Genomic DNA, 144,179 nt, shown 5'->3' on the forward strand with positions numbered 1-144,179 from the left:
ACATTACATTATTTGACTTTTCTTTCTACATAGTCAGAAGATATCATTCTTCCAACACCCATTATATACAACGACTTTTAAAAGCAAATAATCATATCCTTAGGAAATGAGAAAATTTAATAATTCTAATTCAATATTGATATTTTAATAATTGAATGACCTAAGTGATCTAATGAATATCAGAATTAGGTATGTAGTGTTACAAAAAAAAATCAAAGGAAGTAGATTTTGAAAATTCAGTTTTAGGTGATAAATCTTATCTTTGTCAACTGCTAAAGGATTCTCAAAGCTTTAAAAAATTTAAAGTACAATTAAATCTCCTACAGGATCCATTTTTAGTTTTACTTTTGTATGCATGGTGCCTAGGACATTGCATGACATATTAAATTGAACTGGATATTATTTTTCTAGTACATAGATCTGGCCTATATAGTCTACTCAGGTTCAGAGAAGATTTGTACAGTATAGTTGATATTGAAAAAAGGAGAACTATTTTAGTAGTATTTTCCAGCAGAGGAAGCTTTGTAGGTAATGTTGGAAAACATAATCTACTAGTACCTTTCATGAACCTATCCCCTGATTAAAAAAAAAAAAAATAGAAATCTATATTTTTGAACTCCTTATCTTCAAAAGACAAAGAACTCCACTCACATATATAGAGAGATATAGATATGTACACAACACACACACACACACACACACACACACACACACACACACACAAACTACCTTCTAATAGATTCAGGATGTGATCTCTGGAATGACCTCTCTATATAACTAATTGATTTATTGCACATAGGTTATAATTCATTAAAAAAGTGAATGAAGAGGATAATTCATGGGATGCAAGTCATTGACCTCTGCATAAGTTAGCTATTACTAGGGCTTTACCCATTGGAATAAGACAGTAGACAGAGTTAGCAGGATAGATTATAAGTGTATATGTGGGAAGGAGTGGGGTGGAGGGGGAGAGCATACTTGCAAATATGAAGGGAAATGATTTTCTGCTTTAAACTCTTATAATGTCTACCAGTGAAAAAGGAAGTAGGGTGTGTGTGTGTGTGTGTGTGTGTGTGTGTGTGTGTGTACATGAAAAGAAATCACCTTCCCAGTATATCAATGTAATTGTTATTTCCTCAGTGAGGACAATTCTTTTGGGTCCTCTAGAATTTTTAAAAAAACCTATATATTTGGAGGTGATGGTGATGGATATTTTCTAGTCTGATAAATATTCCCAGATTTTACCATCTAAAGTGTATTTCTTTCATCAAAACTTTTAATATATATTGAATGCCAAAGTAGGCTTCATTAATAATAATAAAAAAAAAAGACATAAGAAGACAATACAATACACTGTGGTCGATCAACAACAACTCCATCAAGTCCCTCTGAATTTATTTTGTTTATTTTCTAAGGATATTTTTTTTTTCAGTAATAACTTGTCAGGCCTTGAGATTGTTTTTTACTTTATTTTATTTTATTTTTTTATTGCTCACCTTTTTTGTTTGCATTTTGATAGAAACAATCTTGTTTAAATTTAGGGATTGAATGATTCTTGAAGTATTTGACTTCTCCATACCAGTAGCCAATATTATATTTCTGTCAGTCATTGAAGGGAAATTCTGGCGTTAAGAGCTACAATTTTCTTTTTCCTTACAGTAATATCTATTATTAGGAACCTCAGATTTAAAAACAAAAAGAAACAAGCAAACAAAAACAACAAAAGAAGTCAGGAAAATGTGTACATGGCACAAAAATCAGCAAGCAAAAGTAAGAACATTAGTTCATCAATTCATGTTTATCTCAAGGTGAAACATTCTGAGTTAAGCTTAGTATTACTATTCATAAAATGAAACCATCCCCTAATTTTTGCTTGTCTCAAGGAGTTTTGCACATGACTGGAAAAGTGATCTTCATTGTCAAAGCACTCCAAAGTCTAGTGCCTTTTCTTACTCATTCCCTCCATCATCAATACATTCCATGATCCAGCCAAATACTTTGCCCTCCGAGTAATTATACTCTATTGTCTCTTCTCATCCTCTTTCCTTTTATTGGGATGTCTTTCCAATCACTTTCTATTGAATTTCTCTCTCTTCATCAATAATATTTCCCCTGAACTTGCCTGATGGTAAGCAACTCCAAATCTTGAGCCACAGGCAATATTTTGATCACTTCTCTCCAATTATATGTTGTTTTTGTGTTATACTTATCTGCAAGTCTATAAAGACTTAGGGATCCATGAGAGTAGGCACTATGCTTTAGCTAAACTTTCCATCTCCCCTAATAGTAGCAAAATGACCTTGCCCACAAACGGAATTTAATCAGTTCTTGTCAGTCATATACACTATAACTACAACAAATACTTAACCAGTAAGCCCTCTTCCATCCTAATAAATATTAGTGACTCTCAAGATAATCAGTCATTACTGATGATTGTTCAGCTTTCCACTTTGTTTTACATAAGTGAAGTAAGCAATAGATCTCTAATCTCCTTTTCCTTTAGGCTAAAATCAGAGTGAGGTGACTTCAATTTAGTTTAAAGTTTCAATAATTGCAGAAGAGAATGTACTTGTCTTTATAATAATTTTCTGATTTACCTGATTCTGATTTGCCATCCCTGTTTCATTTCCTTTTTGGCATGTGTTATTTAATAAAATTCTCCCTGATTCCTTGTCTGGCTTCTAGATGCTATTGCCAATGTTCTAATTCCATGGAGTTCCCTCTTCTTTAGACCATTTTGTATCACTATACACTTCCAACCTACCATTTTCCCACAAGCTTTATCTTTCTCCAGGGATTGGGGCTTCAAGGAAGGTATATTATATTAAAAGAAAACAGATTGGACTCTGAAATTGTTCTACTGTCCCTTTTTCAAAGCCACATGCAGGAAAAGTAGACTATTCTATTTTCCCTGTGTTCGAGTGAATTTGACTCAGGCACAATAATTCCTATTTACAAGTCGATTTTTCTTCGTCAGGATGAGACACAACTAAAAATGTGGTAAATATATGGTATTGTTCTTCTGTTACTTTTTTCTTCATATCTTTCCAAAATTGTCTATACCTTATCAGACAAATATTCATGCAGGTAGATTCTATGAATCTGGAAAAACTGCTGCTATGGAGAAGAAATTAGATAGTTGATGATTATCTGTGGTTCACTTAGAAATGGAGGGTATAAGAATGTAGAAAGGTTCCTAAAAAAAAAAAAAAGGAAAAAAAAAAAAAAACAAGCAAATCTAACTACAGAAAAATAAACTTTTTATTGAACTACTTACTATCACTGTTTTGTTTCAATATAGCAAATACTCCATAATCTGTCTCTGGGGCATGGTTCCTTCTTTGCCCTCTCTGGATTTGGTTTTGATAATGGGTCTAGACACTGCCTTTCAATCTGGACTCCATTTCAACAACTAAACTGCTACCCATCTACTACCTCTGCCTGATCCATTGAAATACTGGTTCTGATTAGCTCTGGATCTTGGGTTCTGAGATTCACCCCAGCTTCAGCTAAGGAATCTTTATGCTGCTTCTTAGAATTCACTAAGCCCTTAGTCTAGGGAAGAAAGCATCCTCTGCTCCACCCTTTTTAGGATCCTAGGGGAAAGTACCCTATCTAGAATTTATATTCTTATTTAAACCTAACTTACATATCCTTATCTCCCTGCAAGTCATTACTTCTCCCAAAGAAGTCAGATAACTCAATATGTCTTGGATTCTAATTGGTAGATAAAATTATATTTATATATAGACATGTACATTTCTACATAGATAAAATTTAATAATATATAAATAGATGTAAATATAAATATAGATGTAAGGGAAGATGTTTATATATATATATACACACACACATACATGCACATACACATGTAATGCTGTGCATTTAGGAAGAAAAAACAGTCTGGTTTAGTGAATTACTATCCTTTTGGGTCAGGGAGATTTAAGTTCTGTAGTTTTTGTTTTTCATAGTATAAATATTTAGGTTATCCACAGAGAATAATGAAGACTTATTTGTCCATCAGAGAATGTATAAAATCTCAGATAATAACAATGTCAATACACTATCCATATTTATATGTGTGTTGGGAGGGGATTAGGGGATTGAGGGAGGTGAGTATAGAAAGGGCTTTCCATTAGTTTAGTGGTTTAGTTTAGTGGATCTCTATCCAACCTCAGAGACACAAAGAACTGGTTGCAAGGTCAATGCAAATGTATGACATGTCTGTATATATTCATTGTGAATATAAGCATGCATGAGAAATGGGTATTAGAAAGTATAGACATACACATATAATATATATTGATATTTGTGTAAATATATGCCAATGGTTATAGGCATATATAGATAAATATTAATTCATATAACAAATATTTATTGAAACATTAATATCTTCAAGGTTTAATGCTAGATACTACACAAACTTATAACATTATTGAAATATAGTCCTTGCAAAGGGAGGGCTAAGAAGAGTAGTAAAGGGAGTAAAGAAAATTATAGGAACAACAATTAATAGAAGGCATGATTGACTCTCTCTCTCTCTTTCTCTCTGTGTGTGTGTGTGTGTGTGTGTGTGTGTGTGTGTGTGTGTCTCTATCTCTGTATCTGTCTGTCTCTCTATAATGTGCCTATATGTGCATATATACACATATATTATGATATGTATGTATATTTATATAGAATTTATTTTTCTCAACTTTTATCTTCTGCTACATTATGAGATTCTGAAGAAGAGGAATTATCCTAAGTAAAAACTTAAATTTCTGCCAATTAACTTTATAATACAGTGAAAACAGTCCTGTGATTTAGAATCAAGATCCCAATGGCAATAAGACTTTGTTTAAATCATTTAATCTCTATTCAGTTTCTCAATTTATTCATTTATAAAATGCAAGTTTTCAGCTTGAACTATAGGGACCTATGACTCTAATGTATGATATATATTGAACATGGTAAATAATGGCAAGTTGAAAGTGAAGTAAAATGTTTTATTTCAGGTTCAAAAGTGTGTGTGTGTGTGTGTGTGTGTGTGTGTGTGTGTGTGTGTGCGGGCACATATATAATTATTATTTAACTTTCACAATAATCTCACCCTTCTCCATTATGTGCTGAAGAAAAAAATCATGGAGCAAAAAAAAAAAAAAAAATGCCTCTAAGTTGCTGAGTAGGAAAGTAATCAATGGTTGGCTAGCTCAGCTAAAATACAAGACAAATGGAATATTTGCATAGTGTTCATATTAATTGAGGAAGTTTGCATAATTTCCTTTTCCTAATCCTTCTCTATCCTAGAAATTAGTGACCTTTAACAGAGTATTTACAGTAAGAAAAAACGAGCTGGCTTTGCAAAATTTTAAACAAAGAACAACCAATTGTCTTTTCCTCCTCCTTTCCTCTTTTTCTAAGCAAGGAAAAAAAAAAGAAAGAAAAACTTTCAAGACAAAAATTACAGAGTCCAGAGATATACTTTTACTTTGCAGTATTCAGCTGTCAGTGTGCAAATTACTTGTGATGTCCAAATGGAAGCATTCTCCCAACTTCTGCTTGAATTAGCAATTCAGGATCCCAAAGCCCAGATGGGAAAAACTTCAATGCCTGGGGGTTCTCCTAATAATGCTCATGAACTTTCATTTGACATACTCCCCAAAATCAAGTATTTATTATCTTCCCAATATTATTTAACCAATTCACATTAGCATTTATAAAAGAGACATTAACTAGGAAAATAAAATAAATATCATTATTAACTTCTGCACCTCCAAAACAGTTATATTCTGCACAATTATATGCACAGCTCAGAGGAAATCTTTGAGAACACAAATATTCAACAAATGAAGGTACTCATAGCTCCTAGCATCCAGAAGTCCCTTTCTCCCTTTTGGGGTACCAATATAAAGTTCCCCTTATGTGGTTGTAGTTTTCTGCTCTTCTCTTTGTAGAATCCTAAAAGCTGTCTTTCCTCATATTTAAATTGTAAGAGGCTTCCAATACAGATGCTACCTCCAGTCACTTCTGTTTCAAAGGCATTGCTAAGGTGATGAAGACAAGTCCTAATATTTTAATAGCTCCATGATTATAACATCATCTTCTGGTCTGAAATGTTTGCATGTGGGGAAAGGCAGAAAATGTTTTCTCTGTCTCCATCTCCAGGATCATTTCTCAGAAATTATCTGGAAGTATTCAACCACTATGTAATCTGAGATTGGAATATACAGATAGTTTTTGCTTTATGTAAATTCACATTTTGCAAATTCAACTTCTGCATGGTCAATAGGACTTTGTGCTGGCCTGGGAGAACTTCTGCAATATGAATCACTTACCTTAAATGAGAAATGTATTGTGTTCTATATCAGTTTGTTGTTCTTATCCAAACCTCACTGGGTATGAGTGACTCTTCAACCAATCCTGATACATTTCTGATTTACCTTAGTCTCATTTCATCTAGAGACTTAAAGCACTGAGTCCTTCCAAATTACTTATTGCATTTACTTTAATGTTTTTGGTTAAATAGAGGTTTTCTCATCTGTTAAATGTTGCGGGAAGTATAGTATGTTGTTAATTACATTAACCAGAGTGCAGTTGACTGGTCAATTGATTTAGATGATTCTCCTCCCTACCCTTGTTTGCCTGCTTATTGTAGCTTTGGCTGAATTGTAAGTTGAATCAAAAGGAAGGCTTTGCCTAAGTTAAGTGACTTAAGTAAAATAGTGTCATTAAATTTAAATTTCCCTGCAGCTTTCTGGTTGCTGTTTTTTTTTTTTTTTTTTTTTTTTTCTTCCTTGAAAACTTGCTTGCCTTTATTTGTGCATTGTTAACCCCTGCTGCTGGGAGAACAAGTGTATCCATGGCAATATCTACGTATACTGATCAATTCATGGAGGAAAAAAAAATATCTCAAAGTAGTCATTTTGAGGACATCTTGAGAAAACAGTTGTTTGACTGAAAGACTTTTACTTTTTTTTTTTTTTTTTGGACTTGCAATGGGCTTTTTTGTAATCAGCTACATAGGGCTCTAATCTTACTATTTGGGGATATTTATTCCTTGTTCTATAGAATATTTCATTCAACAAATTTGTAAATTTCTAATAGCATTGTAACACATTCCAGGAATGTGGTTATGACTGTTGTCACATTTGCTTAGAGCTTCTTGATTTAGGTAATGTGATAGTATTCTATGGTTTATTCCTTAAAAAAAAAAAATAACTGAATACTGTAATGATATCTAATAATCAGACTTAATGAACAAAATTCAACATCTTAACTGCTGTGCAATATCCTAGCATAAAGTCAAAAGAAAGGAATTCTGAATATAAGTTTTGAAATCTAAAATATGTAAAAAACAAGCTTAATTTGTTCTGATTATCTTTTTTAATATACTTCTCCCTACCCCCTCTTCTTCATTATAGTCAGTAAACCTGAATATTATTTGGCAGGTATCCCATATTGTATGCAAAAGAAACTACTTAAATTTCATTAAGGGTTGATTCATAAAAACTTTTATGTTTTTAAATGACTTGTAATGACAAGGTTGATTTGTTAGGTTTATATAGACTAGATTATTTGTAGTAGAGTTCATGATCATCTAGTGAACTGGCACAGCAGGAAAACTAGTAAATCTAAGAAATTCAAAATACATTTGAAATTCTCACTGTTTCCTGTAGGGATTTGAAATAGTCTTTCTAGCACCATTGAATCTATCTTATCACATTGTACTTTGGATGACTATATGCTTTCTGATTTTTATTTATTTATTTTGTTGTGACATCAGTGCCTTTGGGTTAAAAATAAGATGTTCTTTAAAAAAAATTCTTTTTTTTAATTCAATTACTTTTTTTCTAGGAAAAAAACAAATTTTGTAATTTATAGGTTAACTGTGTTATCAGCATCTGTAGCTCATAAGTATTTTCCTTTCAATATCAGAACCCTAATTAACTGTTAGTGATGATGGGGGGGGGAAAACAGAAAAAAAAAAAAAAGTACTGTAATACCAGAGAAACTAAGGCAGACAGATTGGTTTTTAATCTTTAATGTGGAGAGTTTAGACTAGCTGACTATATGGGACTCTTGTCCAAAGCATCAGCCCAGATAAACCGAGGCAGGAAATTTATATAGGGTTTTAGCTAGCTGGTGTTTACAAACAGAATACATAATCTGAACATACAATCTTATAAAGGAAACAAAGGCAGATAAAGTGGGTAAGGAGATACTGGGAGGATGGAGAAGTCATAATTCCAGGAAAGGATGATAACTTAATCCTGACAGGATAGGGATCAAGATAAAAAGGTCAAGGGCAGGAGATAAGGAGAAAAGGGCAATATTCAAACAGAGGGGGAATTATCCTAGCAATATCTAGATAATGCATCTGGAGTTTATAACACAATGATATGAAAGGTGATTGGAGATCCAAGGTTTTTCCTGGACTCTTTTTTTTTTTTTTTTTTTTTAGAAAAGGGTTTCTAGTGCTAATGGCAAGGAAAGGGGGATGGCTATGATTTTTTTTTTTTAAATTCAGGGTTCAATAGTATAAAGAGTTTGTTGTTCTTTCTTTCTCTACCTCCCTCCCTCCCTTTTCTTCCTTCCTTCTCTCTGTAATCCTTCCTCCTTTCTCCTTCCCTTTCTCTTCTCTCTTCTCTCTCTCTTTGTCTCTGTCTCTCTGTCTCTCTGTCTCTCTCTCCCCTCCTCCCCCTTCCTCTTTCTCTCTTTCCCTCTCTCTCCTGATAAAATCCTTCAAAATTCAGTGGGGTCAGCAGAGAAAGACAGAATTACTGATAAGATTACTCTCTGAAGCAAACAGAGAAGGGTACAGATGGGGATCAGATCATCCTTGTAGTCCTGTTCCCTGTGAAAGTTGTGGGTAGCCCTACTTTGCTGTGTCCAGTCAGAAATTATCAAGCACCTGAGGTTAAATTTCCCTTATAATTTTGTCCATGGCCCATGCCATCTTTGCTGAAGATCTTTTGGGTCAGTCCAGCAGAATGTTTTAACTTGTGGTGTCTTTCTTGTCATCCCTTCTTCATGCCTCCTGGTGTCTGTCCTTTCATCTCCCTCCCCCACCATGCCTCAAGGCATCTTTCCTCTCATCTCACTCCCAGCATGCCTCTGGGTATCCTTCTCCTTATAGCTAACTAATTATTTTATGATGCTAAATTTCTCCTTATCCTGTCAGTTAAAAAAGGCATACTCCCATCTCAAGGAGCATATCCTTTCTCCTGCTTAATTGTGAGTTGTACTAGGAACTCATCCTTTTCATTGTTACCATTTTCCTTGCTAACCATATGCATTCCCAATTCTATTTCATAATTACCATACCTGATGTCTATTTTCTTTATTCATTTTATGTATTACCTCTTGTCCTAAATAAACCTTCTTTTTGCCAAAGTGAATGGTCATAAATTTTTCATATGAGTGAATCTCAACATGTGGTATCTATATCCATCTCATCATTTGGTGCTGAACCCCAAATACATCATTTGGAACTATAAATTGCTACCCTAAACATAGTGTTTTTCTCACTCTATTATAAAACCGTATAACAAATGACACAATGCTATTGTTCATCAATTGGACCATCTTTTGTCTCAATTCCTATCTAGCCCTTAATCACTGAATGGGTGTTGCCTTACACAAGGTGAGGATAGGGGGAGTGAGGAAGAAGATACAGTGTTATAACAATGTAAAACAACCATACACACTGTATTTGTATGTTCTCTGTGGCTACTTTGTTTAACTCTCTTAAAGCAAAGAAGGAATTTCATTCAAATAAACAAATATTAGGCAACTATTCTGTTCTACAAATAAAGAGATGAAAATTCCAAGTGATTAAAATTTTCTGGGTAGAGGAGAACAATTAACAGAAAACTATGTACATATAACACACAAAAAAAATATTTTTGTAATAAAAAAGGATCCAGGAAAAGTCCTCTGGGAGAAACTGAGGAGAGAGATCATTTTCAACTACAGAGACTAACAGAAGGGCATTTGAGCTTTTTATTTAAAGGAAGAGAGGGATTCCCACAGATCAAGATGAGGACTGAATCTATATTAGGCCAGAGGACAGTCTGGGTGAATACATGAGGTGTTGACTTCAGAGAATATCTAGCAGTCCAATTTGATTGAAATTGGGTATATGCAGAGGGGAATAATGTAAAATAAGGCTGGAAATGTAAGTTGAAGCCAGGAAAGCATTAGGTAGCAAGCTGTTAGCAAGTGGTTAGTGATCAGCTATTCTGGTCTAAAGAGTCACACTGGTGGTATAGTCAGCACAACCCAAAGCAGCCCACATTATGCTGCAATCAGAGACAATTGCTACACCAACCCATCTGTCTGTCACTATTAATTCCACAGCTGCAACACATGGCCTGAACTGGTATTTTTAATGCTTCATTAAATCCTTTTTCTCATTCTGCTTGTGGTTGGCACCTCTCTAGCTTATCATTCAGCCCCTGTTTCAGGACCCTTTTTCTATCTCTCTTGGGCATTTATTCATCCTAATAAACGCGTGCATTAGCAATTCAATTGTGCATTTATCAAGTCCTACTATGCATAAGATTCTTTACTTGATATTATCATGAAGATGTGATATATGATATGGAAAGTTTCATTTATATTTCATTTTTTCTACCTTTGTTTTGTTTGTTTGTTTGTTTGTTTTTGAAGAGAACCAATAACATAATGATGAGGTCAGGATAATGATTCCTAGTTCAAAATAAACATGTGGTAAATTTGCAGTTTTGGCAAAATTTAGGGTTTTTTTTTAGGGGAAGAGGTTACAAACAAAATGAAGAGGTAAAATAGGCACCAAGAGTAGTAAATATGAAATAGAGTTGGGAGAACATATAGTTAGTGAGGAAAAGACAAGTTCCCCACAGGAATTCACAATTACTGTGAAGTACTCTATGAGATGGGACTATGCCATTAACTGGCAGTCTAAATCCATAAAGGAGTTTAGCAGCCTAATCAGAGCTATACTACTTCTAGAAGGTCCCTATTAATATCATATTTAAAAAAAAATTTTTTTGGAGTCCACAATCTGCACTGATAGTATCTGCTTTGTTGTTGTTGTTCGTTTTTATATTGTTGGATTGTTTTTCAATTGTGTCTGACTTTGTGACCCCATTTAGAATTTTCTTGGCAAAGATTCTGGAGTAGTTGCCATTTCCTTCTCTAGACCATTTTACAGATGAGAAACTGAGACAAACAGTGACTTGCTCAGGCTCATACACCTAGTAAGTGTCTGAGGCTGGATTTGAACTCATGAAAATGCATCTTCTTGATTCTAAGCAGTACTCTATTCACTGTGACACCTAATTACACATTTACCAACATGTCCCTGAATATAAGGAAAAGAAATCTCAAGCAAAAATGTGAACAAAAACACAAAGCAAATTAGGGAATAGCAAATAACTGAATCTATCTAGAGAGTAAGATAAATCTAGAGGAATGGGAGGATTGGTAGAAGTGAGATCATCATGTCTTAAATATGAGAATATCAAGTATAAAATTCAAGAGAACCACTAAATAATTTCAGTGTGGTGATCTTAGTTAGGAAAATCTGAGTTCAAATTTAGCCTCAGATACATATTAGCTGTGTGAGCCTCCACAAGTTACTTAAACTCTGTTCACCCCAATTTCCTCATTTATAAAATAGATGAGATATTCCCATAAAATGGGATAATAATAGCACATACCTTTAAGAGTTACTCTGACTACTTTGCAAATCTTTTCAATATTGTTATCTTTCTTGCTAATATTCAACATTTTGTTTCTTTTATTGAAATAGAAAAAGTACAAAATATTCAGCTAATAAACCTGATCTTGTGGGTAGAAAACTCATCCCCAAAGGCATCACAAATTGAGTGTTCACAATGGACCAAGCTATATTCCCAGAAACATTTAGAAATCAAATTGCAAGTTATGAAAACCAGTTTTAATATGCAACATCCCCCTGAGGCCAACTTTTAATTGAAATGTCCAGATGAGTCACATACACAAAGTCCTTAAAAAATACACTGTTTATTTGAAGATAGGAGAAAACTTTAGTGTTTTCATTAGAAACAGTATGTCCAAAATCATCACTTCAAGGATACATAATGTTCTCTGTTGATCAGAACAGAAATCTAATGTAGTTCAAGAAACAAATTTCCTGAATGTTCTTCCTTCCTTTTTATTTCTTCTAAATATAACTCACAATTTTAATTTTGGACAGTTGTCTGACTACATTGTTGTATAGGGAATATAGCAAATATAAAAAATTGTACCAGTTTATATATGATGCTGTTCTCACCAACTGCTAGGGGATTTTTCTAAAATAGAAATGCATATATAAATTTCTGCCTTTTCTTTTAAATTTTCTTCTACTGATAAAGACATTAGTTACAAGTGGAAAACAAACAAGGAATGAAATGAATAGACAGAGAGTGGCAGTGAGTTTATACCTCTGTTTTCATCAGAAGTCAGACATTCAAACTACCTGTTATTTTGCAAATATACAGAATTACTATATTGGAAATTACTTAACCCATTACAGTTTGCAAGTGTTTTATGGCTGAGTAAATAAGTCTTAGGGAGTTTCCTGAGTGGTTGAAGGACTTGACCAATAAGATTTAGAGGTCAGGGCTGGATTTAAATCCAATGCTTTCTTGAACCTAAGTGTAAGTGAAACAAAGTATAGAGACAGACTATACTTTTGTTAAAATGAAAAAAGATCTGAATATGAATTTTATTTCTAAAAGACAATCCCTTAACTTTATGGCCCTGTTTCCTCATCTACAAATTGGGGATAATCATAGCACCTGCTGGGTGTTGAAAACATTAAAGCATAGAACACAAATAAAATTATTATAATTATTATCATTGTTAATAATTACTTTGTCATGATAACTTCACCATTAGAATAGAACTTTTATTATGGAGCATTCCATACATTATACTTCTTCCTATAAATACAGCCAAGGTATATATTTTTTTTCCTAGTTGTCTTGCTATGATTTAACAAATATTTAGCTTAAAATCTGAAAAAAAGCAACAGCTCTTTTGTATATGAATTACTGACTAGTCACATCTACATTATTTTGGACTTAATTGAAGGATTTTATGTTATGATTAAATTTATTTTTAATAAAAAAGTTTTTTTTCATCTTTGAAAAGATATCCTGAATTTATTATTATTTCAGCCACCCCTGTTAATGTTTTCAGCATCTAAATGTGCAATAAGTTTGCACTCTATGACTTTATTCATATCACTGACCCTCCACAAAAATAAAATAAAATAAAAATAAAACAAATCCCAAGAGTCGCTTCCCAGTATTGATCTAATGTGAGGTGAGACCTCATATTTTTGACTTCTAGATGTTTTTGTGTCTAGATCTGGAGTTTGAAATATAGCAATTGTTAGTAACTATCGTATGGTTTTCAATGAAGGCTTTGGTACCAGTAACTTTAGTTTGTCTTTGACTATCCTAATTTGAGAGAACACTTCTGAGAATGTTGTTGCCTGGCATGAGAAACTGTTTAAAGATTTTCTTGTTGCTTAAATAGATGATTTTTAAAGTGGAGGATACAAAGTTAAATTATTTCTTTTTAGAACTTCTGCCCTTAGGTTCCTGTTGTCCTAATTTGTTTTTTGCTCACATAGCTTACTTTTTCAGGCAGCCCCTTTACCATATTTTACTTTACTACCTACTATAATATTAAATGGTCAGATTCTCCAAGGAGGCAGAAAAGAAGGAAGAGAAGGCTAAAGAGATTAATTACTGCAGCCAGGATATACTCTCTTTCCCTCCCAACTCCCAACCCCAGTTCACAAGAATGCTATTAATTCTATATTAATCTAATCTCTCACAGTCTTATTTGCAATTACTATACTGAAACTTGCCAGGAAAAAATGCATTGGTATCTTGATCACTTTTCTTCAATGTGTATTGTGTCTTCCAAAATCCTGTTTGCTATTTATAGAAAACCATTTACTGTCTTTGTTTTTGTATTTGTATGTCCTGTGTTTACGGCAATAAATGTCATGTATTAAGTGCTTAATTAATGCATCCTCATTAAAATGAGGTGAAATACTAATGATTAGAATGATCTTGTTTTTCAGTTATTTCAGTCATGTCTGAGTGTGACCCTGTTTGGGGTTTTCTTGGCAAAGAAACTAGAGTGGATTGACATTTCCTTCTGTAGCTCCTTATACAGATGAAGGAACTGAGGGAAATAGAATTAACTGACTTGCTCAGGGTCACATATTTAGTAAATCTGAGGCCAGATTAGAATTTAAATCTCCAGACCCTACACTTTATCCATTGTGCCACCTATCTTCCCTTTTATTTTCTCTATATTATTCTTGCATTGATGATGGAAGGATTTGGATTAGAGAACAGTCCATTAGATGGATAAGAAACTGAAAAGCTGGATTCAAACAGTAGTTGGTAATTTTTCAATGAGATAGCCCATCAAGTACTCAGAGGGAAAAAACAAACAACAGTATTTAGCTCTTTGCTTTTTAACATTTATGCCAATAATTTGGACAAAATAATAAATTAAAGGTTCACCAAATTTGTAGATGATAGAAAAGTGGAACAGGCTAGCAGTAGGTCCCAAGTTTTTTTTTTTTTTTTTTTTTTTGTTTGTTTGTTTTTAATTTCAAATATATATTTTACCTTAGATTAAGAACTCCAAAGAGCTTTTGCTTTTGATTTTTACCTATTGATATTTACTAAATTAGAAATGAAAAGTGTCTTGAGCTCACAAATCTATTGAAAGGGTCCTGGTAAACCTACAAATTCTCCAAATTACATTTTGAGAAATGTTGGAGATAGCTTTGAGCTAAATCTAAGAAAACAAAATTCAATAAGGAGAAATTTAAGGTTTTAACATTGGGTACAATTGTTCTGAAAATGATCTGGTAATTTTAGTGAGCTACAAGTTTCGTTTTGGTGATCAGTATGCTATCAGAAAAAAACAAGTCTGCTTCCTTAAGAGGAACAGACTTTCCAAGAAGAGAGAAATAATGATACTTAACTTTTCTTATCAGACCATATCTATTCTATTGTGTTCAGTTTATGACATCATAGTTTAATGATATTGATAATCTGTGAAAAGTTTCTGAAAGAGAGGAACCAGAATAATAAAAGTAATTGCGTTTATTTCACATGTGGATTAATCAAAGGAACTGGATATATGTCATACAAAGAATAGAAAACTGAGTGGAAATGATAGCTGTCCTCAAATATTTGAAGGTTTGTCAGTTGGAGTAGGGATTAGACTTAGCTCTTTTTGGAACCAAAGGACAGAACCAGAAGCAATGAGTGGAAGTTGCAAAGGCATCAATTTAGACTGTAAGTGGAAAACAAAAACCAACAAAAACCAACATAAAAATAACCACAACTTCTCCCCCAAAAAAGCAAAAGATATCAACACATGACATCCTAACAGTTAGAGTTGTCTAGAAGTGGAATGGCCTGCCCGGAAAAGTTATAGAAACCTGCCTAGAGATCTTTCCCCCCCTCCACCCCCACAGCAAGATAACATTTATTAACAGTGATGCATAAAGTTGTCAATTAATGGGTTAATTGTTTATCTCAGTTTATGCCACAGATGTAGAGCAAAAGGGCAGCTACCCTTTTATAGATTTTGAAGAGTTCAGAACAAAAGAACATGATATCATGTTAAAGGCAGTCTGAATATTAAAGAAAAGAATTGCTATTAGATAGCTCAATGAAATATGAATAGGGACTGTTTGATTCTAATTGAATCTCCAGAACCTAGTTCAATATCAGGAACATGTTAAATATTTAATAAATTCTTATTTGTTAATGTATTGATTATTTGTTATTGATGAGGGTTACTTTTGTGCAAAAATTGATCTGAGTCTGATCTAAAATTCTGTGATTCTGTGACTTTGCAATTAAAATGAATAAAAAATTCTGTTAATGTGTGCCTGTGTCAATTAAACAGGTTTTTTTCAATAAGAAAAAAAATGATGTTTATTTAATTGGCTTGTGTACCTTTTAACATTATACAAATTGTCAGAAAAATTGTGGACACTGGCATTGAAGTATATAGATGGCTGGTTTAACAAATATTGTTTTTCTTTGCTGAGTAATTATACCTGATCTTTTCCTTAACAAATATATTTTTCTTAGAGATGAGGTTAACAAAACTGTGTGCAAGTCTTCCAAGCTGATTGCCTCAGAATCTTATCAGTGCATGTACCATATCAACAGACTGCAGGGGATTTAGTAAATTGAACGTGGTGTTTTAAATCCTCTTATTTTCCATTTATCTTCTTGTGATATGTCTTTGGAGTACTTATTTTATTCCTTCATGGAAAATTGAATGTTAATGTTTCTTCCATTTTCTGTGAATTTGAGAAAATAAAATTGGCGAAATGGAAAAAAATTCCACAGAACAAAAGAACTCAATTGGACAATTAGAGAAAGATTTTAAAAAAGTGAGTGAAGAGAATACTTCACTGAAAATCAGAATTGAACAAGTGGAATCGAATGACTCGAGGAGACAAGAAGAATCAGTCAAGCAAATCCAAAAAAATCAAACAATGGAGAAAAATGTGAAATACCTTCTGGGAAAGACAACAGACCTGGAAAACAGATCCAGGAGAGACAATCTGAGAATCATTGGACTCCCAGAAAAACATGATGAAAAAAAGAGCCTGGACACTGTCTTCCAGGAAATTATCAAAGAGAACTGCCCAGAAGTCATAGGAACAGAGGAAAAAATAAACATTGAAAGGATTCATTGATCACCCACTGAAAGGGATCCTAAAATCAAAACACCAAGGAATATAGTGGCCAAATGCCAGAATCCTCAGATGAAAGAAAAAATATTGCAAGCGGCTAGAAAAACCCAATTCAAGTATCAAGGAGCCACAATAAGGATCACCCAGGATCTGGCAGCATCCACATTAAAAGATCGAAGGGCCTGGAATATGATATTCCGAAAGGCTAAGGAACTTGGTATGCAACCAAAAATAACTTACCCAGCGAGAATGAGCATCTTTTTCCAGGGAAGAAGATGGACATTCAACGAAGTAAGCGAATTTCATCTATTTCTGATGAAAAAACCAGAACTTAACAAAAAGTTTGATCTACAAATATAGAACTCAAGAGAAATCTAAAAAGGTAAAGATTAATCTTGGGAACTATATTTTGACTATATAGATGTATAAAGAATACATGTATACCTTGTTCTAGAAATTGATGTGGAAAGGACATTGTACCAGAAAAAGGGTAAAGTGGGGGTAGTACATCTCATGAAGAGGCATAGGAAACCTATTATATCTGAGAGAAAGAATGGAGGGGGATGAATATAGTGGGTATCTTACTGCCTTCAGAATTGGCTTTAAGTGAAAAATCTTAAGACATATTCAATCTATGGTGAAACTTCTCCCATCTCATTGAAAAGTGAGAAGGGAAAAGTGGAAAGGGAAGGAATAAGCTAAGCGGAAGGGAATACGGAACTGGGAGGGAAAGGGGTAAGATAGGGGGAGGAACTCTAAGGCGGGGGGAGGGACACTAAAAAGGGAGGGCTGTGAGAAGCAAGGGGTGCTCACAAGCTTAATACTTGGAAGGGGGGAAAGGGGAAAGAAGGGAGGAAAGCATAAACCGGGGTTAACAAGATGGCAAGTAATACAGAATTGGTCATTCTAACCATAAACGTGAACGGGGTAAACTCCCCCATAAAGAGGAAGCGGTTAGCAGAATGGATTAAAAGCCAGAATCCTACAATATGTTGTTTACAGGAAACACACCTGAAGCGGGGAGATACATGCAGGTTAAAGGTAAAAGGTTGGAGCAAAATCTGCTATGCTTCAGGTGAAGTCAAAAAAGCAGGGGTAGCCATCCTGATCTCAGATCAAGCTAAAGCAAAAATTGACCTAATTAAAAGAGATAAGGAAGGACACTATATCTTGCTAAAGGGTAGCATGGATAATGAAGCACTATCTATATTAAACATATATGCACCAAGTGGGGTAGCATCTAAATTCTTAAAAGAGAAACTAAGAGAGCTGCAAGAAGAAATAGACAGTAAAACTATAATAGTGGGAGATCTTAACCTTGCACTCTCAGAATTAGATAAATCAAACCACAAAATAAATAAGAAAGAAGTCAAAGAGGTAAATAGAATACTAGAAAAGTTAGATATGATAGATCTCTGGAGAAAATGTAATGGAGACAGAAAGGCATACACTTTCTTTTCAGCAGTTCATGGAACCTATACAAAAATTGACCATATATTAGGACATAAAAACCTCAAACTCAAATGCAGTAAGGCAGAAATAATAAATGCATCCTTTTCAGACCACGATGCAATGAAAATTACATTCAACAAAAAAGCAGGGGGAAGTAGACCAAAAAATAATTGGAAACTAAATAATCTCATACTAAAGAATGATTGGGTGAAACAGCAAATCATAGACATAATTAATAACTTCACCCAAGAAAACGATAATAATGAGACATCATACCAAAATGTATGGGATGCAGCCAAAGCGGTAATAAGGGGAAATTTCATATCTCTAGAGGCCTATTTGTATAAAATAGAGAAAGAGAAGGTCAATGAATTGGGTTTGCAATTAAAAATGCTAGAAAAGGAACAAATTAAAAACCCCCAGTCAAACACTAAACTTGAAATTCTAAAAGTAAAAGGTGAGATCAATAAAATTGAAAGTAAAAAAACTATTGAATTGATTAATAAAACTAAGAGTTGGTTCTATGAAAAAACCAACAAAATAGACAAACCCTTAGTAAATCTGATTAAAAAAAGGAAAGAGGAAAATCAAATTGTTAGTCTTAAAAATGAAAAGGGAGAACTCACCACTAACGAAGAGGAAATTAGAGCAATAATTAGGAGTTACTTTGCCCAACTTTATGCCAATAAATTCGACAACTCAAATGAAATAGAAAAATACCTCCAAAAATACAGCTTGCCCAAACTAACAGAGGAAGAAGTAAATATCCTAAACAGTCCCATCTCAGAAAAAGAAATAGAACAAACTATCAATCAACTCCCTAAGAAAAAATCCCCAGGACCAGATGGATTTACATGTGAATTCTACCAAACATTTAAAGAACAATTAACTCCAATGTTATATAAACTATTTGAAAAAATAGGGATTGAAGGAGTCCTACCAAACTCCTTTTATGACACAGATATGGTACTGATACCTAAACCAGGTAGGCTGAAAACAGAGAAAGAAAATTATAGACCAATCTCCCTAATGAATATTGATGCTAAAATCTTAAATAAAATATTAGCAAAAAGATTACAGAAAATTGTCACCAGGATAATACACTATGACCAAGTAGGATTTATACCAGGAATGCAGGGCTGGTTCAATATTAGGAAAACTATTAGCATAATTGACTATATCAATAACCAAACAAACAAAAACCACATGATCATCTCAATAGATGCAGAAAAAGCATTTGATAAAATCCAACATCCATTCCTAATAAAAACACTTGAGAGCATAGGAATAAATGGACTTTTCCTTAAAATAGTCAGGAGCATATATTTAAAACCATCAGTAAGCATCATATGCAATGGGGAAAAACTGGAACCTTTCCCAGTAAGATCTGGAGTGAAGCAAGGTTGCCCACTATCACCATTATTATTTAATATTGTATTAGAAACACTAGCCTCGGCAATAAGAGTCGAGAAAGATATAAAAGGAATTAGAGTAGGCAATGAGGAAACCAAACTATCACTCTTTGCAGATGATATGATGGTATACCTAGAGACCCCAGAGATTCTACCAAAAAGCTATTGGAAATAATTCATAATTTTAGCAAAGTAGCTGGCTACAAAATAAATCCCCATAAATCCTCAGCATTTTTATACATCACCAACAAAACCCAACAGCAAGAGATACAAAGAGAAATTCCATTCAGAATAACTGTTGATACCATAAAATATTTGGGAATCTATCTACCAAAGGAAAGTCAGGAATTATATGAGCAAAATTATAAAAAAGTCTCCACACAAATAAAGTCAGACTTAAATAATTGGAAAAATATTAAGTGCTCTTGGATCGGCCGAGCGAACATAATAAAGATGACAATACTCCCTAAACTAATCTATTTATTTAGTGCTATACCAATCAGACTTCCAAGAAAATATTTTATTGATCTAGAAAAAATAACAACAAAATTCATATGGAACAATAAAAAGTCGAGAATCTCAAGGAATTAATGAAAAAAAAATCAAATGAAGGTGGCCTAGCTATACCTGATCTAAAATTATATTATAAAGCAGCAGTCACCAAAACCATTTGGTATTGGCTAAGAAATAGATTAGTGGATCAGTGGAAAAGGCTAGGCTCACAAGACAGAATAGTCAATTATAGCAATCTAGTGTTTGACAAACCCAAAGCCCCTAACTTCTGGGAAAAGAATTCATTATTTGATAAAAACTGCTGGGATAATTGGAAATTAGTATGGCAGAAATTAGGCATGGACCCACACTTAACACCATATACCAAGATAAGATCAAAATGGGTCTATGACCTAGGCATAAAGAACGAGACTATAAATAAATTAGAGGAACATAGAATAGTTTATCTCTCAGACTTGTGGAGGAGAAAGAAATTTGTGACCAAAGATGAACTAGAGACCATTACTGATCACAGAATAGAAAATTTCGATTACATCAAATTAAAAAGCTTTTGTACAAATAAAACTAATGCAAACAAGATTAGAAGGGAAGCAACAAACTGGGAAAACATTTTCACAGTTAAAGGTTCTGATAAAGGCCTCATTTCCAAAATATATAGAGAACTGACTCAAATTTATAAGAAATCAAGCCATTCTCCAATTGATAAATGGTCAAAGGATATGAACAGACAATTTTCAGAGGATGAGATTGAAACTATTACCACTCATATGAAAGAGTGTTCCAAATCATTATTGATCAGAGAAATGCAAATTAAGACAACTCTGAGATACCACTACACACCTGTCAGATTGGCTAAGATGACAGGAAAAAATAATGATGAATGTTGGAGGGGATGCGGGAAAACTGGGACACTAATGCATTGTTGGTGGAGTTGTGAACGAATCCAACCATTCTGGAGAGCAATCTGGAATTATGCCCAAAAAATTATCAAATTGTGCATACCCTTTGATCCAGCAGTGTTTCTATTGGGCTTATATCCCAAAGAAATACTAAAGAAGGGAAAGGGACCTGTATGTGCCAAAATGTTTGTAGCAGCCCTGTTTGTAGTGGCTAGAAACTGGAAAATGAATGGATGCCCATCAATTGGAGAATGACTGGGTAAATTGTGGTATATGAATGTTATGGAATATTATTGTTCTGTAAGAAATGACCGGCAGGATGAATACAGAGAGGACTGGCGAGACTTACATGAACTGATGCTAAGTGAAATGAGCAGAACCAGGAGATCATTATACACTTCGACAACGATATTGTATGAGGACATATTTTGATGGAAGTGGATTTCTTTGACAAAGAGACCTGAGTTTCAATTGATAAATGACGGACAAAAGCAGCTACACCCAAAGAAAGAACACTGGGAAACGAATGTAAACTATCTGCATTTTTGTTTTTCTTCCCGGATTATTTATACCTTCTGAATCCAATTCTCCCTATGCAACAAGAGAACTGTTCGGTTCTGCAAACATATATTGTATCTAGGATATACTGCAACATATCCAACATATAAAGGACTGCTTGCCATCTAGAGGAGGGGGTGGAGGGAGGGAGGGGGAAAAAAATCGGAACAGAAACGAGTGTCAATATAATGTAATTATTAAATAAAAAATTAAAAAAAAAAAAAAAAAAAAAAAAAAAGAAATCCAAAGAGCTTTTGCTTTTGATTTTTACCTATTGATATTTACTAAATTAGAAATGAAAAGTGTCTTGAGCTCACAAATCTATTGAAAGGGTCCTGGTAAACCTACAAATTCTCCAAATTACATTTTGAGAAATGTTGGAGATAGCTTTGAGCTAAATCTAAGAAAACAAAATTCAATAAGGAGAAATTTAAGGTTTTAACATTGGGTACAATTGTTCTGAAAATGATCTGGTAATTTTAGTGAGCTACAAGTTTCGTTTTGGTGATCAGTATGCTATCAGAAAAAAACAAGTCTGCTTCCTTAAGAGGAACAGACTTTCCAAGAAGAGAGAAATAATGATACTTAACTTTTCTTATCAGACCATATCTATTCTATTGTGTTCAGTTTATGACATCATAGTTTAATGATATTGATAATCTGTGAAAAGTTTCTGAAAGAGAGGAACCAGAATAATAAAAGTAATTGCGTTTATTTCACATGTGGATTAATCAAAGGAACTGGATATATGTCATACAAAGAATAGAAAACTGAGTGGAAATGATAGCTGTCCTCAAATATTTGAAGGTTTGTCAGTTGGAGTAGGGATTAGACTTAGCTCTTTTTGGAACCAAAGGACAGAACCAGAAGCAATGAGTGGAAGTTGCAAAGGCATCAATTTAGACTGTAAGTGGAAAACAAAAACCAACAAAAACCAACATAAAAATAACCACAACTTCTCCCCCAAAAAAGCAAAAGATATCAACACATGACATCCTAACAGTTAGAGTTGTCTAGAAGTGGAATGGCCTGCCCGGAAAAGTTATAGAAACCTGCCTAGAGATCTTTTCCCCCCCTCCATCCCCACAGCAAGATAACATTTATTAACAGTGATGCATAAAGTTGTCAATTAATGGGTTAATTGTTTATCTCAGTTTATGCCACAGATGTAGAGCAAAAGGGCAGCTACCCTTTTATAGATTTTGAAGAGTTCAGAACAAAGAACATGATATCATGTTAAAGGCAGTCTGAATATTAAAGAAAAGAATTGCTATTAGATAGCTCAATGAAATATGAATAGGGACTGTTTGATTCTAATTGAATCTCCAGAACCTAGTTCAATATCAGGAACATGTTAAATATTTAATAAATTCTTATTTGTTAATGTATTGATTATTTGTTATTGATGAGGGTTACTTTTGTGCAAAAATTGATCTGAGTCTGATCTAAAATTCTGTGATTCTGTGACTTTGCAATTAAAATGAATAAAAAATTCTGTTAATGTGTGCCTGTGTCAATTAAACAGGTTTTTTTCAATAAGAAAAAAAATGATGTTTATTTAATTGGCTTGTGTACCTTTTAACATTATACAAATTGTCAGAAAAATTGTGGACACTGGCATTGAAGTATATAGATGGCTGGTTTAACAAATATTGTTTTTCTTTGCTGAGTAATTATACCTGATCTTTTCCTTAACAAATATATTTTTCTTAGAGATGAGGTTAACAAAACTGTGTGCAAGTCTTCCAAGCTGATTGCCTCAGAATCTTATCAGTGCATGTACCATATCAACAGACTGCAGGGGATTTAGTAAATTGAACGTGGTGTTTTAAATCCTCTTATTTTCCATTTATCTTCTTGTGATATGTCTTTGGAGTACTTATTTTATTCCTTCATGGAAAATTGAATGTTAATGTTTCTTCCATTTTCTGTGAATTTGAGAAAATATTAAATCTGGGCATTCAAAATCAGAAAATTACCAATTCATTCTTTATTATGTCTTGTAGATCACTCCGAGATGGTCATATATTAGTCTATAGGAACAAGCCCAGGTAATCAATGAAGATTCTTTTCTAGAGCATCTGAAGTATGTGGAGCAAATATTTCAATCCATCAGTTTTCAGATATGCACCTTGAGACCTACAGAATATGACAATTTTACCTGTCACAATTGAAATTGTGGTAAATTGAGACCCAAAATTCTAAGCATATTCAATTTATTGGTAAGACTAGGGTCCACTTGTCTTTCTTCAGCCAGTCAAAAGACCCTGAGGCAGGACATACTCACTTTCATATAGTTTTGGGAATTTGAAAAGAACAAAGAACTGGAAGTATCACAGGTGGAAAACAACATGATTGGTTACAAAACTTGTATTAAAGTATTAAAAATACTTGTTCAGAGCCATTCTATTTGGGTAAACTGAGCCCTGTTTGGCTGTCAAAAATAAATTTCTATTTCAAATTAAATCAGTTTCTATTCACCTCAGTTTTTCTGACACTATAATAATTAGATGAATGTCTGAAAAAGAAACCTACTAACAACCCCTCCTTCCATCTTGTTACTACGGATGGCTCTCTTGTGGTGTCCACTTGCAGGGGCATTTAATGTCACAGTAATAACAGACCAGATTTTCTTGACAGATAGCCTTTGTTGCATAGATAACAGACCTCAGGGGAACCAAAATGATGAAGAGTAGACATCTTTTTCTGAGTTCTTCCTGCCATCTATTACATCAACATCAGAACAAGCTACTGGATTGGTTTTGAAGTGACAGAACCCACAAATATTTATGGGATAACAAATTTCCAGCAGAAGATATTTTGGAAGAACTTCAGAACAAATCTGTTTCAATCAGGCATGAGGTGGAGGTAGCCAAGCACAGGTGCATGCAATGACCCAGGGCAATGGTCCAGGGCACAGCATGGTGACAGGGCACTGGGAAATTAACTGGGAAGCTCTTAGCTAAAATAGATCAGCACTGGTTACCCTGTTCAGAAGTTCAGTGGATCAACAGATTAACTGTGATACACCCAATGCAAATACAAAAACCAAATAATGAGCCTTTGAACCCAAGTATAACAAGGGACTTGGCCTTGCCCATCAAGCCTAGGAAGGAAGTCAATAGGAACAAGCCCAGTACAGCAAAAAGTCATTGTCACTCTTGTAAAACCTTCTATTCCAAGTTTTCCTCCCATTCCCCCTGCGCTCTTCCCGAGATGGCAAGTAGTCCAACACATGTTAAGTATGAATATCAAACATTCTTTAAATGATATGGAAGTTTTGAGGAAATTGAAGTTTTTTTAGGAGAATAAAAGGGCAATGTCCTTCTTCATTTCTAAAAAAAAAAAAGTCATTGTCACCTACAGAGGAAGCATGGGACAATTTCCCCTTTGCCTCAACACACCTCAACATTTTAAAAAGAAAAAGGATTCTGATCATAAACAGCTTTTATGGAGAAAGAAAGGAACACACCTCAAACTCTGTGGATACTAAAAGCACATCATCTCCAGATGAAGTTCCAAATGGTGATATGAGTTGATCTGCATTTCACAAGAATTCTTTGGAACAATTCAAAAAGGATCTTTAAAAAGAATTAGAAGGAAAATGAGGAAAGGAAATGAAAATATTTCAGGAAAGTTTGGAAAAGGAAATACAAAAATTATCTAAAGAAATTGTCTCCTTACAAAATAGATTTGACAAATTGGGAAAAGCATATAAATCCTTACAAAATAGATTTTAAAAAGAAATTAACTCATTAAAAACAGATTTTGTGAAATGGAAAAAAATCCATTGAGCAAAACAATTCATTTAAAAATTCAATCAGCAAAATGCAAAAGGAGATAAAAAAGCTAATTGAAGAAAATTATTCACTAAAAATTAGAATTGAAGAAATGGGAGTGACTCAATGTGACATCAAGAATCAGACAAAGAAAACAAAAAGAAAAGAAAAGAAAAGATGGAAGAAAATTTAACATACCTCATTGAAAAAACAACTGATCGGGAAAATACATCTAGGAGAAACAATCTGAAAATTATTGGACTTTCTAACAATCACAATAATTAAAAAAAATGCCTAGATATCTTCTTTCAGGAAATCATTAAGGAAAACTCTGATGTCTCAGAAACAGAGGGTAAAAGAGCCATTGAAAGAATTCAATACCTCCTAGAAGAGACCCCAAAAATGAAAGTGTTTCAAAACTCTCCCTCGACTCAGCCAACAGACTTCTGTGTGATATAGAACATCTTCATAGTCAACATTTAGCTCAGACAGAAATTCCTGAAATTGTCTGTGATTTAGTGCATTAGCTCTAATGAAGTTAACACAAGATACCACAATTTTCATAACAGAGTTCCATTTCAGTGATTTACTACACAGCACTTGTTGGTGGATGAGGCAGTGTATGGCTATTGGATGAGAATGGTTATGTTTGTCCATCTCTTGGTTAATGTGAGCTCCTTTCTTAGATCCCACCATGCTAGGAGAACCATCAATTGTTACACTGGCTAGTTTAGCCCAGTCCAGTTCCAAACCATTCATAGTTTGGCAAACTTTTCATAAATATCCTCTCTTGTAGTTGTTTCTTTGATGCTTTGCAGTGCAGCAAGCTCTTCTATGACTTCAAAATAATCATTCATCCCACAAATAAAAATTAGAAATTGTGCAGAATCATGAACATCATTGCTTTCGTCGTGTGCCAAAGAAAAATATGGAATTTTTTTTATGGAGTTTTGCAAATGCTGATGCAAATTGTCTCCCATTTCCTCAATCCTCCTGAAAGACTCACTATACTAAATAAATCGGCCTTCTCTGGACACATCTCTTTGGCAACAGAAAGAAGGCATTCTTTAACAAATTCTCCCTCCACAAATGGTCTGCCAGTGCGTGCCATTAACTTGGCATCTTGAAACTTGCTCCCAGTGATGAAATATTTAGCTGCTTCTGCTTCACAAAAGTAGTTTGCTGAGTTGTCAATGTATTTTTCAGTTTTAATATTTTATCTTTTCTCACTTCTTCACCCAATCATATTTATCTTTATGTTGAGTTTCATATAGTGTCAATGCAAATTATATTCTTTGAACACAGAATATAGTGTCTGGCATATCAGACATAGAGTTCTTTCCTTGTACTGCATGACAAAGTAATCATAAGTCCACTCTTCTTTGAATAGCCTAAACTCTGAGTCAATTTTTCTTTTTCTTGACATCATTATTTCCTAGGGATTCCAAATTGCTATTAGTAAAATACCAATATATACATACATACGTACTTACATATATATATATATATGTATATGTATATACACACACACACAGTGCTACAAAAACAATATGCCAGCAATAACTGCCCACACAGAGACATACAGACTGCAATGCCCAACTTCCTCCAAGCTGCCTCTGCACTGTGATGCCTCCGTTTCCTGCACTCTTTCTCCTGCTCTTCACACTCCCACTTCCAACTTTCACTGCTGCAGTGAATTCCTCCTATAGTGGCTGTGACATGTGCAGCATGCACTGTACAGCTCCCATGCCTGTCTGTTGTGGTGGCTGCCATTACTGTACAAGGCTGCAGGCCATCAGTTCTCTATCTTCTCCATCTCTCTCCCTTCTCCACACCACACACCCCGGCCTGGGAACTCATCTCACCTCATTATTTAGAATTAGATTATTTAATTTCCAATTATTTTTATTCTATCTTTCCCTGGCCCCTTACTGAATATAGTTTTTATTGCATTGTGGTCTGAAAAGAAAGCTTTTACTGTGTCTGTCTTTCTGCATTTGAGTGTAAGTTTTTTTTTTGTCCTAATATATACTCAATTTTTATGTAGGGGCCTTTAATGCTGACAAAAATGTGTATTCTTTTGTGTCCCTATTCAATTTTCTCAAAGGTTTGTCATTTCTAAGCTTTTTCAGATTCTATTAGTTTTTTCTTGTTTATTTTTTCGTTAGATTTATCTAATTCTATTTTTTCCTATAACTAGCTTAAAATCTTCTCTAAGGATCTGGCAGCTCTACTACTTGTTGCTATCATTGGCGGTATCATTACTAGTTCATTATTTACTGTAGCTTTTATCATGACATACTTTCCTTCCTTATCTTCTTTAATAAGATATATTTTTACTTTTACTTTGCCCTAGATCAGAATTGCTACCCCTGCTTTGTTTTACTTCAGCTAAAGCATAATAAATTCTGGTCTATTATTTTACCTTTACTTTGTATGTGTCTGTGTCAAGTGTGTTTCTTGTAAAGGTGTAGATTTTTTAGGTATTGTAGGTTCTGTTTATTAATCAACTCTGCTATTTGCTTCCATTTTATGGGAGAGTCCATCCCATTCACATTCACAGTTATGATTATCAGCTCTGTATTTTCCTGTTTTCTCCCCTGTATCTCTTTTTTCCACTCTGTTCTTAGTAGTGATGATGAATCTTGCTGGATAGTTAATTCTTTGTTGTAACCTTATGTCCTTTGCCTTAAGGAATTTGATATTGCAGGCCCTCCAATCACTTATTGTAGAAGCTGTCAGATCCTGGCTAATCCTGACTGTTGCTCTTTGATATTTGAATTGTTTTTGTCTGGTAGCTTGTGGTATTTTAACTTGAGATTATAGTTATGGAGTTTCCCAATAATGTTCTTTGGGATTTTCCTTGTGGGATCTCTTTCTGAAGATTATTGATAGATTCTTTCAATAAATATTTCCACTCTATTTCCAGAATATTGTGGCAGTTTTCCTTAATTATCTCTTGAAGAATGCTATATAGTCTCTCTTTTGTTGTCATGCTTTCAGGTAAGCCAATACTTTTTAAATTGTCTCTTCTGGATCTGTTTTCCAGGAACATTGTTTTTCAATGAGGTATTTTACATTTTCTTCCATTTTCCCCTTCATTTTAGTTTGTTTGATTGATTGTTGCTATCTCATAAAGTCATTAGCTCTCATTTATCCTCATTCTAGTTTTTAGCGTGTGATTTTCTTGTCAGATTTTATATCTCTTTTTCCATTATGTTAATTCTGCTGTTTAAGGAGCTGTTTTCTTTGTTCATTTTTTTCCTTCCTTTTTCAAGTTTTGACTCTCATTTCCTTTCTCATTTTTATTTGTATCTCTCTTATTTGCCTTTTAACATCTTTTATGAGCACTTCCAGGAAGCTTCTTTGGGCTGGAGACCAATTCATATCCCTCTCAGAGATTTATTCTGTGGGCATTTTGTCCTTGTCTGAGTTGGTGTTTTGTTTTACCTTGTCATGATAATAACTTTCAGTGGTCAAGGTTCTTTCTGCTGCTTGCTCATTTTATTTCTTTTTTCTTCTGATATTTCCTTTTTTCTTTCTTTTTTTTTTTTTTTAACTTTTATTGTTGAGCTCTGCTCCTCGGGGAAAAATACTATCCCACGCTTCCTGTGCAGGAGCCTTTTGTGTCTGCAGAGGACAGCTTTGCCTGCTCTTTTCAGGAAACTGCCTGGTTTCTCAAATTTTGCCATCTAATCTGTCACTGCTCTTCTACTGAGCCAGGACCAAGGGTAATAGTTGCTGATTTGCTGTGATGAAGACTTTCTCATTGGCTTTCCCAGAATTTTTGAGCTAGGCTGAATGCCCCTTTCTCAAGAGTGATATTGACTTTTCTTCAACTTTTCCCAGTCTATCTTGACCTGTAAAGTGGTTTCATTCTGTTCAGTAAAACTCTGTTTAGAGGTTTGGTTTCATGTGGCTTTCAAGAGAAACTGGGAGAGCTGGAACAGCTTCCTGGCTTTACCCTGCCATCTTGGCTCCACACCCAGAAGTCCATAATTTTATCCTTGAACATCTTCTTTTCCTCTTGGACTCAGTATTTTTATAGATTTTTAGAACATATAAACTTACTTAGCTTTCAAATGAAACTTGTAAAAATGATTTCTCAAAATCTTCGGTGCAATTAAGCTGAGATTTTTTTTTCTCATTTATCACAAACTTCAGGAGGAAGTGATTACTTCCTCCAGGATTCCCATCATTTCTAAAGCACCAACTTGTATCTTTCTAAAAATGAGGAACAGATATAGAAATCAATTCCTATTTTTGATTCCTTTACCTTTTAAATAAGGCATGATGGATTAGATTTAATAGAGCAGATAAATTTCATTCATAAAACATATCTTAAAATTAAGTTGATTGTAGAAAAACAAAATTAAATAAAATTCAAACTTTTAGATAATTTAAATCATTATAGTATGTTTCCACAATTATTTATGAAGAACCTAATATATGCAAGATAAGTTCTAGACTGTTCTGGGATAAAATAAAAAAATCTCCTTTTTTTTCTCTTAATGGTGAGGAAGGTTGTAGTTGTAACATATTCAGGATAGCTAATGTACTGCAAATGAAAAACCTTCCTAATTCTCAATTTCCTCATCATTAAAATGCAGATAATAAGTAATTAGCTAATTTTTCAAGAATTAACTGAAATAATGAATTTGGAAATTTTTTCAAGACACAAAGCACAGTATAAATGTCAGCTGTCGATAGTTTCATTTTCAATTGATATCTGTGAAGAATGAAAACTATAATATTTTGCTTCTTGCTAGAAGAAAATCCACCCTGGGAATGGCATCATTTTTATCAAGCAGATCATGGAAGATTTGGGGAATGACCTGAGGATGCTGGTGGCATTTTTCATAAAGGCAGTAAATTGAGCATAAATATCATATAAGAAGAAATTTTGGAATTTAAGCATATACTAAATGCTCCTGGGAGTAGAGATGATGCCTAACATGTTATACACTACTGTAAAGAAATTATTTCTTTCCTTACCCTTCTTCCAATGAAAAAAATGCCTCTTTCTTCAAAGAGAACCCATCCTGTAATATTCTATGCTATATAACTTGAAATAAAGATTTATAGTTTTGAGTTTTTCTTTTTATTCTTTGTATTAGTCAAAATACTTCATTTCCAAGGTAAAAAGTGCTTTTTCTCCCTATACACAGGTGTAAGTCCTTTGTAAATTGTCACAAAAAATGGGAATGAACAAAATTTTGCACTATTATTGTTTATATGAATATTTGTTTTTATTGTTATCATTTTAGTTTACAATAATAAATAAATGCATCCTCAGGAATTTCCCCAAACTAGTTCCCAAACCAGGGTTAAGCAAACTAGTTCCAGCATGGCAAAGTTTGCTGAACCCTGATCTAAATAGTTAGCTAGTAGTTATCTGCATTTGAAGTATAAAAAAACTGAAAAGCTCATTTTATATGACATTTCATAGCTTTAGGTAAGTTAAAGTGTTTTTTCGTCTTTGATAAGGAATTCAATTTATAAACAATAAAAAGCAATCATTATTGTTTTCTTTTTCATGCCCCCATATACTATTTTCCTTTCATGGCTGTATTTGTTACAGCTATTCTGTAATCATATTTGCTTATCTATTATATTCCATTGCTACCTATAATTCAGGCAAAATGTAATTGTTCCAATAAAGGAAGTAATTTTCTAAGATGCATTTTGTTAATAAATAAAACATTTCATGTGTAAATATTTTTCCTATTATTTTCATTGGGAAAGATAAAATTCATCAGATTCATGTAACACTTTTAAGAAAAATCATTTCAGTAGATCTGTAGCTTCCAAGAATTTAATGTATATGCTATATCATCATTGTCAAAATAACTAGACCCAGTCCATTTGGTAACAATGACTAATATAGGCCAAATGTGAGCAATCTTATACATTACTTGACATATGTCCTGATATACAATAATTCACTCTTTAATGGTTATATTTGTATATATAGCAGACAGCAATGGAGAACTTTTCCCTAGAAGTCCTGGGTTTGAATCCCAACTCTGCTAATTACTAGCTTTGTTGCTTTACATCTTTCTAAACCTCAACTTTTCATTCATGAAATGGAGAGCACAGAGCATATGCTACCTAACCATGGAATTGTTTTAAGGATTAAATGAAATAAATGTGTTGGAATTCTTTGTACCTATGAAGTGCTAATTAGTGAGTGTAGTTTAATTGCACTTTCAAGATTATATCCAAGTCTGATTATTTTATAACTGTTAGCAAAGCTAAAAATTATGTGATACCTGATATATTTATATGCTTCTTTCCATTATCTGCTTCTATACCTCCATCACAGCCTACTTCTTTCCCTCTTTTTAGATTGCAGCCGGTCCTGATTTCTTGAAGGTTTTGTTATGAGAACAAGTTTTCTGGTTACTTCTTAGGAAATTTCAAGTATTAGTCCCTTGATGGACTATATGTATTGCCAGGAATCAGCTTAAATGAGTTTGGAAAAGTTTGTAACAATGATAGCTAGAGCTGAGTAATTGTTTGGCTGTAGTAACTCTCAAAAAGCACCTATGAATTTGGAAAAGAGTACTTATACAAGTAAAATTCAGATCTTTGAAGTATCTTTATGGTACTTTTTGTTTTCATTTTTTTTTTTTACCTTTGTAATATTACTTTAATTGTAAAGAATAAAAATCCTGCCTGCAATGATTTACTGTATCATTAATACATATATATGAAGTAATGTCATTGAAATCCCAGAATCACATTCTCCACTGACTAAAAACTATAGATGTACCACAATCTGAGGAAGTCTATTAAAAGGAACATAAAATGTTAATTAATCCATACTGATCCAAGTAATTTAAACCAATTCATAGACTTAGAAGCTAGCTTTGGGCTATATACAATTAAGGTGAAAATAAGGAAGGATACCTTTTAGTTTATTTTTCTAGGTAGTCTTTTTAAGGTAGTAAAGTATCAATAATAGTGCTTCTTTTCCATTCTCTATCCAGAATAATTTAGATGTCTTTTAGATATTTTCTCTACCTCTCTCAAATTTGCCACATCTTTTCCTCCAGTTACTTCTTTTTGCAAACACATTTCTCCCCTATATTTGCCCACATTATTATAAGTTAAGTAGCAGCTACTAATAATTTGAATTATTCTTTTTCTCCATAATTGCAAAAAACAGTATTCCTCATGGTTCCTTTGTCTCCTTGGGAAAACATGTATGATTAACAGATCAAAGTGGGGTGACTTCTGGTTCCAGGCATCCAAGTCTAAAAGTTCAAGAATATACTTTGTGGTGTCTTTTTATGACCTTAAAATAATTAGGAAGTCACTTTAGTACAAGAAGCCATGGCAGCAAATGAGCAGGGACCAGGTCCCTGGATCAGATTTATGAACTTTTAGAAAAAGCAAACAAAGCAATCTAACTCATGCTGACATGTTGATCAGAGAAGTAGACTCTTATGGATATTGATTCTATTATAGCACACATATATGTACACATATCTGCATATTTTTTGCTTATATATGATTTTGTTATGTTGTGTTTGATTCTGACTGAATTTAGATTATACTTGTCAAAAGTTGGGCTGGTTTGCCATTTCATTCTCTAGTTTAGTTTTTCATTTGTAAAATGATCTGGAGAAGTATTTTTGCTTGTATATTTTCCAATACTCCAGTTATCTTTGCTAACAAACCCTTCAAATCATGAAGAGTTAAACAAGACTAAAAGAACTGAATGATGAGTCTGATGAGTCGTCAGAGGAAGAATTCATTGGAGACTAGTAAAACAGGGAATCTTTAGTCTTAAGAAATAGGTAACTATTTCCTGTCTACAATTGAATGTTAAGGGAAAAATAAAACAAACTTGGATATGAACAGTAGGAGAGAGAAACAGATGTGATATTGCTTAGGGAATGAAAAAGTGTTAGATCTGGAGTCAATAGATATTAATTACTTATTATCATAGAATTTTAGTTCCAAAAGGTACCAGCAGTAGCATCTAGTCTGGTGTCTAATTTTATGCAAGATGAAATGGGATCTTAGAAAGATAAATGATTTAAAAACTGTTTTTTAAAAGATAAGTGACTAATTCAATATCACATATTTAGTTATTGAAAAAAAAAACAGAATTATAACCTTTGACTTCTAACTGCCATTGCAATTTCCAGGATAATACTACACAATTCTTTTCTTTCTTCTTTTATTGTTTCTTAATTACCAATTAATGGTATCTTGCTAGATGCTGGGGCACATGTCTCTAAATCCATATACCAAAAAGGTCAAGAACTACAAATCTTTTGATCCTAGAAGTCTTGAGTTATAGTTTATGTCTAGCAGAAATCTATATTAAGTTCAACACTAATATAGGCAGCTCCTAGGAACAAAGGGACATCAGGATGCCTAAGGAGAGAAGGACTGGACTATGTTAGAAAAAGAGAAGATCAAAACTCTTGTATTAATCCATAATGGGACTAGGCCATTGACTAGGTCCTACTTTCTAGCCTCAAGAAAAGAGAAGATAAGAAATCAATCTAATGTTACATTATCTATTTCTTTATACTTTTTTTTTTTTTTGCAAATAAGCACATCTTTAATAACTTAATAAGCAAGCAATGGTAATATAAAAATAGTGATGTCCCTAGGAACATTGGCCTCAAATACAAATAAAATATTTTTCTTATAATTACCTGACAAGTGAAATCAAAATTGTAGAAAATCATCTATCATTGGCAATGACTTCCCCATCAGAAGAGCTTCTTAGCTTAAAAGGATCTTAAAAGACTTTTTTGGTCCAGTACTCTTACTTTACAGGTTAGGAACAAGAGAACATTTAGTTACTGATTTGCTCAAGGTTGAATGTGTGAAGGAATTAACAGAAGTCAATAAAATGTTCAAAGATATGTCATGATGTGGGGATTAAAATATTCAGGAAAAGGATACCTCTCTTTGAACAGGCTACTGATAGCAAGAGAAAGGGATTTATCTGTTAATTTGTAAATGGGGTAAAATCTAATTCCCAGACTTTTTAATCAAAATAGAGAACAAGGTATTTTGACCATCCTATAGACAAGGTTTCAGGAAGTTATCCCAAGAATCCAAGCTATTGAATATGTGGAATTCAGAAGATTAAATAATTCTAAATTGATATTTTAGTATGGTCATGTTCTCTCATCACAAAACTATTTACTGGATGGATTGACAATTATTATGCCAACATTTTTCTCATTCAATTCATGAAATGGGCATTCTCCCCAAACTAGAATTTACTTACTTTCTCTTCCAAGCTGTTTTCCTTGTCTAGGTTTCACTTTCAGTATATTGTTCTGATTTAAATCACTGCTAGGCATAGCAAAGCTGTAACAATTCATTCAATAAACCATATTCCCCAAAGATAGAAAAAGAAAGGTCTCTGTTGATGAAATACAGTTCTATGGCATTTTGGCCATGACAACCCTGTTTAAATACTTTCATGGTACATCCTCATAAACCCTGAATATAAGGGTCCTGATGCCCTATATATGAATGTTAGTTCCAGACAGCACAAATCACATTTCTGTTTCTCCTAAGAATTGTGGTGGACATCAAAGTACTTCTCCTTCAGGAAAACATGAATACAATATCATATTTAATCAAAGGCTTATTAAACTGTGATCAACTTTAAAAATGATTGCCATTTTTTTCTTAATTGTAGGTTATTTAGAGATAGAAAATTACCCATGGTAATCATCTTCTCTGTCCTACTAAATTCCTTGGATGATGTTATTTCACAATTCCATGGACTGACCATTATGGTCTATTTCTGTGGTACATGTTATGTGATTCTACGTGTACTTGGCAAAAGAGCTGTATAGCAGGAAATAGCCTGAGCGGGAGGAACATTGTGTGCACTGGAGAAAAACATGAGGGCAGTTGTGAAAGGTTGTTTACCCAGAGATTAATGATCTTGTTATTGAGCAGCCTGTAACTTGGCAGGGCAAAAAACAAGGAAATCTGGGTGTGTGATGATGTAAAGAGATGGTATAAAAGGAGGAATGTAACTGCGTGAGAGAGAACGCCATTAGAGAAGATGTAGAATGCTTAATAAAAGCTTGCTGTGCTTAACAACTTCTGGCGTATAGAGTATACTATGAGGAAGAACCCAGTGGGGGGTGCTGCGCCAGAGACTTCCGAAGACCTGGAATGGTAAGGAATCCAGTTGAGACCCTCTTGGTGAGTAGAGGGAGTTAACAGGTACACAGGATTATTCTCTTCTCATTTTACATAATCCCATGTTTTACTTTCCCACACATATTCATCAACATTTATGTTCATGATCTAGGAATAGGGAATATCAATTAACAAAAAAATTCTAAATATAATTTTCCTGTTATATAACCATTCTTGCTGGTCTCAACATTTTTTAGTTAGTTTATTATTATTTTTGACATGATTTTCTGGTGGCTAAAGGAACACATCAAAATTATATTTAAATAGAAAGGAATGAGAAAATTGTGAAGGCTTCATTCTAAAGCTAAATATTAAATTAAATATTTGATGTTAGGTTTAAAAACCTTAGGGGAGCTAGATCTTAGTTAAAAAAAAAAAATGTTAGCATAGGTGGAAGATTCTTTTCATCCCAGATTTAAAACTCAGGTTTTCCAAATCTATGAACTCAATTACTTTAATATTTTGTTTTATTTTAACTGTGTTTATAGGCAGCTAGGTAATGGTGCTTAGAGCACAGAACTTAAAGTAAAGAAGGTCTGAGTTCAAAGCAAATCATTCAACCTAATCTGCCTCAATTTCCTCATCTCTAAAATGAGGAACCCAGTAACAGGTAATTACAAGGTGCAACTTCTAGGAGAAATACAGTAGTAATTCTGAGGCCCTCAAACGTTAGGAGTGCTTTTGTTATAATAGTCTCTTTGTCAATGATCCTAAAGTCTCCTGACCTTAGGAATACAATAGTATTGCCCTACAAACATTGCTGACTGCCAGATAACAATCTTTTGATCAGTGATAACAGGATTTCTGAGACTAAAGGTGAAGTATATAACAAATTATTCCTTTAAGCCATAAAATAAGCATATCAGTGACATGAGGAACTGGATCTTTCTGTGTTTTCCTATAAATGTATTTTCTTCCTCCTATTTCTTTGCTAATCCTTTTGGAATTTAGACTGCCTCAATTGGCCTTACAATTAAAATAAACTTTGTCTCTTCACTAGGAGATGGGTTTAAGCCTGGAAATTATTTTGAGACATCTCACAATACTGGTCTACAACCCCAACCTTTGGGCATCTCCGTTTAAACTCAATGCTACCACTCAAAATTATTGTAAGAATCTAAAAATCTTAAAGTATTATATACATGTTATCATGATCATGATCACCACCATCATCATAAACAGTGATATTCAAAGTCTGGCTGTGATCTACATTTTGCTAACTTTTAAAAGAATAAGATTTTTAAAAACTGTACTTAGTTCCATCTTGCCTATTACCTCTGGTGCACATTGCATTTATCTGTATTGATAAAGAAGTCCTTAAGATTATTGAAGGAGTCAACATATTCTACATCTGTATCTACTAGCACACTTTATAATTTCTATAAATCATAGCGCTTTTAGAGAACTTTTTTTTAAAGCTTTAGGTTCTACTTGTTACACATATAGATTAGCTGCTATTAAAATTCATATAAGGGGAAATGATAAAATCTATTTGTGAAGAAACACATTCTGATAAATGGTGAGATACAGAATGTTTTGAGTACTAGGGAACTGTCCTGCAAATGAATGGGCTAATAACATCTGTTGAAGAGAAAACCATTAAGTCTGCAAATTACAATGGTCTATCTGTTCATTTGTATGTGACTTTTAGAGCAGAGAAGGTTAGGGTGTGGTGCATATGTTATAAATCTAATAAATATTTTAAGACAATGGGGAAGATTACATAAGGATTATTTGATTCCTATCTAACAGAAAGATATGTTTCTCTTTCTTGCCTGCTCCTTCCCTCCTCCTCTTTTGCCTTTCTGTCTCCCTCTCTCTTTCCCTCTATCTCTCCCTTCCTCCTTTACTTTCTATCTTTTTTCCCCTTCCTATTGTTCACATAAAGTATCATACTCTTTATCTGTAGGTGCTCAGCCCAAATGAATATATATATATTTTTTAATTTTATGTTGAAACCACCCAAGATATCTTGGAGTTTACTGGCTAGATTTCCTTCTTAAGGATCATGCCTCAAACTCAAATTGCTCTGGCTTTCATTGATTGGTTAGTAATAGTTCCCAAACCAAGCCCAATTAGCCCTTATCTGGACCCATCAATTGAATATAAATAGCAATTGTTATTAAACTGGCAGTTTAAGAAATGTTCAATCTGTCTTCTGCTTCTGGTTCTCAAGTCAATTTAGTCTCTGCATAGTAGGGGAGCTTGAGCAAATCAAGGTGATTAGTAAAGATCATTAACTGCCTCAGTTTTACAATTTCTTAGAGGATACTCTCTCAGCACCTATTCTTTGTTCATTTTGTCACATGAATAAATCTTATTAGAGATAGTGGAATTGAATGTATGTGAGTTTCTGACATTACACTTGTGTTTATATAGTTGTCATAAAAGCTAAAAGTTGTGAATGAACCAACAAGTCCATCTTATAAATAAGTTATTCACCTGCCAAGTGAATAACCTTAAATTTTTGTCATAAGATTTGTCAGAGGGACTAGAAAAGTTTAGTATATAGAAGAGAATTTTAGAGGTCACATGTAGATGCCTTAAAAAGACTGTAAAAAGAAACATTAATCTTCTTCTGTTTGGTTCTAAACAGTAGAACTAGGAAGAACAAATGGAAAGTACAAAGAGAAAAATTTAGGTTCTATCTAATAAAAAACTTCCTGTTGAGGTCTTCAGATTAAGACCTGATGACCACTTCTCAATATTGAACTAGAAGATCAGGATACTTTATTTCATGACAAACCTCACAATTAGTGCTTGACTGAAAAAACCCACAAATGATTACCAACAGAAGATATCCTTGAAACTCACCTGAAAAGGTCTGTTTTTGCGCGAGAGTGGAGATGGTTAGATAAGATACAGATTGAGGGCAGGCAACGAGAGCACAGCAGAAAGGGAGAGCAAGGCAGGCAGCTCAGACTGACCAGACCTGAGCAGGGTGGAGTGTGATCTCAGCTATTTCGGGGGGGAAGGGGGGTGTGTGGAGAATTTTACCACAATGTGGCTACTTTTCTCTGGCAGCAAGCCAGTAGATCAGCAGAGAAGCTAAAACACAGGTGGAAAAACTATAACCCTGAAAAGCTAGGGTCTCTCATGACCTCTCAGGCCACACCCACCTCAGAGTCTCAGAGTGCAGACACACCATTGCTATCCTGCTAGTACCTCACTGCTGCCCCCTGAAGTCTGTAGAGGAATCTTGGTAATACCATCCAGCCTCCCCTTCCCCCCCCAAATAAAATTAGCAGATTGCATTTGTTTTTGTTGTTAGTTTTCTTTGATTCTTCTTTGACAAAATGAGCAAAAAAATTAAAGCAAGCTCTAACAATAGAGAGCTTCTATATAGATCTATATAGAGCAGACTGAAACTCTGAGGAGACTAAAAATACACTATCTCCAAGATGAATACCCAAAGGGGGATATGATCTGGTCTTCAACACACAAGACTCTCATAGAAGAAAATAAAAAAAAGTTCTCACAAGAGAGGTAGAAGAAACATGCAAAAAGGAAAGGGAAGCTTGGAAAGAGGGTCTGGTGAAGTTATCCCACTCATTTAAAGATAGAGTGGATAAAGAAATCAAATCCTTGAAAAACAGAATTAGTGAATTGGAAAAGGTAAACAATTCCAAGGAAAACAGAATTAGTGAATTGGAAAAAGAAAATAGCTCTCTAAAAAATAAAATTAGCGAAATGGAAAAAAAAAAATTCCATAGAACAAAACAACTCACTTAAAAACTCATTAGAAGAATTACAATTCTTCTAGAAGAAAACAATTAGAAGAAGAAATTTTTAAAAGGGAGTGAAGAAAATACTTCATTAAAAATCATAATTGAACAAATGGAATTGAATGACTTGAAGACACACCAAGAATCAGTCAAGCAAAACAAAAAAAAAAAAAAAAATGAAATAATGGAAAAAATGTCAAATACATTCTTGGGAAAACAATAGACCTGGAAAATAGATCTAGGAGAGATAATATAATAATTATTGAACTTCCTGAAAAATATGGTGAAAAAAAGAGCCTGGACACTATTTTCCAGGAAATTATCAAAGAGAACTGCCCAGATGTTATAGAAACAGAAGGTAAAATAGATGTTGAAAAAATTCATAGATCACCTACTGAAAGGTTCCCTAAAATCAAAACTCCAAGAAATATTGTGGCTAAATTCCAGAATTATCAGACCAAGGAAAAAATACTACAAGCTGCTAGGAAAAAAAAATTCAAATATAGAGGAGTCACGATAAAGATTATTCAGAATCTAGCAGCATCCATTAAAGGATTGAAGGACCTAGAATCTGATATTCTGAAAGGCACAAATGTAGCCAAAAATAACTTACTCAGCCAAAATGAGCTTATTTTTCCAGGGAAGAATATGGATATTCAATGAAATAGGTGAATTTCATATATTTCTGATGAAAAAACCAGAACTAAACAAAAAAGATTGATCTCCAAATATAGGACTCAAGAGAAACATAAAAAGGTAAAAAACAAACAAACAAACAAACAAAAAAAAAACAAACAAACCTTGGGAACTATATTTCTGTCATAAAGATACATAAAGAACACATGTATAATTTGTTCTAGAAACTAGAGGTGGAAAAGAAATTGTACCAGAAAAAGGGTAAAGTGGGGGTACTGCATCTCATGAAAAAGCAAAGGAAACCTATTATATCTGAAAGAAAGAAGGGAGGGGGATGGACATACTGTGTATCTTACTCTCATCAGAATTGGCTTAAAGAGAAAAATATTAGACATTCGATTTATGGAGAAACTTCTCTCACCTCATTGAAAAGTGGGAGGGGAAAAGTGAAAAGGGAAGGAGTAAGCTAAGCAGAAAGGAATACAGAAATTGTGAGGAAATGGGGTAAAATGGGAGAGTAACTCTAAGATGGGGAGAGGGATCCTGAAAAGGGAGGGTTATGAGAAGCAAGTAGTGCTTGCAAGTTTAATACTGGGGAGGGAGGTAAGGGGAAAGGAAAGGAGAAAAGCATAAGTAGGGGTTAACAAGATGGGAAGTAATACAGAATTAGTCATTTTAACCACAAATGTGAATGGGAGTAAACTCCCCAATAAAGAGGAAGTGGATAGCAGACTGGATTAAAAGCCAGAATCCTACACTATGTTGTTTACAGGAAACACACTTGAAGCAAGATAACACATGCAGAGTAAAGGTAAAAGGCTGGAGCAGAATTTATTATGTTTCAGGGGAAATAAAAAAAAAAAAAAAAAAAAAGCAGGGGTAGTCATCCTGATCTCATATCAAGCAAAAGCAAAAATTGATCTAATTAAAAGAGATATGAAAGGACATTATATCTTGCTAAAAAGTAGCATAGATAATGAAGCAATATCAATATTAAACATATGCACCAAGTGGTGTACCATCTAAATTCTTAAAAGAGAAATTAAAAGAACTGCAAGAAGAAATAGACCGCAAACTATAATTGTATGAGATTGCAACCTTGTACTCTCAGAATTAAATAAATCAAACCACAAAATAAATAAAAAAGAAGTCAAAGAGGTAAATAGAATGCTAGAAAAGTTGGGTATGATAGATCTGTAGAGAAAATTAAATGGAGACAGAGGAGAGTATACTTTCTTCTTAGCAGTTCATGGAACCTATACAAAAATTGACCATATATTAGGAGATTAAAAACCTCAAACTCAAATGCAGTAAGGCAGAAATAGTAAATGGATCCTTTTCAGACTATGAGGCAATGAAAATTAAATTCAATAAAAAAACCAGGGGAAAGTAGACCAAAAATAATTGGAAACTAAATAATCTCATACTAAAGAATGATTGGGTGAAACAACAAATCACAGACATAATTAATAACTTCACCCCCAAAAAATGGCAATAATGAAACATCATACCAAAATGTGTGGGATGCAGGCAAAGGGGTAAAAAAGGGGAAATTTCATGTCCCTAGAGGTCTACTTGCATAAAATGGAGAAAGAGAAGGTCAATGAATTGGGCTTGCAACTCAAAATGCTAGAAAAGGAACAAATTAAACCCCCCAGTCAAATACTAAACTTGAAACTCTAAAAATAACAGGAGAGATTATTAAAATTGAAAATAAAAAAAAAAAAACTATTGAATTAATTAATAAAATTAAGAGTTGGTTCTATGAAAAAAAAAAAACACAACAAAATAGATAAACCCTTAGTAAATATGATAAAAAAAGGAAAGAGGAAAATCAAATCGTTAGTCTAAAAATGAAAAAGAGGAACTCAGCATTAATGAAGAGGAAATTAGAGTAATAATTAGGAGTTACTTTGTCCAATTTTATGCCAATAAATTCAATAACTTAAATGAAATGGAAGAATATCTTCAAAATTATAGCTTGCCCAGATTAACAGAGGAAAAAGCAAATAGGTCAAACAGTCCCATCTTAGAAAAAGAAGTAGAAGAGCTATTAATCAACTAACTAAGAAAAAATCTCCAGGACCAGATGGATTTACATGTGAATTCTACCAAATATTTAAAGAACAATTAATTCCAATGCTATATAAACTATTTGAAAAAATAGGGTTTGAAGGAATCCTATCAAATTCCTTTTATGACACAGACATGGTACTGATACCTAAACCAGGTACGTGGAAAACAGAGAAAGAAAATTATAAACCAATCTCCCTAATGAATATTGATGCTAAAATCTTAAATAAAATATTAGCAAAAAGATTACAGAAAATCATCCCAAGGATAATACACTATGACCAAGTAGGATTTATACCAGGAATGCAGGGCTGGTTCAATAGCAAGAAAACTATTAGCATAATCAACTATATCAATAACCAAATTAACAAAAAAACCATACGATCATCTAAATAGATACAGAAAAAGGATTTGATAAAATCCAACATCCATTCCTATTAAAAACACTTGTGAGTATAGGAATAAATGGACTTTTCCTTAAAATAGTCCAGTGTATATATTTAAAACCATCAGTAAGATCATATGTAATGGGGATAAACTGGAATCATTCCCAGTAAGATTAGGAGTGAGACAAAGTTGTCCACTATCATCATTATTATTCAATATCGTATTAGAAATATTAGTTTTAGCAACAAGAGTTGATAAAGAGATTAAAGGAATTAAGAGTAAGTAATGAGGAAACCAAATTATCATTTTTTGCTGATGATATGATGAGAATCCCAGAGATTCTACTAAAAAGCTATTAGCAATAATCCACACCTTTAGCAAAGTTGCAGGATACAAAATAAACCCACATAAGTCATCAGCAATCTTATATATTATTACCCATCTCCAACAGTTAGAGTTACAAAGAGAAATTCCACTTAAAGAAGCTACCAATAGTATAAAATATTTGGGAATATATCTGCCAAGGGAAAATCAGGAACTATATGAGCAAAACTACAAAACACTTTCCACTCTAATAAAGTCATCTCTAAGCAATTGGAAAAATATTAAACGCTCTTGGATAGGGTGAGCAAATATAATACAGATGACAATACTACCCAAACGAATTTATTTATTTAAAACTATACCAATCAGATTCCCAAAAAACTATTTTAATGACCTAGAAAAATAACAATAAAATTCATATGGAAGAACAAAAGGTCAAGAATTTCAAGGGAATAAAGCAGCAGTTACCAAAACCATTTGGTATAGGCTAAGAAATAGATTAGTTGATCAGTGGAATAATTTAGGTTTACAGAACAAAATAGTCAATAACTGTAGCAATCTAGTATGTGACAAACCCAAAGATCCCAACTTTTGAGATAAGAATTCACTATTTGTCAAAAACTGCTGGGAAAATAGAAATTAGTATGACAGAAACTGGGCATGGACCCACACTTAAAACCATACACCAAGATAAGACCAAAATGGGTCCATGATTTAGGCATAAAGAGTGAGATTATAAATAAATTAGAGGAACATAGGATAGTTTACCTCTCAGACTTTTGGAGGATGAAGAAATTTGTGACCAAAGATGAATTAGAAATCATTATTGGTCCCGAAATAGAAAATTTTGATTATATCAAATTAAAAAGCCTTTGTACAAACAAAACTAATGCAAACAAGATTAAAAGAAAAACAATAAACTGGGAAAACATTTTTTTTTTACAGTTAAAGGTTCTGATAACTGCCTCATTTCCAAAATACATAGAGAATTGACTTTAATTTATAAGAAATTAAGCCATTCTCCAATTGATAAATGGTCAAAGGATATGAACAGATAATTTTCAGATCATGAAATTGAAACTATTTGTACTCATATGAAAGGGTGTTCCAAATCACTATTGATTAGAGAAATGCAAATTAAGACATCTCTGAAATGCCACTACACTGTCAGATTGTCTTAAGATGACAGGAAACAATAATGATGACTGTTGAGGGGATGTGGGAAAACTGGGACACTTATCCATTGTTGGTGGAGTTGTGAAGACATCCAACTATTCTGGAGAACAATTTGGAACTATGCTCAAAAATATCTCAAACTGCGCATACCCTTTGATCCAGCAGTGTTACTACTGGGCTTATATCCCAAAGTTATACTAAAGAAGGGAAAGGGACCTGTATGTGTCAAAATGTTTGTGGCAGCCCTTTTTCTAGTGACTAGAAATTGGAAAATGAATGGATGCCCATCAATTGGAGAGTGGTTGGGTAAATTGTGGTATATGAATGTCATGGAATATCATTGTTCTATGACCAGCAGGATGATTACAGAGTGGCTTGGAGAGATTTACATGAACTGATGCTGAGTGAAATGAGCAGAACCAAGAGATCACTATACACTTCAACAACAATACTATATGTGGATGTATTCTGATGGAAGTGGATATCTTCAACAAAGAGAAGATCTAATTCAGTTCCAATTGATCAATGATGGACAGAATCAGCTACCCCCAGTGAAGGAACACTGGGAAATCATTGTGGACTATTTGCATTTTTGTTTTTCTTCCCAGGTTATTTTTACCTTCTGAATCCAATTCTTGTGCAACAAGAGAACTGTATTGTTATACACACATATATTGTATCTAGTGTATACTATAACATGTTTATCATGTATAAGACTGCCTGCCATCTAGTGGAGGGAGTGAAGGAATGGAAGGGAAAAGTTAGAACAGAAGTGAGTGCAAGGGATAATGTTGTAAAAAAATTACCCATGCATATATTCTGTCAATAAAAAGTTATAATTAAAAAAAATAAAAGAAAGAAAGAAAAAATGAGATGGGCAGGCATTTGAGTAAAAGAACAATGTAAAAAAAATTCAGCCATTCTCAATTTCTCAAAGAATGCTTTTTTGAAGCATAGCATTTGAAACAATAGAATCAAAGGGGAAAAATATATTTCTCAAGCAGGGATTATTTTAGCACTTGAGGTCTCTCCAATAAATTAAAGTACAAGGAAATTAGGCAAAGAAAAGTGATTGTTGGTCACAGAACTCTGTCATACTGTTTTGAAATCAGATTCATATCTAGTATTATTGCTCCATGGATCAAAGCTTGAAGATAAGCATCTCCAATCATATGACTGAAAAAGATAATGATTCAAGGCCAATATATTCTGAGGACCCAGGATTACTAGAGTAAACTTCCCTAAAAAGAAAACAAAACAAAATGACTGATCACAATCACTTCAGGGATTGAAGTCTAAAATCATGAATTTCTGGGTATCTTGCATATCCAGTGTCTAAAGAAAACTGAAGAAACTGATGTAAACTTCAGTGGATTCATCCAGTTCCAATTCCAGACCAGGACTGTGGTTTAAAGCCAGAGCTGTGAAAGATGGCAGAGTAAACTATTACTCAGTGGCAGGGTTTAAGGCCAAAATCCAGCAACTACATTTGTTGAGACAAAGCCCCCTGAAAGGGCCTGAAATTTATATATCTCTTCACTCTGGGGTTTCAATTAGAAAAAAGAACTTGGATCTAGCTATGCTACTCTATAAGACAGGAGTGAACAGATCCCAGCCTTAACAAAAAAGTTCTAATGCAGGAACTGAAATGGAAGACATGAGTCAATGGAAGAAAACTCTTGTCTCAGTGAAGAAATACTATGCCCTAAACACACACACACACACACACACCAAAACCAAAACCAAAACCAAAACCAAAACAAACAAACAAACAAACAAAACATTCTGCAGGAAAAAATAGTTGAAATAATCATAATAGAATCAGGAAAAAAAAAATAGCATAGTCATAAGGATCCAGGGTAGATAAAAGAAATTAAAGATATTTTGAAATAAGAGATAAAAAACAAAATGAGAATATTTAAAAAGAAAGTGAAGATTTTAACTAAGAACATATATAAATTCAACCAAGCACTGATAACTCTGAACAAAGAGCAGGCAAACAAAATGAAAAAAAAAAGTTTTTGCAAGGAAGCTATGGTAGTATATTAAAAATATTGTATACTATGATCATGTCACTATTTTCTACTAGGAATGCAAAGTTGGTTTGATATTAAGAAAAATCTGAACATAGTAGAACATATTAATTGTTATGAGTTCAAATGTTGGAATTCCTGTTCTTCTCAAGGCAAAGCCGGTTTAGAGGCTTGGAGCCCTTCGGATGTCTCCAAATCCAAAGGTTCTGTCCTTCAGCCTCTGCCTCTGCTTTCTTCTGCCTCCAACCAAGACAGAGATGGAAGGTCTCTCTTATCTCCTTCTGGGGAGCCCAGCCATCAACTTGCCGCGGAGAGAGGACTTCTGGCGTAGATCTACTGAAATCCGTCAAAGTGTTCTCTGCACCAGAGTCGCTCCTCTCGAGTCCAGCGCAATCAGCCAGCCAAGAGGAAAAAAATGTATTCTGCCATAGATCCCTCATCTCTGGCCTTTTATCTGCCTCTTCTGAGAGAATGGGATTATGGGTTTTCTCCCATAGTGCTTTCTGGCCCAATGAGCTTTTTAAGGGAGGTGTGGACTCCCTTGAAGTTAGAAAGTGTACTTTGTGAAGCTAGCATACTTGTGGACTCCAATGAGTAAAGGTGGGAACACAAGCCTTGTATTGATTAGTTCTACTTAGTACCTTGTTTCAGGTTCTGGCCAAAACATCTTCTTGTAAGATTAGATAAACTCTAATTAGTTAGCAGTTAGTAAGGATTCCAACAATTAATAACAAAAATGATATGGATATATCACTAGAAATGGTAGAAAACTGTTGATAAAATATAGGTAGGAAATTATTAAATTTCAAATTAAATTAATGTTATTAAATTTCAAAACCACAGTGATGAGGTGTGGGAATAGGAGTGAGATCCCCACTGCTCAGAGACAACAATCCAATGCTAAAGAATTTATAAACCCAAAATCTGTGGCAAAAAAGGATGTTTTATTGTTCACCTAGAAGGAGGCTGTCTTAGTGGGTAAAATTTTTAATTAGGAATTTGCCAAAGGTGTGTTAACAGACCCCTGGTTATATGGGCAAATGGTGTCCTGGGGCTGATTGCTGTCTGGGATAATCAATAAAGGACCATGAGTCAGAGATCTCCAATTGAATAAAATCACTTAACTGGGAGTTTGAAGGTTTTTCCCCAGTAATTATCTTAATTATTTATATTAATTAATTTTAATTAATTATATCTGATTATATTAATTAATAATTATTGCTGCCCTCATACAATCCCCTCTCGACTTCATAGGAGCAACAATACTAATAATCGCCCATGGGCTTACCTCTTTAATACTATTCTCTCTAGCCAGCACTAACTACAAACGCATCCACAGTCGAACCTTAATTCTAACTCGAGGTCTCCAAACAATCCTTCCACTCATATGTGCCTGATGATTACTAGCAAGCCTTGCCAACCTAGCACAACCTCCTTCCATTAACCTTTTAGGAGAGCTTATAGTTATTATAGTCTGGGAATTTTCTGAAGGGGATCCAGGCCACCTCCAAAAGATCTCAGTTTCAATGGAGGGTGATTTGACCAAGATCTCCGATTGAATGAAGCCACTTTACTTGGGAAGGGTTTGTCTGATAAGGTATGCTTTTCCCAAGGTTTGGGAATATCTGCCTCTCCCTTCCCCCCCCCCCCAAGGTTACATCATTTTTCCCAAAAAAGATCTCAGTTTACATCAACAGGAATATACAAATCTTTCTGATGTAAGCATATGTGTCTAAAATAAAGAGCTAACAGTTAAGTCCAAGATAGCTCCCTGGAGGCCTCAGGATCAGCCAGAGTCAGGATAAGTAAAAGTCCTTGATCTTTAGGGGGAGAAGTTAAAGAAGCAGACAAACTTCCAAGAGTTTTGCCAAAGATCTCTCCTCAATTCTGGAGTCCAGAATCGCCACCTTTCTCCTCCTTGTCCTGCCACCAAGTGAGGTCTGGCCTGTCTCACTCCATCCTCTAATCCTTGACTATGATTATCTATATACACCAAACATTGAGTAAGCACCAAACAGTGAGAAGAGCCATTTTTAAAAACATATGCTAATAGAGTCATTGTCTTATATCAAATAGGTAATTAGCCTTAACTGTTCGGTTGTCTGTTTCATAGTTTCAACCTTTTCATAGTTTCAGTCCTTTACAGCTAACACTTTTTATAAAGGAAAAACAAAAAACTAAAAACAAAACAAACAAAAACAAAACTAGACGTCTTTTCCAAAAGATTAGATGTAAACAATGTCTGTTTCCATTACCAGTACTAAAAATGGTAGGCCCTGCAATAAAACAACTAAAGCAATAGAAAGAATAAGAAAAAAAAGAAAAAAAATACTATTTGCATATGATTTATATAGAGGACTCAAGATTTCCTAAAAATAATTTAAAAATAATAAAATATCCTAAAATAAAAAAAAAAAAATCCTAAAAATAAATAAATAAACTCACACAGTCATAAACTTTTACATACATGTGTGTATACTCTACACATACACAAAGTCACACACCAACAGTCAAAAAAAAAAAAAAAGAAATTCCTTTCAAAATATCTAAAAATGCACAAAATATATGCAAACATTCCAATAAAGACACACTCAGAATTTATATGAATGCAACTAAAAAGTATTTTTCACAGAAATAAAGGAAAATACATAATTTGAGTTATATCATATATATAGAGAGAGCCATCCTAATATAATTAAAATGATTGTTGCTTTACTAATCAAATTAATACTAGGTTATTTTATAGAAATATACAAAATAATGCAAAAAATTTCCAGTAACAAAAGGTCAAGAATCTTATAGGAAATAATGAAAACAATAGTGAGAATAAAAGGGGCCTATCTATACTATATCTTAAATTACATTATAACAAATTAATAAAAATTATAAATATTATAAATATAATCATCAATGCTACTTTCTAGTGTTAAAAAATAGAAAGTTGGTCAATGGAACAATTGAGGTATATAATATTCTCAACAAGGAAATATAAAAGCATTGTCCTTGATCAACACAAGGATAACTATTCCTGAGATATGGACTCACCATTTAATAACAACAGCTACAACAAAAATTCTCAAAAACTGGAAGTCACTCAAAAACTGGAACCCTACACGGTAGGCGCTATTGTTTTCCTCATTTGAAAATTGAAGAAACTAGTCAAGAGATTTGGAAAGAGTCATATAGTTAGTAAATGTCTGAGGCCAGATTTGATTCCATACTAGTACTCTTTTCTCTATGCCATCTAGTTGCTTCAAAAGGAAAAAAAAACAAACAATGAAATATTTTAAAAACCCATGAAAAAGAAATTATGCAGTGACATATAAGCATGGTTATTTTGTTATTAATATGTTAGATTCAACATATGTTTAAATAATTCTTCATAAGACATTATGACAAATTGTTAATTTTTTTTTGTTTTTGTATATTCAATTATATTAGTATTTTTTAATTTCATTAAAAGAAAATATAATATAAAGAAATGAAAATTTAGGCTGAAGATGGATGGCAAAGAGATTCAAATGCTAAATTGACCAAGTTTTTTATTTTATGGTTTAGGCATAAATTTACTTGAGGAAACAGGAAATAAACTTGGCAAAATTATATAATTATGCAAGATAACCTTTGTTAGGCATAACACAGTTATTTGTATTTAAATTGTAGTGTTTCCTTTTGAATTCCTAATGTACCTTGACTTCTGTTAGCAGTGTAGGACAAAATCAAGCCACAGATTTTTATAAGTCATCTTGGCAGTAATATCGATAATAGTGGGCATTTATATGCGACTTTAAGATCCATGAAACAATTTGCCCTCCTTCTATCATTTGTGCCTTATAACATTGTTATTGAGGTAGATTCTGCAATTATTTTTAAGCTAAGTCAACATATATTTATTAAGCACTTACTATTTATTTTAATATTCATTTTACATGTGAGGAAAGTTTCACTAAAAAAAGTTAAACAAAACTGTAAAACCACTAAGCATCAAAGGCATTAAAGGCTTCAAAGAAGCCAGATTTCTTCTAAGTTGGAATTCAACTTTCCACAGGTTCTTTCCTAAGTTACAAGTGATAAATTGCTTAACTAACTAAATTATTCCTATCTTTTCAGTAACAGAACATAGGCAATGCAGCATTTATTTCCAAGTAATTTTATTTTCTTAAAAACAAGCAAACAAACAAACAACAACAAAAAAAAAAAAAAAAAAAAAAAAAAAAACAAGAGGTCTTCACTTTCATTAGTACTAAACATACCCATAAAGTTGAAGAATAATATGCAACCTGAAATTTAGCTATCACAAATTTCTTATTCTACATGTGTGACATTTTGTAGAGGGAATTTTGATTGAAGATCCTGAAGGCAAGGACCATATTTTTATTTATAAATCAAGGAATATAAGGTCCATTCTATCAAGATAAAAATATTAATAAATAATTTATGACTAAAAGGCAAAGTATATGTAAAATATATCCAAAACTAATTCAATAGAAACATTTCTGTACACTGGAGGAAAAGGCAAATATATATATATGTGTGTGTGTGTGTGTGTGTGTGTGTGTGTGTGTATATAACACATCCAAATTGGTTTTTACTGGTTTTCATTTTTCATCAGGCACAATGTCATCATCAACATAACTCCATGTCAGTAGCAGTTTTTTAATGATAGACTGAATAACTTTTAAAGTGGCAGCAGTAAATCATAATTATTTTGGCTCCATATTCATCATTGTCATTTTTTTATTGAGGAGGAAAGAAAGACTTTCTATACCTTTCACAACCTTGACTCAAGAAGACTGTTAAAGGGGAAGGGAAGTGGTAATCAAAATCCAAGTAATAATGTACAGTTTAGTATATTCAGAACCTTTAGGCACAAAGTAAATAATGTTGAGATGACTATACAGATCTCTTATCATATTTTTCTTCTAAAAGGCAATTATACAGAAAAATCTAACTTCTTCCATTCATATTTACCATAAGATTATACAGTACCCATAGGAAAAAATAAAGTCAATAAAAATTGAATTCCAAGCCACAAAGCATAAACTTGTGTTATCTTTCAAGTATCTAATAATCTAGCAGTGGGTGAAGTTTAACACCAGCATGCCAGTGATAAATGTTTATTGCTGGGAGAGCAAGAAATAAGTCTCAGAGAGAAAAAAAAAAATCACAAAGACACTTTGAAAGCACTGCCTAGTTCTGCTTTTTTAAATAACCAACAATAAAATACACAGAGGTATAGCATAACTCTTTGTCATAAGATTTCTTCGCCCCTCCCCACCTTTCTTTCTTCAATTAGGAAGAACCTAAAACATCCTTGGTTTTAAGCTGTAAAATTTAATGAGTTTGAAGGCTCGGTAATAGATTTGTTTTGTTGATTCTCTGTTCGGCTTTCTTTACTTAAGTATGTGTTAAAAAGAAAACTGAAATTTTCTGCATGTCAGCATTTTTTTTTTTTTTGTCACTTACTTTATAGGCCCACATTGCATAAATTTAACATAAACTTTAACTTAACAAGTGACTAAAATTTTGGGGTAATTTATTTTAATAATAATATTGTAAAATATACCTTTAACCTTCCCTAATAAGATCAAAGATGAAGGAAGGATGTGTATTATTATTATTATTCAATATTATATTAGAAATGCTAACTATAACAAAAAGATAAAAAAATTTTAGGAAAAAATAGGCAACAAAGTAGGATTTTATCCTACTCTTTGCAGATGATATGATGGTATACTTAGATAATCCACTAAAATTAGATGAAACAATAATTTCAGCAAAGTTGCAGGATATGAAATGAAGATACATAACTTATTTGCATTACTACATTTTACTAACAAAACTCTGCAGGAAAAAATAGAAAGGAAAATTCCATTAAAAATAAATGTACACAGAATAAAATACTTCTGCCTCTACCTACTGAGACATGCACAAGATCTATAGGTACACAATTACAAAGAAATTTTCACATCTAAATAACTGGAGAAATATTTATTGCTCATGGGTAGGCTGGGTCAATATAATTAAAATGACAAAACTATCTAGATAAATTTATTCTTTTTTTGTTTCTGTTACATACCAAGCTACCAAATAATTGTCTTAAAGAACTAGAATAAAAGAGTAACAAAATCAATCTGGAAGAACAAAAGCTTAAGAATATCAAGCAAATCAATAATAAAACAGGTGAAGGGAAGTTCCCTACCAGTAACATCTCAAAGTATATTCCAAAGCAGTAATCATTAAAACAGTCTAATACTAGATAACAAAAGGAGTGGTGGATCAGTAGATCAGTAGAATAGATAATATAAAATTTATTTCTGATTATAGTAATCTATAGTTTACTAAACACAAAGATACTTTCTTTTGGGGGTAAATACTCACAATTTGATAAAAACTGATCAGGAAACAAAAAGCAGGTTGGTAGAATAGAAACATAGACCTGCATCTTAAACTATATACAGACAAAAACTTTAATGATTTAAACATAAAGCAAAATTAACATAAGCAAATTATGGAAGCACAGAAAAAAATAACTGTCAGATCTAGGGAAAAAAGGAGTTTATGAACAAACAAGAGAGAGAGAGAGAACCATAGGAGGTAAAAACGGAAAATTTTGATTGTTTTTTTTTTTTTTCCTTTAAATCACACACCAGTGGATTCAAATTGAGAAACAAAACAAAACAAAGAATTTTTTTGGGGGGGCAGCAAGTTTCTCTGATAAAAGCCTTATTTCTCAAATACTTAGGGAACTAAGCCAAATTCATTTTTTCAAAAAAAGAATCATTCTCCAAAAATATGAATAGGTAGTTTTCAGAAGAAGAAATTAAAATTATCAATAATACTAAAATTCAAATAGAATTATCAATAATCATATTAAAATACTCTAACTATTCAAGAACTGCAGAATTTTAAAACTGAATTCTAAAATTCCATAAATCTCTAAATTTGGCTAACTTGACAGGAAAAAAAATAAAATGACAGAAGATATGTGATAAAATAAGTATCCCTAATTTGGTAGAATTGTAAACTGATCCAACTATTCTTTTTTGTTGTTGTTGTTTTGAATGCAATTAACTTTTTTGGATCTGTATGTATAGGGATGTAAACAGTTTGTTCTAATTAAAAACAACAACAACAAAACATGTGTTTCTTTTTTTCCTTTCCTGGTTATCTTTTATGCTTCTCTTGAGTTTCATATTTGAATATCAAATTTTCTGTTTATCTCTGGTCTTTTCATCAGAAAAGTTTGAAAGTCCCCTATTTTATTTAATATCTGTGTTTTCCCCTGAAAGATAATACTCAGTTTTCTTGGGTAGTTGATTCTTGGTTATAATAAAAGCTCATTTGCTTTCCTAAATATCATATTGCAAACCTTCTAATTCTTTACTGTAGAAATTCTATATCTTGTGAAATTCTGAGTGTGGCTTCCCCATAATTGAATAATTTAATTTTGGCAGTTTAGAATGTTTTTTCTTTGTCCTGATAATTTTGGAATTTGGTTGTAATATTCCTTGGAGCTTTCATTTTGATATTTCTTTCAGGAAGTGAATCCTGGACTCCTTCAATGAATATTTTATCATTTGATTCTAAGATACCAGAGCAGTCTTACTTAACAATTTCTTGAAAAATGTACTTAAAAAAAAAATCAGGGCTTTCAGGTGGTACAATAATTCTCAAATGCTCTTACTTAGATCTATTTTTGCAGGACAAATTTTTTTTCAATGAAGTATTTTACATTTTCTCCTATATTTTTATTCTTCTGATTTAATGGATTGATTTTTGATCTCTATACAATGATTAGTTTCCTTTGCCCTGTCCTAATTTTTAAGGAAGTATTTTGCTTAACTATATTTTGTAACTCCTTTTCTACTTGAAAATTCTACTTTGAAAGTAGTTGTTTTGTTCAGTGGAATTTTGCCATATTTCATCAATTCTATTTTTTTAAAGAGTGTTTTCTTGATAATCCAAGAAAATTGTCCTGGAGACTTCCAAGAGTAGAGTCAAGATGGCAGAATAAGGTCAGGAAGATGTTTGAGGTCTTGTTTTCCTTAAAAATCACATGAAAACAAACTTCTGGACAGAATCTGATGGAATGAAACCACTCACTAGATCAAGAAAGATTGAAAAAACTTCAAGAAAGCTGTCTCACTGGGGTGAAAAGGGTGTTCATGCCAGATCAGATAGACTCTGAGAAAGCTGTAAGAAGGCCTTGATCACAAAAAATCAGCAACTAATACCTTCAGTCCTGGCTCAGTAGAGGACTGTATCAGTGGGACAGCTTCTAGTCCCAGCTAAGAAGGCAAACTGGGAAACCAGGCTGTTCTCTAAGCAGACCAGACAAAACTATTCCCTGCAAATATAAGGAGTTCCTGTGCTAGAAGCCAAGGCTTAGAACTACACAGGAAGCTTAGGACAGCATTCCTTTTACTCCAGGAGCAGAGCTTAACAATAAAAGTTTAAAAAAAGAGAGAGAAAATACCAAAAGAAAAGGAAAGAAAATCAGCAAGAAACAGAAAAGAACCTTGATCATAAAAAAACTGTTACCGTTACAAGGCAGAAAAAAACACAAACTCAGATGAGGACAAAATGTCCACAGAAGAAATCTCCAAGAGTGATATGAATTTGTCTGAAACCCAAAGAGGCTTCTAGGAAAAGCTCATAAAATACTTCAAAAGGCAAATAAGAAAAGTAGAAGAAAAATGAGAACAGAAATGAGAGGTATGCAGGAGAGAGTCAACAGCTTGGAAAAGGAAGGAAAACATGTCTGAAGAAAACAATCCTTAATTTTTCCAAGTGGAAAAAGAGATATAAAAGATAATTGAAGAAAATCACACATTTAAAACTAAAATAAGGTAAATGGAAACTAATGACTGTGAGATAGCAAGAATCAGTCAAACAGATTTTTAAAAATGGAAGAAAATGTGAAACAACTCATTGCCAAAACAGCTAACATGGAAAATAGATCCAGAAGAGACAATTTAAAAATTATTAGCTTACCTAAAAACTATGACCAAAAACAAAACAAAACAAAAAAAAACCTGGATATTATTCCACAAGATATCATTACAGAAAACTGCCCCAATATTCTAGAAACTGAGGAAGAAATACTCATTGAAAGAATGCAGTGATCACCTCTGGAAAGAGATTCCACAAGAAACAAAAAACAAAAAACATTGTTGCAAAACTCCAAAGTTACGATCACAAGGAAAAAATACTGTAAGTTGCCAGACAAAAACAATTCAAATATCAAGGAGCAATATTCAGGATTATCCAGGACCTGTCAGTTTCTACAACAAAGGATCAGAGGACCTGGAATATCATATTCCAAAAGGCAAAGAATCAAGGGTAACACCAAGAAATAATTACCCAGGAAGACTCAATATTGTCTTTCAGGGGAGAGGATAGAGCTTCAATGAGATAAGAGACTTTTAATCACTTCTATTGAAAAAAAAAAAAAAAACAGAATTAAATAGAAAATTTAATCAACAGACAAAGGACTCAAGAGAAACATAGAAAGGTAAATGGGGCAAATATCTATTATTTTCTGGTTAAACTGTTTGCATTCATAGATGGGAAAATGATGTCTGTGTCTCTTGATAATTGTATCAGGCCCTGGGACAGATGGGGGGGGGGGGATCATATGGACTGAGGGTATAGTTCTGAATGATGTGATGTGATGACATTGAAACAAAAGACTTTAAGGGTGAAAACAGATCTGTACTGTTCCTGAAAAGAGGAAAGGGGAGCTATAATAGGACAATTTGTTTAATTGAAAAGATACAAAAAAACCTAATACAACTGAGGGAAAGAAGGGAGGAGGATGAGCATTGTCTGAAGCTTGATAGCATCAGTTTTGGCTATAAGAGGGAATAATTTAATGAATCAGTTGGTTATAGAAATCTAGCTAACATTATAAAGAAGAGGAGAAAAGAAAAGAACAAACAGAATAGAAAGGAGGGTAGAAACACTAGAGAAAAAGATAAGAGAAGGGGGAAGGGGTGATAGAAGATAAAGTAGTGTGTGGAATGGATTGATTCCACTTCTAAGTGGAATTAACTTCTAAGAAAAGGGGGAGGATGATAGGAGATAAGGCAGTGGGTGGGAGATAAAACTAAGGACAAAATGGAACCAGAGAACAAGTATATATTTGTATCAGGGAGAAAATAGGATTGAAGGAAATAAAGAGCTGGTAATCAAAACTATGAATATAAATGGGATGAACTCTCCAATAAAAGGGAAAGTAATAGTAGAGTGGATTAAAAAACAATCCTAATAAAGTGTTATTTAAAAGAAACACACCTGACACAGAGAGATACATACAGAGTAAAGGTAAAAGGTTGTAAAAAGTTTATTGTGCTTTAGCTTAAGTCAAAAAAGCAGGAGTATAAATTCTGATCTCAGATAAAGCAAAAGTAAAAATAGATCTTATTAAAAGAGATAAGTAAGGAAAGTACATCTTGCTAAAGGGTATTATAAATAATATAGTAGTAACAATACTAAATGTATATGCCCCTAGTGGCAGAGCAGGCAAATTCCTAGATAAAATTTTAAGCCAGGTAAAGGAAGAAATAGATAATAAAACTATTTTAGTGAGGCCTTCAATCTTTTCCTCTCAGAATCTCAGCACAAAATAAACAAAAAAGAAACTAGGGAATTCAATAGGATACTAGAAAACTAGAAGATAGACTTCTGGAAAAAAACTGAATAGTGACCAAAAGGAATACACCTTTTTCTTGGCAGTACATGGCACCTACACACACACACACACACACACACACACACACACACAAAACAAAACAAAACAAACAAAAAAAAAAAAACTGACAATATATTAGGACATGAAAACCTCATAATCAAATGGGAAAAGGCAGAAATAGTAAATACTTCCTTTTCAGATTACAATGCAATAAAAATTATATTCAGTAAATGGCCCAGCGAAGATAGACTAAAAACCAATTGGAAATTAAATAATTCTAATTCTAAGGAATGAGTGGGTCAAACAACAAATCACAGAAACAATCTATAATTTCATCCCAGAGTATTGTGCCACAATTCCCTTTTAATGACTGACTCAGTTTCCCTAATTGTCCTATTCAGTTATTCTGCCTCAGGGTATAAGCATTCCCTCTTAATGTTAGGATAGAGGTCTTGTATCTTAGACCTTAGGCTATAATTATTCCCTCTTAATGTTTGATGGGATAAAGATCTTTATCCATTTTAGACATCATTAGAATATTGGTGTCTCACCAATGATAGTACCTCACATTATGTCATCCCAGGTGTCTCTCCCCATTAGGTCATCCCCATCCAGGTACTTCCCCCATTATGTCATTGCTCTTGTTACCCTATAAAAGAATCCTCTATCTGGCATTCACTGCTGGATTCTTTGAGACTATTGTCTCATTAAGCCCTGGGACCAAACATGGATCTATTTGGTCCCAGTAAATCTCTCCATTAAATAAATTACTAAATACTCTCTCATCTCTATCTTGCTCAGTTTCTCCAGCATTACAAAGAATGACAATAATGAGACAACATACCAAACTCTACGGAATGCAACCAAAGCAGTTCATAGGGGAAAATGTATGTCTTGAAATAGATACATAAATAAAATATATAGAGAGGAGATCAATGAATTAGGCATGCAATTAAAAAGAACAATTAAACCCACAATTAAATACCAAATTAGAAATTCTGAAACTCAAAAGAGATAATTACTCAAAAGAGAAATTAATTATTTAAAATTAATCAAATTAAAACTAAGAAAACTGTTGAACCAATGAATAAAATGAAGAGTTGATTTTATGAAAAAAAATCAACAAAATAGGTCAACCTTTGATTAATTTGATTAGAAAAAGGAAAGAAAAGAACCAAATCACCAGCATTAAACATGTAAAGGGTCAACTTATCACCAATGAAAAAGAAATTAAAGCAATAATTAGGAGTTATTTTCCCTAACTATATGGCAGCAAATCTGACAACCTAACCAAAATCAATTAATATTCACAAAAAATTAAATTTCCCAGGTTAACAGAAGAGGGAAAAATTACTTAAATAGTCCCATTTTAGAAAAAAGAAATTGAACAAATCATTAATTAAATCCCTAAGAAAAAAATGCAAGCACAAGTGAATTCTACCAAACATGTAAAAAACAATTAATGCCAATATTAAGTAAACTATTTGGAAAAATAGGTAAAGAAGGTGTATATCCAAATCCCTTCTAACAAGAAAGAACAAAAACACAGAAAGAAAATTACAGACCATTCTCCTTAATAAATATTGATGCAAAAATTTTAAATACATTTTTTTCAAAGAGATTACAGAAACTTATCAGCAGGATATACACTAGGACCAAGTGGATTCATACCAGGAATACAAGATTGGTTCAATATCAGAAATGCTATTACCATAATCGATCTTATCAATAACAAAATCTACAGAAATCATATGATAATCTCAATAGATGCAGGAAAAGTCTTTTTACAAAATACAACACGAATTCCTATTGAAAACACTAGAAAGCATAGGGATAAAAGGAGCTTTCCTTAAAATATTAAGTAATATCTATTTCAAACATACAAAACAAGCATTATTTGTAATGGAGAGAAGCTGGATGCATTCCCAATAATATCAAGGATAACACAAGGATGCCCATTATCATCACTCTTATTCAATATTTGTACTAGAAATATTGGCTTTAGCAATCAGAAAAGAATAAGAATTAAAGAATTAGAATATGCAATGAGGAAATAAAACTATTACTCTTTCCAGATGATATGATACTAAGAAAATCCTAGAAAATCATCCAAAAATCTACTGGAAACAATTCACAGCTTTAGCAAAGTTGAAGGATATAAAATAAACCCACAAAAACCATTAGCATTTCCATATATTACTGATAAAGCCCATCAGCAAAAGATAAAAAGAACAATTCTGTTTACAAATAATATAGACTTGGGGCAGCTAGGTGGCACAGGAGATAGAGCACCAGCCCTGAAGTCAGAAGAACCTGAGTTCAAATCTAGTCTCAGGCACTTAACACTTTCTAATTATAATAATATTAATAATAAGGTAGACAAAATAAAATATTTGGTATCTACCTACCAAGACAAACCCAAGAACTATATGAACACAATTACAAAACACTTCTTGACACAAATAAAATCAGATCTAAACAACTAGAAAAATGTCAATTGTTAATGGCTAGGCCAAGCTCAAATAATAAAAATGACAATTCTGCCTAAATTGGTTGACTTGTACAGTGCCATACCAATCCTACTCTCCAAACATCATTTCATAGAAACAGTACCAAACCTAAAATTCTATTATAAAGCAGCAGTCATCAAAGTCATTTGATACTGGCTAAGAAACAGAGTGGAGGATCAATGGAATAGATCCATGACACATGACACAATAAGTACGGCCTATAGCAGTCTATTATTTTATCAATCCCTAAATTTCAACTTCTGGAATAAGAACTCACTATTTGACAAAAATTGCTAAGAAAACTAGAGCATGATATGTCAGAAATTCAGTACAGACCTACATTTCACAACCCATACCAAAATAACATCAAAATGGATATATGATTTGCATATAAAGGATGATACAATAATCAAATTGGGAGAACAAGGGATAATTTATCTATGAAATCTTTGGAGAAAGGGGTAATTTATGATCAAAGAAGAACTAGACAATATTATAAAAGGCAAAATGGAAAACTTTGATTACATTAAATTAAAAAGATTTTATACAAACAACACCACAAGAAATAGGATTAAAAGGGAAATTAAAAACTGACCAAAAAATCATTATAGCCAGCATTTCTGATAAAGGTCTCATTTCAAAACTAAATTAAAAAAGGTTTCAAATTTATAAGAATACAAATCATTACCCAATTGATAAATTTTCAAAGGATATAAACAGACAATTTTCAGATGATGAAATTAAAGCCATTTATAGTTACATAAAAAAAAAGCTCTAAATCATTATTGATTAGAAAAATGCAAATTAAATCAACTCTGAGGTACCATCTCACAACTCTCAGATTGGCTAAGATGACAGAAAAAGATAATGATAAATGTTGGAGGAGGTGTGGGAAAAATGGGACACTAATGTATTGGTGGTGGCATTGTGAAATGATCCAACCATTCTGAGAGAAATCTGGAACTGTGCCCAAAGGACTATAAAAGTGTGCATATGCTTTGACCCTGTAGCACTATTACTAGGTATTCATCACAAGGAAATCATAAAGAATTGGAAAATGAATGAATACCTATCAGTTGGGGAATGGCTGAATACGTTGTTGTAGGTGAATGTAATGGAATATTATTCTTCTATAAAAAAAAAAATGATGAACAAGCTGATTTTAGAAAGGCCTGGAAATATTTATATGAACTGATGTTGAATGAAACAAGCAGAATCAGGAATATATTATACAATGTAACAGCAAGAATGTGCAATAATCAACTATGAAAGACTCCATTCTTTTCATTGGTTCAATGATCCAAGTCAATTCCTGTTATGGGCTAAAACTCTGAACTTGAAACAAGATTTCTTATAATGTGTTAAGTCAGTGGAATTGATAAAGACAATGGTTATTTTAATTTAGCATGGTGCTTAATGGTTCTCTAGTTCAATACCTATACTTAATTCTTAATATAGTTCTATAAGATTCACACATATGATAATGTGATAATATGATAAGATATAATATGATAAGAAAGCATATAAGCTCAGGCAAGTTCATCCAGAGTCAGAGCCAGAGAAGACAAGCAGACTGGAGGCAGGAACTTAAGCCCTAGGACTCAGAGAAATTAATTTCCATTTTCCTCAACTGTGTGGGGGCTGGCCTGTCTTCCTGTTCCCTCCACTGAGAGCAAGGCTGGTCTGAAAGGTTCACCAGAAAGCTGGCCTGGGCCCTAGGCAAGGAAACTAGATTGTGAAGGAGAAAATAAAGGATTTAGATTTTAACACCTGGCTATTCTAGTGGAGATTAATCTACTGAAAAGAAGGCTGTTCTAGAGACCTCAAGAAAACCACCAAGAACATTACAAATCCCAATGCACTTTGGACTGAAAACGCCAACTGCATTCAGAAAAAGAACTAAGGAAATGTAATGTAAATAAATGCATGTTATGTTCACTTTTTTTTTTTTGTATTTTTATCACTTTCATGTTTTTTTCCCTTTTGCTCTGATTTTTCTCTTCCAACATGATTCATAAAGAAATGTGTATTAAAAATAAATAATTCACTAAAATAAAAACATCACAAAGCTAATTTCCTAAGAATATTGTTGGAAGAAAAAAAGAATCATTTGTACAAAAATATCTATTGAAGAAGTTTTTATAATGTCAAAATCTCATATGTATTTTATGTATTTAACAATTGAGGGATAGCTGAATATATTGTGATAACAAAATGTAATATTATAGTTGCATAAAAATGACAAAAATAAAAAAAAATAAAATTAGAAAAAAAGAGTACTTTCTCTTCCTAGCTCTTGATTCTTTTTTTTTTAAATAGTTTTCATATATAACTTTCATTCTCCTATATTTTTCTTCTACTTCTCTTACTTGATTTTAAAAATATTTTTGAGCCCTTTTTGGTCTTGAGACCAATTTATCTTCCCCTTAAAGGCTTTTTAAGTAGGCATTTTGACATTTTTGTCCTCTTCTGATTAACAATGTGATTAAAACTCAGATTCAGAGAAGTACAAGAATTACAAGAAACAAAAAAGCAGCAGCACCTGAAAGCTGTTCATGAGTAGGATCCTCCCAGAAGAGTTCCATTGGTAACCCAGGGGGAAGGAAAGAGAGAAGAAACCTGGTAAGACATTTTTAGTTGAGGTAATCAAATGGGCCAAGACATCAAAGGGCCAAGCTAGGAGACTGATGAGAGACATGAAAAATATCTGTTCTGACTTCAATCCTCTTCTCTATTTGAAAGTTTGCCTCCATGACATCTCACAGGATTCACCCTGTTATAGTGCTACTTGTACTCCCTATCATGTGGACTTAGATTCCTTAGCATGTGGACTTAGATAACAGAAACTTACTGATCATGCTATGGGGAAAAATAATTACATTCTCATAAAACAAAAAACAGGGAATTGTTAAAGACCATGCCTATGTGAAGCAGCAGGTCAATTCTCTGAGACCCTCCACAGCTGTGAATCATAACACTTAAAGGAGTTGCATTGCTGCTTTTATTTACACAGATGTTCCTTGTGGATTGGGAATGAAATAAATCAGAGGCAAGAGGGAAGAAGTGAGAGGTCAGACAGCGCAACTGCCTTTCAGTCTCCTTGTATCATCATCATCCTCTCACATGAAAAGATCCATTCTACAGGTCTGAGTTAGACCTCCAGCAGCCATTGACAGGTGATTCCTGTATCACAACAGAAGTTGTGAAAGCATTGGATTGGATTTCATTTACTGGAGTCAATTCTTTTATTATGCTTCATCTGTACTTTGAAGCTGGAGAAAAGGTTTAAGTTTTTTTGAAGTTTTATAAAAGGAAAATCTCTGACCCTTTCTTTTTTCCTTCCTTCTTTCCTTCTTTCCTACCTTTCTTTTTTTAAAACAGTATCTAAACAATATTTTGATATGAATTTGCCTCCTATTTAACTTCAAAACTTCAACAATACTGAAATCAATTTCCAGACATTTATTAAATATTTACAAATATTGATAGAACTGAGGCAAATTTACAGGAAAACAAGCCATCTCCCAATGGACAAATCAAATGATTTCTGTTTGCCCATGACTCTGCTGAGGTACATGGAAATTTAGCCCCTGGAACATGCCTATTTGGTTTGTGCTATACCAGAACACTGGGATTCCTGGAGTTGGAGTTTGCAAGTTCTCCTTGTTTTGTCAAGGCATATGAGGTTCCTGGCGATGGTGTTCACTTACTCCAGCACAAGATCTGCTGATATGCTGAGGTATGACTTGATGCTCACTCACTGAGGAAGTTCTTGTCTTGGACTACTTCCCCATCCCCTTACCCAAGTAAAGAGGATCCTGTTGATCCTTCAAATTTCCTTGACTAAAATATTATTTCATTCTGTCTCCTTTCTGATTCAGCTGTACCAGGCCCTGTATGGTAATGCCATTTTATGGTTGTTTAGAAGTGAATATGGGAAGATTACAGTGATTCAATTCTTACTGAGATCTTGGTTCTCAGAAGAAGTCTCATTTTTCCTTTCTCTTTCCTTCTACTCACACCTTTAATAAAGTATTATCCTTTATTTAAAAAAAAAAATTTCAAAATCCAGAAGAAAATAAAAATAAAAATTCAGTTGTCAGTCAATATATAAGGAATTAACCTATACTAAGTCAGAGTACATGTAGTGCAGGAACAAAGATAGGGTGGATGAATATGCTGTAAAATGCTGATCAACTCATACTGACTTTCATATTTGCTTATATGGCATAAATATGAAAAAATAATTTGACAAAGTTATAAGTTTAAAAAAAATCTTGGTTTTCTGTTGCCTTATTTTATATCACATTTTCCTATTGTTTCTACTTCACAATATCTCTCCTATATATATGCTTCATTTTCTCTGACCCTGCAATCACCTTTGTGCAGACCTTATTCTTCATGTCTGGAATCTTGTAGTAGCCTGCTGGTGGATCAGCCTTCCTTGTTGCCCCACTGCTATCCAAAGTATAAATACTTATGCTAATAAGGAATAATAAGCTCTTGAAAGACAGTTCAATCTAGCAGCAACACAACCCTGCTTCCCATTATCTTCAGATTCAATGAAAAAAAAAATCCTCTACTTGGTTTCCTTTCTGTTTCTTTCATATAAACTCTATTCCTGACTGAATTTTTTCACAAGCTATGTCCCAAGCCTGGAATGCTTTCTTTTCTCATTTCAGCTTCTTGGCTTTTCAGGCTTCCTTCAAACTCCAGATAACTTCTACAAAAAGCCCATTCTAATTTAACTCTCTACTTTGTTTAATATCTCCAATTTATATGGTACAAAGCTTATTTATACAAAGTTGTTTGCATGTTGTCTTCTCCATTAGGCTGTGAATTCCTTGAAAGCAGGAACTTTTGTTGTATTTTTTTCCCCTTTCTTCTAATGATCAGTGCTTGGCACAGAGCCTGACACATAGTAAGTACTTATTAAATGCTAGTTAAGTGATTAGCTTAATGATTGGTTTAGACAGAAGAGAGACTAGGCATGGAATAGAATTAAGCAGCTATTTCTATAGTTCAAGTAAATGACAATATGACCCTAAACTAGGGTGGTGGTTGTGTTAATGTTGAGAAGCAGATGATTCTAAGAAGAGTTGAGGATTTATTTTGAGATAGCAAATCCAAGTGACTAGAAAGATGTTTCTATGCTAAACAGAAATAGAAAAGAAGGGCGGTTTTGAGGAAAGAGAATGAGTTGTCTTTGGACATGTTGAATTTATATAGGAAATCACCATTAGTGATGTGGGAGTAGAGCTCAAGAAAGACACTAAGGCTGGATATTAAAAGGTTAGATTGAGAAGATATCTGGATAAATGTGGTAGCTAAACCCATGGTAGCTGACAAAATAATCAACAGAAGAGAGCGGGCTAAGGAAACAGAGACAGAGACAGAGAGACAGGGTGAGGGAGGAGTGAAAGAGAGGGAGAGGGAGGGGAAAAGAGAGAGAGAGGAGAAGGAAAAAGAGCAATATAAAGTCTTGGAAAGAAAATAAGTTATAGGGTGAGAATTAGATGATGACTCAACAAAAGAAACTAAGAAGGAGCAGGTAACCAGAAGGAAAAGAAGAAGAGAGAAATGTCACTAAAAATCAAGGAGAATAGAGTGTCTGGGTTGAGAGTTTGTTCAGCTGAGATAAATATTGAAAAGGTCAGGAAGGAAGAGTGAGAAAAGGCCATCAAATTTGGCAGTTTAAGAGACTATTGGTAGTTTTTGGCATGAGCAGTTTCATTTGAGTTATGAGGTCAGAAACCAAATTACAAAAGGTTGAGAAGTTTGTAAACAGAGAAGTGAAGGCAATGAGTATAGGGAAAAAATCTCCAAAAATGCCTCTGTAGGATGAAATATATTTTCTTTATGTCAAGGCCAACCTTAAAGGAGGATGTTGAAAACTATCTCTCATCTCTTCTCTAAGCTATTTTTGCATCAATGAACTTTTTTCTTCTTTTTTACTGTAAAGTAGCAAACATTTATATATTAATCATTTACTATGCATTAGGTATGTGCATTTAGGATTTTTGATAATGATGTTTTATCATTGAAGCTGCGTCTGATTCTCAATGACCCTGTTTGGGGTTTTCTTAGCAAAAATACTGGAGCAGTTTGCCATTTCCTTCTCCAGTTCATTTTATATAATAGAAAACTGAGGCAAACAGCATTAAGTGACTTGCCCTGGGTCATATAGTTAGTAAGTGTCTAAGGCCAGATTTAAACTCAGGGCTTTCTGATTCCAGGGCTAGATCATTATCCACTGTGCCACCTCATTCCTACTTTACATTAAGTTCTTCTCTTCTGCCTAAAAAAGAGACACCAACTATCTCCTATACAAAACTAAATCAAAAATACAAGTTATACTCTGCTTCCCTCTCGGGCCCTTGTTGTCCTCTCCTTCCTTTCTCTTCAAGATTTGTGAAATAGCTCTCTAATGTCTTATGAATTATTCATATACTCATTTCTTAAGCCCGTTCAGATTGATTTCTACTCCTCTTACTGTATCAAAGGTGTTGTTATCAATGTCAACATGAAGATACCGAGCTTCCCTCTTTGTTACTTAGGGAAGCTAATACTTGTCATACCACAATGAGTTTCATTATACAGAAATGAGAGCAACCCACAATTAAAAAAAAAAGTTTTTAGAAGTCAACTAATATATTCCAGGCCTGAAGAGAGATCTCCTCTTCAAAATTCTTATATTATTCTGGCATTTGGGTATGCCCTTTTCCCCCACTCCCTCTTAACCCCAATACAATTGTTTTGATTGCAAATTTGGATGATTCTAATTTTTTGTAGGTAACAATTAGTTTCTGGCAATTTTGCTAATGTTAATCCTAAACTTCAATTTATTTTCTTATTTTGTCCTGTGGTGTCAAGCACAGTAGGTCTTATTCCTCTTCCAATTTTTTTTTCAAAAATTGAAAGATATTTTGGGGATCCGCAAATTTTCTTTAGTTTGCTCATTTAGTGAGAGCCAGACATTTCTGGAAATAGAAACACTTATTTGGAGGTCATTAGCAAAATAGAACTAGTTTGACAGCTCTCATTATATGAGACTTTCATTTTGTTTATGCTGCATTTAATTCAGATTGTGCCAAGTATCTTCCTATCTGCCTCTTCACACTCTTTTTTTTGTCCATTATTCAGATGAAAAGTATAATCTTGTGAAGTAGGAGAAATTATCTACATATTTCAAGTAGATGAAGCAACATCCCATTGTATCACTGAATTTCATATCATCTCCTTACATATTATGTCTCAAAGGAAACAATATGATCCAAGACAATAGTTAACCAAATTCTCAAAAATATACACATAAATGTAGAATATATGAAAAATAAACAAAGCAAAGTACTAATTCTAAGAAGTCAAATAAGACCTCACAATTTCTAAGACTTTGTAGATTATACCCATAAATAGTATTTGGTTTTGGAAGGATTTATTCAAGCTGAAGAGTAAATAAAATATGGATTTAGCAGCACAGCATATTAAGAAAATATTATCAGGAGGAACTCTAGGATCCTTGGAAGGAAACAAGGTATAGAAGAATTGCTATAAGACCTCCAGTGAGGTGAGCACTAAACTATTTACTGATTTAGTATATTCTGATTTTAGATTGTTCTAATCATTAGGACATTTTGTTCTATATCCTTTTCTTGTATGTTATATATTATATAATCCTTATTATTATGTATATTATATAATCCTTATATATTATTTCTTGTAACTTCTTTCCATTTCTCTTAATTTTATCTTTGGCCTCAAGACAATTTTTTTCTTTTCTCTCCTTTATAATAGAAGTCTTTTGTAACATTTTCTCTAAAATGTAATGTTTTCTTTTTGGGGTTTTCTTCAGGTCTCTGGAGGCAGCCTTCATTTCAGTTCAGTAATAACCCCAAGTGCAGCCAGGAATTAAGGTCCAAATTCTTTATTGTCTCTTTCCAAGTCTTGTCTCCTTTCCTGGGGCCCAATTAGCTTTCTTAGAGGCCAATCTTTCTCCTTGGTTCCAAGAGTTTAAGCTCCTGATGCCAGTCTTTTTTTTTTTTTTTCTGCTTCTGCCAGCTTCTTGAGTTCCTCCTGAATGTGTCTTGGTTTCTGTGAGAGAGGCAGGAGGACTGCCACCACAGTCTTCCCTAGTTCTGATTCTGGCTGAGCTTGTCCGAGCTTATATAGTCTGTTATCAGAGGTGTGAATCTTGTAGAACTATAATATGTACTAAGTACATATAACTGAACTAGAGAACTGTTAAGCACTATGTTAAATAACCATTGTCTCTATCAATTCCACTGACTTAGCACCTTGTTTCAAGTTCTAGCCCATAACAGTCTTTAAATATCTAAAGACATCTATATATTCTTCAACTGATACTTATGTGGAATGACCTTGAAATTCTTCAATATTCCTTTTGCCTTTCTCTAGGAACCGTTGAGTTGCCAATGTCGCTGTCAATGTTAATTTAAATGTCCTGAGTCCATCTTATATTTCTGGGTGTTTTTCTACACTACCCCCTTCTTTGGCTTATATGTTACAATAAACTGTCACTCATGGGATATTATATGCACTTTTCTCTTCCTTTTCTCTGGAATGTTTTCTTTTTCTTTTTTTCTTTTTTTTTGCCTTTTAAATTCAGAGATATCCAACATAGATGTTATTCCTTCAGTCTAAATTTGAACCAGAAGGCTATGCACTTCATCTTCATAATTTAAAGTATTTTTGTAGTTTTTTCATCATGGTTTTCTAGAATAGAGATATTCTAAATGTGTTAAGGCCAATTTTTGTTTATTTGCTTCTGTTTTTTCACAACTCCTATATGGTGTCAACAAGAGAATGTATTAATGCCATGCTTTTATTATTAATCTTGATGTTTTCCCTGAATGAGAGGATAGAAATTGGTTGGAAAAAGCACCTAAAGAGTTATGCTTGTCAAAGTACATAGATGTAAACATATATTTCTTGAGTATTTGTAAATAATAAAACTTTCTTTTTAAAATAATTTGACTCATTGTTGATTCAATCTTTCCTGGTCTTAAACTTGTATTTGGATTAATCATGACCTAGCGTAAGATACCATCCTTTACCAACTTATTGCTCTTCTTTGTTCTTTCCTGTTCTCTATGAAATCCTTCCCATCAATTTCTTGACTTTTATTTTGTACCTGTATGATAATATATAGTATTGTGTCTTAGAGATGATTGTTATATCACCTTTACTAAATTTTGTAAGTGCTAAGAAATAGACCTCATTTCTTAAAGCCCTCTATTTCCCATAAAAATTTAGCCAAAAAACAAAACAAAACAAAACAAAACCTACAAATATTTCTGTATAAAACATGTGCTTAAGAATTTTTTAAAAATGACTTATTTGTCTTTTGGGGATTCCTTTGATGTATGGGTTGGATGGGATAAATGTTAAGACTCCTCCCACCTCTCATGTTCTTATATTCTGTGTTTTCTATGTGCCTTAGTTGGCTTATGACCTTATGGGTTTTCTGATACTTTCAACCTGAAAAATGTAGTTTCTAGTTTCTCTCTCTCTGATTTGAAGATTCTTCCTAATTCCTCCTGATTCTCTAGGCTTTTTACTGCTGAAAAAGCCTCCTCCTGCTGGAAGTTTATGTACTGCTCAAAGCTTTTTACATTGAAAGCAAACTCTGTCACTCTGCCCCTTTCCTCTAATTAGCTCATTCCTCAATTTTAGAGAAAACATGCAAAAAAAAATTTTTATTCCTCTTGACACTCTACTCCTGACTCACAGAAAGTTATTTAACTTGGACCTTCAAGATACTTTTAGCCCTAAGATGACCATGCACTCAATGCAGCCTGCATGGATGAGGCGCAACACAATACATTGATTCTTTGCTGTACAAATTTTGACCTGACAATTAATAATGAGATAACTGATTCTCTTCCAGCCAACACTTTACCATCCATACATGGACCATTGATTACAGCAAACAGAGAAATTTTGAATGCTGTGGATAAGGTTACTTACCTTGGCAGTATACTTTCCAAGCATGTCTCCAGGGATGATGAAATGGATGCATGCATTGCAAGAGCTTGCTTAGTGTTTGGTAGGCTTCAAAAAAAAGTGTTGGAAACACAAGATATAAGACTGCCTACTAAATCAAATGCCTACAGAAACATTGTCCTGACTTCATTGTTGTGTGTCTTTGAAACCTGGGCAGTAAACCAATGCCACATCAGAAAAATGAATCACTTCCATTTGAATTGTTTTAGACAGATTTTGAAGATCATCTGACAAGATAAGGTAACAGACACTGAGATCCTTTCTAGAGCTGTACTGCTAAGCATTCAAATTCTACTATAGGAAATGCAAAGCTATTTGAGTGCCAAATGTATATTGGCCTAAAGACTATAGAAGGCAATGTTATAGGCAAGTGATCCCATAGAGATCAGAAGAAGCAATGCAAAGACTTTCTTAAGGCCACTCAGAAAAAAATGTGAAATTAGGAGATACTGGAATCATTGGTATAGGACATTCAGCATATGCCTCTATCAAAGAAGATAATATGAACAAAGCCTAATTCTAATAAGTCAAAAGAAATTTAAGATGTGCAAATTTAGAGACATTTTCATCCCAAATATTCATGTACTATTTGAGCCTAACCTCTGGTAGAACTTTCTGATCTCATATAGGTCTGATCAGTTATAGTTGGAAAGAATGCCTTGACTCCTTTGTATTGATTGTATTGATTCTGGTCCTCTTAGAGCTAAGCCAATAAGCAATCAACTTCCCCTCTACCTCATTTCTATCTTTTGTTGGTTTATTTTAATATAGTTACCTATTATATTGTAAGATCCTTGAAAGGAAAAAGGGACTATTTTTCATTCTGCTTATATTTGTATTCCTAAAGCTTAGCCCTTGATATAGTGCCTGATACATAGTGAGCATTTCGCAAATGATGGATGCTTGGACTTGAAATAGTGCTTATTCAAGTGTTCATCTAACTCACTGTTTCACTCCTACATATTTTTGAAAATATTCAAAGAACATGGATTCTGAACCAGAATCTGGTGCTAACAGATTACATTTCTTTATCTACTTCTTAATATTTATCTAATTATGTGATGGGCCAGAAGGAAAGGAGACAAGACTTAAAAGAAAGTATAAAGATTTGGACTTTAACACCTGGTTGTACTTATATGGTGATTACTGAACTAAAAGAGACCCTAAGAAAACCTCAACAGAGAACATTACATAATTCCCTTTATTTTGCTTGAATTCTTTTGATCTTAAGTATTTGATTTCAATTCATTCTCGATACTTATGATAGGCACAATGATTGTAGCCTTTTCCTAAGAAGATTTGGATGTAGTAATAGATAAAATTGTTTTGTCAATTAAAGTGGTAGACAAAGCAATTTATCTCAAACTTTAGGGAAAGCTGTAAAGATCAGTTAGTTATCTTTTGATACCTAAAACAAATAGAACTTTATCTGAGAAAGCAATAAATTATATATAATGTTTTGTTTTGTTTTTTTGGTGGTGGTGTTGTTTATGTTCAAAGTGCAAGCAAAAGTTAAAAGTTTTCTTTAATAGAAAAGCAAAAAAGTATTAGTCAGTTTATATTAAGCAGTTTTACAATTACACAATTATAATAGAAAATATATCTTAAGGTATTTAACTGTTGTAGTGTTAGTAAATATAGCTTTTAATTACATTCTCTTTGTATTCAGTTATTATTCAATAAATAACAGTGCGATCACAGAATCTCATGGAACTTGAAGGAACATTGAAGTTAAGCTAGTCAGACTCATATGAGAGCAAAAATCTGCCTTTTTTTATACTCTTAAAATTGGTTAACAAGTCTTCTTATAAATATATATAATGAGAAGAAAGTCTTAAATTCGGGTAACTATTAAGAATACCCCCTTACATCAGTCCTAAATATGCTTCTCTAAAATATCCACCCATTATTACCAGTTCATGCCTCTGGGACCAAGAAGAATAGATAAATTTCTCTTCCATGTGACAGACCTTCAAAAACTTGAAGAAAGTTACTGTAATTTTCTTTAGACTAAAGCTTTAGTCAATTCCCATTTGGAGTGGTCTGCTATATTCTCATCATACTAGTCATCCCTTTTCTGAGCATGTTGAAGTTTAGGGGCCTAACGGTGTTTTCTAGAGTACTTAAGGGTTAATATTTCAAGGAATCTATGTGGTCAAAGTTAGTTTCATAATAATGTTAAATGTATTCCTTTAAATATGATAAATATTGATAAATGAAACCTGCAAAAACAAAAGTTCTCTGTAACTTCCCCACAATCAATAAAGGTATGAAGAGGTCGTGAGAACAAAAAGTTTCAAAATCACTTTTCTAGTTTTATATTTAGTAATCAGAATCACAGTAGAACTATTTTCTATATTGACAGTTAAGAGTAAGAGTCTTTGTGTTGGAATCAAGTCTCACAATATTGGCTACTATAGTAAAGGTGAAATATGATCCATTATACTACTTTCCATTTGGCTGATCATACATCTTCTCCTTATCCAACTGGACTGATCATTTTGACTCCCATTTTAGAAACTATTGCCTTAGAATAATGATATTATAGTCTTTTACAATGAAATTGATTATTTTAAATTGGGATCTTATTTTCACAAACAAACAAGCATGACTTATTGGTTCTCTTGTTAATGCTTTCTCAGTTTCCTGTTCTTTAGGAAGAACTTGACAAGTGAAAATGATTGTACTCTATGCACAAAGATAAAATAACATCTTGCCCTCAAGAAACTTACATTTTGTTTGGAGTTATAGAGATCTAAACTTGAGTAGGGGTCCTCAAACTATGGCCCGTGGGCCAGATGCAGCAGCTGAGAACCTTTATCCCCTTCACCCAGGGCTATGAAGTTTGCCCACAAAACAAAGTTTTTATTTTTGCTATAATCCAGCCCTCCAATAGTCTGAGGAACAGTGAACTGGCCCCCTCTTTAAAAAGTTTGAGGACCCCTGAATTCTAAAGTGTACCTGGGTAAATAAAATAATTCATTTTGAAGAAGGGGATAGTACTAAAAACAGCTAAATCTGCAATGGTTTTACAGGGAAGGTTGTACCTAAAATGAGTTTGTAAGACAAAGATTCTCGGATGGCAGAAAATAAAAAGAAATTAAGAAGCCTCTTGGGGTGAAAAAAAGAGAATATAAAAGTGGAACATTAAGGAGATTAATTCAATCAATATTTAATGAAAGTAACTGAGTCTATTCTTCAGAAAGTCAAATATTGAAGTAGAAACTTAAATACTTGGCCATCTAATGAGAAGAAGGGACTCACTTCCATTTGAATTGTTTTAGACAGATTTTGAAGATCATCTGACAAGATAAGGTAACAGACACTGAGATCCTTTCTAGAGCTGTACTGCTAAGCGTTCAGATTCTACTATAGGAAATGCAAAGCTATTTGAGTGCCAAATGTATATTGGCCTAAAGACTATAGAAGGCAATGTTATAGGCAAGTGATCCCATAGAGATCAGAAGAAGCAATGCAAAGACTTTCTTAAGGCCACTCAGAAAAAAATGTGAAATTAGGAGATACTGGAATCATTGGTATAGGACATTCAGCATATGCCTCTATCAAAGAAGATAATATGAACAAAGCCTAATTCTAATAAGTCAAAAGAAATTTGAGATGTGCAAATTTAGAGACATTTTCATCCCAAATATTCATGTACTATTTGAGCCTAACCTCTGGTAGAACTTTCTGATCTCATATAGGTCTGATCAGTTATAGTTGGAAAGAATGCCTTGACTCCTTTGTATTGATTGTATTGATTCTGGTCCTCTTAGAGCTAAGCCAATAAGCAATCAACTTCCCCTCTACCTCATTTCTATCTTTTGTTGGTTTATTTTAATATAGTTACCTATTATATTGTAAGATCCTTGAAAGGAAAAAGGGACTATTTTTCATTCTGCTTATATTTGTATTCCTAAAGCTTAGCCCTTGATATAGTGCCTGATAGATAGTGAGCATTTCGCAAATGATGGATGCTTGGACTTGAAATAGTGCTTATTCAAGTGTTCATCTAACTCACTGTTTCACTCCTACATATTTTTGAAAATATTCAAAGAACATGGATTCTGAACCAGAATCTGGTGCTAACAGATTACATTTCTTTATCTACTTCTTAATATTTATCTAATTATGTGATGGGCCAGAAGGAAAGGAGACAAGACTTAAAAGAAAGTATAAAGATTTGGACTTTAACACCTGGTTGTACTTATATGGTGATTACTGAACTAAAAGAGACCCTAAGAAAACCTCAACAGAGAACATTACATAATTCCCTTTATTTTGCTTGAATTCTTTTGATCTTAAGTATTTGATTTCAATTCATTCTCGATACTTATGATAGGCACAATGATTGTAGCCTTTTCCTAAGATGATTTGGATGTAGTAATAGATAAAATTGTTTTGTCAATTAAAGTGGTAGACAAAGCAATTTATCTCAAACTTTAGGGAAAGCTGTAAAGATCAGTTAGTTATCTTTTGATACCTAAAACAAATAGAACTTTATCTGAGAAAGCAATAAATTATATATAATGTTTTGTTTTGTTTTTTTGGTGGTGGTGTTGTTTATGTTCAAAGTGCAAGCAAAAGTTAAAAGTTTTCTTTAATAGAAAAGCAAAAAAGTATTAGTCAGTTTATATTAAGCAGTTTTACAATTACACAATTATAATAGAAAATATATCTTAAGGTATTTAACTGTTGTAGTGTTAGTAAATATAGCTTTTAATTACATTCTCTTTGTATTCAGTTATTATTCAATAAATAACAGTGCGATCACAGAATCTCATGGAACTTGAAGGAACATTGAAGTTAAGCTAGTCAGACTCATATGAGAGCAAAAATCTGCCTTTTTTTATACTCTTAAAATTGGTTAACAAGTCTTCTTATAAATATATATAATGAGAAGAAAGTCTTAAATTCGGGTAACTATTAAGAATACCCCCTTACATCAGTCCTAAATATGCTTCTCTAAAATATCCACCCATTATTACCAGTTCATGCCTCTGGGACCAAGAAGAATAGATAAATTTCTCTTCCATGTGACAGACCTTCAAAAACTTGAAGAAAGTTACTGTAATTTTCTTTAGACTAAAGCTTTAGTCAATTCCCATTTGGAGTGGTCTGCTATATTCTCATCATACTAGTCATCCCTTTTCTGAGCATGTTGAAGTTTAGGGGCCTAACGGGGTTTTCTAGAGTACTTAAGGGTTAATATTTCAAGGAATCTATGTGGTCAAAGTTAGTTTCATAATAATGTTAAATGTATTCCTTTAAATATGATAAATATTGATAAATGAAACCTGCAAAAACAAAAGTTCTCTGTAACTTCCCCACAATCAATAAAGGTATGAAGAGGTCGTGAGAACAAAAAGTTTCAAAATCACTTTTCTAGTTTTATATTTAGTAATCAGAATCACAGTAGAACTATTTTCTATATTGACAGTTAAGAGTAAGAGTCTTTGTGTTGGAATCAAGTTTCACAATATTGGCTACTATAGTAAAGGTGAAATATGATCCATTATACTACTTTCCATTTGGCTGATCATACATCTTCTCCTTATCCAACTGGACTGATCATTTTGACTCCCATTTTAGAAACTATTGCCTTAGAATAATGATATTATAGTCTTTTACAATGAAATTGATTATTTTAAATTGGGATCTTATTTTCACAAACAAACAAGCATGACTTATTGGTTCTCTTGTTAATGCTTTCTCAGTTTCCTGTTCTTTAGGAAGAACTTGACAAGTGAAAATGATTGTACTCTATGCACAAAGATAAAATAACATCTTGCCCTCAAGAAACTTACATTTTGTTTGGAGTTATAGAGATCTAAACTTGAGTAGGGGTCCTCAAACTATGGCCCGTGGGCCAGATGCAGCAGCTGAGAACCTTTATCCCCTTCACCCAGGGCTATGAAGTTTGCCCACAAAACAAAGTTTTTATTTTTGCTATAATCCAGCCTCCAATAGTCTGAGGAACAGTGAACTGGCCCCTCTTTAAAAAGTTTGAGGACCCCTGAATTCTAAAGTGTACCTGGGTAAATAAAATAATTCATTTTGAAGAAGGGGATAGTACTAAAAACAGCTAAATCTGCAATGGTTTTACAGGGAAGGTTGTACCTAAAATGAGTTTGTAAGACAAAGATTCTCAGATGGCAGAAAATAAAAAGAAATTAAGAAGCCTCTTGGGGTGAAAAAAAGAGAATATAAAAGTGGAACATTAAGGAGATTAATTCAATCAATATTTAATGAAAGTAACTGAGTCTATTCTTCAGAAAGTCAAATATTGAAGTAGAAACTTAAATACTTGGCCATCTAATGAGAAGAAGGGACTCACTGGAAAAGAACCCTAATGTTGTGAAGAACTGAAGACAAAAGAAAACAAAGGACAGCAGGAGTGAGATGTATAGATGGTGTCAATGAACATGGACTTGGATGGATAGTAAGACATAGTGTAAGACAAAAAAACCTAATTTGCTGTGTTCCACATGGTCATAAAGACTTCAGTTGAACTTAGAGACTGAATAACTACAATAACCACAATTTGCATTGTCTTTATCTGTTAGCTCTGTTTTTATATCTCACATAAAAGATATTGAACTTTTATACCCTTTATTTTAAAACTGTTTCTTTTGTTGAAATATTTTTATTTAATTAAATATAGTTTTAATATTGATTTTATAAAATTGAGATTCAAATTATCTTCCTCCTTCCTACTCATCATTTCTTTTAAAACAATGAGCAATTTAATAAATGTTAAATATGTACAGTCATGAAAAATATATTTCCATATGAGTCATATGGCAAAACAAAACACAGAAAAATTAGAAAAAAATAAAATAATGTATGCTGCAATCTGCTTTCAGACTGTACCAGTTATTTCCCTGGAGGTGGATAAGATTTTTCTTAATGAGACCTTTAGAATTCATTTAGATCATTGCATTTTTGAAAATAGCTTGATCATTTTCAGTTGAGGCTTATACAATAATGTTGCTGGGTTGTTTAATTTTTTCAATAGGATTTTATCTTCTAAATACTATTCCAAATACTTCCAAGATAGTTTTCAACATTCATTTTTGTAAGACTTTGTGTGCCAATTTTTTCTCTCTCCCTCCCTTATTCATCCCCTTCACAAGATAGCAAGTAATCTGATACAGATTAAATATTGTTTTTTTAAATAACTTTTTATTTATAGAACCCATGCCAGGGTAATTTTTTACAGCATTATCTCTTGCATTCACTTCTGTTCCGATTTTTCCCCTCCCTCCCTCTACCACCTCCCCCAGATGGCAAGCAGTCCTTTACATGTTGAATAGGTTACAGTATATCCTAGATACAATATATGTGTGCAGAACTGAACAGTTTTCTTGTTGCATAGGGAGAATTGAATTCAGAAGATGTAAATAACCCAGGAAGAAAAACAAAAATGCAAGCAGTTTATATTCATTTCCCAGTGTTCTTTCTTTGGGTGTAGCTGCTTCTGTCCATCTTTGATCAATTAAAAAATCAATTAAAAATCTCTTTATCGAAGAGATCCACTTCCATCAGAATACATCCTCAAACAGTAACATTGTTAAGGTATATAATGATCTGGTTCTGCTCATTTCACTTAGCATCAGTTCATGTAAGTCTCACCAGTCCTCTCTGTATTCATCCCACAGAACAATAATATTCCATAATGTTCATATACCATAATTTACCCAACCATTCTCCAATTGATGTGCATCCATTCATTTTCCAGCTTCTAGCCACTACAAACAGGGCTGCCATAAACATTTTGGCACATACAGATCCCTTTCCCTTCTTTAGTATCTCTTTGGGGTATAAGCCCAGTAGAAACACTGCTGGATCAAAGGATATGCACAGTTTGATAACTTTTTGAGCATAGTTCCAAATTGCTCTCCAGAATGGCTGGATGTGTTCACAATTCCACCAACAATGTCAGATTAAGTATTCTTTTAAATTTTAAAAATTATTTTAAACATATTTCCATATTTGTCATGTGATACAAGAAAAGTCATACAAAAAAGGAAAAAACATGACAAAGACAAAAAAATCAAACAAAAAAAAGAGAAAGTACTATTTTTGATCTATATTCAGTCTCTATAGTTTTCTCTCTGAATGAGGATGGCATTTTCCATTCTAAGTCTATTGGAATTTCCTTGAATCTCTATATTGATGAGAAGATTGAAGTCCAATTATAGTTGATGATAATCTTTGCTACCATTAAAAGATCTGATATAAATATTTTTAAACTCATAGTTCTTCTTTTATCTCTTTGGGATACTGCACTATTACTGCATATTTATATATGTACAAATGTATATATATGCAAATATATATGCATATATATTTGCATATAGTTCCAAATTTCTCTTCAGAATGTTGAATCACTTCAAAATTCTACCAACAGTACATTATGTACCAATTCTTAAACATTATCTTCAAAATTTGTCATTTTCATTTTCTATCATATTAGCCAATCTGATAAATTTGAGGTAGTTTCTCAGAGTTGTTTTAATTATATATTTTTCTAGCAGTGACTTAGAGAATTTTTAGGTAACTATGGAATTATGATATCTCTCTGAAAACTGCCTATTCATATTCATTACTTTTTATCAATTGGGAAATTATGTGTATTCTTTTAAATTTTACTCTCTTCTTTATATATTTGAGGAGGGGAGCTTTTATCAGAATAACTTGCTGAAATTCTCCTAGCCCCCAGTTTTTTTGTTTGTTTGTTTGTTTGTTTTCCTGCTAATATTGATTGGCACTGGTCTATCTGTAAAAATCGTATTATTTTAATGCAATCAAATTATCCATTTTACAGATCATAATATCTCTTGTTCATAATGTTCATAAATTCTTCCAATGTTCATAAACCTTATAGGTGAACTATGTTCTACTTCCTTAATTTGTTTATGGTATCATCTTTTTGGGGGGTCTAAATATTGTTCCAATTTTTATCTTAATCTCTGTAGAGAGATAGATAGATAGATAGATAGTTGTTGATTCCCTTGAGTGACTTCCACTTTGAAATGTGTTATAAACACATTTGTTTGTTATAAACAATATTTTTTTGGAAATTTGGTTTCTAGTCTATTCCATTATCTGAGTCTGTTTTATGCTGAGTTCATCCCATTCATATTCACAGATGAGTGCTAAATATAATTTCATCCATATCATTTTCTTCTATTTATTTTTATATCTCTTTAATTCTATTTCCCCAAAGTCTATTTTGCTTCTAACCACTACATCCCTTAATTTCCTTCTCATTATATGTAAAAAAAAAGTTTTCAATACTAATTTTTAATAAGATTTTGAGTTTCAATTTTTCTCCCTCCTTTCCTCCCATTTTTCCTCTTTAAGATAACAAGAAATTTGATGTGCTATACATCTTCAATCATGTTAAACATATTTCCACATTAGTAATGTTGTGAAAGAAGAATCAGAGCAAAAGGGAAAATATATAAAATATATAAATATATATAATATATAAAAATATGTAAAAAAAAAAGGGAAAAAAACAAATAAAAGTTAAAAAAAAAGTGAAATTAGCATGCTTCAACCTGCATTCAGACTCTATAGTTCTTTCTCTGGATGTTAATAACATTTTTCATCAAAAGTTTCTGCACATTATCTTATATCATTGAATTTCTGAGAAGAACTAAGTCTTTCACACTTGATGATCATGCAATATTGCTGTTACATTTTAGAATGTTCTCCTGGTTCTGCTCACTTCACATAACATCAGCTCATGTAAATTTTTCCAGGCTTTTCTGATATTCTCTGCTTCTTATTTTTATAGCATAATAGTATCCTATTATATTCATATATCACAACTTGTCCAGTAATTCTTCAATTAATGAGCTTTCCCTCAATATCCAATTATTTGACACCACAAAAAAGAGCTGCTATAACATTTTTGTATATGTAGATTCTTAGCATAATAGTATCCTATTATATTCATATATCACAACTTGTCCAGTAATTCTTCAATTAATGAGCTTTCCCTCAATATCCAATTATTTGACACCACAAAAAAGAGCTGCTATAACATTCTTGTATATGTAGATTCTTTCCTCTTTAATTGCTCTCTTTTCTTATTTTTGAATATTTTTTGTATTTTTGAATAGATAGATATAGATGGATGTCTATATTTATAACTAGACATAAATCTTTATCTTGATATCTCTCTTCTCTTTCCCTTCCTTTCTCTCTCTGTCTCTCTCTGTGTCTCTCTCTCTGTCTCTATCTCTCTCTGTCTCTCTCTGTCTCTCATCTCTCTCTCTCATTCTTCTTCCTTCTTTGAACCAATTTTGATGAGAGCTAAGTTAAAGCATTATCCATTTCCTCCTGCCGATTTGGAAACTTCACCTGTGATGTTGCCTATAATCTGCCATCTTGTTTCTCACTCAGTTCTAGGTTTATCATTCTATCTCAAAAATATCAATTTGCAACTTGAAGGCTCAACTTGGTCCCAGGAGCTTGATTCTCTCAATGTTTTTCAGAGGAACATAAATATTAAAATTAGAGAAGATTTAAGAGATTACCTAATGTAGAACAGTTAGTTTCTACATCAAGAAACTAGGGATGGGATTAAAATGTCAGGTGCCTGGGCAAGTTTCCTTTTAAATATATTAACAACTCATTTCTTTGCCCATTTTTTTTTCTTCCCTGTCATTACACAAATATTTAATTTTATTAATTTGATTACATAAAGTGAGTCTTTGAACATTTTAACTGGTCAATCAATCACAGCATCCCCAAGCTGCCATGTTTCATGTTGGGCTGCCTTACTGAGAGATAAAAACAAATTTTTAAAAGAACACCGCTAAATGGAAAAATTATAAGTTTCTCATTAGACAGTAAAGTCTCTTCCAATCTTTTTGGTTCTCTAGTGTTTTACAGTAGTTACTATGTCTATGAAGTGTAATATTAAAAATAAATTGAAGAATTATAAGATAAGCAATTTTCCCAAACACCTGTGCATCATCTAATTTTTTGATTTCCTTAAATCATTAAGGAAGTATTTTTTTTCTGCTTTTGACAGAACTTTTAAAAGATCTTGTTGTCTGTCTCCTTGTTTATTTCATTTAAGTAATTTGCATGATGGATTTGTAATGCTACTGCACACAATCTTCAGTCCCTGGGAATCCTGAAACAGACAGTGTTATGATAATAGGCATGCCTGCCCCATTAATTCTTGAAGTACCAAATCCATCATATCAGTGTAAGTGACAGTGGTAGCAAAGCAGTAAAATATTTCTTGTACAAACTTGGTTGTATGTAAAGAAGATATGGAAAGATTTAGATGAGGAAAATTGCTAACAACTTGTTAATAGGCAGGTGAATGTAGAAAAGGGGGTATTAGATGGTTAGTATAAAACTAGGCAAAAAAAATCATCTCTCCAAGTTATTTTTTACCTAATTTGAGAGAAGATAAAAATGACATTTTTGTGAGCACTATAAAAAATCATTGTTTTTAGCCCAACAAATATTTAACTCTTCTTAAAAGAATCATTGATGTAAATGTTATTCTCTTTTATACTACAGGTATTCTTCCCATTTTCAGATTCTTTTGTAATCTGTTGCATGTCTTTCTAGTTTTTATTTCCTAATCTATGTCTATTACAATCTGTGTATGTATGCATGTTATTATGTATTTATATGTGTGTATACACACACACACACACACACACACACACACACATAAACACTAGCATATGGTATATAAGTCTATTGTCCATTTTAGATCAAAAGTTTAAATATGAACCTATACCAGGCCATTTTGACAGGATTAAAAGTATATGAAATAAAGTTAAAAGAAGAAAGAATAGTAAAATAGGAAATGCTTCATAGTTTTTTTTTTTTTTAATCTATTGCTCATTGAGACATGAAAGTTAAATCTACAGCCCCAAAATGCAAGAATCTGACCATGTTCACTGACTCAAAATTTTTCAATGGCTCCATATTGCCTATAGGGCAAAATAATAATTCCTCAGTCTCTCATTTAAATCCCAATACAATTTACTCCCAACTTACATTTTTAGTCTTCTGTTTCATATTACTTCCCTACAAATACTCTCAATTTCAAATTCAATTGATAGCGGCTCTCATATAGAACATCCCGTTTTTTTGTCCCGTACCTTATCAAAAGTGGCTCTCCATGTCTAGAAGGTAGTGAATCTTCACACTACTTCTAGACTATCTGACCCTTTTCTTATATCTTTTAATTTTTATTGATGCATTTTGCCTTTATATAAACATTTCTGGATTTTCCCCAATCCAAATGAGCTCTCTTGTAGCAAAGTAAACCTAAATAAAAATTAACACTACAATAAACCCATCTGAAAACATATTAAACAATCTATCTCTGTAGCAGTCCAACCTCTCTATTATTAAAGTCTTTTTATAATGAACATAAATCTATTTTCTCTATTTTTCATCTCATTTTATTGAAAAAGAGCAAGAAAGGCAAAAAATACTTTCAATACATGTAGCCAAACAAAACATAAGTTCCCTTAATAAATATATACAAAATATATATGTTTGTGTGTATTTATGTGCCATTCTGCAATATGATTCTAGTATGTCTTTGCAGAGAATAGCATGGTTCATCATTGATCCTCTGGAATCATGAATGATCATTGTAATGATGGTAGTTCTTACAGCTTTCCAAGTTGTTTGTCTTTGCAATGTTATTGTCACTGTACACATTCTCCCATTTCTAATCATTTTATTCTTTCTAAGTTTCAGAGCACCTTCAAAGCTATTTGTTTTTAATAACTTTGGTGTCACAATATTCATTATTCTTTTGGTTCTGCAGAATTTCCTCTTTTGTCATTGATTGGAAGTAAAGGGAAGCTTAACAGAGTAAAATCCTTCCTCTCCAGAATGATCCATAGTGGAATGTGCTTTCTCTAGAAGTTGTAGGCACTCTTCCTAGATGTAATTAAAGGATTCTTTCATTATAAATGTTGTAGAGGTGATTCTTGTTTGGATATAGAAAAGTCGCAAATATCTCTAAACTCCCTTCAGACTCTTGAGATTAGAATACATTATTTTAGAACATCAGAAATAAATGACTTTTTTTGTCAGTTAATTTTTTAATTAATTCTCAAATGAACTTATGTATTAATTGACATGTTTGATGATAGATACATAAATTATATTAAAAAGGATATATTGAAAGTAAAACATTTCTCTATAAATTTTGAAACATGCTAATAATATATTAAACCTGTAAGGGGGAACCTATACCAGGCCATTTTGACAGGATTAAAAGTATATGAAATAAAGTTAAAAGAAGAAAGAATAGTAAAATAGGAAATGCTTCATAGTTCTTTTTTTAAAATCCAACTTGAGAATTTTCTATTTTGTTTTAGAAATAGTTGGGAATCAATGAAGATTTAGGGGTTGTAGATAATATAGGAAGTTGTATGGGTTACAAATTCAACTTTGGTTGCTCTTGAGAGGACATATAAGAGAAGAGAGAAATCAGAAAAGGACATTAATTAGAAATTTTTTGCTATTGTCCAATCTTCAAGTGAAAATGGTCTATATTCAGTTTGATTTCAGAAAGGCATGGAGAAAGTTCCATGAACTGATCCTGGAGTAGAATCAGGAGATCACTATACATGGCATTATATGATGATCGATTCTGATGAACTTGGCTCTTTTCAACAATGAGATGGTTCATGCCATTTGCAATGGTCTTGTGATGAAGAGAGCCATCTACCCTCAGAGAGAGGACTGTGGGGACTGAGTGCGGAGCACAATGTATTATTTTCATTCATTTTGTTGTTGTTTGCTTGCATTTTATTTTCTTTCTCATTGTTTTCCCTCTTCATCTGATTTTTGTTGTGCAGCATGATAATTGTGGAAATATGTATAGAAGGACTGCACATGTTTAATATATATTGATTACTTGCTATCTAGGAGAGGGTGTGTGGGGAAGGGAGGGAAAAATTTGGAACACAAGATTATACAAGGGTGTTTATTGAAAATCATCTATGCATAAGTTTTGAAAATACAAAGTTTTAATTAAAAAAAGAAAAATGTCTAGATTAAGGAAGAGGCTACAAGCACAGAGAAAGGGACAACATTAGAGAATTACTAAGGAATAAACCACAAGATTTGATAATAGATCTCATGTGGAAGATGAGCTATTTTACCCTGATTTCTTAGATAATATAAAAATTAATATTTGCAATATGTCATAGTGTAAAAATTTTTTTAAATTAGGATTTTGTGTTAGCAAGCAAAAGTATTCTCTATTTGTTATTCAATTTCTCCTTTGGGTAAGAAATAACAAATCTTTAAAGAAACTGACTTTACTGGTTTTACAATCTTCTGGTGCTTTGGATTGTCAACATGGGAGATAGCAATAAGGAAGGCTGACTAAAGTGAGATGACTCAAGGAATTAGGAAGAAGATAATGGTATATCACTGCTTTCTTCTATTTCAATGTTTTATTTCCTACTTTTATGGAAACCTTTGGCCGACTCTTTCATATGACAAATGATCTCTTATTCTTGTTTCTCCTACTATAACAATATATCTTCAGTTTTTTCTTTTAGGTCCCACCTAAAATCCCATCTTCACCCTGAAAGCATTTCCTAACCCTTCTCAATTTTAGTGCCTTCCCTCTGTGTGGACTTTGTACATAAATGTTTTCATGCTGCCTCCCAATTAGATGTAAACTCTTAGAGCACAAAGACTGTTTTTTAATCTCTTTCCATAAAGCTATCTCTATTTTTCCCCAGGGTGTTATGAAGTGTCTGGCATTCAGTAGGCATTTAATAAATGATAATTAACTGACTGATGTAATGATCTTTTCAATTCAGTTTGCCTAAGAAATTTGAGATACATTCAGGGAAATTAAAATGTTAAGGACAAAGATTGTTTTATTTTCTTGTTTTTGTTTTTATTTTATTTCTCTGTATCCTCATATGTCTAACCCTAACCCTTCCTACAGACAGTGGGCAATTAAAATGCCTGCCTGTTGGATGTTTGTTGTACTTTCCAAAAAAGATTATCTATAATTGATAATTTGCCACATAAAACTGCAAGTATATTGGGGGAGCAGGATGTAGAGGAGAATAAGATATTGGAAAAATCATGGAATCCTGGTTGTCATTAATGCTTAATGACAGCTTACAACTGACTGCTTATTTTTTTTTTTTTTTTTGTTTTTCTAAAGCAAGTGATATATTATTTTTTTTTTTCTTTCTGGCTTTGGTTATGTCTGGTAGGCAAGATTCAGCCTGTATTTCTCTTACTTTATTCTATTTGTCACAAAGTCACTAAGACCTTATATAGGAATCTAAACTGCATAATTGTCCATGTAATGGACAGGCATACATACACACACACACACACACACACACATACATACACAGGTTCTATTTTTTAAAAATATCTTTAATGGTTAAATTGTGAAAATTGCTTCCTACTCAGATCCAAAGTCTATATAAAGAACATTTCAGATTTGACATGATCTGAGCCCTAACTGCAGGCAGTGTGACTTTCAGGAAACCAACATAATACAGGGACACCTGACTCCAACTGTTATTGTATCTATAGTCTCCATGGTGCCTAGGAAAAGAGAAATAAAAATAAAAAAGAATTTAAAGTGTCAACAATAGCATTTAAAGTCACTTTTAGTGTTTGAGCACCCTTTTCTTTGTAAGTAATATGAGCTCTAATAGAATTGACCCTGCTCCTATTGTCACACAAAGGGAGGCCACTTTCCTGAGACAATTATCTTGGCAGCATGACCAAGGCTAACCTAACCCAGAAAATCAGTTAGGTCCCTGACAGATAAGTGATTCTTCTTCCTCCTGAACAGGCCCATTAGAGCATACTCTTGCCCAACAAGTAACAATTGTGATGAAAGAACTCTCACTATCCTGTATTAGCACATGCCTTTTCTTGTATTCCTATTATGTAATTACTGTAGACATAATATAGATACAAATTCATTCTCAAGTAGGATCCTTTCAAATTCCTCCCTAACTTTATAGACCTGGCCTTATTTGCCTTTTCCTCTCTGCTTTTGACCTTTAAGTAGTGTCTTTTATCTCAAACCCCATCTAGATCACTTTGATCTGCTTTTGAACTACCTTAGAGAATTGCTATGATTAAATGAGACAATATACCTGAAAATACTTTGGAGGTCTTGAAAAACTTTACAAATGTCAGCTATTATGATAAAGAAAGGAAAGAAAGGACCAAGGATTATAGGATAAGACAGAAAAGGCAGAAATTTTCCAATGAAATGGGCCTAATTTGGGAAATGTATCAATATAAAATCAATAAGAAAGAAATATAAACTCTTTCAACTATGGGAATCGGGCAAAGGATTGTGAGCCAGTTAGATAGAGATAGGAAGGAAAAAGGATCTTTCACTGAAAGTATGTGCATTAGTACAGGTGTTTTTTGTAATTGTGAAACCTTGGGAAATGCAGAATTTCACTTATCTTCATCATATCCTAGGGTGATAAAACAATAGGAATTTAGTTCCTGCAAGAGCAATTTGGCACCTTTTATATTTACCAAAAAGTTTGGTCTTCCAGACAAAGGTTATTATTTTGTTCTTTCATTCATTCAGTAGAATTATGCAAAACAATTCAAATATAAATATATTTGATAAGAAAGCACCCTGTGGAAATTTTCACCTACAACTTTAAGTTTTAGTAAATAAAATCTTCACAAAAGAGTAACTTTGGTTTATATTTGACAAATGCATTTCCTCTCTTGTAAGATGTTATTGTAACCCTTGCTTGATAATGTAATTCAAATTGCTCACAAAAAAAAAAAAAAAAAAAACCACTTTGAATATAATCTTTCATTCTGTTTATAATTGGATTTCTCACAGTTAGTAGCTCTTGGCAAGAGACAAGCTAGTAAGGAGAATAATGGTCACCACCTCCATTCCTTAAAATAGTACCAGGTTGCTAGCAAAATAATTGATGGTCCAAATCCCTAAAGCAAGAAAAAGAGAAGAAAAATATTCATCTCATTGTTGTTATGCTATCTAGAAAATCCATGGTGGTCTCATCATCTCCCATGGATTCAGCTACCATCTTTATGCTGATAATTTAGATCTACTTAATCTGCTCCAAACTTTCTGCTGACTTCCAATGTAGCTTCTCAAATTGCCTTTCAAATATCTTGAGCTGGATGAGACATCTTAAACACAACATATTTAATAGTGAATTCATTCTCTTTCCTCTAAAATCTTACCACTTTGAACTCATATTTCATGTTCTCCTTTATTTATTTATTTACTGTAGGGAGCAACATCATCTTCCCATTACTTCAGGTTCACATTTTGGGTCCAGTGATTTTGGGCTTTTCATTATCTTTCATATCTAATATATTATTGATGTTTGTCAATTTCACCTTTGCAACAACTTGAACAATATCTCGTTCTCTTCAATGACATTGTCACCACTGGAAAGCAGGACCTATACAACTTATATGTTAATTACTGCTATACTCTACTGGTGGGCCCTATTTCAAGATACCTCACTCCAATCCATTCTCTGTTCAGATACCAAAGTTATTTTCCTAAAGCACAAATCCAACTATATCACCATCCTGCATAAACTCCAGAAGCTTTCTATTGCTTTCAAAATCAAATACAAGATGGCATGTTTGACATCCAAATCACTTGATAACTTTCCCATATTTTTAAATCTTACTCTACAATACATACTCTTTGATCTAATGACACTGACTTCCTAATCATTCCACAAATAAAATATCCCATTTCTTATATGTAGGTATTTTTTCTGGCTTTTTCTCCTCCCTGAAATGCTCTTTTCGCTCCTGATCTTGCCAACTTTAAGTCCCAAATAAAATTCCTTTTTTTTTAATATAAGCCTTCCCCAAAACCTCTAATTGTCTATTTATTTATTTATTTTTATTTTCCCCAGTTACATGTAAAAAAAAAAATTGGTTTTGGTTATACATGTGCATTCATATTTTTTTACATATTTCCTTGTGAATCATATGGAGAGAGAAAAATTAAAGCAAAAGGGGAAAAACACAAGAGAAAAACAAATAAAAACAAACAAAAGAAAAAGAAAAAAATGAACATAGCATGTATTGATGTGCATTCAATCTCCATAGTTCTCTCTCTGCATCTGCTGGAGTTTTCCATTCAAAGTTTATTGGGATTTCCCTGGCTCATTGAACTACTGAGAAGAAGCAAGTCTGTTATAGTAGATTATTGCACAATTGTTCTTTTATTGTATATAATATATTCCTGGTCTATTTCACTCATCACACTTCATGTAAATCTTTCAGGCTTTTAAAAAATTAGCTTGTTCATCATTTTTAATAGCACAATAACATTCCATTGCTTTCATATAACACAACTTATTCAGTAATTCCCCATTGATGGGCATCTACTCATTTTCCAATTCTTTTCTACCACGAGCAGAGCTGCTACAATCATTTTTACACATGTGGGTTCTTTTCCCTCTTTTATGATTTCCTTGGGATACAAACCCAGTAGTGACACTGCTGAGTCAAACAAACTATATGTCCAGATTTATATCCCTTTAAACATAATTCTGAATTGCTCTCCAGAATTGTTGAATAATTTCACAACTCCGCCAACAATGCATTAGTATTCCAGTTTTCCCTTATGCCTTCCAACATTTATCATTATCTTTTCCTGCCGTATTGTCCAATCAGAGAGGGGTGAAATAGTAACTCATTTGTTTTAATTTGCATTTCTTTAATCAAAAGAAATTTAGAGCATTTGTTTTCATATGAGTATTGATACTTTTAGTCTCTTCATCTGAAAATTGTCTGTTTAATAACTTTGATCATTTATCAATTGGGGAATGACTTGTATTTTTATAAATTTGACACAGTTCTTTATATATTTTAGAAATGAGGTCTTTATCAGAAACACTGGCTGTAAAATTTTTTTTCTCAGCTTTGTACTTACCTTTTAGTCTTCTTGTGTTAGTTTTATTTATGCAAAAAACTTTTTAGTTTAATGTAAAAAAAAAAGTTGTCCATTTTGCATTTCATAATGTTATCTAATTCTTCTCTAGTCATAACTTCCTCCCTTCTCCAAAGATAAGTACATTATCCCTTGCCTTCCTAATTTGTTTATAGTATCGCCTTTTAGACCTAAATCATATATCCAATTTGAACTTATTTTAATATGTGTGTGAGATGTATGTCTATGCTGAGGTTCTAATAATTTTTCAGTTTTCCCTGCAATTTTTCTGAAATAGTGAAGTCTTATCCCAGAAGTTGAGTTTTGGGGTTTATCATATACTAAATTACTATAATCGTTGATTGTTATGTAATGTACATCTAATCTATCCCACTGATCCACCACTATATTTCCTAGCTAATATCATATGCTTTTCATGAATAATGCTTTATAATAGTTTTAATTCTGGTACTGCTGGGCCACCATTATTAGTATTTTTTTTTTCATTAATTCCCTAGATATTTTTGACCTTTTCATTTTCCAAATGAATAATAAAATCTTCTCTAGCCTTTTATTCTTACTCAATATGTATCTCTTTATTTCAAATGTATTCCTTATAAACAACAGATTCTGATTTTTAATCCATTCTGCTATTTGCTTCCATATTAGGAAAGAATCCATTCCATTTACATTCATTGTAATGACTACCAGCTGAATATTTCCCTTCATCCTTTTTTCTTCCTTGAACATGTTTTTGTTCTCTTTCTACCCTATCCCTTCTTGAGTAGTGTTTAGTTTCTAACTCATCCTACCCTCAGCCTGCTTTCTGTCTTTCATTCCTCCTCCGTTCTCTTACTCCTTTCTCTTTGTGTCACTATACTTACTTTTTTTCCCCTTTCTCCCCCTATGTCTTTACAGGATAAGATAAATTTCTATTCCTAACAGAGTGAATATGTTATTTTCTCTTTGAGCTAAAAGGCTTGAGATTAAATTTCAGGAAATGCTCATCTCTTTCTCTTCTTTCCCTCTATTGTTGTCTTGTGCCTCTTTATATGACCTAACTTAACCCATTTAACTTCTTTTTCTTTTTCTCCCAGTACAATCTTTTTGTTTTTCATCTCTTAATGTCTTTTTCTTTTATGTCATCACATCAAAGTCAATTGATATTCATATTCTCCATACATGCATGCTTCTCTAGCTGCCCCAATAAAAGATACAGTTCTCAAGAGTTACAAGTACCATGTTTCCTTCTAGGGATATAAAAAGTTTAAATTTTAAATATTTTTTTTTCTGTTTATCTTTCTATGCTTCTCTTGAATGGTTGATAATCAAATTTTCTATTTAGTTATGATTTTTTTCAATAGAAAATATTAAAACTCCCTTGTTTCACTGAAGATTCATTTCCCCTCCTCTCTTTCCCCCTGAAAAATGATACCCAGTTTAGCTGGGTAGTTAATTCTAAATTGTAATCTCAGGTTCTTTGACTTCAAGAATATGGTATTCTAAGTCTTCTGATCTTTTATTGTAGAAGCTGTCAGATCCTGGGTAATGTTGACTGTTGCTCCTCAATAGTTTTAATTTTTTTTGGCAGTTTGTAGTATTTTTTCCTGATTATACTTCTGGAATGTTGCAAAAAAGTTCTTTGGAGTTTTCCTCATGGGATCTCTTTCTGGAGTTGATCCATATATTCTTTCAATGACTATTTTGCCCTCTGGTTCTAGTATTCAAGGCAGTTTTCCTTGATGATCTCTTGAAGAATGCTATCCAAGCTCCTTTTGTGATCATGACCTTCAGGATGACCAATCATTTTTATATTGTTTTTCCAGGATCTATTTTCCAAGGTTGGCTGTTATTTCAACGAGATATTTTACATTTTCTTCCATGTTTTTTTTTTTTTTCATTCTTTTTATCTTGTTTAATTGATTCTTGATGTCCCATAGAGTTATTAGCTTCTATTTGCTCAATTCTAATTTTTAATTTATGATTTTCTTCATTTAGGTCTTGTATCTCTTTTTATATCAGATTAATTCTACTTTTCAAGGTGTTGTTTTCTTCAAAGGATTTATTTATTTTTACCAATTGTGTGTGTGTTTTTTTTAAAGAATTGATTTCTTCAATGGATTTTTTTTTTTTTTTGCATTTGACCAATAGCATTTTTTCAAGGAATTGTTTTCCTTTTCCTAGCTGTTTCTAAGCAGAATCCTGCCTTCACTCTGTCATTTTGGCCCTGCTCCCAGACCTCTTTAAATTGTTAATGTCCTCCCTAGATTATTTCCTATTTATCTTATACCTAGCTTGTTTTGTATATATTTCTTTGCATATTATCTCTGCCTATCTCCCCCACTCCAATTATATGGGAGGCTTCTTGAAGGCAGGGAGTATTTTTAACCTCTTTATTTTTATCCCAATCATGTAGCACAATAGTGCGCTTGTAATGGAAGCTTAATAAATATCTATTGCCTGATTTATTTATTGCTTAATCTAATGTTAAAGCAATTGAATGAAATTTTTTTGTATTCTGAATCTTTGGGGTAAGGAGATTGCCAGGTCTTGGAGAGGACAAAAAAAAACCCGGGAGGAAAGACCTTTCTTCTTCATAAAATTTTCTTAGAAGCTGCATATATATACTCAGAGAATAAATGGCTTTTAGAATTGAAAGGAATGTCATAGGTTATTTTGCCCAACTACTATCTGAAGAAAAAGTTCTATCTCATTATATACAATAATCATCTTCCTCTGCTGTAAGTCTTTCAGTGAGTGTGTGCCAAATACATTTTGAAACTGCTCTTTGCATTTTCAGATAGCCTTAATTGATAAAGTTTTCACTTGTATTCAACTGAAATCTGCATTTCCACAACTGCCCTCTGTTGTTTCCAGATTTGCTTCTGAGATCAAACAAATTAAATTTAATCTCTCTCATGGTAATCATTCAAATTATTTTCATTGTTTTCCTTAAGACAGGGTCTTTCAAGCTAGGTTTCAGGAACTTGAATGAAATATATATACATTCCAATATCATAATTTTCCTTTTTAATCCTATGTATTTTATAATATTAATTTTAAAGCATCATTCTGGAAAAGGATCAGTAAGGTTTCCCAAAGTGTCAAATGGGCTATGAAAAAAATTGGTTAAAATATTTTATCTTAACTAGACTTAACTTACCTACTTTCATCAACCAATCCTATGGTCTCCATATAGTTTATGACATGATCTCCATTCCTCTAATCATCCATTCTTCTATACATACTTCTGTTAGTTTATGTCTTTCAAAAATGTAGTTTTAAGAACAAAAGAAAAGAGTTGAGATAAATTCCAAATAGGGAGTGATATAGTAAACTGATAACTTTTCTTTTTTCTGTTTCAATTGTTTTTTCATCAAAATAATTCAAATGTTTAAGGCAGAATCACTTTAACTTTGAAATGACAGCACCAAGATTTAGTAGTGATATAACTTCCCACCCTAGAGAAACAAAGGAGTTATTTTCTTAACAGTCCAAAGAGAAGAGAATTTAAAGTCCTATTAGTTTAACCTCAGGTAAATAACATTAATGAGCTTTAATATCATCCTGACTGTTACTCACTAAAATAAGCAACTCTGTTCAAAGTCTGTTCATAACTTCTATAGAGACTTTAGTTCCTACCTATGTAGGGATTTCATGTCACAATTTATATGCTCTATCGATAGGATTTCAAATGGGGGATAGTATTTTTCTTAGTAACACTTTCCAATATGCTTTCAAATTTGGGCTCTAATATTCTGCCTTGTGTGAGTAATTACCTCTAATCCTCAGTGTCACTGAGTTCAGAAATATGAACTCAAAGGGCTTCTTTGAAAATTAATCTTGAACTTGAAAGAATCCTCTTTCTTTGGTTAAAAGAACAGATTGCATATTACTATTTGCCTGCCAGGTTTTTTAGTTTCCTTACTGGGTGAAAATGTGAATCTTTGATGAATTAACATTTAAAAAAAATAAAACATTTTATAAGATAAAATTGTTCTCTAGGACTGACACTTTTTTTTTTAGCAATCATAAAATTTCAAATCATAGAGGATCTCTGCACTGTACTTTTTAATATTATAGGAGAAATAGTCTCTTTTAATTTATTGTGACAATTATGATAGGATAATACCAAAGACAAGTTCCCACAAACATTTTAGCCTATAGAATATCTTTGTTGTTGCATAGTTCTTTCAGTCATGTCCAACTTTTTGTGATCCCATTTAGGATTTTCTTGACAAGACATCACAGTGATTTTCCATTTTCTTTTCCAGATTATTTTATAGAAGAGGAAACCGAGACAATTATGGTTAAGTGACTTATCCAGGCTTAAAGAACTAATAAGTGTCTGAAGTCAGATTTGAATTCAGGAAGATGTCTTCCTGACATCAGGCCCATCATTCTATATACTGTACCACTACTTGCTTTAATTCATGTACCATTTAGAAGCCTCAAAGAACATGTTACATTCATATACATAAATATATATGCACATATATACATATGTGTATAGACACACATAAAATATATATATTTAGCACATTCAACTTCCCCCCAAGTATTTTTGTTCATATGGTTCTACATTTTGATATTCAAGATTTTCAAAATTAAAATATCTTAGTATTATTATGAAAATAGTTGTTTTCCTTTACATGCCTGGAAATAGTTCATGAATATAACCCTCAAAGGACTGCCTAGATTTTTTTAGTTTATTATTTTTAATATACATTGTTTTATGAATTATGTTGGGAGAGAAAAATCAGAAGAAATGAAAATAAAGCATAGGAGAGATTAAAAAAAAAACAGAAAAAAAAAGAAGTGATTATGGCATATGTTGATTTACTGGGCATCCTTTGGATCGCTTAACTACTGACAAGAATCAAGACTTTCATAGATCATTGCACATTCTTGCTGTTATTGTGTAAATTGTATTCCTGGTTCTGCTTGTTTCATTCAACATCAGTTCATGTAAATCTTTCCAGGCCTTTTTATAATCAGCTTGTTCATCATTTTTTATAGAATAATAATATGCCATTACCTTCATATACCACAACTTGTTCAGCCATTCCCCAATTGATGGGCTTCTACTCATTTTTCTAATTCTTTGCTACCACAAAAAGAGGTGCTACAAACATTTTTACATTTGGGATCTTTTCCCCTCCTTTATTATTTCCTTGGGATACACACCCAGTAATGACACTGTTGGATGAAAAGGTATGTACAATGTACAGTGTTGTAGCCCTTTGGTCATAGTTCCAGATTGCTCTCCAGAATGGTTGGATCATTTCACGACTCCACCAATAATATATGTGTCCCAGTTTTCTCACATCCCCTCCAACATTGATTATTATCCTTTCCTAAGCCAATTTGAGAGGTGTGAAGTGGTACCTCAAAGTTGTTTTAATTTGCATTTCTTTAATCAGTAGTGATTTAGAACATTTCTTCATATGACTATAATTTCATCATCTGAAAACTGTCTTTTCATATCCTTTGAACATTTATCAATTAGGGAATATTGCTTATTGTTTTAAATTTGACCCAGTTTTTATATATTTTAGAAATGAGATGATTTTGAAAAATACTGTCTGTAAATATTTTCCCAGTTTTGTACTTCCCTTTAAATCTTGTTTTTATTGGTTTTGTTTGTGCAAAACCTTTTTAATTTAATGTAATCAAATCTGCTCATTAAGCCTTTCATAATTTTCTCTAGTTCTTCTTTGGTCATAAATTCCTTTCTTTTCCAAAGATCTTATAGGTAAATTATCCCTTGTTCTCCTAATTTATTTATGGTATGTCATGACCTCAGAACTATTCCCAACTATATTCTTAGTCCAAGTGATATAGCCCTCTCCCCAGTAACAGATAAAGTTCTCAAGAGTTACATATATCATTTTCACATCTAGGAATGTAAACAGTTTTATCTTTAAATAACATATATTTTCTCCTGTTTACCTTTCTATAATTTTCTTGAATCTTGTGTTTTTTAAAATAAAATTCCTGTTTATTTCTGTTTTTTCAATAGAAATGATTGAAAGTCTCTTACCTCAATGAAGCTCCATCTCCTCCCCTGAAAGATGATGCTGAGTCTTCCTGGGTAATTAATTCTTGGTTGTAACCCTTTTTCCTTTGCCTTCTAGAAACATATTTCAGGGCCTCTAATCTTTTGTTGTGGAAGTTGATAGCTCCTGGATAATCCTGACTGTTGCTTCTTCTTAATATTTGCTTTTGTCTGGTAGCTTGCAGTATCTTATGAGATTCCTTTGCAGAGATGATCTATAGATTCTTTCAATCAGTATTTCCCCCTCAGTTTATAAAATATTGGATCAGTTTTACATAATGAGCTCTTGTAGAATGCCATCAAGTTTCTTTTTGGGGTCATGGCCTTTAGGTAAGTCAGTACATTTTTAAATCGTCTCTTCTGGATCTATTTCCCAGATCAGCTGTTTTGTCAATGAGGTATTTCACATTTTCTTCAATTTTTTCATTCTTTTTAGTTTGGTTAATTGATTCTTGCTGTCTCACAGATTCATTAGCTTCTATTTATGCTGTTCTAGTTTTTAATGCGTAATTTTCTTCAATTGCTTTTTGTTTCTCTTTTTTAGTTGATTTGTTTTACTTCTTAAGGAGTTGTTTTCTTTAGACATTTTTTTCTTTTCTTTTCCAAACTGTTGACTCTCTCATGGATATCTTCATTTCTTTTCTCATTTTTTCTCTTTTACCTCTCTCATTGGCCTTTTAAAAGTCTTTTAAGAACATTTCTAAGAAGTCTCTTTAGGCTTGAGATCAATTTATCTCACTTTTTGAGATTTCTTCTGTGGACATTCTTTCTTTGTCTGAGTTTGTGCTTTGGTCTGGCCTGTCACCATAATTTAGATAGTCTATGTACTTTTCTCTTTCTTGCTCCTTTCCTTTCCTTTTATTTTGGTATTTCCTCCTTTTTACTTTTCACTGCTCCTGGGGTAAATGTGCCCCAATCTTCTTTTGTAGCTCTGAATCTTGACTTTGAGCACAGGGGCCACTTATGTTGGAGGAAATAGGTTTATCTGTCCTATTGAGGAAATAACCTGGTTTCCCCAAGGTTACCTTCTGAGCTGGGACCAGAAAATGCCCCCCTCCCCATTTGCTCCAATTTTGAGCCATGAATGAGGGCTTTAGATAATGATTTGCTGTGATTAAAATCCTCTCACGGGCTTTCCCAGAGTTTATGTGACTGGTACTTGAACACTTTTTCACCCCAGTGAGACTGACCTTTCTTGAAATTTTTTCAGTCTATCTTAAGCTGGAGAGTGGTTCCATTCCATCAGATTCTATTCAAAGATGTGTTTTCATGTGGTTTTCAAAGGAAACTGGGAGAGCTTGAGCAGCTTTCTGACTTTACTCTCTCATCTTGAGTCCACCCTGCAAAACCCCAGAACATTTGACATAGAGGAACTTAAATTAATGAATCAATTTTAATAAAAATGAACCTTTTTATTATCTATAATATGGGTGAAGCTGTATATAAAAGGGAAAACTGAAGGAATCTTTATTGACAATTGGTTACTGGCCTTTCTCCTATATCTCAGCATTAAATGGCTATCAGTGGATTTTATTAAGTATTTGCTCATTATCTTTATCTTTCAACACATAACAGACCGTTTTTATTTCTCTTCTTCCTCCCTTACAGGTATCTGATGACATCCTTTTCATTGAGTCACCTCCAAAATTGTTGTTAAGAATATGGTTCATTCTATCTTACCCTCAATGTTTCTTTCTATTCATTTTGAAAGTCCTTTAATTCTTCTGCACTAAATAGTAAGTAATGATTCCCAGACACAGTTTACTTAACTTCTGATAACACATTATATAATTTCATGAGCAACTAATATCAAAGATATTAGTCTTCAATATAAATACTATTCTCTACCCATACTTTAAAAATTATTTGAGAAAACACTTATCCTTCTCTAGTCCTATGTCACCTGTCCCATTTTCCATGATCTGTTGAAGAATCTAATGCTTCTGCTATCATATCAGACACCTTTAACCTGCTTCTTCTTGATTAGCAACTTAAACTCCCTAAGGAAAATTAGTATATTTTATTATTTATAAGCTAATTTTGAGTTTCAAACAGTTGTTAGTCCTTATTTTATCCTTTCCAATCCAAATATCATTAGATTTGGAAAATAGAAACAATGATTTATAAATCATATTTTGCCAACACCTTTTAATCTATTCCCACTCCATCCACCCCACACAGCTGTTCTATCCCTTTTTTGATTTTACATTTTTTTTTTGTTTTTTAAAATCCACATTATTCCTTTTGACTTTTCTTACCATATTCAAGTCATCCTGAAGTATATCTTCTTGTTATTATCCTTACAAATCCACATGTTCATTTATATTCTTCTTATTTTATAGATTCTATTCCAGTAGTTACTAGGTCACAGTATCATGAGACACATAACTCGAAGAGTCCTAAGATTTTACCTATTTTCAAATTTTCAATTACTTAACAGTGAATTACAGTGTAAATAAATTACATGTCTTACCCAAGGATTAAGAAAAACCACGTGACTAAACTTGGATTTGAACTTTATACAGATTAGATTTTTTGCCTCGGGTTTTTTTTTTTTTTTCCCAATAAATTATATTGCCTCCACAGGAAGTCACGATGTGGGCACAGCTGCACATTGTTCATGAGATTTATAGGAAACTACTTTCTTGCACTATTCTGGAGTACATATTATCTATTCTCCTAGGAAAAACATGAAAGACCCTTCCCAGACAAAATAGGACTACACAGAAAAGAACAATAGCCAGCTAAAATGAGAACAAAATTCATGCCAACCAAAAATTTATGAATAAAGAAAATTAGCAATACTGACATAAGAAAAGTATGGGTATAATATTGAAACTAATAACACTATAGCACAATTGAAATGCCTCAGAGGCAATTCACATGGAAAATAGTAAAACAATAACCATACCAAGATATCTGTTCAAATGAATAAATAAAACATTAAAATCATTTATTCAAGAGTTGATATTGTAAGAAAATCAGAAGAGATAATTAAAGAGACCATATAAATTTAAAATTACAAATTAAACACAAATAAAAATTAAAAGTAACTAAAATAAGGACATGAAAGAAACAATGAAACAAAATGCCAAAACTGAAAATATAACAACAAACTTATAAAAGTCATAAGAAATAGAAATTGACTGACTATAACAGAAAACATAATTGCAGGTAATCCTCTGAATTATGGTCCATTCTAGAATGTTTCTTATCTTTTTAAATTGTTGAAGAATGCATTACTAGGTGTTTGGACATTTTTTTGTGGTATTGAGCTTCACTTTTATATATATATATATATATATATATATATATATATATATATATATATATATATATATATATATATATATATATATATATTCACCCCCCCCTTCCCCAATAGCAAAGGCCATACACAAATGTTCCTATGTCCAAAGATCTCTTTGTCTTAAAACACACTTTCTTTTCTAGTTAATCATCTCTCTGATGATATGTTTTTCACTACTTCTTTTGCATAATGTTTTTGCATTGTTTGATAATGTTTTCCAGCATAATCCATATGCCATGTATGAAAATTTCTATGAAATTTTATGAAAATTTATTCTAATTATTTCTTATTATAGAATGCAATTTAATTAGTATTTAATAAATAGGACATTATCTGAGTATCCAATTCAAATAATTTTCTGCCAATTTTTCTCTTTGGTTTACCTCTGAAATTTCCTTTTCTTTCAGAGCTGTGCTAGAGCCAATTCCACCCACTTGAGAGAGACAGTTGTTAAATTTAGTATGCCGATTTTATACCTTAGGAATTACAAAACTAAAAGTCGTGGTTTTATCCACTTTGCTGATTGTCCAGATATAAGAAATCAATGGGAAAAATGTTAATCATTCAAATAAAATTTTAAAAATGTGTTGGTGAATAATGCTAATCTTATTTTGAAGAAAATTCTCTCTACAGCCAGAATCCCCAATTTCCTTCTAAACAGCAAAAGTACTTTTACATGAAGCAATTCCTAATTCACTTGGCTATTAAAGATGCCACTCTCAAATTAACTTGTTAATAATTTGTATATACTTAAAGAACTTTTATTTTCCACACTGGCTTCATATTTATTTTCATTTAATGATTCTCTTTCAACTTATTCATACCTAATTTTGCCTATTGAATGTCTTGCAAATGGGAAATCACAAAATACCAGATATCATAGCTCCCTTAGTTCCAACTAAGACTACAGGGATTACTCATTTTTAAAAATAAGGAATGGTACAAAATCTGTAATAAATATATTTTTTGGTAATTGAAAAAACTTTCTAAAAGTTTTCTATTCCTCAGAGTCCTTATTATGAACATCATTATCATTGGATTACTATGTGGGAAATGTGTGTAAATAGAAGAGTCTGGTGGACATAAAAACATTAAAAAATACCCTTTGCTATATAAACATTCTGGAAAGAAAATTGTATATATTTTAGGTCCTATAATGTTAATTTTAATTGACATTTAAGAAAACCTTTACAAAGTTAAATTATATCGATTACTACTATTATATCGATATCTTCTTATATCAAGACCATTCAACGTTAGATACCTCATCTACCTTAAATTGTAATATATCTCAGAATGTCATTTTCCCCTCCCTCTAGCAGCTGAGGAAAATTACCTTTTTTTTTTTATTGTAGAACTACTGTGTTACATATCCCATTCTATCTAAAAACTTGTTACATCAATGATTTCTGCTCTATTTTGTGGCTCCAAACCTACTTTCCACTAGCTTTTTCCTTTTTGCCCACATGTAAGCACAGATTTCTCAACATTAAAACAAACAAAGAACAACAATAACAAATCCCTCTTGACCTTCCCCCCCGACTTTTATTCCCTTTAAAAATTTTATTATTTCTTCTTTTAGTATTTTTTTGTTTTTGTTTTTGTTTTGCAGTTCAATTCCTATGAGAAATTGAATTTTGGAACTCTAATTTAAAATTTTCTCACTTACTCTTAGTTCCATATAATCAGAGTACTTGCAATATAACAATATTGATCATATTTTCAAGGATCATTAATGACCTCATAATTGATACCACTATACTCTGAATTGATTTATTTTTATTTATTGTTTGCTAGAAATTGAGATTTTTGACTATTCCCTCCTTTAATGTATATTAGTCATGTACGTTCTTTAAACTTCAATTTTTAATCAACAAAAAAGTGGCTGTACAAAATTGTTTTTAATCATTCCAGCTCTTCTTAGTATGAATTTTTGTTGTACAAATATGATCAAATCACTGAACTCAGAATCCCACCAATGTAAAAGGAGAGAGGCAAGCTGCATGATCTCAAAATTCTCTTCTAGCTAGAAAATCCTATGAACATAAGAAGTATGAGGGTTCTTTTCTCAATTCTAATAGATATTTATCTTTTTTTTTAATATTGACTCTAGGAAAATTTGCCTCAAATTTGAAATCTTCAAGTCACATAGAACCTTCTAGAAGGCAGCTCATTTGTTATTTTGGGACTGCTTTAAGTGATATTTTGTTGGAATATTAAGTGTTATTTGATTCACTATTAAACATGGTAGTAATGAAATAGATGTCTTATTCTATAATGGTAATAAACATTGCTTACTTGTTAAAAACAGTGTGACTATAAAAATAAAAGACTAACTGTTGTGAGCTTTTTCTTCTCAAAAACGCAGCCAGGTGATAAAAGTTTAGATCTTTTATTGTTTCCAATATAGCCCGGTTAGCTTAGAGGCCTATCTCTCTGCTTGGTTCCAAGAGCTCTCTCCAAATGTCTTTAAATCCAAAGGTCTGGTCCTTCAGCCTCTGCCTCTGCTTTCTTCAGCCTCCAGCCAGCTCCAGTCTTCATGTCATTCCGGTGAAATCTCGACTTGTAGCGTCTTCCTCTCTCAAGAACTCTCCGACTGGCCCATTGGCCTATTTATGCTCCTTCCAGAGAGAGGGATTATGGGTAGTTCTACTTAGTACCTTGTTTCAGGTTCTGCCCAAAACATCTTCTTGTAAGATTAGATCAACTCTAATTACTTAGCAGTTAGTAAGGATTCCAACATCTCCCCCTTTCTTTTGTTTTAAAACATAGGGGGTTTCAATATGGGCCAGAACTTTGTAACAGATATACATGGTATACATAAATCCATCAATATGGGAAGCATTATACATAATTTACATGAGCACATAGCAATATAACACAGGCTAGTGGTAATGTAACAAATAACATGAATCAACATGAAAATTTAACTACTGCAAAAGTCTCATCAACAATCTTTCATCTCAAGAAATCCAATGATTCTTGCAATTGCTTAAAATACATAAGCACATAGTAATATAACACAGGCTAGTAGTAATGTAACAACATAAATCGACCTGAAAATTTACAAATGTCCATAAGTCCTAGAAATAGTCCATAAGGAATCCATTGTCCATTAGTTCATGTGCCAGGAATCTAATAATTCTTGTAAGCTCTGAAGTACTGCAAAAGGTCTCATCAACAATTTTTCATCTTAAGGAATCCAATGATTCTTGCTAGTTTTTCAAGAACTAAAACAGTTTCATCTTGTGTTAGGAAATCCAATGATTCTCGCTGGTTTTTCAAGAACTAAAACAGTTTCATCTTGTGTTAGGAAATCCAATGATTCTTGCAATTGCTTAAAATACATAAGCACATAGTAATATAACACAGGCTAGTGGTAATGTAACAAATAACATGAATCAACATGAAAATTTAACTACTGCAAAAGTCTCATCAACAATTTTTCATCTTAAGGAATCCAATGATTCTCGCTGGTTTTTCAAGAACTAAAACAGTTTCATCTTGTGTTAGGAAATCCAATGATTCTCGCTGGTTTTTCAAGAACTAAAACAGTTTCATCTTGTGTTAGGAAATCCAATGATTCTTGCAATTGCTTAAAATACATAAGCACATAGTAATATAACACAGGCTAGTGGTAATGTAACAAATAACATGAATCAACATGAAAATTTAACTACTGCAAAAGTCTCATCAACAATTTTTCATCTTAAGGAATCCAATGATTCTTGCAATTGCTTAAAATACATAAGCACATAGTAATATAACACAGGCTAGTGGTAATGTAACAAATAACATGAATCAACATGAAAATTTAACTACTGCAAAAGTCTCATCAACAATTTTTCATCTTAAGGAATCCAATGATTCTCGCTGGTTTTTCAAGAACTAAAACAGTTTCATCTTGTGTTAGGAAATCCAATGATTCTCGCTGGTTTTTCAAGAACTAAAACAGTTTCATCTTGTGTTAGGAAATCCAATGATTCTCGCTGGTTTTTCAAGAACTAAAACAGTTTCATCTTGTGTTAGGAAATCCAATGATTCTCGCTGGTTTTTCAAGAACTAAAACAGTTTCATCTTGTGTTAGGAAATCCAATGATTCTCGCTGGTTTTTCAAGAACTAAAACAGTTTCATCTTGTGTTAGGAAATCCAATGATTCTCGCTGGTTTTTCAAGAACTAAAACAGTTTCATCTTGTGTTAGGAAATCCAATGATTCTCGCTGGTTTTTCAAGAACTAAAACAGTTTCATCTTGTGTTAGGAAATCCAATGATTCTCGCTGGTTTTTCAAGAACTAAAACAGTTTCATCTTGTGTTAGGAAATCCAATGATTCTTGCAATTGCTTAAAATACATAAGCACATAGTAATATAACACAGGCTAGTAGTAATGTAACAACATGCCAAAACTGAAAATATAACAACAAACTTATAAAAGTCATAAGAAATAGAAATTGACTGACTATAACAGAAAACATAATTGCAGGTAATCCTCTGAATTATGGTCCATTCTAGAATGTTTCTTATCTTTTTAAATTGTTGAAGAATGCATTACTAGGTGTTTGGACATTTTTTTGTGGTATTGAGCTTCACTTTTATATATATATATATATTCACCCCCCCCCCTTCCCCAATAGCAAAGGCCATACACAAATGTTCCTATGTCCAGAGATCTCTTTGTCTTAAAACACACTTTCTTTTCTAGTTAATCATCTCTCTGATGATATGTTTTTCACTACTTCTTTTGCATAATGTTTTTGCATTGTTTGATAATGTTTTCCAGCATAATCCATATGCCATGTATGAAAATTTCTATGAAATTTTATGAAAATTTATTCTAATTATTTCTTATTATAGAATGCAATTTAATTAGTATTTAATAAATAGGACATTATCTGAGTATCCAATTCAAATAATTTTCTGCCAATTTTTCTCTTTGGTTTACCTCTGAAATTTCCTTTTCTTTCAGAGCTGTGCTAGAGCCAATTCCACCCACTTGAGAGAGACAGTTGTTAAATTTAGTATGCCGATTTTATACCTTAGGAATTACAAAACTAAAAGTCGTGGTTTTATCCACTTTGCTGATTGTCCAGATATAAGAAATCAATGGGAAAAATGTTAATCATTCAAATAAAATTTTAAAAATGTGTTGGTGAATAATGCTAATCTTATTTTGAAGAAAATTCTCTCTACAGCCAGAATCCCCAATTTCCTTCTAAACAGCAAAAGTACTTTTACATGAAGCAATTCCTAATTCACTTGGCTATTAAAGATGCCACTCTCAAATTAACTTGTTAATAATTTGTATATACTTAAAGAACTTTTATTTTCCACACTGGCTTCATATTTATTTTCATTTAATGATTCTCTTTCAACTTATTCATACCTAATTTTGCCTATTGAATGTCTTGCAAATGGGAAATCACAAAATACCAGATATCATAGCTCCCTTAGTTCCAACTAAGACTACAGGGATTACTCATTTTTTAAAAATAAGGAATGGTACAAAATCTGTAATAAATATATTTTTTGGTAATTGAAAAAACCTTCTAAAAGTTTTCTATTCCTCAGAGTCCTTATTATGAACATCATTATCATTGGATTACTATGTGGGAAATGTGTGTAAATAGAAGAGTCTGGTGGACATAAAAACATTAAAAAATACCCTTTGCTATATAAACATTCTGGAAAGAAAATTGTACATATTTTAGGTCCTATAATGTTAATTTTAATTGACATTTAGGAAAACCTTTACAAAGTTAAATTATATCGATTACTACTATTATATCGATATCTTCTTATATCAAGACCATTCAACGTTAGATACCTCATCTACCTTAAATTGTAATTTATCTCAGAATGTCATTTTCCCCTCCCTCTAGCAGCTGAGGAAAATTACCTTTTTTTTTTTTTATTGTAGAACTACTGTGTTACATATCCCATTCTATCTAAAAACTTGTTACATCAATGATTTCTGCTCTATTTTGTGGCTCCAAACCTACTTTCCACTAGCTTTTTCCTTTTTGCCCACATGTAAGCACAGATTTCTCAACATTAAAACAAACAAAGAACAACAATAACAAATCCCTCTTGACCTTCCCCCCCGACTTTTATTCCCTTTAAAAATTTTATTATTTCTTCTTTTAGTATTTTTTTGTTTTTGTTTTTGTTTTGCAGTTCAATTCCTATGAGAAATTGAATTTTGGAACTCTAATTTAAAATTTTCTCACTCTTAGTTCCATATAATCAGAGTACTTGCAATATAACAATATTGATCATATTTTCAAGGATCATTAATGACCTCATAATTGATACCACTATACTCTGAATTGATTTATTTTTATTTATTGTTTGCTAGAAATTGAGATTTTTGACTATTCCCTCCTTTAATGTATATTAGTCATGTACGTTCTTTGAACTTCAATTTTTAATCAACAAAAAAGTGGCTGTACAAAATTGTTTTTAATCATTCCAGCTCTTCTTAGTATGAATTTTTGTTGTACAAATATGATCAAATCACTGAACTCAGAATCCCACCAATGTAAAAGGAGAGAGGCAAGCTGCATGATCTCAAAATTCTCTTCTAGCTAGAAAATCCTATGAACATAAGAAGTATGAGGGTTCTTTTCTCAATTCTAATAGATATTTATCTTTTTTTTTTAATATTGACTCTAGGAAAATTTCTTTGTTGCACTCACCCTAATTTCTGGGTTGAAATTTTTTCCACTGGATCAGGATCAGAGGCTTTTCCACTTGAATCAGGATCGGAGCTTTTCCACTGAAATCCACTGAGGGGTCTGTTTGTCCCACGTTCAGGGCGCCAAAATGTTGTGAGCTTTTTCTTCTCAAAAACGCAGCCAGGTGATAAAAGTTTAGATCTTTTATTGTTTCCAATATAGCCCGGTTAGCTTAGAGGCCTATCTCTCTGCTTGGTTCCAAGAGCTCTCTCCAAATGTCTTTAAATCCAAAGGTCTGGTCCTTCAGCCTCTGCCTCTGCTTTCTTCAGCCTCCAGCCAGCTCCAGTCTTCATGTCATTCCGGTGAAATCTCGACTTGTAGCGTCTTCCTCTCTCAAGAACTCTCCGACTGGCCCATTGGCCTATTTATGCTCCTTCCAGAGAGAGGGATTATGGGTAGTTCTACTTAGTACCTTGTTTCAGGTTCTGCCCAAAACATCTTCTTGTAAGATTAGATCAACTCTAATTACTTAGCAGTTAGTAAGGATTCCAACAACTAACCTTTTTTTTTTTTTTAAATAATAGCTTTTTATTTTCAAAATACATGCAGTTTTCAACATTCACCCTTGCAAAACCTTGTGTCCAAATTTTCTTTTCCTTCCTTTCCTCCCATTTTCTCCCCTAGTCACCAAGTAATACATTATATGTTAAACATGCAATTCTTCTACACATAGTTCCACAATTATTATGCTACACAAGAAAAATCAGATCAAAAAGGGGGAAAAATGAGAAAGAAAAAGCAGCAAGAAAACAATAAAAAAAGTGAAAACAATATGTTGTGATCCACACAGTGCTCTTTGTGGGCATATATGTATGTATGTATACATATACATATCACTAAATTCCAATAATTTGCTAAGTTCAAGGAATAAAAAAGAGAAAGATCCATATTCTCTCTCTCTCTCTCTCTTTTTTTTTTTTATAACTTTTTAATTGATAGAACGCATGCCAGGGTAATTTTTTTTACAGCATTATCCCTTGCATTCACTTCTGTTCTGATTTTTCCCCTTCCTCCCTCCACCCCCTCCCCCAGATGGCAAGCAGTCCTTTACGTGTTGAATAGGTTACAGTATATCCTAGATACAATATATGTGTGAAGAACCGAACAGTTTTCTTGTTGCACAGGGAGAATTGAATTCAAAAGGTATAAATAATCCAGGAAGAAAAACAAAAATGCAAGCAGTTTATATTCATTTCCCAGTGTTCTTTCTTTGGGTGTAGCTGCTTCTGTCCATCTTTGATCAATTAAAGCTCTCTTTATCGAGGAGATCCACTTCCATCAGAATACATCCTCAAACAGTATCGTTATTGAGGTATATAATGATCTCCTGGTTCTGCTCGCTTCACTTAGCATCAGTTCATGTAAGTCTCTCCAGTCCTCTCTGTATTCATCCTGCTGGTCATTCCTTACAGAACAATAATATTCCATAACATTCATATACCACAATTTACTCAACCATTCTCCAATTGATGGACATCCTTTCACGAAAGGTCCATATTCTCAATCAGTTTACATTTTAATGGCAGTTCATCAAAATATGATTCTAGTGCAGAGTGAATATAATGGTTTGGTACACCTTATAATATACCCACAATCCTCCTTTAGGAGTCATTGACAAGGACAATGATGATGTTTAGAATTCCAAAATGCATAGTGATAAGGTATGTCACTATGATATACTTATAAGATATTGTCCTATAGAACAATTGTTCACCTTGTCTTACAAGGTTTTTGTCTGGAAAATATTTTGGAAATTTCAAAGTACCATTATATTCATTCTGATGAGTTGTATATATAAATGTGTATATAAATATACATCCATACATTATACACACACATTTTCATTCATTTTCATTTTACATTTTAGGTAACAGATCCAAATGTCATGTAAATATTGAATTTCAGAAATGGTATTCAGACCCAGGTCTTTCCTGCATCAAGATCAATATTTTTCTTGTCCTTTCTCTTCTCTCCAGTCACATAAATAATGATAATAATAATTGTATTAATAATAGCAATAACTAACATTTATATATTTATATCATGTTATAAAATTTAATAAGCCCTTTACAGTTTTACTTTATTTTATCTTTACAACAACCTTGGGAAGTAAATGGCATTATTATCCCCATTTCACATATGAGGAAACTGAGGTAAGTAATTGTAAAAAGAATAACCTAGCATCGCACAGCTAATAAGTGCCTGTAGATGGATTTAGGCTCATTTTTTTTCTGACTCCTAGCTCAATTATATCATTCCAAAGCACACTAGCTCACATTTGGGTGCGAGCCTGAACTCAAAAATTAATTTAGCCAATCTTGTCATTGTAAAAGGAAACAATAAAATTCTTCATTATATCTTTCTACCAAAGCAGAAAGTTATCTCTAGAATTTAGCCCTTCTGTAAGATGTTTTCTCCAAGACATTTTTAATCTTTTTCTTGTTAAAAGTTTTCCATCACTGAAGGAAAGATTATCATTGAACAGCAAGGAACTGTATGCTCCTGATATATTAAACTGGATATTTTGTATCAATAATAGTTTATTATGATGGACTTGGCTAGATATTTGAAATTAAAACTAGATCAACTTAAGAAATGTGAAGATGAAAAACATTACTAACTTGAATGATTTCCAGTAATAATGATAAAAATAAATGATTGTTATAATGCAGATTACTAATAGTTTAGGTAATAGTCTTTTCCCCCTCCCCAAAATTCACTCTAGCATCATGCATATCAATTTAGTCAAGGTCAAGGAGTTGTTTTGATACCAAGTATGGCTTCCAATCAGGAGAAAATAATAATGAACCCAATGCCATGAGTTGAAAAAGAATATTAATGCTATGAGCATAAAAATTACTACTCACTAGATTCAGCTTAAGAGCTGATCCTGAGGTTAACATTCCTCCTCAACACCTTTCAATAACATGCTCCTTATATGCCCATGTTACTGAAGGTTGTTTAATCATATAGGCTGTCTAAAAGGAAAAAAAAAAAGCTAAATTTTTTTTGAGACAAATATCTGGGGACACCAAATATATTTGAAAACTGTACTGTGTGTATTTCTCTGATGTTTATATACCACCCTTGTTGTGATCTTCTTCTTTTAAAATAAGTAGAATAGTTCTCCCTGGGGGAGAGAGCAGGTTTCTCAAGGAAGCTTTCTTGGAGGCAGCCTTAGTATCAGTTCAGATCAATAATTACCCCAAATGCAGCCAGCTAGTAAAAATACAAATGTTTATTTTCTCCTTCCATAGCAGCCTGGTTAGTTGAGGCCTCTCTCTCTGCTTGGTTCCAAGAGCTCCCTCCTAATGTCTCCAAATCCAAAGGTTTTGTCCTTCAGCCTCTGCCTCTGCTTTCTTCAGCCTCCAGAGCCAGCAGCAAGTTGAATCTGTCTTGTCTCTGAGAGAGCCTTCTCAGTCTTCACTGAACTCTCGACTTGTAGCTTCTTCCTCTGAAAACTCTTCTTCCTCCACCAGTCAGCCAAGTGGAAAATATTCTGGAATGAATCACTCTTCCCTGGTTTATATATGACTCTTCTGAGAGAATGGCATTATGGGTTTTCTCCCATAGTGCTCTCTGGCCTAAGAGCTTCAAGGGAGGTGTGAATTCAGATATCTCATAATAAACCCTGAAATTTCCCAAACGTGTGAACTCCAATGAGTAAAGATGCAAACACAAGCAATGTATCAATTAGTTCTACTTAATAGCTTGTTTCAAGTTCTGGCCCAAAACATCTTCTTGTAAGATCAGATTAATAATCTATCAACTCTAATGAGTTAACAGTTTGTAAAGATTCCAACACACCCTCATTCAATGTTCTTCTTAGAAGTTCTTCCTCCTCCTCAATAAATCAAAATAAATTCAAATTTCAAATTATTCTGATATCATTTCATATATGTTATTTGAAATTTATTTGCTACTTATGAAAAAATTGATTCCAAATAGTTAAAGACTAGTAAGTCACAAATGCAAATTTATAAAAATCCCTATTTAAAGTGTCTGAAAGTGACTTTGAAAAGTTGGCTTTAAAAAAAAAATTACCTAAAGATAAATTCTCTCTAAGGATGACAGGAAGTTTGACAGGAGCAGATAGGTGGCATAGTGGATAGAGCACTGGCCCTGAAATCAAGAATATCTGAGTTCAAATCAGGCCTCAAACACTTAACATTTCCTAGTCTTGTGATCTTGGGCAAGTCACTGAACTCCAATTTCCTCTTTTAAAAAAGGGGAGGCAGGGAAAGAAGGAGATTTAAAAAAAAGTTTATGACATTTACATTTAACAAGAGAAAATAAATTCCATGATCATTTGTTTAGTATATGTGTGGGCCTGTTTTTGTTCTAAAAACCTAGAATTAGCACACAAAAACAATACACATGTTCACATACATTGTGATATGTCTATATATTGGATTGATGTCAACAGGAGATTTCTACTCTGGATTAGAATTAGAAATTAGTAAGAAGGATAAATTTGTTGATTATTTAAAGTTCATGGCAGGTCTAAAGCTAGGATGCCATGATTTTATGGTGTCTATTTTATGAAGATTTTTTTAGAGATTGGTGCAAATTCATGTACACCTTACATCAGATAAGTTGCTTTTAAGGGAGAAAAGAGAATAAGGAAAGAGGGAGAAAAATTTAGAAATAAAAATTGTATAAAAATGAATGTTTATAACCACCTTTTTATATAACTGGAAAAAACTACTATTCACCAAAAAAAAAAAAATGCTATGAACATCAGAGAGAACAGGAGAGTGAAATTTGAGGAGTAAACTATTAAATGTCTTGCAAATATTCATTTTTCATCATTTGAAATATGCAAAACATTTGATTCCTTTTATATGATTTGTTAAAAATCATATAAAATAACATAAGCCAATGGAACTGGCTTTGTGACAGTCTACATTTACATAACTTGATTTAAAATGCAAAAAAGTTAGAGCTTTTCATTTTCCCTGAACTCTGTACAAGACTTTATATTTTAATTCTTTTCCATTCAGTTTTCCTCTTATTTGGTTATGGGTAGCCTGTACCTTTTTTCTTTAGTTTCTGCTTTTTAATGAAAAAAATCACAAAATTATTTCCTTAAAAATTTTTTATATTCCCAAATATCTGATTTAATTGCTCTATGGTATTTCATTATATTAATACATTAATACAACATAATTCCCATTCTAATGATTTTTTTTCTTGTTTCAATTATAAGTAAAACTGTTATTGAAACCATTTTGCATATAATTTTTGATAGCATTTTCAGGATATATTCCTAATTCCCTTGAAAGTCTTGACTTTTTTCCAAATGAAATTTGTTATTATTTTTTCTAGCTCTGTAAAAGAATTTCTTGAGAGTTTGATTGGTATGGTACTGAGTAAGCAGATTAATTTAGATAGATTGTCATTTTTGTTATATTAGCTTGACCTACCCATGAGCATTTGATATTCTTCTAGTTGATTAGATCTGACTTTATTTTTATGGAATGTGTTTTGTAATTGAGTTCATATAGTTTTTGACTTAGTCTTGTCAAGTAGACTCCCAAATAATTTATATCATTTGCAGTTATTTTAAATAGAATTTCTCTTTGTATCTCTTGCTGCTAGGCTTTGTTGGTAACATGAAGAAATATTGATGACTTATGTGGATTTATTTTATCCTGCAACTTTACTAAAGTTGTGAACTGTTTCTAGTAGTGTTTTAGTTGATTCTTTAGGCTTCTCTAAGTATACCATCATATCATCTGCGAAGTGGTTTCCTCATTACGTACTCTAATTCCTTCATTTTTTTTCCTTCTCTTATTGCTAAAAGTTACATATCTAATTCAATATTCTTTTTTTTTAATTTTATTTTATTTAAAAATAACTTTGTATTGACAGAATCCATGCCAGGGTAATTTTTTACAACATTATCCCTTGCACTCGCTTATGTTTCGTTTTTTCCCCTCCCTCCCTCCACCCCCCCCCCCAAGATGGCAAGCAGTCCTATATATGTTAAATATGTTGCAGTATATCCTAGATATAATACATATTTGCAGAACCAAACTATCTAATTCAATATTGAAAGTAATGGTGATGGGGGCAACCTTCTTTCACCCCTGTTCTTTTTGGGATTATCCCCATTAAATGTTTGCTCATGGTTTTAAATAGATGCTACTAATCATTTTAAGGAAAACTCCATGTATTCCAATAATATCTAAAGTTTTTTAATGTGAATGGGTGTTGGACTTTATAAAATAACTTTTTCTGCACCTATTGAGATAATCATATTATTTTTGTTAGTTTGGTTATTGATATAGTCAGTTATGGTAATAGTTTTTCTAATATTGAACCAGCCCTGAATTGCTCTTATAAAACCTACTTGATCATAATGTATTACTCTGGTGATAACTTGTACTCTCTTTGATGATATTCTAGTTAAGATTTTTCTTCATCAATATTCATTAGCGAAATTGGTCTATAATTTTCTTTCTTTGTTTTGACCCTACATAGTTTAGATATCAGAACAATATCTGTGTCATAAAAGAAATATGATATCAGAATATATTCCCAACAATTAAATAATTGATTAATACTATGATGATTTTCATGCTTTATTTCAAACTGCAAAAATTAGTAAAAAAAAAAAAAAGTCTACAATTTTATAATTCTGCTAGCAATGAATTAGTGTATCTTTTCTTCCCGTTTCATTGAGTTTCATTACATTTTTCCTCAAATTAATGAATGTGAAATAATGTATTTCAATTTTTAAATTTTATTTATCTTGTATCTGTAGTAATTAGCAAAATTGAATAATTTTCCCTAGGCATTATAAAATATTTGTGTTTTCTCCTTTAAAAATTATGTTCATATCCTTGAACATTTATTCATTTCAGCCTGGCAAGGATCCCTCCCTCCTGCTTTTTTGGGTAAATTTTAATATCTTCATGTATTTTTGTGTCAAGATCCTAACTGATCTTGAAATTTATTTTTAAGCACATCTATATTGCTCTTAACAATGTATTCTATTGAAAACAAACTGAGACATTTTTCCTCCATAATTAAGATAAATACTTTGTTTCATTTTCCTTCATTTCAAATATAAACAATTGCTATCAACAACATATTTATTTCTATTTCTATTAAAGCAAAAGTAGGATTACCAGCATCTTGTGTGCAATGGAAAGAGGTCTTTATTTCTTATTCAATTAAACTACAGGGGCCATCCAACACCATGGATATAATAGCCAAAATGCTTTATTTTCATACTTTTGAGTGCTGACTTTTAGTTACTTTTAGATTTTCATGATAACATTCATATTATATTCATGGCAATGGTGGTGGTGGTGGTGGTAGTGATAGTGGAGGTGTTAGCAAAAACTTTAAGGAGACAGAATTCTTCTTTTTCCTTCAAGCCATGATCCTTATCTCTCTTTCTTTCTGTATTGGCCCAATTTTCATTGGGAGGAAAAGAGTAGTTCTGTGGATTCTTGCATGTGGTCACAACACAACTGTATGATATATGATTAAAATGAAAAAAAATATGTAACGTTTAAGAAATACTTTTTCATCTTCTCTGTTGAGTAAAGCTTTGAAAGACATGGTCCTGGGCAAGAAGGTGTAAGCATAGAGTACAGAGGCAGTGGGACAGGAATACTGCTAGCTTCCTGCACTTCCTAGAGAGTAGAGCTCTTGGTTTAGGGTTCCAAGTCAGAAGAGAGAGCTTAAGTGAAGAGAGAGGCACCATCACCCCACCCCACAATTAGAGTTGCTTACTAATACTTCTTATTAAGAAATAAAAAATGAACAGACAAAGCGGAAAGACCCCAACCATAGAAATTACTATGGAAACAGAGAAGACCAGGATTCATCTTCAGAGGAGAATACTGAAGTAAAAAGTGCTCCTTATACCCAAAGAATAATGTGAAATCGCTCCCTGCCCAGAGAGAATTTATAGAACTCAAAAAAGAATTTAAAAATCAAACGAGAAACATTGAGGAAAAACTAAAAAGAACATCCAAGAAAAACAAGATTATGAAGAAAAAGTTGACCAACAAAAAGGAAAAAGAGTCTCAAAGATGAAAATAACTCATTGAATATTAGAATTGGATAAAGGAAAGCCAGTAAAGCTGTGACAAATTAAGAGATAACAAAACAAATTATAAGGAATGAAAAAATAGAACATCTTATAGGAAAAACAATAGATCTGGAGAACAGATCAAAAAGAAAAATAACTGAACTGCCTGAAAGAGCAAAAAAAAAAAAAATCTTGACACAATAATGCAAGAAATAGTCCAATAAAATTATCCTTGAATGATAGAACATGAAAGGCAAGTAGAATTAGAAAAAAAAATCTACTGATCACCATTTCAATGAGATCCTTTATGGAAAACATATAGGAATATTATTGCCAAATTTCAAAGAGAAAATTTTGGAAGAAAAAAAAACAATCCAAATACACTGGAGCTACAATTAGAATTGTATAGGACTTAGCAGCAACCACAATAAAATAGCAGGACTTCAGGTCCTGAAATTATATCTACTGACAATCAAAAGAACTAGGCCAGTGGTCAAAAATATAATATGCAACAAAATTATCTATTGATATCATATATAATGGGCATTCAACAAACTTGCATATTTTCAGGATTTTCTATAGAAAACATAACACATAATAGCCAATATCCAAGATTAATTTCAAGGAAATTAACATGGACAACTTTTTTTATATGGGAAGTGTATACTATACATTTAAGATTGACATCAATTATAGGATAACTCAAAAGAAGAGTTGGAACAGAGTTAAGGTAAAAATACTAATTATGTTATACATTTGAGGTACAGAAGAAAAATATTTGTTTTGTATTCCTTTTCTCCTTTTATTTTTTCTTATTCTGTTTTTCTTAAATATAAAATTAATTAAAAATTGATGCTAGTTAAAAAACAAAATCAGGTGATTGAAACAGATGAGATCAGAATCAATCAATCAGAATTAAACAAATAACTAAAATTCATAACTAATATTTTAACAAATCCCCAATAATAAAATTTCTAGATAAGAACTACCTATTTAACAAGTAGGTGTGGGGAAAATATAGAAACCATTTGTCAAAAATTATTTTAGATGGAAATCTTATACAATATGTATATACTAAATCCAAATACATGATATGAATATTAAAAATCACATAACTGAAAAATCAATTAACACACATTTATTATAAACTTATTTTGTGACAGTTATTGGGCTAAATCCTGGGAAACCAAATATGGAAAAGATAGCCCTTGACCTAAAAGAGCTCACAATTTAACAGGGGAAGCACACAAAAGGAAGCTAAGAAGAGAAAGCAATGTAGATGACAAAATGGAAGAAAGGGAGTAGTCAGTCCAAAGATAAATGGGAGATGGAGCATGACTATGATAGGTGATTGGTAATTAATAGAGCATGATTATAAGGGAAACAAAATAGAGTAATACAGTATAGCACTGACATTTTAATCTTGACAAGGTAGAAAACAAAACTTCATCTTAAAAAAGTAGAAATTTAGAAAGGGCTAGGATAGCAATAGAGGAAGATCAAATCAGATGATCTGCATTATCTCAAAAAGGCCTGGAGTTGAGTCATTTCTTAATAGCAAGGCCATCTCTTAAGATCGAAATAGGTCTTAGAGGGTAGTACTCCATGAAGCTACATAAAAATGTACACATTTCAAATTAGAAAAAAGTCAGATGATTTTGGTGGGAAATAATTATTATAGAGTTAGATAATAAAGAGGAGGTATGCCCCTCTTCTCTTAATCTAAAAAGTCTTAAGTAATCTAAAAAGTAAAAAGTAAGATATCTATCCTCAAGAGCCCTGGAAAGGCCAGTGCCATAATCTTACAAAAAGCAAGTGTCAGTTTAGGTAAGGAAAAAGAAAAAAAAAAAAAAAGAAAATGAAACGGTCTAGGATAAAGATGCTATTAAAAAGTTTAAGGGAAAAGGGGTATAGCTAAGGTATGAAAAGTAATCTATCTCAATTCTACTTCCATATCCAGAAATATGTGCTGGACATCTTTTCTTGTGCATCACCATCAACTAAAACTTAACATACTTCAAACTAAACTCAGTATCCCTGAATGCTTCTTTGCTTTACATAGTGCCTGTCTTGTAGAGTGCATCATTATGCCCACAGATTTAATAATTGTAAACTTTTTGTCATATTTAACTCTTTTATCTTATTTACTCCCCTCTATAACCTGTTAATTGCAAATTCATCTCTTAACTCTGTCACTTTCTTTTCCCCCAACATAAGTTTATATACTCAACCTCTCTCTCCATAATTTTCTACTGAAATTGTTCTGTCTCCTTCTTTCCATCCTTTACAGAATAGTAAATCTTCTCCAAGTACATAGTTGACCATGTCATTTCTTCCTCAAAAACATACAATGATTAAACATTATTCCAGGACAAAATAGAAACTTCTCAATATATCATCAAATAACTCTTCATAATTGGGCTTCAGTCTGTGTTGATTCTTATTTCATGTTACCCTCACATTCTTTTTTCTTTTAAGCATCAGATTACTAGATGTTTCCTAAACTTCACAGAATCTCCTTTCTTTATGCAAATCGTAATGGTTTATTAACACTCTCTTCTCATCTCTCCCTTTCAGGAATTTTATCTTTATTCAAGGGTCAGATGTCATCCCCTCCATAAACTTTTGTTTCCCCAAACCTATCTTCTCCATGAACTTTGCCTTGATTCTTCATAACTATCAGGAGCTATTAGTATGTTCTCTCTCTTCAAAAATTCCCAGAATACATGATCTGATATACCTCTTATCTCCTTGAGTCCCCTACCATGTACAACTCATCAGTGTTGTATATGCCAAGTAGCATGTAATCTTCATGAGAACAAGCATACAAACCTTGCATAGTGGCTTGCATACAGTAGACACTTGTAGACACTTGATATTTATTAAATTAATTTTTGTATCAGACCAATTTATACCAATTTCCTCTTATTCTTGTTGCTCTCTCTCTTGCATCATAATTATTTGAATTGCTCTCTCCTTCAATAGATTGCAAGTACTTGAAAAACTAGGTCTGTGCCATTTTGATTTTTTTTTTATACTTGGCTTTGAATATAGTGCATATAGATAAATATTTAGTAAATGTTTGTCTAGCTTTATTGAAACAATTAAATTGGCTAAAGGTTTAGGATACAAGAACTTGTTTTAAGCACATTTATTAAGCTATACTATGATTAGTACATTGTTGGAAAGCAGTGATATCCATTCTTGATTGCATTTTGAAATAGTCTATATAGTGTACTTATGTGAAATTTCTTGATTTAATGGGCATTTCCCCTATGTAAAAAAGACCATCTGCAAATGCAATTCTTATTGCCAGAGTCCATCATTTCTGCAGTTTTGTCCGTTATGGAATCTATCAGTTCCACATTGAGAAGCTAGGTACCTTGGGAGACTAAGAAAATGGTTACATAAAGATCTTTAACTGAGCTTTTATCCAGCCCTTGTGGATTTCCTTCAAGGGCATTTAGAGTATTTGAAATATTTGTGAGTAATGTTCTATTCATCATCCCTTGATTACATGGAAGGCATTAAAGGGGAAAGAATCCATTTGTTTCACACATTCCCAAGACAACTTAAGCATCCATATTTAGTGTCCAAAATCATTTAAAGAAATTTTCCTTTGCTGAGTCTATGAACAGCAAAGTAGACTGAAAATTATCATTATCTGCAGAAAGCAGCCCAGGGGAAACCTGAAATAAGGCAGCCCACAATTTTCTCAGCAGAGGTCACTGAAATCAAAACATTCTTCAAGATGTGAACAAAAAAAAAAAAAAAAAAAAAAAAAGGAAAAATGTGAACAGAAATTTGGATTCTATCCCAACAAACATAGATGAATAAACAGCACTGAACAAGTCAAAACTGAAATTGATCATATGTATTGCCTACATGACCAACTTTAATAGTGCAATCTTTTATACTTAGACATGATTTAACAACAGCTTGTAGTATGTCATTTTCTTTAAATTCTACTTAAGCATTTACATGTAACAAGCCTTGCATCCCACAGTAAGTTACATGACTTAAGTTATGTAAATCTGTTACTAAAACTACTATTTCCTGAGGCCATATTCCATTCCATTTTTTGGGTCATGCACCCTGAATCATTAGACTCTATGAAGGGATTTTATTAAGCTCTTAGCTATTGTTATAAAGCTTGGATTCTATGGCTGTGTACTCATGAAAACTATTTAAAATTAATTGACTATTTTATTAGAGAAACAAGCTAAATTCTACCAAATATTTGTGGGATTTTGTACATTTGACCAATTAGACATTTTCTGTTTTCAACAATAATTTTTAGCTGTTTAAGCATAACTTAGAGAAAACTATTGAGTTGAAAAATCCAATATAGTATGTAGTGGGTCTTGAGGCACCTATTTTTATGTAAACTTCTCTTCTTACTCTACTACTTCTATAGTAATAGAAATAAAGGACACCCATTTTTATGGCACTTTCTGGGATAGCACACACTCAGTTCCACAACTCAGAAAGTCTCATCAGGATGTTTACTTTATCAGCTATCTAGTAAACAGTTTGGTCCAAAAAAAAAATCATTTGATCAAAGCAAATAGCAAATAAAAAGCAACAGGGAAAAATCATCCCGTTCCTATCACTCTACATGTGTAAGATTCATTCTCCCTTACTATTATTGTGGAGAGTTTATACTATGTTGAAAGGAGAGAACAAATAAAATTAATCGGTTGATCAAAAACATGGAAATTTAATTTAAAAATGTATTAAATATCTATTATTCCAGACACTGTAAGTAATATTAGGGATAAAAATGCAAACACAACATAATCCCTTCCCTTAAAAAATTTACTTTCCATTAAAGAGAACTTGTGATCTGACAACATAAATGCAGGGAAGATAAATATGGAACACGTATTTCTAGAGAATGCAGTAGAAGTCAAACCTGCCACATCCTTATGTGTATAGGGCACAGACTCTCTTATCAGGGAGATCCTCGTACTGTTGACACAGATATGTATTGCCAAAAAATGATCTTTAATGAGGAATTTATAAGGCAACAAATTTTAAATGATCTATTCTACCATTGCTGTTAAGGACATAGTTTGTGGTTGTTGTTATTATTGTTATTGTTGTTGTGTAAGGTTCTCAAAGAAATAAATGGTATTTCTAACCATTTTTCTATGTTGTGAAAAAACATTAACCTATAGATGAAAGCCACAGGTTTAAACTTGCCTTTTGTTCATAGCTTATATTTGGTAAGGCTATTGAGAGATGTGAAAAACAAGTATGTCTGAACTTTACCACACTTAATAAGCCTTAGTATTTTCTCAGGTACAGTAAGAAAGGAGAAATGACTAGAAGACCTCAATACACTTGATGAGCTTCTAGGACTATGAATATTTAAATAAGCACCTGAATATAAGAACGTGGCACCAAGTTAATATTTCATTTTTAATTACATGTAATGATAGTTTTCAACATTCATTTTATGTGACTTTTTCCCTTCCTCCTTTTTCTCCTCTTTCCTAAGATAGCAAACAATCTAATAGAAGTTCTACAGTACAATCATGTTAAACATACTTACACATTATTCATGTTGTAAAAGAACAATCAGAAATAAAACAAAAAAGAGAAAAAAGGAAAAAAAAATGAAAATAGTATGCTTGTATCTGTATTCAGACTATGATTCTTTTCTTGGATGGGATCAGCACTTTCTATCACAAGTCCCTTGGAATTGTCATGGATCAGTGTTTGCTGAGAAGAGCTAAGTCTATCATGATTGATTATTGCACAATGTTGCTGTAATTTTGTATTATGTTATTCTGGTCCGCTTACTTCACTCAGCAGCAGTTATTGTAAATTTTCCATTTTTTTTCCTGAAATTCGCTTGTCCCCCATTAACTCATATTATAATAGTATGCCATTGCATTCATGTACCACAATTTGTTGAGCCATTCCCTAATTGATGGGCATCTCCTCAGCTTCCAATTCTTTGCCACCACTAAAAAGACCTGCTACAAACATTTTTGTACATACCTCCCTTTTAAATGATTTTTTGTGATATATACCTAGTACTGGCATTTCTAGATCAAAATTTATGCAGAAAATTATAGTCAATTAGGCAGAGTTACAAATTGCTCTCCAGAATGGTTGGATCAGTTCAGAACTCCAAACTATCTGTATATATGCTTTGACCATTTATCATATGGAAAATGACATTCTTATTAATTTGATTCAGTTCTTAATATATTTGAGTACTTAAGCCATTATGAGAAACACTGGTTCTAAAAAGTGTTTCCTACCTTTCTGTTTTTCTTCTAATTTTGGTTGCATTTGGCAATAAGAGATGAAAAAGATTAAAGGAATTAGAGTAAGTAAGGAAAAAAACAAATTATCATTTTTTGCAGATGATATGATGGTAGACTTAGAGAACCCCAGAGAATCAACTAAAAAGGTATTTGAAATAATCCACTTTAGCAAAGTTTCAAGATACAAAATAAATCCAAATAAATCATTAGCATATCTATACAACACTAACAAAATCCAACAGCAAGAGATACAAAGAGAAATTCCATTTCAAATAACTGTTGATAGTATAAAATATTTTGGAATCTGTCTGCCAAGGAGTCAGGAACCATATGAGCAAAACTAGAAAATACTTTCTAACAAGTAAAGTCATATCTAAACAATTGAAAAAATCTCAAGTGCTTGGATAGGGCGAATGAACATAATGAAGATGACAATACTATCTAAACTAATCTATTTATTTAGTGCTATACAAATCAAACTCTCATGAAACTATGTTACTGACCTTGAAAAAATAACAAAATTCATTTAGAAGATCAAAAGGTCAAGAATTTCAAGGGAACTAATGAAAAAATAAATCAAATAAGGTGGCCTAGCTGTACCAGATCTAAAACTATATTATAAAGCAGTGGTCATCAATCAAACAGTCCATACCTTTTGACCCAGCAGTGTGACTACTGGGCTTATATCCCAAAGAGATTTTGAAAGAGGGAAAGAGACCCACATATACAAAAATGTTTGTGGCAGCCCTTGTAGTGGCTAGAAACTGGAAACTGAATGGATGCCCATCAATTGGAGAATGGCTGCATAAATTGTTATATGAATGTTATGGAATATTATTCTTCTGTAAAAAATGACCAATATGGGTAGGTAGGTGCCATAATGGATAGAACACCAGCCCTGAAGTCAGGAATATCTGAGTTCAAATTTAGCCTTGAACTTAACACTTCCTAGTTGTATAACCCTGCACAAGTCACTTAACTGCAATTGCCTCAGGGGAAAAAAAAATGATCAAGAGCATGATTTCAAAAAGGCCTGGAGAGACCTACATTTATTGATACTAAGTGAAATGAGCAACAACAAAACTATACGAAGATCAATTCTGATGAATGTGGGTCTCTTCAACAATGAAAGGGTTCAAACCAGTAGCAATTGTTCAGTAAGGAAGAGAGTCATCTACACCCAGAGAGAGAACTAAGGGAAATGAGTGTGGACCACAACATAGCATTTTCACTCTTTCTGTTATTGTTTGTTTGCATTTTTGTTTTCCTTCTCAGGATTTTTTCTTCCTTTCTAGATCTGAATTTTCTCATGCAGCAAGATAACTGTATAAATATGGATACATATATTGTATTTAACATATATTTTAGCATATTTAACATGTATTAGATTACCTGCCATCTAGGAGAAGGGGTGAGGGAATGAGAGGAAAATTTGGAACAGATTTTGCAAATGTCAATGTTGGAAAATTACCCAGGCATATGTTTTGTAAATGAAAAGCTATAATAATAGATAGATAAAAATAAAATAAAAAATCATAATTTTGGTTGCATTAGTTTTGTTTGAGACAACTAATTTTCAAAGTAATATTTTAGTATTATCTTTGTAACCTTACTACATTTCTCAGCTCATCACTCTGTCATTACAAAGAATTGGTCTTTGTAAGAAAATGTAAAATTAAAAGAAGCAAACAACAGAGCAACAATAACCTCCATATCAAATAAAATTTGACATGATCTTTTTTTCTCTGGAAAGAAATGGAGGAAGTTCCACTGGAACCTAATTAAGAGATCCAAAACTCTTCTTGGAAGTCTTAGAGTTTACATAAGTTTAAGGATTTAGTGGTCTTTTTCCCAGATGAAGTAGAAATAGACTCACACTATAAGTTTTCTGCGTTGAATTTTTGCCTTCTGACTGTTCTAAGTTGACACCTTGATATCCAGGGAAAGAAGAGCAATTATTCTGTGTTTTCTGTATAATAACGATTCAAATCTCATGGAATTGAACCTACATATGCACCTTTTATAGTGAGCTTCATTGTTTATATTTGCTGAAGTTTTTTGGAGCTTAAAAAGCAAATTGTGTACCTAAATTTTACTAAACTATAATTCTCAGTGTTTTATTGAATGTTTATTGAATGGGTGCTTTCAGTACCCAGAAATGTTTCTCACATATATAAAGAATCCCGGTAAGTTTTGTGATGGATAAAACAGTGTAAAATTCTAACTGATTTAAATCAATAAGTAATGCAATAATGTGAAGCCTACATGATTCACCTAGATTAATTTGCCTCTCTAAGAAGATCTTGGAATAGAGTCTTACATCAGCTCCACAATCCACATATGACTTTTGTGGGATTTGGTGGCAGATTGGCACTTTAAAAAGAGCATGCGAAATAAGTTTTTATGGATACTAAGTATCTCACTAGATTCTAACTCCTCTTAGAAAGGAATTGAAAATATGACATTCAGCAGAGGTCAGCAGAAAACATGCTAATAGCATCATTAAAAAACATTACATCTGTGGGTGTATATATGTATATTATATGTGTGCACATACATAAATGAGATTGATACTATTTTCACCATAATATGTGCCATGCATACATAGAAATTTGACATATATGACATTTGTGAATCTTTTATGTCAGCTGGCACTAAGACCTCAGATCATCACCAAACAGAAGACAACAAAATAATATATTTAACCTTAGCCAAACGAATTTTTTGTTGTTGTTGCTTTTGTTTGTTTGTTTGTTTTTTACTCTCAGGTTATTCTGTTGGTTGAAAGTGTAATGCATAAAATTAGCATATGATCTTCCTTATCAAAGGTAAACCTTTTGCTTTTGTACTTTAGTAAATGGGAGCAGAAAGCAATAGATAGGTATGAAAAAGGTAAAATCTGACAGATTTTAAACAAAAGAAAACATATTGATCATAAGACTAATGAAGGCTCCCAGAAAATAAAGAGGAGTAATATGTCATTTCACAGAGATTAGTAGAAAATGTGATGATATCATCACTAGAGGACATCATTACATGTATATTTTGGGCCCTTTAGATAAAGAAACTTGGCATGTATTACTTCTACTTGGAATCTTCATACCCATGTGTTCCCCATTTATTTTTTCTCTATTCATATTTTTTGATCATACAAGTTACTCTACCACAGAAACAGAAAAATTATCTACTCAAAAATATTGCTCATTAAATTTACTTCAGTTCTCTTATTTTTTTTCTTATAAAACCATCACTGAATGGCAATGGCATATTAGGATATATTCCCATTCAGTGTAAGTTATGATAATAAGAAAAAAATAAGTAGTAACATTCTGCATACTATCAAAATATAGAACCAAATATAAATGAATATTTATATCTCCTAAAATACTGATATTATTTTTTCTCCCTTCTTAATAACCTGGACAGACTGTGTATATTTCTAACTGTAGGAGGCATTTTATTGAGATGCTATCTAATCTCACTATACCAGTACTTGCTATGGAAGAAATAACTGGCACATGTAGGAGGTTTCAAACAATCATTATCAAGTGACCATGAAGAAGGGTTTGCATGCTGTGCTCTTTCTGAAAGGAGATAGCTTGAATATAAAGTTTAGGTACTTAATCATTATTCTGAAATGGATTTTTCATGGATTCAAAATATCTTTTTCTTTGGGAAAGTGCATATGGTTGGACATGGAAATAAAAAAGGAAAAAAATCACAAACTTATACTTTAGAGTCATGAAATTCCTTAGGTTCTATAAAATGAAAGGAAGAAAAAGATAGTTAGGAATTTGTTTCCTAGTAATCAAAAAGATATTGACTGCCTGACAAACGATGGAAAAATGCTAGAGAACAAATAAAAATAGGACAAATTTTAAGGAATAAGAGACTGTCCTTAAATCACAAAGAATTTGTCAAAGAAATGATAGGATTTTAACCCTTCACAGCTACATTCAAATGATATCAGATGTCACTGATAGTATTTCATATATTCATGGATTAACTTGAACTCAAAATATTAGATCATCATAGATTGCTTCTGGATAGTGTTAATTATGATTAAATTCTAATAGGGCAAATGGACATGAATAACATTTTCTTTCCTGCTACTTCATGCTAAGGGTCTGTGATTCAGTGAATGGTCAAGCATATCCATACATGTACATTCAGAGACAGAAACCCCCATTAAACCCATCACACACACACATACACACACCCCTCTGGTGAGAGACTAAAGCAATCTAAGAAAATCTAGCACCAATTGGAATCTCCCCTGGACAAAATCATAACCAGAAATCTAAGTTTTAAGATTATTCTGCCACTTATCACTGTAAGATCCCAGGTTTTTTTTTTTTTTCAATCACTTTCTTTCTCTAGATCTCATTTTCTTTATTTGTAAAATGGAAGACTTGAAATAGTTGATTATTGAGATTCCTTCTACCTCTAAATAATTTATTCCTTGGCTATTCACTAATATATTCTACCAGGATGGAGAGACCTAATTTCATTCAATTAGCAACACTCTGAATCATTTTCTTCTTCCTTGATCCCTAATTTGTTATAGTTCTTTGTATGAACAGAAATACTAAACATCTGAAGAGTCCCACTGGCTCCTTATTCTTACTGTTAGCTATGTCATCAAGGAATTCTCTTGATTTCCTGGGACACACTTTTCTGTAGAGGCCTAAATAACTATAGATCCAAATTGTTTTTCTTTAGTGCCCTCTTTCTGCAATATGGCTATCATATATGGATTCCAGGAAAGACGGGGAGGGGCACAAGGGAAAACAATTTCAAGAGGCCAGGGTGACAAAGTAATTCTAGAATACATCTCATATCCTTGATAATAAAAAGCCTAAATTAAAGAAAAATGGATATTTATTAACATAACACCAAAGAACATTGTGTAGATATTTAAAAGTTTGATCAGGAATAGAAATAAATATGTGCATTATTCTATTACAGAATGATTAAAGATTAAATATTATTAATGATTAAATGCCAAACGCAAATAGGTTAAACTTACCTGTAAGAAACAAAAGAAGTACAGAATATATTGAAAAACAGATTCTAATATTATGCTTTTTATATTAAAGACATTTAATTCACAAATATTTAAATAAAAGTAAAATTTTACCATTCTAATGAATCCCACATCAGTCACTATCTATGTGACTTTGGACAAATCAGAGGATCAGAGATTTGGAGTAGAAAGGGAGTGTAGAAGCAAGGAAGTCTAAATTGTTCATTGCCTATCTGAAGAAACTAAGTCACAGAGTGGTAATATCATGTTTTCTAGAGCAAGGAAGCTAATAAACATTGGCAGGATTTAGAGCAGGGTTTCCTTATTCCTTGTTCAGTTTCCTGTCCACTATCTCATACTTTTTCCAGTAGACCTTTCATAACCCTCATTTTCTTATCTGTAGAATGCTCAAACTTTTGTCTCCAGGATTGTAGTGAGAATATCTTGTACATCTGAAAGTTCTGTATGGATAGAGATAATAATGAGTTACTATGTTGTTGCTGCTGCAGCTACTAATTCTTCCTTGTGTATGTATGTCTAGAACTGTGATTCATTGGCAGAAGCAACTTCAGGTAAGAATTTTTTTTTTAATAATGCATATCAGCAGCTATTCTAATTTATGTTTTTAGAGACATTGAGAGGTCATATAGTCAGTATGCATCAGAGGCTGAAATAAGCTAAATTTTCAACTATCCTAATCTTGTTACTTCTCATTCTTAGTATTCTCACCAACTCGTAAAATTTACTTGAGTATTAACTAATTAAAAATATATATTATTGTATGAATGTTTCTATTTTAAAAGAGTATAACATTTTTAAATATGTGGCTGTTTAATAATTCTATAGTAAAATTCATGAAAGAAATGTATATAGCATTGCAAAATACATGGCTTTTAAAAAATAATTTATAAGTAAATGCCATATACTTCCAAAATGTTATTCTTCAACAGAGTCAAAACAGTTTACAAAGAAAAGACACAAATATTAATAACCACATGAAATGATGCTCAAATTTCAGAGATCAGAGAAACTCGAGTTTAAAAAACTTAATATTGTATACTATAATGACAAAAATATAAAAATACATATATATATTATGTGTAATATATTACCATGTCACATATTATTACGTTATAAATACTACAACTAGATTAACTTGGACAAACTTACAATATAAATGATAAGGTCAAGGAGCTGGGTTTTTTTGTTATTGTTTATTTTTTTTTTTGTTTTTCTCAACAAATTAAAATGCCTAAATCCCTTGGTGAAAAGATTTTGAAGCAGAAACCAAAGGCTACATGTTTGTCTCCTTACCCAGAAAATCAAGAAGGTTCAAAGCAGAGATAAACATGTATGGAATGAGAGACAACGCCTCAGAAGCAGGTCTAACATATACAAGGCCAAAGGCAGAACTCAAATGCATGATGACTTTTCCTGCAAATAGTAATGGCTTTATGGAGGAAGAGAGAAGATGTAGTTTCCCAAGGAGGTCTGGAAAAAGCATTTATGCTTGGAATGAAGAATGCCACATTTCCTTTATGCTGAATTTGAACAAAAGTAAAACAAGAAAATAAGTCTGTGCATATTTCTTCTGTTTACCACCCACAAGATGCACAATATTTTCACTGTTTTCTATTTTGAAAGAGGGATGATTTCTCCTTCAACCTGAAGCTTTCCTGAGAAATCCTCTCCTCACCATCCTACAAGGATTATTATACAAGTAAAATATGTCATGCTTATAGCAGACCTCGAAGGAGTCCAAAGCACTAAAACCAAGCTGTTTTATTTCAGTCAGAGATCTGCTTTCTACCTTCTCTGTTTGAAATAACTGGCTCTTTTTTTCAACAGGATTATAAGGGGTACAGAGTGGTTTGTATCCTATATTACTTTATATTGCATTCTTTCACTGTACAATATGCATAAAATTTAAACCCTGTCACAGATAGTAATAATAGTTAATTACCTTTTCTTTTTTATTGTACAGATCCTTATATCTCCAAAATTTTTTGACCTATTTCCTTTCTTTATAGCCTCTACTTTCAATTATTTTATAATCTAGAATGCAAGAGAAAACATATACAAGACAATATACATTTATATATTATCATTGACAAATATATGCATATATGTTTATATATGTATATAAATATACAAACGTATATGCATGGGTTTGGGTTTGTATGTATGTGTTCATATATTTACTACTATATATAGCTCTATCATTGGCTGCTCTCTGCAACAATATAAAATCATATTGTATTGCTTCTCTTAGGAAACATGAAAATATTGTCAATGTAAGAAAATGTAATGATTTAAAAGCTTTGTTACAATGTGCCTTTTCTTTTAGGCTTCAAATATTACCTTTATGTCTTAGAAATTGTACCTTTAAAGGGCTAAATTCTAACAATAGGATCAAAGACATTAGGGATTTATAAGAGTAAGCAAGGTTGTAACAATATGATTTAAACCTAGTCTGGTTAAAAGAGAAGCAGAAATATCAGAGGCAAAGGGGATCAACAACAACAACAACAAAAACATGTAATAAGAGAAGGTACCAAGTCCGGAAGACTGAATCTCTGGGGTTAGAGAAAAAGTGATATATGTTCAGGAAGGAAAAATCATTGAATAAAGAGTACTAGAATATGAGCTATGGTTTTGAGAACCTTTCTAATGCTGGATCATTTCCCCTTTCATATCATTATAATTATCACAAATATACATTCATAGATAGACACACACATTCATATATATTATATACATGTATATACATATATGTATTGTATATTGTATGTTTGCATGCATGCATACAAACATATCTACATATACACACGTATGTGTGTTAAACTTGAGAATCCATATCACTGAACACAGATTTTTTTCTTGTTACTTCCTTATTACATAAACTCCTGAGCTATGTTGTGATAGGAGATTACAGTGTAGTAGGTCATTTGCTCTGGAGAGAGCCTGTGTTCAAATCCCACATATAATAATTAAAATCTGTTTGTATTTGGACAGGTCACAACTTTCTTTTTCTTTTTCACATTCTATAACTGTGATTTTATATGAGTGACTTTATGTATTGTGAATGAGAAACAGAGAAACCAATTTGGCTTGAATGTAGTATATAGCAAAAAGTGTAATGCAAAATGAGGCTAGAAAATTTGAGAGCCATGTAGTTCAGTGTCTTAAAAGCTAAAAGAAGAAGTGTGTAGGCTATTTTTTTTCTCTTTTAATGCCAGAAGAAATTTAAAGTCACTGAAGTTCACTTAATAGGGAAATAACAAGAAAAAAAAGTCTGTGTTCAGTGATCCAGATTCTCAAGTTTAACACACACGCACACATGCATGTACACATACACATAAATGTATATACAGGTATGTATATCTATCAGTGCATGTATATATGTGAAAATTATAATTATATAAAGGGGGAAATGATCCATTTAAGAAATCAGAATTGTTGAATGGTGTCTATTGATTTCTAGATCCTTTCCTATTGGTAATTCCTAAAGTAATGGGGTAACGATTTCTTGATTTAATATAAAATCTCTCTCTCTCTCTCTCTTTCTCTCTCTCTCTCACTCTCTCTGTCTCTCTCCATATATAATATATATACATATATATATATATATATATATATATATATATATATAATAGGAATAAACTTCTCATGTTCTTTTTCAATGGATCTAAGAGAAGTGAGAAATACATTTTATAGATATGTGAAATCTGAAGAAAAATTCTTACATGATGACTGTTAATTTCCTTCTTCCTCCTATTGTAGCCTCCTTTTATTGTAGTGGATTTTTTTGTTTTCTTGAACCACTCTTGCTCCAGCCTTCTCATTCCCTGATTAATTTAGGTCTTGTAACTCCTTCCTATATAAGGAGTAATTGCATGTCACAATCAGATTGCTTTCTTTATCTGAATCTTTTGTGAATTCTTAAATCCCAGAACTATAGGAAAGAATTGCCTGGTCAGCTTCAAAAGACTACTCTTAAAATATTAGAGAAAGTATAACTAAAGATAGTTAAAAGAAACATGCCATGACTTCATCTAGTTATGGAAATCTTACTTTCCTTAATGTCTTTACTTAGTCTCCAAGGTCACCAGATTTCTCCTATTCAGTTTCTTACATTTGGCCCTTCCCTTTGACTAACAACTTTAGATAATAGGATTATGAAGTCACACTCAGATTACTGCAATGACAGAGAACAGCATATACAGGAATTAAAATGCAAAACAGAAAACAGTATGTAATTGCTGGTGGCTGAAAGTAAGGTGATTAAAACAAAAGCCATCTAAAGGATTACTTTATTTTTAGAATCTATAGAACTGATGGTTGATGTGGGCCATCAGCATGTGTACTAGGCTGGCTATTCCTTTAGGTTGATGACAGCATAAATTTTGCCAACAGAAGCCTCCAAGCTTCATTGCTAAATAGAATATAAATAGGATAGTTAAGTAACTGAATGCCTCTTGCAGTATTAAATATAAAATTAAGAGATCATGCTTTATCTCCCAGGTTTTCCTTCTAAAAATGTTGTGCCACAGTTCCCTTTTGATATCCTGACCTAGTTTCCCTTTTGTCCTATCTGCCTCAGATTATACCATTCCCTCTTAATGTTTGAGAGTATAAAGGTCTTATATCTTAGACTTTAGGCTATACTTATTACTTCAATGTTTAATGGGATAAAGGTCTTTATCCATTTTAGACATCATTAGAATATCAGGAGCCTCTCCAGTACCTCCCATTTTGTCATCCTAGGTGCTTCCCCCCCATTAGGTCATCCCCACACAGATACCTCCCCCATTATGTCATTGTTCTTGTTACCCTATAAAAGAACCTTGCTATCTGATATTTACAGCTGGATTCTTTGAGACTATAGTCTCATTCAACCCTGGAACCAACCACGGATTCATTTGATCTCAAGTGTATCTCTCCATTTAATACATTATTAAATTGTTCTCTAATCTCTGTCTTGCTCAGTTTCTCCAGCATTACAAAACCCCAAGTTTTGCAATTCTGTCATAGGAGATATAATTGAGATAATTGGAAAATTATAAAACAAAGAAAAAATTCAACTTTAGGAACAAGAGATTATCTTATCTGATAGGAGTTGACTCTACTCCAAATGATCTTGTTCTTACTGACTTACTTTTAGAGTTTTACAAAGAAGTGTCTCAAACCTGTTATAAATATGTTTACTTAAAGATTATTAAAGCTGTGCATATAGATTTGAAGTCAACATAGAAGTAGCTTTACATTTTTCCTAATCCCTAAGAATTCAGCTCAATATTTATTTTTTATAAGAAACATTCCTTTATTTCTCAAGAATTTTTTTACTTTCACTTATCAGATACTTACTTGATATAGAGAAAAATTCAGGGACTCTAAAGAGACATGATACTTGTGTTGTTCACAGTATAAGAGGAGAATAAAATCAATAAGAATAAAAAAAGTAATTAGCAAAGACCTAGACACCAAGAAGATGCCCATGGAAGATGCCTAAAAAATGATAATAAACAGACAAACTAAAATATTGATGTGTTGTGAGAAAGAATGAATATCATGAAGGCATAAAATCATGGAAAGACTTACATGGGCTGATGCAAACTGAAGCAAACAGAACCAGGAAAATAGTATACACAATGATGATAATCTAATATAAATGGGAAGAAAAAACTCAAGTGGAAAAACAATTGAAAGTGAAAGTTGTGAAGTGAGAAAATAATTCATATTAGATTAGGTGAATAGAGAGAAAATATAACTCTCCACAACATTACAGAGACAGGAGACTATATGTGTGGACAAACTGCATATAGCATCATACTTCATCAATATGATGATTAGTTTTGCTTGTTTTTCTTATTATTTTTCTTTGTTTTAAGGAATGATTCTCTAGCAAAAGTGTGGATGATGGATGATATCAATGAAATTTTATCTTAAAAATTAAAAGCAGATATCCAATTGTTTTGACTTATTTTTGCTTTATAATGACTATCTACTTCAAGCTCTGTATTTTGGTGGTAGCTAACATATTTCTCTAGTAGGAAAAAAAATGATGCCTTCAGATTGGTCCAGCTTTTATGACAGCCAAGGCCTTTATAATCAGCCAGAAATTGATCGCCTGCCAACTAATTCTACTTAATCAGCATTAATTTGCTTAGACTTGCAATCAGCCAATATGCCTTCCTCTTCTTTCTAATCAGGATACTGTTGGAGGATGTAGTGAAAATCTTTCAAAAGCATTTGTGAACCCCAACTCTCAATTCTTTTTTTGCCACAAAAAGATTTGTGTACATAACATTATTTATACACAATTTAATGAATGGGGGAAAACAATCACAATTTAAGAATCTTTAGTTTATTGTGATTAATATACTCTTTAATGTATGTTGTTTGGGAGAAGAGCCTGAAATTATTCTCCAAAATACTCAAGAGAGACTAATATAGAAATAGAGGTGACTAATCAACACATAAGAATCCCTACAAGACACATGCTGACCTAGTTTTAAATTTTAATATTACTTACATGTCATTGTACTTTTATTTATTTTGTTACATATTTCCCAAGTATAATTTATTCTGGTTCAAACTGCAATAGGAAATCTTATAAGCAAGTTACATGCAGCCCCCAACCTTATGGGCTGTGATTTCAATAGCATTGCTGTCTAAACAACCTTAAATGGTGTGTCTCAAGTTTTAAAGCTACTTTAAGCTTTAATAACTTAACACTGTACCAAAATTTTCAGACATCGTTCATATAATTAACAAAATAGGGCAACTTAATGAAGGATTCATTTAAAGTTACGCAACTTGTTTTGCTTTCAACTAAAGAATAAAAAAAGATAATTAATGAACAACTAAAGATAACTTATTCTAAATTATTAATAAACTACAATACATTTTATATTCATTGTCTTGCTAGATTTTAAGTTCATATAAAACAGGTAATATAAGGACTATTATTTTAAATTTTACTGAGGAAATTGACTTTCAGAAAGGTGGTGTCTAAGGTCACATTGTGAATAATTAAGCTGAAACTTGTACCCAGGTCTTCTGTCTTTAAGCCAGCTACATTGCAGTGCCATTCTATTTTTTAATAGCTTTTTATTTACAAAACATAGGCATGGTTAATTTTTTACCACTGACTCTTGCCAAACCTTCTATTCCAACAGTTCCCCTCCTTCTCCCCATCTTCCTCCTCTAGAGGTCAAGTAATCCAATACATGTTAAATATGTTAAAGTATATCTTAAATCATATATATATATATATATATATATATATATATATATATACACACACACACACACACACACACACACCCATACATACATGCATACATATGGGATCTAGGATCTAGAAAGAAAGAAAAAAAAAACCGAGAAGGAAAACAAATATGCAAGCAAACAATAACAGAAAGAATAGAAATGCTGTGTTGTGGTCCACACTTATTTCCCATAGTTCTCTCTCTGTATGTAGCTGACTCTCTTCATCACTAAACAATTGAAACTAGTTTAAATCATGTCACTGTTGAAGAAAGCCACATCCATTGCACTTTATATGTGAATTATATTGATCATCGTATAATTTTGTTGTTGGTTCTTGTCATTTCACTTAGCATCAATTTATGTAAATCTCTCCAGGCCTCTCTGAAGTCATCCTGTTGGTCATTACTTACAGAACAATAATATACCATAACATTCATATACCACAATTTATTCAGTCATTTTCCAATTGGGGTGCATCCATTCAGTCTCTAATTTCTAGCCACTATGAAAAGAGCTGCCAAAAACATTTTTGTACTTGTGGATCCCCTTCCCTGAATGTAAATCAAAGTAAAGTATTTTCACATTTCTTCCTTCTTTTGGTTTTTCCCTTTTCCCCTTTTACAATATGACAAAACTGGAAATATGTTTAACAGGGTGATACACATACAACCTATATTAAATTATTTGCTATACTGTAAAGAAATGAGGAGAGGAAAGATGGGGGGGGGGGACATAGAGCTCAATATCTTACAAAAATGAATGTTAAAAAAACTATCTTTCCATGTAATTGGAAAAAAGAAAAGGAGCTACATGTTTGAAAATATTTATATCATCCATTTTTGTTGTGGCAACATATAGTAAACCAAGGAGAAACCCATCAAATGAGGAGTTGCAGAACAAGTTGTTATATATGAATGTAATGGAATATTATTGTGATATGAAGAAAACCAGAAATACATTGTAGGCAACATCAATAAAAGGGCGTGATGACTATGAATAACTCAATTCTTCTCAACAAAGATACAATAAAAGTACAAATTACTCATGAAGCAAAATGCTTGCCACATCCATGTAAAGAATGAATGGAATAAAATGATAATACTATCTAAATTAATCTACTTATTCAATATCATACAAATCAAACTCTCAAGAAATTATTTTACAGCTCTAGAAAAATTAATAACAAATTTCATTTGGAACGACAAAAGGTCAAGAATTTCAAGGGAATTAATAACAAAAATGCAAATGAAGATGTCCTAACTATACCAGACCTAAAACTATATTATAAAGCAGCAGTCATCAAAAACATTTGGTACTGGCTAAGAAATAGAGTAGTTCATAGCTGTCAGATTGGCTTGGATGGCAGAAAAAGATAATGCTGAATGTTTGAGGGAATGTGGGAAAACTGAGACACTAATACATTGTTGGTGGAATTGTGAATATATCCAGCTATTCTGGAGAGCAATTTGGAATTATGCTCAAAAAGTTATCAAACTGTGCATACCCTTCGATCCAGCAATGTTACTACTGGGCTTATATCCCAAAGAGATCTTAAAGAAGGGAAAGGGACCTGAATGTGCAAGAATGTTTGTGGAAGCCCTCTTTGTGGTGGCCAGAAACTGGAAACTGAGTGCATACTCATCAATTGGAGAATGGCTGAATACATTGTGGTATATGAATATTATTGTTCTGTAAGAAATGACTGGCAGGATGATTTCAGAAAGGCCTGGAGAGACTTACATGAACTGATGCTGAGTGAAATGAGCAGGGCCAGAAGATCATTGGATACTTCAACAACAATACTATATGATGATCAATTCTGATAGATGTGGCTCTCTTCAATAATGAGATGAACCAAATCAATTCCATTTGTTCAACAATGAATAGAACCAGATACATGCAGTGAAAGAACTCTGGGAAATGAGTGTGAACCACTACATAGCATTCCCAATGCCTATATTTTTGCCTGCCTTCATTTTTTATTTCCTTCACAGGTTAATTGTACATTATTTCAAAGTCTGATTCTTCTTGTGTAGCAAAATAACTGTATGGATATATAACATATAATGTATTTAACATATACTTTAATATATTTAACACATATTGGTCTACCTGTCAGCTGGGGGAGGTGGTGGAGGGAAGGAAAGGAAAAATTGGAAGAGAAGGTTTTGCAATTGTCAATGCTGAAAAATCACCCATGCATATATCTTGTAAATAAAAATATTTATAATTATATAGGGAAAAAAAGAAATAGAGTAGTGGTTGAATAGAATAGATTAGGTTCACAGTTTAAAATAGTCAATGACTTTAGTAAGCTAGTGTTTTAGTTGAAACTCTGAATAGGTGCACTGGAATCAGATAATCCAGCACTTAAGGCTACAATAACTCTCTTAGCATATGCTTGGAAAAATGGCCCTTCTCACTATTCTGTGCTGGCCAGATCTTTTGATGTATACAGATAATTATTGGAGGGATTAGGGGGTGGAGTGAGACAAGCCAGAGTCACTTTGGAGGAGGACGAGGAGAAGAGAGATTGATGGAGAGTTTGTGTCAGTTTTGTCCATCCCATTCACTTCTCCCCATAAAAACCAAGGATTTTTGCTTATCCTGACTCTGGCTGATTCTGAGGCCTCCAGGGAGCTAATCCAGACTTCACAAGTGTTTGACAAACCCAAAGACCCTAGCTTTTGGGAAAAGAACACACTATTTGACAAAAAACTGCTGGGAAAATTGGAAATTAATGTAGCAGAAATTAGACATTTACCCACACCTAATACCATATAACAAAATAAGGTAGAAATGGTATCTAGACATAAAGAGTGATATAATAAGCTGATTAGAAGAACAAAGGATAGTTTACTTTCAGACCTGTGGGGAGGGAAGAAATTTGTGGCCAAAGAAGATCTCAAGTAATTAACTGAACACAAAATAGATAATTTTGATTATATTGTTTAAAAAGTTTTATACAATAAAAACCAATGCAGACAAGATTAGAAGGGAAGTCATAAACTGGGAATTTTTTTACATTTAAGAGTTCTGATAAAGGCCTCATTTTAAAAATATCTAGAGAATTGCCTCAAACTTAGAAGAATTCAAGCCCATTCTCCAATTGATGAATGGTCAAAGTTTATGAACAGACAATTTTTAGATGAAGAAATTGAAACCATTTCTCGTTATATGGAAAGGTGCTCTAAATCACTATTAGAAATGCAAATTAAGACAACTCTAAAGTACCACTATACATTTCTCAGATTGGATAAGATGACAGGAAATGATAAATGTTGAAGGGGATGGGGGAAAACTGGGACACTAATACATTGTGGGTGGATCTATTAAGTAATCTACCATTTTGGAGAGCAATTTGGAAATATGCTCATGTGCATAATCCTTTAATCTAGCTGGATTTCTACTGGGTTTATATTCCAAAGAGATCTTAAAGGAGGGAATTCAGATTGAAGCCATTTTTTCACTTACTTTATTCTTTTTTTTTCATGATCTTTTTGTTTTGATTTGTTTCTCTTTCCACAACTGTGACTTATAGGGAAACATGTTTATTGCACGCAATTGTTAGCAATTTATAGTTTCCTTCCCTATTTTTCTTAATTATTATTTTTTTGCTTTCATTTGTCTGGGATCAGGATTGCTACTCAGAATTACAAAAAAAAAAAAAAAGTGACTTTTTTGTTACTTCAGCTGGAAATTGCCTATAATATTCCTTGAAGTTTTTATTTTAGAATCTTTCAGGAGGTAATTGATGAATTCTTCCAAAGATCATTTTATCTTATTATTTTAGGATAAGTAGGCCTTGATAATTTCTTGAAAGATGCTTTCCAGGATTTTTTTTTTTAATTATGGCCTTCAAGTAGTCTAATAATTCTTAAATTATATCTCCTACAACTAGTTTCTGGGTCAGTTACTTAGCCTAGTCATGCCCATGGTGATGGAATTACAGGGCTCAAAATTGCCTTCTATATTTAGACTCAGGGCCTCACAGATGGTGTGCTATGCCACAGATACACTGAGTTAAGTCAACGGGTTTTGGTTGCTAATTTGTTCTGTGACTAAGAGTTTCCAGCTGACTTGCTCAAACACTGTATATGTTGATTGTGTTTCCCTTTTACCTAAATGGTACAAACCTTTCCTGAAATCCTTCTAAATTGTCTTAAGCTGGAAATTATTTCATTTCATTCTTTTATGCATTGTTTTCATTTCAGAATCTTTTTTTAGATGCTTAATTTAATTCTGTATCCAAGGAAAACTGGGGAGAAAGGAAACTCCCCATCTTCTTTCTACTATTTTGGTTCCTGAGCAATAGAAACATTTAAAATAAAATCAATGACAGAATAAAAAATGAATAAAATTAATAAAAGAGAAGACTTATTAAAAGAGAAAGGAAGAGCATGAACATATATTTAAATGTATTAACATACATAAACATAAATATGTATGTACATGTGAATATTATAATATACATGCATTTACATGTTCATATACATATTTATATATACAAGCATATGTGTTTAGATGTATATATTTATATACACAGAGAGTGATAGAGAGACAGAAAAATTATAAATTAGGCTGGGATAGTGGAGAATATTACTCAAGAAACAAAATCAACTGTCTTCAATGACAAAAGTTGATGAGGTAATCTAATAATCATTAGTTTTCCAGGAAACAGTTTGGAAAGAGCATGATTAAATAAAAAGCTTCAAAATTGTATTTCAGAAAATCATGCATGAAAATTGCCTAGCTATATAAGAATTAGAGGTCAAAGTATAACTAATAGCTATGTAGTTGTTGGGGGCCAATGAATGCTGCATAAGCTCTTATTTTTTTTTTTTTTTTTTTTTTTTTTTTTAGTGGGGAGTTCTGTCATCTTTCTTTATGGTGCAGATTAACAGAAACCACAGGATACTGAAATAGAAATATATGAAGTGTTAGTAACCTACTCAAATATGGTTGCCATGCTTAGAACTTGCATGTCTAAGAAAATATATCTTTATTTTTCAGAAGAAAATTCATGTACCAAAAATGCTGTATTCAAACTTAATGGATATTACTTAGAAGTGAGAAAAGGAAAAAAAAAAAGACTAGAACATATTCCCCAAAGCAAAAGAAAACAGCTTAAATCCAAACAGAACTTATGTTGAAAAAGTGATGACAATTCTAAAGGTATAAAATCACTGACTTACAAATATTCCTTTTAATATAATTGAACAGAAACATAAAGTTCAGGTACAATGGACAAAAGATTTTTATGAAAGGTAAAGTAGAATAAGTCAATTTGAAGGAATAAGGGATGTATATATGCTTTTTGACACAAAAGAATAAAGAAAAGGAAGAAGAAGAAGAACAACAACAACAACGACAACAACAACAACAACGACAATGACAATGACAACAACAACAACAACAACAACGACAACAACAACAAAAAGGATGAAGAAGAACAAGAAGAACAAGAACAAAAATCTATTTTTTCTTGGAATTCAAAATCTACAGATCAATGAACCATTAACCTAGATAATCAGAAGAACATTTTCAAGGAAAGAATAGTTAATGGCACAGCAGACACATATTAATATCTATTTTTACTATATAGGTTTCTGACCAGATTTCTATGTAAGCAAGTATAAAAAAACGTATTATTTATGGTTAAAAAATAAATCTTATCATGTATAACAGTATCTAAAATAAAATTGTCAAAAGTTGTGAAATTTGACAGAAATCTATGGAGAATTTAAAAAAAAACCCTTGTTAGAATAAGAAGCATTCAAAATATGACAAGATAGGTGATCAAAGATTGTGAATCTCTGCTTGCCTTTCAAGTTGTCAGAGAATAGTGGGATTTTTTTTTCTTATATGATATGAAGAAATTTCTCAAGGGAAGCCGCAAAGCCAAAGTCTTTATAGAAGGAAATAGATGTTCTCTTTTTCAGAAATGGCTAATGGAATACATTAAAGAAGGGGGAAGAACTATTGACAAAGAGAGAAAATAATTTATACTATATATACATGTGCATAAATATATATACATATATACATCTTCATTTATATATGTGTATATATGTATATATGTGTGTGTGTGTGTGTGTGTATGGAGTGTTATTGGAATCTTTACAAACTGCTAACTCATTAGAGTTGATAGATTATTGATCTGATCTTACAAGAAGATGTTTTGGACTAAAACCTGAAACAAGGTACTAAATAGAACTAATTGATGCAATGCTTGTGTTTACACCTTTACTCATTGGAATCACAAATATGGGAGATTCACAAAGTTAACTGTGTAACTTTATGAATTCACACCTCCCTTGAAGCTCTTGAAGCTCTCTGTGGCCAGAGAGCACTATGGGAGAAAACCCATAATCCCATTCTGTCAGAAAAATCATATATAAGCCTAATGAAGAGAGATTCATTTCCAATATTTCCACTTGGCTGGCTGGTGGCGGAAGAGAGTTCAGCTGGATTGGAGAAGAGCACTCTGGTGCAGACACAGAGTACTTTAGGAGATTGAGAGCCAGAAGCCCTCTCTCAGAGGCAAGACAGATTCAACTTGGAGCTGGATTGGAGGCTGAAAAAAGCAGAGGCAGAAGCAAAGGATAAAGCCTTCTCTCCAAAGCAAGAGAGATCCATTTCATTTTCCACTTGGTTGGCTGGAGGACTGAAGGACAAACCTTTGGATTTGGAGACATTCGGAGGGAGCTCTTGGCACCAAGCAGAGAGAGGGGCCTCTAAGCTAACTGGGCTATATTGGAGACAATAAAAGATCTGAACTTTTATCACCTGGCTGCATTTTGGGTGATTATTTACTCTTAAATGAAACTAAGCTGCCTCCAGAAAACCTCCCCAAGAAACCTCCTTTCTCCCCCAGAGAGAACCATCACATATTATATTTTAAAGAACAAGAACTCCAACAGGGTGTGTGTGTGTGTATGTGTCCCAAGCATCACTATTTGTACATCGTTATTTGTAACATAACAGTAGGAACTATCTTTCTGATCAGTAATTGTAAAATGGGTGAATAAATTTATTTTAAGGTAATTGAAATCTAAGACATTTAAGGGGAGAGGATATCTAACAATTCTCGATGAATTAAAGTTAGCAAACTGAAATTAACTACATATCAATATTATAAAATAACAAATGAGTAAAATACTTGAGTGACTCTCAAAGAAATCTGAAAGATCCTAGAAATTGGGATAGCTATTATAGGAGGTATGTTTTGAAATATTTGAGAAAAATTAGCCTAGTGTAATAAAAAGAGAAAATAACACACATGTACAAAAATGTTCGTAGCAGCCCTTTTTGTAATGGCAATGACCTGCAAGTTGAATGAATGCCCATCAATTAGGGAATTACTGAATAAGTTATGGTATATGAATGCTCACATCTGAGCAGACCTGAGGGGGGTAGGGTGTGATTTCAGCAGTTTCTGCAGGGAGAGATTTACTACAGTGTTGGATACTTTACCCTGGCAGTAAGCCAGCAGACAATTAGAGAAACTAAAAACACAGGGGGTGAAGAATACAACCCTGAAAAGCTAAGGTCTCTTGGAACCTGGCCACCCCCCCCCACACACACACACACAGTCTTTCAGCATGCTCTGAGTCAAAGAGCACAGGCCCAAGACAGCCATTGCTGTCCTGCTAGTGCCTTGCTGTTGTGCTCCCCCACCCCCACCCTGCCCTTGCAGCTTGTAGAGGAAGCTCAGTAACACCACCCAGTCCCCTCCCCCCCCAAAAAAAGCAGATTCCATTTTTTTTTTTGCTAGTTTGTCTTCTTTGAGTCTTCTCTGACAAAATGATCAAAAAATTAAAATGGACCCTAACCATTAATAGCTTCTATATGGATAGAGAGCAGACATTAAACCCTGAGGAGACTAAAAATAGACTGTCTCCAGATGAATCTCCAAAGGAGGATATCATCTAGGCCTCAACACAGATGACTTTCATAGAAGAAATTAAAAAGGCTCTCAAAAGAGAGGGAGAAGAAAAATGGGGAAAGGAAATGGAAGCTTGGCAAGAGAGTCTGGATAAGTCATTTGAAGACAGAGTGGATAAAGAAATAAAATCCTTGAAAAATAAAATTAGTGAACTGAAAAAAGAAAATAGCTCTCTAAAAAATAAAATTAGCGAAATGGAAAAAAAATCCATGGAACAAAACAACTTACTTAGAAACTCAACTGGACAATTAGAAAAAGATATAATAAAGTGACTGAAGAAAATACTTCATTAAAAATCAGAATTGAACAAATGGAATTAAATGATTCAAGGAGATACCAAGAATCAGTCAAGCAAAACCAACAAAATGAAACAATGGGAAAAAAAATGTCAAATACCTTCTTGGGAAACCAACAGATTTGGAAAATAGATCTAGGAGAGACAATCTGAGAATTATTGGACTCCCTGAAAAATGTGATGAAAAAAAAAAAAAAGCCTGGAGATTATTTTCCAGGAAATTATCAAAGAGAACTGCCCAGAAGTCATAGAAAGAGAGAGGAAAATAGACATTGAAAGAATTCATGGATCACCTATTGAAAGGGATCCTAAAATCAAAACACCAAGAAAAATAGTGGCCAAATGCCAGAACTATCAGATGAAGGAAAAAATACTGCAAATAGCTAGGGGAAAAAAAAAAAAAAACAATTCAAATATAGAGGAGCCACAATAAGGATTACCCAGGATCTAGCTGCATCCACATTAAAGGATTGAAGTGCCTGGAATATGATATTCCAAAATGCTAAGGAACTTGGTATACAACCAAAAATAACTTACCCAGCGAAAATGAGCATCTTTTTTTTTTAGGGAAGAAGATGTACATTCAACAAAATAAGTGAATTTAACCTATTTTTGAAGAAAAAAACAGAACTTAACAAGAAGTTTGATCTATAAATATAGAACTCAAGAGAAACCTAAAAAGGTAAAAAGAAATCTTGGGAAGTATATTTCTGCTATATAGATATATAAAGAATACATGTATACCTTGTTCTAGAAATAATAGGTGGAAAGGACATTGTACCAGAACAAGGGTAATGTGGGGGTACTACATCTCACAAAGAGGCAAAGGAAACCTATTATGTCTGAGAGAAAGAATAGAGGGGGATGAACATAGTATGTATCTTGCCATCAGAATTGGCTTAAAGAGAAAAAATTTAGAAATATTTGATTTATGGTGAAATGTCCCCAACCATATTAATAAACAAATTAACAAAAAACATATGATCATCTCAATAGATGCAGAAAAAGCATTTGATAAAATCCAATATCCATTCCTATCAAAAAACACTTGAGGGTATAGGAATAAATTGACTTTTCTTAAAATAATCAGTAGCATCTATTTAAAACCATCAGTAAGCATCATATGTAATGGGAACAAACTGCAACCATTCCCAATAAGATCAGGAGTGAAACAAGGTTGCCCACTATCACTGGTACTATTCAATATTGTATTAGAAATGCTAGCTTTGGTAATAAGAGTTGAGAAAGAGATTAAAGGAATTAGAGTAGGCAATGAGAAAACCAAATTATCACTCTTTGCTGATGATATGATGATATACTTAGAGAACTGCAGAGATTCTACTAAAATGTTATTAGAAATAATCCACACCTTTAGCAAAGTTTCAGGACACAAAATAAACCTACATAAGTCGTCAGCATTCTTATATATTACTAACAAAATCCAACAGTTAAAGTGACAAAGAGAAATTCCATTTAAAATAACTACTGATAGTATAAAATGCTTAGGATTCTATCTACCAAGGGAAAATCAGAAACTTTATGAGCAAAACTACAAAACATGTTCCACACAAATTAAATCTGATCTAACCAATTGGAAAAATATTTTTAAAATAACTTTTAATTGACAGAACCCATGCCAGAGTAATTTTTTACAACCTTATCCCTTCCACTCACTTCTGTTCTGATTTTTCCCCTCCTTCCCTCCACCCCCAACACCAGATGGCAAGCAGTCCTATACATGTTAAATAGGTTACAGTATATCCTAGATACAATATATGTGTGCAAAACTGAACAGTTCTCTTGTTGCCCAGGGAGAAATGGATTCAGAAGGTATAAAAAACCAGGGAAGAAAAACAAAAATGCAAGCAGTTTACATTCATTTCCCAGTGTTCTTTCTATGAGTGTGGCTGCTTCTGTCAATCCTTGATCAATTGAAATTGAGTTAGATATATTTGTTGAAGATATTCACTTCCATCAGAATACATCTTCATACAGAATCATTCTTGAGGTATAAAATGAGCTCCTGATTCTGCTCATATCACTTAGCATCAGTTCATGTAAGTCTCTCCAATCCTCTCTGTATTCATCCTGCTAGTCATTTCTTACAGAACAATAATATTCCATAACATTCATATGCCACAGTTTACTCAACCATTCTCCAATCGATGGACATCTATTCATTTTCCAGCTTCTAGTCACTAAAAACAGGGCTGCCACAAAGATTTTGGCACATACAGATCCCTTTCACTTCTTTAAGATCTCTTTGGGGTATAAGCCCAGTAGAAACACTGCTAGATCAAAGGGTATGCACAGTTTAATAACTTTTTGAGCATAGTTCCAAATTGCTCTCCAGAATGGCTGGATGTGTTCACAATTCTGCCAACGATGCATCAGTGTCCCTATTTTTCCACATCCTCTCCAACATTCCACATTGTCTTTCCCTGTCATCCTAGCCAATCTGACAGGTGTGTAGTGATATCTCAGAGTTGTCTTAATTTCCATTTCTCTGATTAATAATGATTTGGAGCATATTTTCATATGGCTAGAAATAGTTTTAATTTCTTCATCTAAGAATTGTCTGTTCATATCCTTTGACCATTTATCAATTGGAGAATGGCTTGATTTCTTACAAATTAGAGTCAATTCTCTATATATTTTGGAAATGAAGCCTTTATCAGAACTTTTGACTGTAAAAATGGTTTCCCAGTTTATTGTTTCCCTACTAATTTTGTCTGCATTAGTTTTGTTTGTACAAAAACTTTTCAATTTGATATAATCAAAATTTTCTATTCTGTAATCAATAGTGATCTCTAGTTCTTCTTTAGTAATAAAATCCTTCCTCTTCCATAGATCTGAGAGGTAAACTATCCTAGGCTCTTCCAATTTATTTATAATCTTTCATTATTTCATCTATAATCTATAGGCATAATCCTATGCCTAGGTCATGAACCCATTTTGAACTTATCTTGGTGTATGGTGTTAAGTGTGGGTCAATGGCTAGTTTCTGCCATACAAATTTCCAATTTACCCAGCAATTTTTGTCAAATAATGCATTCTGACTCCAAAAACTGGGGTCTTTGGGTTTGTCAAGCACTAGATTATTAAAGTTATTGGCTGTTTTGTCCTTTGAACCTAACCTATTCCATTGTTCAACTAGTCTATTTCTTAGCCAATACTTGATGCTTTTAATAACGGCTGTTTTATAACATAATTTTGGATCTGGTACAGGTAGGCCACCTTCATTTAATTTTTTTTCCTCATTAATTCCCCTGAAATTTTTGACCTTTTTTTTTTTTTTCCATACGAACTTTAGTGTTATTTTTTGTAGGTCATCAAAATAGTTTTTTGGGTGATTGGTATAGTACTAAATAAATACATTAGTTTAGGTAGTATTGTCATCTTCATTATATTTGCTCGCCCAATCCAATTTAATATTTTTCCAGTTGGTTAGATCAGACTTAATTTGTGTAGAAAGTGTTTTATAGTTTTACTCATATAGTTTCTGATTTTCCCTTGGCAGAGAGATTCCTAAATATTTTATAGAATCAGTAGTTACTTTAAATGGAATTTCTCTTTATAACTCTAACTGTTGGGTTTTGTTAGTGATATATAAGAATGGTGATGACTTATGTGGGTTTATTTTGTATCCTGCAACTTTGCTAAAGGTGTGGATTTTTTCTAATAAGTTTTTAGTAGAATCTCTGGGGTTCTCTAAGTATAACATCATATGATCAGCAAAGAGTGATAATTTGGTTTCCTCATTGCCTGTTCTTATTCCTTTAATCTCTTTCTTAGCTCTTATTGTCAAAGCTAGCATTTCAAATACAATATTAAAGTGATAGTGGGCAACCTTGTATCTCTCCTGATCTTATTGGGTATGGTTGCAGCTTGTCCCCATTACATATGATCCTTACTGATGGTTTTAAATAGATGCTACTGATTTTTTTAAGGAAAAGTCCGTTTATTCCTATGGATGTTGGATTTTATCAAATGTTTTACTGCATCTATTGAGATGATCATATGGTTTTTGTTAATTTGATTATTAATATGGCCAATTATACTGATAGTTTTCCTAATATTGAACCAGCCCTGCATTCCTGGTATAAATCTGTTTCATTAAATGTCCATCTTCTTCCACGGAAAAAATGCTCAGCTTAGCTGGGTAGTTTATTCTTGGTTGCATTCCAAGTTCTTTTGCTTTTCAGAATATCAGATTACAGGCCCATCGATCCTTGAATGTTGAGGCAGCCTGATCTTGAGTGACCCCTATTGTGGCACTTTGATATTTGAATTGTTTTTTCCTGGTTGCTTGTAATATTTTTTTCTTTAGTCTGAAAATTCTGAAATTTGGCCACAATATTCCTTGGAGTCTTTAATTTAGGGTCTTTTTTTCAGAAGGTATTTGATGAATTCTTTCAACACCTCTTTTACCTTCTTGTTCTGTTACTTCTGGGCAGTTCTCTTTGATGATTTCCTGTAAAATAGTATCTAGGCTCTTTTTTTCATCATAATTTTCAGGTAGTCCAATGATCCTTAGGTTATCTCTCCTAGATCTATTTTCCAGGTCTGTTGTTTTTCCAAGTAAGTATTTGACATTTTTTTCCAATCTTTCATTTTTTTGATTTTGCTTGACTGATTCTTGATGTCTCAATGAATCAGTCATTTCTATTTGTTCAGTTCCGATTTTTAGTGAGTTATTTCCTTCATTAGCTTTTTTTACTTCTTTTTGTATATGTTCAATTGAGTTTTTAAATGAGTTGTTTTAAACGGGGACACTGATGCATTGTTGGTGGAGTTGTGAACGAATCCAGCCATTCTGGAGAGCGATCTGGAATTATGCCCAAAAAGTTACCAAACTGTGCATACCCTTTGATCCAGCAGTGTTTCTATTGGGCTTATACCCCAAAGAGATACTAAAAAAGGGAAGGGGACCTGTATGTGCCAAAATGTTTGTAGCAGCCCTGTTTGTAGTGGCTAGAAACTGGAAAATGAATGGATGCCCATCAATTGGAGAATGGCTGGGTAAATTGTGGTATATGAATGTTATGGAATATTATTGCTCTGTAAGGAATGACCAGCAGGATGAATACAGAG

General features: G+C 32.6%; 1 long non-coding RNA gene across 2 annotated transcripts; it reads left to right on the forward strand.

Moving 5' to 3' along the window:
- Positions 1-35,363: 35,363 nt before the first annotated feature.
- LOC127554886 (uncharacterized) lies at positions 35,364-102,622 on the forward strand. Of its 2 annotated transcripts, none has more exons than XR_007952097.1 (4): positions 35,364-35,533; positions 94,130-94,201; positions 95,774-95,901; positions 102,443-102,622. It is a non-coding gene; the product is annotated as an uncharacterized LOC127554886 (long non-coding RNA). The 2 variants fall into 2 exon arrangements; XR_007952096.1 differs by lacking the exon at positions 102,443-102,622 and adding an exon at positions 97,883-98,062.
- Positions 102,623-144,179: the final 41,557 nt, after the last annotated feature.

The sequence above is a fragment of the Antechinus flavipes genome, chromosome 1 (genome assembly GCF_016432865.1).
Source record: "Antechinus flavipes isolate AdamAnt ecotype Samford, QLD, Australia chromosome 1, AdamAnt_v2, whole genome shotgun sequence".
Lineage (NCBI taxonomy): Eukaryota > Metazoa > Chordata > Mammalia > Dasyuromorphia > Dasyuridae > Antechinus > Antechinus flavipes.